Raw genomic sequence first — 112,478 nt, forward strand, 5'->3', positions numbered from 1 at the left:
TCAAAATTACTGAGAAATGAAGCGGTCAGCGAAAACGGAAGTGGAGGGGCTTAGGAGCTGGAGGAAGGTTTCTGGAATAGCTCTTGTTGAGCAGGATCCTTGGGAGAGGTCAGCCTCTCAACAGGCAGGGAGGAATCTAAGGGGAGTGAAAGTCTGAATCGTGCTTCCCCAGCTGCAGAAGTCCTCTAAAACCCATTAGGGAACACTTAGTGTAAAGTACTGTAAACTCCATTTTGTGTGCGGTTCTTTATTGACATCACTTGCTTTAAGAAAAAAAAAATAGAAAAATTATTGTCAAAGAAATCACAACCCTTTACTTTGGAAAAAGCAGCTGCTAGTGCCAACTCCTATTATATAAGTAAACCCCCTCCTTTCCTAATTTGCAGCAATTGAGTAGGTAGGCAGGCCCTGCACAGGGAGAGTAGTGACCACTGCACACCAGCTCTGCTTCAGCTGGGAGCAGCTGCCCTCTGTCACCCTGTGTGAATGAGATGAACCCTCTGCTGCTGACAGCCTGCCTCTGACATGCTCTGGATGGGCAGAGAATCAGATCCACGTGTGCCATCGGGATGCTCCTGCCCTGCCCTTAGACCCTGAGCTGGGCAGCTACTTGAAACTTTGGTAGAGTAGAAAACTTAAGAGTGAACATCAGTGTTTCCTCTTAATAATTATTTTTTTAAATAGCACTCAGTCATGCTGGGGTATCATACACAACAGTGACAAAGAGTGACAGTGAAACCTCACAGATTGGCTTTGTCCCCCAATTTGTTCCTATTGCCAGCAGTATCAATTGAAATCAGACCCTGAAGCATAGGGATGCCATTGCCCTTTGCAGAATAAGCCACACTGGTAAATAGCAAAGGCATGTGTAGTTTGCAGTGAGTCATACACTTCAGGTAATTTCTTTATTCTTATAAACTGTGTTGATAAGTATTGGATTTATCACTTGATTGTTTCTCATCTTTGTTGCCAGAATTGTCTGTGATAATGCCTTGGAGTGGTGTTTTCAATCTGCATTGCAATGTCCTACATCCAGAAACCAAGTTTGTTAATTTTGCTGTAATAGATCTTTTCAACAAGTGTGAAGTTGGACCCCGAATGTGGGAGTTGCATGTTGTGATTTACTGCCATTGCCTGAAGCCTAAAGCTCTGATTGAAATTTTTCCCTTGCATTCACCTGAAGAAAGAGCAAAATGCCCTTGGCTGGTGTTCATGTGGCACAGAGGGCACACACTGCAATGAAGGTGCTGTCGTTGCTCTGCAGTTTCAAGTCACTCTGGAAAGTGCACAGGTAAGTTCTAAACGTGCCTCAGAGGCCAGTGTAGCTTCATTTCTCTTCTCTGACACTGATTGAAAATAACCATGCTTTTCTTTGGTGGTGTTATGAAATGAGCTTGGATCACTCCTCTGTTTGGCAGCCAGTCTGAAATGACAGGGCACAGGTAGATTTTAATCCATCACCTCTGAGGGTCTTGTGTGTGGCCAGTGGGTTAAGCTGCCCTTTGAGGGACTTGGTCTGTAACTGGTAAATAAATGACTCTTGGACAAGAGGGAAAGATGCCTTGAGCAAGTACTCTGGCAACAGATGGTATGGAGTCAGGAATACTCTGAACATGGATTGTGTGGAGACAGGAAGCCCTAAAGTTCAACATTTTGTTGATGTTGACTCACTGTCTAACTTAATTTCGAGTTCCCAGCCCCAGTTTCCCATCTGCAAATGGCGGTGGTAACTTCTTGTTCCACCTTCTGTGAAAGACAAGGGTAAATCAAAATGTCTCAGCACAGGGCACAGCATAAGAGGAAGGCTGTGTATTTCTAGCAGCAAGCAGGTGTTTGTGAGTCAGGGAGAGTCTGAGGCAAAGAGCAGGTAGAGGGTGAGGGAACAGGAGTTCGGGGCATTGGGAAGGACAGGGCTTGAGCCCACACCTCTGAGGAGCTGCTTTGGCAGCTGGGGTTTTAACCTGCCCCTACTCCTTCAGCTCTCATGGGAGGGTTAGGGACTGGCAATTTTAAGTAAGAAATGCCAATGTGTGAAGAATTCAGTTATGAGCAGCACCTGGCTGTGAGCAGGTTGGTTTAAAAGCAGTGTGCCTAGAGGATAGTGTCACTCATGGGACAGCCCTGCCTCCCAGCCCACCTTTCAATGCAGTGCACAAGCCATAGGCAAAGCTTTAGAAACAATTACTTTATTTTTTTGTTTTTAACACTGAGCATCTTGGACACAACCCATTTCTTGTGGGTGCAATCCTAACTGGTTCTATGACAGCTTAATTTCAGCCCTGAGACACAATAGAAACTGCTCTCTTGATTTACATTCACTTCCAGACTCCCAAAGGACACCATAGGAAGCTGAAAATAAAAACTGCATACCAGGCTACAATATGAGCAGAGCACAGTAGGCACTTTATTTATGCAGAGGTAAAAATACAACCCAAGCTGAGGCACATGCTTGTCACATGTTGGTGGAGGAAACAGAGACCCCAGGAAAGGACATGTTTCTAATGACTTTAGGTCTGCTCTGTGACCAGTCAGTGATAGTGGTTTATGCTGCTCCACCTGGGACACACATCCTGAAGTTGTCATTGTACACCCAGGGATGGATTTTGAGAAAATTTAACAGTCCCTCCAAATTATGTTTTACATTTTGCCGAGGAAGACCAGCAAGGGGGATGTCAGGTGAGATCTTTGGCATGGATGGTGAAGCATGCAGTGAAAGTCTTTACTTACATTTGTATTGTACTTAGATCTCAGTAAGGATATTATTTTCTGACAACTCCTGTGTTTGGAGTGAAAGCTGGAATGAATTTCTTGGAGATTTTTGACTATTCGTAAGCATTGGCTGGGATGAGGGAGGAGATATTTCCCTGCCCCCCTAGCGATAATTCCCATTAAGGCATGACTTAACACAGGAAATAATGATGTCTGACTTGTGCTAGCAGGGGAAACTGGGCATGTTTGTGCCTAGAGAGTGAAAAATACAGCACTGGAGATTGCTCACAGCTGACCTCACGGTCTCTGTTTAATGGAAATACAATTCCGTAATCTCAGCTCAACAACAGGACATGTGCTGTTCAGTTCTGGGAACATTCCCTGACTTGGTAGTCATTTTGTAAGGAAAAGAGCTACAAGAGTCATGTTTCCTGCATCCTCGGCAGTTCCCACACTGATAGTTTTTGGTGTATCTCTCATCAGATTAAGAAGTGAACATTTAGGCTGAGCAACTGCCTTTACTGCCATGTCAGCTTGGCTGGAGCACAGTGGGAAACAGTAGCTCTGGTGAGGGTTGAGCTGTGCTGTGGCTCAGACAAAGTGAGGACTTTGCTGCCTTGGAGTGTTGTTTTAGAGAGGTTTGAAAGGAAAAGCACGTGGGAAATGACGGTTCCAGATCATCGCATGAGAAATCCGGGTGGGCTGTTATAGTCTTTGAACACAGCAAAGGAGAAGTAGGTGATGACTTTCCTTTATGGTGGCCAAAGCTTATGGAAAATTGTTCAGGAAAGGTTTCTGCTGCCCAGCTTCCCTGGGATGGGGTAAATCAGCTGAGGCTCTGAAATGTTTGTTTGAAGGTTTTGGGGCACAGCCCTACCGCAGCACGCAATAAGCCCGGTGCGGCTGCATCAGTGCCCCGGGAGGACAATTCCTGTGGGAAAGGCTCCTGTTCCTGCAGGGCACAGTGCGGAGCTCGTGTCGCGTTCCCGCTCAGTCCCAGACGCGCGTGGGGCCGCAGGAGCGGGACGGCTCCTGTGCGGCAGGACAGGCTGGGCCCCGGCACGGCGCCCCGCGGGTGGCGGCTCAGGGCGCGGCGGGCTCAGGGCTCTGCGGGCTCAGGGCGCTGCGGGCTCAGGGCTCTGCGGGCTCAGGGCTCTGCGGGCTCAGGGCGCTGCGGGCTCAGGGCTCTGCGGGCTCAGGGCGCTGCGGGCTCAGGGCTCTGCGGGCTCAGGGCGCTGCGGGCTCAGGGCGCTGCGGGCTCAGGGCTCTGCGGGCTCAGGGCGCTGCGGGCTCAGGGCTCTGCGGGCTCAGGGCGCGGCGGGCTCAGGGCGCGGCGGGCTCAGGGCTCTGCGGGCTCAGGGCTCTGCGGGCTCAGGGCGCGGCGGGCTCAGGGCGCGGCGGGCTCAGGGCGCTGCCGGCTCAGGGCGCTGCGGGCTCAGGGCTCTGCCGGCTCAGGGCGCTGCGGGCTCAGGGCTCTGCGGGCTCAGGGCTCTGCGGGCTCAGGGCTCTGCGGGCTCAGGGCTCTGCCGGCTCAGGGCGCTGCGGGCTCAGGGCTCTGCCGGCTCAGGGCTCTGCCGGCTCAGGGCGCGGCGGGCTCAGGGCGCTGCGGGCTCAGGGCGCGGCGGGCTCAGGGCTCTGCGGGCTCAGGGCGCTGCGGGCTCAGGGCGCTGCGGGCTCAGGGCGCGGCGGGCTCAGGGCGCTGCGGGCTCTCCCGGCAGTCCCGGGGCCGTTTCCCAGCCCGGGCCCGACCCCGCTGTCCTGCCCGGGCCGGGCTGGCGGTTCCCGCGGCGGCCGCCAGGGGGCGGCGCGGGCCGCCCGGCGGGGGCGCGCGGGCGGGCGGGCGCGCGCGGGGGCGGGCCGGGAAAGTTGCGGGCGCTGAGGCGGCGGCGGCGGCACCGGCGGGGCGGGAGCGGCTCCGGGCGCGGCGGCACCGGCAGCGGGCACGGCGGCACCATGGACGACTTGGGTGAGTTCCGAGCTGCGCGGGCTCCCCGCGGCGGGGGCCGCCTCCCCGCCGCGCCCCGGGCGGCGGCGGCCGCGGCCCGCCCGGCCACGCTGCGCCCCTCGGGCCGCGGGTTCGGGCCGCGCCTGTCGCTCCGGGGACGTGTCGCTCCCCGCGCACCGAGCCCGCCGGCCCGGCTCCGCGCCCGGGCCCCGCGGCTGGGCTGTCCCGGGGCCGCCCGCCCGCAGCCAGGGCAGGCGGTGGCTGTCCCGGCCGGGAAGGGCGCCCGGCGCTCCTGTGCCCGCGGCAACGCGGAGCGTACTCGGGTTTCAGCAAACATCGCCTCCCCTGCCCCGCCGCAGCCTCTCCAGCCCGCTCTTGGGCGAGAGCTGAACTTTGCGCGGGTATGGAGTGGGGAGCCCTGGGGGGATAAGCGGAGCCCAGCCGGGCTCGGAGCTCATCCTTGTCCTCCCTGTGCTTCTCCCAGGTGTGCTGCATTATTCGGTTTCCCGAAACCGTGTAATGGAGAAATGTCAGGCAACTGGTCTCAAGGGAAAGATCTAGAGAATTTGAGTTCCTTTGGTACCAAGCCGGAAAGGGTGTGGATCTGCCAAAATCCCTTGTGCTCTGGGAGGCATTAGGACGACTGAGTTCCGCTTATGAGACTGATTAAATCAGACACTGGGGAGGGGCTGTGATCCGTTACTTCCATCCTACCTTTAATAGAAACCAGACGTTCTGTTGACATACAGTCCAAGAAAATTGCAGGTTTATTTCTGGACCTGGAAGCTCACATTACGGTGCTGGCATAAAGCTGGTGGTCACACCTTTAGAAAACAGACTTTGAATTGGACTAATGATAAAACTTACGGGGCAAGGAGTCCATCTGCTGCGTGGCTTTCTGGTGAAAGGTGTGCCCAGGGAGGATTCATCCCTGGGGAGTGAAACTTCCTGCTTTGGTGAAGTAGCTGTTGGTGGAAACAGAAGTAATTTCTACTGCAGCTTCTTCTCATGGTTATTGTTCCTTTAAGTGGAGACAGCTCTGTTCACCTTTTCTCATATCTCTCATTCTGGTTATCTCTTGGAGATGTGGTGCGAGTTCCTAGCGTGTTCAGGAATGCATTGCTAGTCAGAACAGGATTCACCCAGTCTGTGTGTTGACTTGGTGAGCAGCCCTTCAAGGTGAGCATACAGGTCTGTGTAGGGCCAGTTTGGTGTCTCAGCAGCTGCTCTTCAGTAAACCATGGGAGCCTCCCTGTGCCCACTGCAAGGGCTGCATTCCTGAACAGTGGTACTGTGACTTCCCACTTGTTGCAATAGGCTGCTGCAGTCCCTTAACATTTTTTCTTTCCTCTGTAGGAGAATTAGAGGTGAACTGCAAAGAAATTTTGAAAAAGATCTGAAATTGTGCCTGGCTTGTTTTTCTGAGCTCTGAAGTGTATTGGGACAACCAAAAGCTAGAACTTTTAGTCTGAGCAACTTGATTTCATCAAGTCTTAATTACACTGCGTCTGTCTCAATTTTTGCACAGCCTTTCAGACTGGACAAGATCTAATTAACAGTAGGCAGCTGAACAAAAAAAAGTGTGACCCTTTCTCTCTGTAAGCTTTTCTGTGGTGTACAGAATTCAGCATGGAAAGCACACCAGCTGTTTTCCCTCTGTGAATCATTGTTAGCCCAAAATGGCTCACTTACTGCTCTAAAGCCTTTCACCTTGGGATGCACACATAATGAACTGTGCTGTGCTGATACAACCCCCCTGGAATAAGTCAGATTTCGAACTCAAGTGAGAGTTGTTTGTTTTTCTTTCCCCATTATCTATGGGTGGATTATCTGAGTTGTGGATTAACTGTGCCATGGATACAGACGTCTGCACTGGCTCTGTCCACAGTCAAGCTGGTTAGGCAGGACTTGTTGGTTCAGGCACAGTGCCATGTAGACAAAGCTGCTCTGCTTCCAGGGCCAGTTTTGGCCCAAAAGGAGTTTGATATTGAGCTGGGACTTGCAGGTTCAGAGTTGATGTCAAGTCAAATCAGCTCAGATACTTCCACGCCTCGCTTCTGAATCTGTGTGGTGCAGAAATGAGCAGTGAGTGAAGGGCCTTGCTGGGCAGGAGTGAACTCCTCACAGAGACATTGGTGTGTCTGTTCTTAACTCCCTGCCTTTATCAAAAATCTCCCTAGAGCTGGAGGGTTTGATCAGTGTGCACATGACCATGTAAAATGGAGGTCCAGAAGTATGTCAGTTTGGTTCTTGGACTGGAGAGTTTATGAAACATAGGAGAATAAATTTGAGGATTCATTTGGAGTTGAAAAAAAAAATCTTCATTCCCTTTTCCCCCGTCCCCCAGTGCTGAAGAAGCTCAGACAGGAAGCTCTCTGCAGGCTGGAGCTGTGCACCCTGGCGTTCTGGGGGAGCCTCCGTGGCCCAGGACACGCAGGGCTGGGGCTGGGTGGGAGCTGGAGCAGCCCGTGCTGGGAAGGGGGAGGAGAGCAGCTGGCCGGGCTTGTCTCCCTGCAGTCCCTCTGAGGAAGCCTCTGCGGATGTGCTTGGAGTTTGACAGGAAGTTTGCTGAATGAATTTGCCGTCCTGCGGTGCTGTAAACTGGCACAGAGAGCACAGCTTTGTCCTCAAGAGTGAGAATCCAGATTTGGGGCTCTTGCCCCTTTCAGGGATTGCCAAAGCACAGCCTGTGCTTCCAGCACACGAGTGACCATCCACACATTCTTGCTTCAGACAATCTGAGATGCTGAATGAGATGCTGAGTTATGGTTCTGTGGTGCTGCCTTGTCTAAGGATTATGAGGGAACAGATCCATTAGGACTGCTTATTGCAGAGGAAAAAACCTAATTTGTGGAACCTGTCATGTATTTATGGTGAGAGGAGTAGGATAAGAGAAACTTTACATTTGCTTTAGTCAGAATACTGTTTTGATTTTGTCTCCAAAAGTTTTTTACAGCCTTATTCTGAAAGGGTTGTTTGCAAATACTACTGGGAAACCTTTTGGTAACTCCAGGCAGAAATGGCTTTTAGAAGCTTTCATTTGATGAAATTCTCATTTCTCTACTGCTGTTTAAAAAACAAAATTGTTTTCAAAGGCTTCAGATATTTTTAAACTGGATTTTGCAATCAAAGACAAAACAGCATTCACCAGAGCTTGTAAGAGGTGTTTTACAAAGAAGTTATATCTGTTTAATGGGGACGTGTTTATGGCAGTGTTTTGCTGTCCACCTCAACTACATTGTGAGCTGTTTTTTTAGGTGTGCTTTTTCACTTCTAGAAGGATATTTCTTTTGCATAAAGTTTTTCTAGCAATTTGACTTCAAAATTCTGGGCGCAGAGTTCAAGGGCACAAGAGATTTTGCTTTATGAGTTGTTTTCCTCTGTCTCTAATCCACTCTCTCTTCAGTGCTTAATCCTCTCAAGATTGACTTTAAAGGGAGCAGTCTTGCCATTGATTTTTCATGGGAGTGTGGAGGGAGGTGCATGTGTTTCCATCTGTCATCTGTCCCAACATTTGGAAGGTTGCTGTGCTCTGCAGGGCAGTGCTGTCTGTCCCTCTCCAGAGGGGGATGCTTGCCTGGTTCTGACTCAGTTCCTTTCGTTTGGGAGTCATATGCTGTGGGCTTTGGGCTCACTTGACTAAAGTTTGCTGTGAAATTGCTTAAGGTCAGCTACGCCCAGGAAATGGTACTGGGGGGAAGCACTGGTAAAGTAATTTGGTGCCTTGGCTTTCTACTGGCTCAGATTTCTGAGTCCTTCATGCTGCTGGGCGAGAAGGCTGTAAACAGAACTAATGCTCTGCACAATGGGGTTCTGACTTGTTTCAGCTCCTTAGCTGTCGTGACCCCTCGTGAAACAGGGACTTCATTGTCCTGAGCAGCTCAGACAGGGAGTCCTCTGCCTCAAGCAGTGTGTGATGCAGAGAGAGGCTTCTTTTCTTGCTGCTCTGTTTCCACGGAAAGGCTGGACTCTGTGCTGTCTTTAGCTCCTTTGTCCCTCTCTGGGAGAGGTCAACTTATCCTAAGTGTTCAGCTGCCCTCCTGGTTAAAACTGATCCTCCAACACCATCTCTGCCACGAGAGAAACAAATGGGAAACTTCTCATACATCTTCATATCTCTCTCTCTCTCACTCTCTCTCCTTTTTCTTCCTTTCCTGGGGAGCACGATAGTTCAGTTTTCTGGACCCCTTTTTCCTCACTTCTTGCCCTTTGAAGTCTATCTGTTATATGAAACAAGTTGTGAAACTGTAGAAATGACAGCTGAAATTTTGAAGTCTGGCAGCAGCACAAGGACTAATAATGCACTTCTGTTTTGATCAGAGTTGGTTTTCTGATCTGCTGCTCAGACAGACAGATAAATCCCTTATATTAAACTCTGTTTAGAGGGGGGAAAAGCCTGTCCATGGCCACAAAACAAATCTAGTTTGAATCAGACTAATGTGTTAGTTGTGATACCCAGAATCTGATGCAGCTTTGGAGACAGCCAGAGCAGATTCTGAGTGCAGTTGTGAGTGCTAGTGGAAAATGAGTGTGAGTGAATGGGATCTCTGGTCCCAGTTTCCTGCTCTGGTCTCAGCCTGTGCTTCCCTCTTTGTGCTCTGATCCTTTGTGTCCCTTTTTGTCTGATGCGGAAGCTGTTAATGAAGATGCTCTTCTGTTCCAGCTGCCTGAAAGTGACACATTGTCTGTGGGAATGTCTCACTCTGTGATTAGGGAATGAGTTCCTTGCTCACTTCAGGCCTGTCCTAACAAACTGAGGTTTAGTAACAAACCCTGGGAGTACAGGTTATCATGCCTGTTAGGATATTGCATTGTAAAATGTTGAGTAGGGAACTGTCTCATCTGTGGCAGGATTACTGCATCCAGCAGTGCAGAGTAGAAGCAAGAAGTGGCACCATTACTTTCCACTTTGGTTGAAGTTGAATGGGTTAGAGAATAAGTTGTGATCTCAAATTGGTTTCACTTGATTTAAGCTGGCTGCTGAGGTGTTCCCTGTGGCCATCTCCCTTGCTTGTGTCCACATTAACTGTTGGACAGTTAACTGCATCAGCAAGCTGATTCTTCTCAAAGTCATTTTTTACATGGACTGTGGACTGGAAAGTGAGGCCACCTCCTTCAGCTGTGGGTTATGTTTAATATAGCATAAGGTAACCATTGCTCCACAGCCTCAAAAATGTACCCTAACTTAAGGCATGTTGTTTCTCTGTCTGTGAAACAGGGGTAATTACTCCTTACCTGCAAAGTGTGGTCATGTTGGTTGAGATCTTTGTGTTTCTGAAATAGCTTCCAGCTGAAAAGCTTCTTTCAAGCTTTTCTGGTCACCATTGCTGGAAAAGTTTACAGTGGCAAGTTTAAATTAGATGTACAAGTTTTTATTCCTTTCTCAGGCCTGTTGAGTATTCCCTCTGTGCCTTTCTGATTGCTCATCCTTTCTTCACCCCCCATTATGACAGGCTGTGAGTAGGGAGAAAAGATTTTCTTTCCCTTCCAAGTTCCCCACAGTGGCTCTGCCCTCGTCTTTCCCTTCACCACAGAGCGTCGTGAAGTCATTCAAGGAATGTTGTGTGCTAAAGATATACCATAAAAATAGGAGGTGGGTGATGACTTCCTCATATCAGTTTTAGCTGTTTTTCCCATTCATTCTCATTCTCTTTGCAAATGGCCCCCGAGCAGCAGCAGCAAGCAGCTAGGTGTTTAAATCCATGCTTTCTCTTCTGTGCATATGTGTTTTTAAATCCCAGTGAAACAAACAAGTTGAAATGGGAACTGGAGTGCTGCGGAAGTTTGGTGTTGGTGTTTCAGTTACAGGAACTGAGTCCCTGAGGTTTTGTGTTTGTGCTGTTTAGGAGTCTGGTAAACTTTTTCTGCTCACAGCTTTTTCTTTTAGCAGACAGTAACTATTCTGAATTTACATGGGAAATTTATCTCAGCAGTTTGAGACAACTGTAAACTGAGGAGCCAAGAGAACTTACGGCAGACCACGGGGGAGGCAGCCTGCATTGTTAGAGCTTGGCTCCTTTTTCCCTGGGCTGGACTGTCTCTACACTGTGAACAAGTTCAGTTCAAGTTATTTAAATGATGATGAGATAGTGTGAAGTTGTCCAGTGCAGCTTGTCGTGCCACTTCTCACAGTGTTCTCATTACCCTGTGCCCATCTGTGTAGATGGCTCTGCTGGGTAAGGCACTGAGAGCCTGGCTGGCAGCATGCAGTGCAGTGTAGCTTCATTTCTTGTGGTTTTTTGCTGTTTATTGCACATGTTTAAACCTCTAACATTTTGCAAATCATTTGAAGAACATAAAAAAAAAGGTAAATGGCACTCCAGGGAACAAACCTTCTGAATGACACTCTGCATGGGGAATTGTGCTTTAAATGGCTCAGCTATAAATCAGACTGTATGGGGGCTCCAGGAATAAACCAGTCCCGTGTTTTTGTCACAGAACTGAGCTGGCAGACAGAATTAATCCTGTGTCTGTCTAGATGCCTCAGAGGATCTTGCTTTATTTCCATTGCTGGACAAGAAGGTGAACAGAGAATTTCACTTTGTGCTTTGGGGAAGTTTGTGGTTGTTCAGGGACTGTGGTTAGGTTGAGTTTTAATAAGAGCAGGAGATGGTAAAAGAAGCCAGAGGTAGAAAAGGTCATGGGCAAGAGGGCTGTAAATAATTTGCCATGGATTAGGGGCTTAGTATTCCCTTGTTTTATCCTCTTTCATGGTCCTAAACCAGTTCAGGGCTTCTCTGTGAAAAGGTTTCTTTTGGGTTGAAGCCACTAATTTCAGCTGGGTCAGACCAAGAAGCCTAGGGCTAACTGCATGTCCCTTGAGGTTACTGGTGCCCCATGAGCTGGAATAAGATGATGGCTTGGCTGCTCTCTGTTGCTCATCTTGTTTTACCATTAGTTACACTCATTGCTCCCTATTTCTCAGCACCAGCAGCTGCCTTGGGACTAGGTTTGGGTTGATTTGTTTTTGGGTTTTTTTTTTTTTTTTTTTTTTTTTTTTGGTTTTTTTTTGGTTTTTTCTGCCTTTTAGACAGAGGTGATCCCCAAGAGTAAGCTGCCTAGAGCAGTACTGCTGGTTTGAAGCTCCTGTTCATTATGGTTTTGTATGGGAGACATTTTTGGGCTGTGTAGGCCTGGTCAGGCAGTGTGACACACAGCTGGAACTATTCTGCCTGGCTGTGAGCAGCTCCAGCAGTTAGACAGGATCCCTGCAGAGAGCTGGAGCACTGGGGGAGGGAGTGAAATGCCATTGCATCCACGTCATGAAATCTCTTATCAGTGGCCAACTCAGTGTTGTGAGTGGGTGAGCTGCACTGGCCTGAGGAAGCTGCCTTTTATTTCTCCTGTGGAGGATGAGGAGCTCAGCACTGTCAGTCAGGCTGAGAGCTGTGCAGTGGCTGTGTGGAGTTTGAGATGAATTTGTCAGTCAGGTTCTTATAACCCTAAGCTTGTGGTTTTCAATCTATCCTCCTTGTGCTTAATCTGAGATTTGCTGCTTGGCTGTCCTGAGCAGTTTGCTTGGGCAGTGCCTCACAGCTGCTCTGGCATGCTGCTCCTGTGCTTCTTAACTGCTTAAACCCAGTGCCTCCAGCACCTTCTGTCTTGGGGTCATGCTTAAAAGCCTTGGTGGGAGTCTGAGAGAAAATCTGCTAGGTTATCATTCATTTTTCTAGTAGGGTTGGTTAAGGGCCTCACTTGTTGGATGCTGCTTTCCCATCAAATGCAAGGGAGAAATCTGCTTGGAGCAGATCACCGTGGTGTGGCCGTGGTGATGTGAAACTCTGAGAGCCTCTGGGCTGGCTGGATCTGCTGAGGCCCTGATTGTGTTGCTGGGCTCTGGAGGATGCTCTGTGTGGGGTGGGAGAGCCCGGGGGCTGTGAGGGGTTTGGAGCAGTGTCTGTGCTTGCTCCTGACCCTGCAGGGGTGGGAGGCTGTTTGCTGGGAGGAGGGGCTGAAGGAAGGGGCTGGGGGTGGTGCAGGGAGGAAGCTTTATGTAATTCTTGGCTGGCTTTTGAATAATTGTTTTAATGAAATGGAATGCAGTGTATTCAGTACTTGCTTGGCAGAAACAGCTTTTTTTTTGTTGTTTTTTTTTCTGTTTTCTATCTTAGAGGGGGAAAAGGAGTTGGGGTTGCTCTATTTTCCAGCTGCTTTAAACACTCTAGGCTTGGATTTGTCACGAAGATAGAAGTGGAATATTGTTTTTGCTGAGGGGGCAGTTGCTCTGCTGTGCAGGTGTGGCACATTCTGTTGGTACATTGGGTGTGTAAGTGGCAGAGCCTGGTCCCTGGGTTTGTTTTTCTGAGGGCTGGGGGTGCCAGTGTGGTTTGAGGAGGAGCAGGTTAATTTTAAAGTACCCAACAGTAACAGGATGAGAGTGATGTAAGTACACATCCATATAAAATGTGAGGGCATCCAAGTACTTGATAAGAAAATTCATCTCTTTTCCTCTGTGCCCTAGTTCAGGGCATAGTGGGGAAGAACATGATGAGCTGAGACAAAGAAGTCAACTTAATTTTCAGCGAAGCAAATATGTAGGCAGTGGGAGTCTTGAGTTCTCTAGACTTGTGCAAAACAGTCTCTCCAGTCATCTCAAAGGATTGGTGACTTTTATCATAGCATTGGTGGAGGGGCAATCAGAGATCATGCTGAAAACCCTTTTTTAGAAAGCAATTTGAAGAAGGATTTATTTCATGTACCTCTGAAAGGGAAGTTTATTCTCATGCTGCTTCTATTTCAGTATTGCTGCCATTTCCATTTTTGGTCAGTGCTGGAGATCGGTCTCTCTTACTCATCTCTACCTCCCAAAAATCTACTTTCTTTTTAATCCTAGGAATTTTCTTTTCTCAGTTGTTCTTTTCTGCAGTCAAGAGTTCTCTTGTGAGTAACAACCTTTGGTTGATAGAATAAAATTTTTATTTATCAAATAATAACAACAACTTATGTTCAGGGCACTGAGATGAAGAAGCTGTCATGCATTTAATTGCTTTATTAATACTGCTCTTGGTAAAATATCCTCACTGTTTCTCTTGCTGCTGCTGAAACAAGCAAGAGCCTTGTGAGTGGTACTTGTGTCATGATACCAGATGACAGGTACAATGATGGGTCATCTACCTTCTCATGTAAGAGGAGATAAGAAAACCTTAAACATTCTCCAGCTCTTCTCCATCCACTGGCTCCATACTCCAGTTTTAAAAATGTTAGTTTTCTATCTAGATTTAACAGTTTTCTTTCTTGCAGTGGGCCAGTGTCATGACACTGTGAAACTCTTGAGCCACATTCCTCTGCCAATGCTAAAAAAATCCCAAAAACCTCCCCTGAGTCAGAGCTCTGCAGCTACAGAGCCATCAGCAGTCTCCATCCATTTGCCACCCACACTCCCAAAGTGGACTGGGGGACCAGTTCCCACGTTAATTTCTGAAACACTGTCCTCCTTTCATTCCCAGAAGCTGTTTTTAAAGTGGAAAGAAGCTGCTTTAGCTGGATTTTTAACCATGTGCTTCTTGGGCCCTTGTACTCTGTTGTCTTTCAGAGCTGTTGCTTGCCCTCTATCTGCATAACTTGGGTTATTTTTAAGTTACAGTGCAGTGCTCATCGGACTGAAAGCTTCATTTTAAAACTTTCTACCTATTATAGTTATAAGTAGTACCAACATTCACAGGACTGAAGAATGTGAAGTATTTTGTTGCCATTTCCCCCTGCCCTGTTCTGTGAGTTTACATTGTGCTTTTGGCAGCGCTTTGTGTAAAGTCAGTTTTTGATGATGACTTACACTTTTTGGCTTACAGAGATTTCAGTGTTGCTTCCAAGTCTGCTCCCACCCCGCTGCAGAGAACCTTTGCAGAAATGAAAACTTCTTAAAAGAAACATCCACCATTTTGAGAGTACTTCTTTAATAATTAGATTTTTAACAAGCCAGTTAAACCACATTTGACACAAGTTCTCATTTTACAAAAAGGGAAACAACCCACTTCAGAGTGGTTGGCAGGTCAAGCCAGCAAGTCTTTATTTATATCTCAATATATTAACTTTTTATCTGGGTGAGATTTGCTGGGACTCTATCTCCTTACTGACACAGGCTTTTAAATCGTGAGATACCTTGGTTTTTTAAGGGTAGATTTGCATTTGTTGAATATTCTTTGCATTTATGCTTTTGGGAGCTATGCTTGTTACTTCCTGAATGGGAAGTTGCTGAAGCTAATGAAAAGTATGTGTTTCAAGGTCTAAAATTTGTCAAGTCTGCATTCTGAATCCCATTTAAGAGCCTTCAGGATAGGAATGCCTCAATAAGACTGTACTAAATATGGGTATGATTACAGAGTCTCTTTAGTGTCCCCGTTCTTTATTGCTGGAGTCCTCCTTCTGCTGGTAGCCAGGGCACTCTACATCTCATTGGCAGAATTGGTTCTTCTAATGCTTTTAATGAATTCAGAATTCTTTTAATGAATTCAGAATTTACACTAGTATTTCAGTCCTTTATTTCATCATCTTTATGTGTGTCTCAAATTTTGTGACTGGCACTTTGCCTAGATGGGTCTATGCTCAGATCTGTTTATGCTGCTCGGATAGGATTTCCACAGCTTAAAAGATGCTGTTTTTTTCCCCTCAAGTTCCATGTCCATTATTGCATAACCATGCAAATCCTGCTCTTCCCTTTATTGGTAATAGGGTCCACATGCTTTCCTGTTTCTGTTACTTTTAAAAAGGCAGCTAATTAACTTGGAATGTGCAAGCTCTGACAGTATTTTGTCTGTGTCTGTGTCCAAACCCATTTTTACATAAGCAGATGGAGAGGATCACAGGGATCCTTAGCAATGCTGTTCCTGGCTGTGTGGTACCTGTGTGCTGCTGGGGTGTCTGAGGTGCTGCTCCTGCTGCTGCTGAAGGAGGAGAGGGCTTTACTTTTGCTTATCCTTTCTCCTTCTGTGTTGTGTGACTGTTTGACATATCCCTTCCTGCTGACTGCTGTGCTCGTCTCTTCCCTGACCCAAAAGAAGACAGTCAGCTTTTTCCCACTGGGTGTGTATCCTGTTGGACTGCTTCACAGAGGGGTCCTGTGAGAGCCAGAGCCTGTACCAGTAAGTGGCAGCAGCACATGTCTGGAAGAGGGAGTAAAACCTCTCCATTTTTGGCAGTGGTGAGCTGTTAATTTGCCTTTCTGCATCTTATGAAACTGTATCCTTCACTCCCGGGTGCTCACTGTCCAGTGGAGCTCCTGTGCTCCTGGAAACCCTGATGTAACATGTTTTCCTTCCCTGGATGAGTTGGAATCAGCACTTAGCAAATGATGATCTCCAAGCTGAGGAGTGCTTTACAGCTGTTGTGAGGGGTCCCCTGAGAGGTCAAACCCACGCCCTTCTCATTTCCACCTGAGGGCTCTGGGGCACAAGCACACCAGGATTGCTGCTGCCCAGAGATGTGGAGACCACTGCTGTGTGTTCACAATGTTGTGATTTGCCGCTGTTGGTTTCACACTAAGCTACTGCTTAGAAGCTGCTTGGAGGAGTGATCCAGTCCTGGATCAGCATGTGTTGTAACCTCAGTGCTTTTTATGACAGCTTTCAGTTGTACAAATTTCAACCAAATGACAACACAGGGCTTAAAAAATGCCCTTTTCTACCCTCTTTTCAGTGGGCTTGCATGGGCATGTAAAGGGTTGATTGTTGCAGCTGGGTGCTGCACACCTCTGCATTCAAGCCTTGAGCTTTTGTTACCAGAGCTGTGGTTTAAAATCTAATGTCTTGTTTCCTGCTGGTTCTGTTCCCATCCTTGGACTCTTGTCTCGTGGAGATCTCCTTTGTACCAGATTTGTCAGATGTTTGTAGAATGGCAGGGCTGTGTTTTGACCTGGTGCTTGTGGAGTAGCTGCAGGCTGGTGTAGCAGGAAGGGTCTGGTTCCTCAGATAGCTGCCTTGGCTGAGCCCCTCTTCCTGTAGGAATACAAGGCAGTTGGTACTTTGTCCAGAGGCCTTGGCCCTGGAAATTTTCCCTGAGGGGTCACTTCAGTGGCTGCTTGTTTGGTGTTTGTAATTTTTTGTTTTGGCAGAGCACAGCAGATCCTGTTCTACTTCTAGAAACTTTCAGAGGGAATCCAGCACCAAGTGAAAATTCTTATGATATGCACAAGAAGGGTCACTTAATATTTTGCATGTGTAAGGATAAATAAAGGACTAAATAAGACAGTGTATTGGTTACTAGTGGTTTTGGCTTTATTAAGTTTATTTTTTTCCCATCTAGAATGTTGGCTAAAATCCAACCCAGGTCAGTAGCGAGGTGTTAACTGCTTAGTTGTTTGTGTAAAATGTTTACACTCCCTCCAGTCTGTTCCTCCCACCAAAGTGGCCAGGATGCCGTGTCATTCCTGTTTGTACAGAGCAATGTCCCTGGCTTTAGTCTGAGCCAACCCTCCCTTCCAGAGACACTTGGGTCAGGATTGGCCATTTGCTGCTGCCTTTGTCTGGGACTTCCTGGAAATGCCTGAGGATGTGTTTGCTGTCAGGCAGAGATCAGAAATAGATCTTGCATAAGAAGAGCCACTCCAGAAGAAGATTGTCAGAGGCTGTACTTACCCTCCTTGGAGTCCAGAGCTGTTTCCAATTTCACAGCTGACACACAGGGAGAGAAATGGAGACTCTAATTTGTGCAGATAGTTGTTCCTTGTGATCTTTTACAGGGCTAGGTGTAACTGCCTGCTGAATGCCAGTGAGTTTGCTTCCAAAAGGAGAGGATTCTGACAAAAGACTTGGTGGCAGGTGGAGCTCATAGCAGACTGCAGATTCAGGCTGAGAAATTCCAACTTAAATATTTTTAGTACAGGCCTGAGAGTCAGATTTGTTTTCTGTTCTGATATAATATGGACTTGCCATGTTATGTTGTGCTGTTCAGGGCTGCATCTCAGTTCTCCATTTCTGAAAGGTACATTTCTTTTGTGCTGTCAAGGAAGTGTGAATGTTAGGATGAGGATTCTGATTTGTGAGCCTTGTTGGGATTCAGGTGCAGTGGCTGCAGACTTCACTGCCTGCAGTTGCTGCAGGCCACGGCCAGTTCTATCAATGCAAAATGGAATATGTGGAGATTGAGGTTTAGGGTGTGGAACTGTGACAGCTGTGACTGAAAAGCTTCCATGTGATAAGTGCTGTAACTTGTGTGTGGGAACATCATCTGAGGACAGTGGTACTGAAATCAAACAGCCTGAATCCCTGGAGGCCAGGAGCTGGAGTACTGGGGAAGGCTGGTAAATTTTACAGATCACCCTGTGATCCTTCTCTTGTGCAATCTCCAACTTCTCTGTCCAGTGAGCAGAGCCCAGCTTTGCTCTTCAGCATTGTGCAAACGTTGAGGTCAGATCAGCTTTTGCACACGCTGTGTCACAGGATGTGCCACAGCTGTGATGTACAAACCCTTGACAAACTTTTCCTCATTCTCCTGAAGACTGTTCATGGAGCAGTGGAAGAATTTTTTGTGCTTCTCCAGCTTTGGAAATGGTTTCCTGTTATTCAGGACTCTGCCAGCCCAGTGAATCTAGGTAGAAAGGAACCACACAAAGGATTATCTTCTATTTTAGCTTCACACAACCATGAATCTGGAGGCATCCAAGGCTTGTGTAGCTGCATCTGGCCTTCTCAGGAGCCTTTGGTAGCTGTGAAACTGAAAATATTTATTTGTTTGGTAAGGAACATGGAACATGAATTCAATTTTCAGCAGCCAGTCTTAGCATAAGGTGTTTTTTCTTGGCATGAGCTGTTTGCTGCTCACCGCTATAAACAGAGGGAAGTAAATATAAGATATCTCTTTCCACTTCAGGTGTGGAGAAAACCATGCTATAAAAAAAGAAGATGCTGTATGTGGCAGGAAATAACCCTTCCTTCCATTCCAACCCCCTGATCTAGCACTTCTGGAAATGAGAAATAAATGGGAGGACACACCCTTGGGAGGGAGCAGCCTCTGAAAGTCTCTGTCCTCTATGCTGCCCTTGGATCTTCAGTGCCAGTGAGAGTTTGTTCTTCCTGGTGTTTCTGTTGGCAGCTTTTGAATGTGATAGGCAAGGCAGTGGAGTGCACAGCTGAGGTTAATTTGAAGAACTTCAAAAGGCTACACTTGGGTTTAGCAGCTTTTTGTCCAAAAACCAAAAAAACATATTCAAACCATATTTTGTTTCTCTGGAGCATTTTCCCTTCTGATAGGAGAAGGGACTTGAAGTACAAATCACTTTCAGTGTGAGGATGCTCAGCACACTTGTGACATATTGAGGAACATTTATCTCTGACCACAAAAGCAGTTGTGTACCTTGTGGGACTTCCATTATCTCAGCCATCTAATGAACTGTTCTGAGACAGGGGAAAGTGGATGGAAGTTTGGATCAGGAAGTTGGAGAAAGGCAGAATAACTGCATGTTTCTCTTTTGTAGGTGCTGGTTCATTTATCTCACTCAGTTTCAGCTGGAGTCTAGTGTTCAGAGAGCTAAGTGGAAAAATTCTGGTCCTACGGGAAAATCTTTGTGGTTCCTTCACACAGCCTGGACTGTAGGCAGGGAGTGCTGTGAATTTGTTATTTCATCCAGGAAACTCTGCTGACTCAATCTTCAAGCACTTGTGGTGTCTCTCAGCTCTCAGCTGAGCTGGTGTTCCCATGCCCTGTGGAACTGGTTAAGATCAGGTTACCTCCCTGCCAGCTTGGTGCTGTGAACAGAGCCAGCAGCCAAAGGATTTCCCAGCCTGTTGCACCCAGGATGTCAGGTGGTGGCTCTGAGGTGCTCCCCAAGGGATGGGGCTGTGGCTCCCAGGCACTGCTGGTGCCAGGCTGCAGACTGGTCAGCTGGCTCTCCCACAGTGTCCTTGTGCCCTTGAGAGCCCTGCAGCTGCTGGGCTGCACAGGAGCCTGCTGACTGCACCCTCACCCTGCAGACAGACAGACAGACAGACCACTGCAGCTCTGGGTGGCACAGAAATGCATTCATTTGCAAGAACATGGTGTGGGCAGGGAGGATCTAGTGGTGACATGAATGGTTTTTCAGCAGAGCCACACACAAATAGCCCTCCTGCCCATCTGGGGGATCTGGTGGAAGCTCTGAGCTCACATGATGGCTTCTGTTAGGTTTTTGTAGCACACAGAGTTGGCTTATCTCCACTTTTATGGTCAGGAGTCTGTCAAAATCTCACTCTTCAGCTCAGCAGCACAAATGAGGCATCAGTGGGTGCATTGCACGTGCAGCCCTAGGGACTGAGCCATGTCACAGTCTTGGGGCTAAAAAGCCAATATTTAATGTCAGTGTTGGTTTGGGTGGAAGCAGCAGATAATGTCTCCAGAATAGGGAGTGTTTCAGCTGGAGCTGTCTGCTGGCTGCATCTTTTCAGGCTGCCTTTTCTTCTGGTCTGCATCTGAGCTGCAGATGAGTTATGGGAATCTGACAGGGAGGGTAGGTGATTTCTTTCAACTAATGGCAGGATGGGCTGGATTTACAATTTGTGTTCTGGCCTAAGTTTTGAAAGTAGAACATTTCCATTTAAAGCAGAAATTTTATTCATTTACTTGAACAAGAGCTCAATTCTGCCATTGGTCTTTTTAATATATTTTCTAAAAGCTGCTTAAGTCATAGAATGGTTGGAGCTGTTCTTCCAAGAAACCTAATGAGTTTATCTAAAAAACTGAAACCAACACCTCAGCAAACTTTTATTGGATTAGTAAGTTGAATTAGTTTAGAAAGTATCTGGTGATCAGCAGGGCAAGTTCCAGGAATAGCCTGGGTTTGCATGCTAGGGAAGGGAGGATCCCTGGGCCTTTCCCTTACACTGGCAGTGCATGATGGTGTCAGCTCTGCTGGAACTACAGCCAGAGCACTCCAGGGTTTGCAGTTCATCCCCAAAAATGCAGTGATTAGTTACTGATAAACAGTTCCTGAAATTGCTTCACACAGGCTGCATTTGCACACCCTTTTACAGCCCCAGGCTTGGGGTGGTGGCAGTGCCTGTTAGCTGTGACCAGTTAGTTGGCCACAAGCTCTGGAATAAACTCTCCAGCTTGGGTCTCAGTGGTTGGGAAAGGAAGCCACAGTCCCTGCTGCAGCTGCTCATGCAGACCACATCTCTCACTGCAGTGTCTTTCTTTGTTTGGATGTTTGCTGATAGTGGTCAGAGCTGGGTGCATGTGCTGCTGTGCTGGGCCAGGCTCACTGCTTTGGCTGCCAGTGCTCCAGTTCTGGCACAGAAAGGATTCAGGGTGGCTGCCACCCCCTGATTCCAGCAGCAGTTCTGGCTGTCACAGGGTGGATCCTTGCTCAGTCTGTCTCTGCAGCCTGGGCTAGCCAGGCACATCTGCAGCTGGGAGGTTGCCTTTGCTTTTTGGGAGCACCCACACAAGTTTGTGAATCAGTGCTACAAATGCAAAATTTTGCTAATTTTAAGAGGCAGTTTTGATCTGAAAGTAGAGAGAAGCTTCAGAATATTAATGGTTGTTGTCTTTACTATAATTTACCATGCCACATATTGATATTAGTTTGGACATTTGTTTTGTTAAGCAGTGACACAAGACATGACTTGCAGCAATACTTTGATAGTGAGAAAGCACAAGGCTTTAAACATTAGTACATTAAAGAGAGAGCTGAGTGATTTTACTGACCATGCAATCTGAACTTTCTCTAAGCAGGTCTGGGCAATGTGAAGTAAAAATCCCAGTGGCTGCTCTGCACTCATACTCCAGCAGTTGTTAGGTCTGGAAAATGACTTACCTTTTGTGGCTTGGATTTTTGTGTATCTTAAATAACAATCTGCCCCTGCTTCACAAGAAAGCTGAGCACTTTTGTGTGTCCTGTGTTCTAACCACTTTCTTGACATATTGATTACATTTTGGAAAACTTTTAGATGTCATCTCAAAATGTCTTAGACAGCAAGCCAAACTATTTCACATGCTTTCTATATATGTGAGCTGGAGAACTTGAGGATTTTAAGAGCATATAATTGCTCTTTGAGTTTTTAAGGTCTCATTTTGAATGTAGTCTTTGTATTTTCTTGCTTTTGTAGTCTCTGATCTTTTTACATTTAAAAACATTGATTTAAACCTGTTAATAAATGTCTTTTACCTGGAAGTCAATGCCTTTACCTGTTCTTGATTTTCCTATTTCTGATAAGGCTCTTCCATTTTGCTGAGAAAAATCAAAATGGGAATTCCTGCCATCAGTGTTTGGGGCTCCCCACACCTTCTGCAGTCGAACTCCAGGGCAGTGAGAAGCCCTAGCAAGGCTCCAGCAAGTGTTCTTGATGCAGGTCTTGTAGAGCACTGCAGATATTTCTTTTGAAAGGCTGTTTAATAGGATAAATATACCCAGGCTCCCCATTCCTCTGCAGTTACTCATAAGGTAAAACTGTCATGCCAGGGATTGGGTTACTGCCTTGAGCTGTCTCCCTCTATGTGAGCTGGAGCTGCATTTATTCCTGAAGGTGCTGGGGAGACTTACTTGAACCTAATGAGGTTTTTAAGGTTTGCATTCAGGGGTTTTGCAAAGAGGTGTCTCAGATGAGGCTGCAAGCTCAAACTGCAGTTCTGGAAATGCAATTCCTTTCCCCTCACTCTCTCAGGGGACAGCAAAATCAAGGATTTGAATTCAGCATCTTGCAGGTATTAAGAAAAAAGGGCTGGAGAATGGTGTGTGATTCTGCCAGTGAGAGGTCTGCAGTTTGTCTGATGCCAAGAGAGACATGATTAGCATGTAAAGTCCATCTCATTGAGAGCTGCCCTTGGGGCTATCTTCATTTTTATTTCTATTTGCCAATCCTCTAGGAATCCTCTGCTGCCTAAACCAGGAAAACTTGCAGCACTTCTACTTATTTGGGTAAATAGAGGCAGGGGGAAATAGGGAGGGGCAGGTACCTGTTCTGTGCAGCTGCAGCAGAGGAAATTCTGTAGTTTGTGCTCTGACATCTCATCCTGATTCCCCAGTGTGCTGTGTCTGGGCTGTCAGGGACATGTGGCACCAGAGATGCTGGGGAGATGGGACTCTGTGGCTGAATGCATTTGCTGTGTGCTGGCTGGGTGAGGAATCCTGTCTCCAGTGCTACTCACTTTCCAGATGTCTCCTGCAAGAGGCAGAGCTACAGGCAGTCTGTGGTTTGATACATGTGCAGATGTGGCATTCAGCTGTTGAAAATGAAAGGCTGCTATCTGAGGCATTTGAAGTATCTTGCTCCAGTTATGCTTCCATTTCCTCCCCAGCAGTAGATGAGATGGGGAAGAAAATTGACCACCATCCTTTTGATCTACTCACTGTCTTGATAATGCTGTGATTTGCTGTGTCAGCATGGCTTAATAATCCTCAGTTGTGGAGAGAGATGAACTGCATATGGAAATCCTTTCTCCGGAGGAAAGCAAATTTAGATTTCTCTAAATTGCCTCACTTAAAAAAAAAAAAAAAGGAAAGGATAAATTCTAAACCGCTTATGAATAGTGGAAAATTATTTACTGCTTGAGGAAGAATTAGCATTGAAAAGCTGCTTGATGTCAGTTGGCAAATGTGAATTTGTCGATGCCTTGTCATGTAGGTTTTTTCAGAATTAATCCATGATGTGTTCTGCTTCAGTGTCACCTTAATCCAAGAGCATTTCTGAAATGCACAGGAAAGGGGAAGTGAACAAAGTATGCTTTGATATGCATGGGAAGACACATCTAAATATATAAATATCTATTTTTCTTTTTAGTCACTTTAAAGGGGCTGAGTCCAGCTCAAATTCCTGGAAAGGGGTGTTGGTGTGTGCATCAGTACAAAGGGTACCTCTTGCTGTTGCAGACTGCAGAGCAGTGCTGTGCTCCCTGGGCTGGTGCTGCTGCTGTGTCAGGCAGAGCTGGGCTGTGGGAAGCTGAAGAATGTGCCCCTGGCTGCTCAGAGGATGCTGCATGTGCAGGCAGCGAGTGCTGACACGCAGCCGTGCCGAGGGAGCCTGCCCTGGAGCTCCTCTGGGCCCACGGAGCTGTGGGCTGGGGAGATAGCACAGGAATGTGCACTGTAGAGCTGGGAATTTTCAGTGCAGCTTGAACTGGTAAATGGGGCTCAGCCTGAGGATTTGTCCTGCTCTTCTGCCTTGCTGCTTTGCTGGTAGAAGGGATGTTTTGTGAGTGGTTCAATGCACTGGACATCAGTGTGAGAGTTCTTGTCCTGAGCTGTTGAAATGACCAGCAGAGCTTTGCTTTTGCTGGGAATTACCTTGAAGCAAAGCAGTTGGTATTAAAGGGCTGCTTGTATATACCTAATTAATGTGCAGAATGGTGTCGAGCATTTGTAGACCAGAATACCAAGGACCTCTTAGTTAATAATGATCTTTGGCAAAAGTGAGGAAAGGGAGAGAGGAGCAAACTATTGTCCCTGCACCTCCAGGTGTCTTGGAGTGCTTTTCAGTGGTAAACGTGTCTGATGTTGCATCATTCTTTAACTGTCCCTCCTCCACAGGAAAATCTTTGTAGAAAACCCACCTGAGTTCAAACAGCAATGTCCTCCCATATGGGGAGGATGTGGTTTGACCAGCCCTCAAGACTAAATGTGATTTCAATTGATTTCAGTTGAGTATGTAATTTTTGGGTTGTCCAGTGGAGGGGATTGAGTCTCTGTCCTTCTGTTTCATGTTCTCACACAGCTTTGCCAGGTGGCTGGCCAGGTTACCTGAGCCTGTGGAGGACCAGCTGTGCTTATGCTGAGGTGCACAGGGATTTAGGGTTTTCTTGGCTGTGTAACTGCTCCAGAGTAGCCATGACAAGCAGGAGTGTCCAGGTTGGTGGTGTTACAGCAAGTTTCCCTTTTGCACCCTCCTGAGAAGCGCTCTGTGAATGGAGTGGAAAATACAGATTTCTATATGCACAGCCCATAGATAGCTGACCCCTACCGAGTCTTTGGAAACTGGGGTGATTCTGCTCCGTGCACGTCTCTGAGCTGACATTTTGTCTGTGGGTTGTGTTAGTGGCTTGTTGTAGTGAGAGTGGAGAGAGGGGTGATCCTGGTTTCAAGGTCCGTTATAACTCTGGTTTACTTTACTGCTACAAAATGGTTAAATCTATTCTCTTGAGATGACTACATGTATAATCTTCATCCTCGGGAGGCTGTGCCTCCTAGAGCCGTGTCTGTGGGTTCCAGAGAGTATTTGGGGCAGCGGTGAGGCTGTGGTGGGTCAGGGTGTGTGGCTCTTTCCGGAGCTCGGGGCGGTGGCTGCGGTGAAATTCGCCTCTCCGTGGGGAGGTGCAGCACACGTGGCACCGCCGGGCGTTCCTGTGAGCCTGAAACAGGGACAGGCTCCCGGCTCTTGGGGGCTGAACAGGTGAGCTGGAGGCGCTGCCAGGCCGGGCACTGCCCTGCGTTTCGTCGCTGTCCCTGTGAGGTGTTGGTGGTGCCCTCTGATGGATGCTGGGCACGGGCCCGAGTCACTGCCTTGCGGTGGCACAGTCTGCTGCTTCCTACGGGCTGATTCACACGTCCCGCAGCACTGTCCCTCAGGGGTCACCTTGGGCAGGAACACTTCATTACCCACTGAATCGATCGAGACTGTAATATTTCTATTTAAGCATTTAATATTCCATTTAAGGAGCAGTCACTGTTGTGAACTCAGTGCTGTGACGAGAGGTGCAGCACAAGGCACAGCATCCCTGTCACAGTTCATCAGGTTACAGATGCTGGTCCCTTTTGCAAAAGAGGGAGTGATGCATCTTTTTCTGTTAATAAATCTCCATTCTTTCCCCTCATCTCTTATCTCATATTGTCTTCTGCTAGTTGTACAAATCCTAAATGAATGCACAGTGCTTTGGGACCTCTTGGGATGAAGTGCTTAATGGAAAACAAAATGTTAATCCCTTTGGTTAATTTTTGGTTGGGTTTTGAATAATAGCCTCAAGTCACGCTCTGGAACTCCTTGGGCTGACCTCCAGGGGACGGACCTGCAGCCCGTGCCTGCATTGGGGAATCGCTTCCCCCTGGCAGGATGATGGCTTTGGGGTGGCACGGTGCCGCCGCCCCTCTCACCCTGCCCTGGCCGCGGACGTTCTGCTGCTGCTGCCGGGCCCTTTGAACGGGCGCAATTTCGCATTTCAGCAGAGTTTCAGAGAGCTGTGGTTGTTGATGAGATTGGATCCGGGAACGGCGACGGGGAGGAACGTGAATGGGGAAGATCTTCCCTCTGTCATGGCTGTGAGCCTGGAGGAGCGGGGGCACAGGGGAGGGAGGACAGGGGACTGCAGATTTGGAGGCGAGCAAGCACTGAGAGAAATCCTTTCACATCGGGAAACCGGTGTGTGAGCGCCTTTGCTGTCCCGCCCGCTTGGGGTGGTGCCTTCGTGCAGCTGCTTCGATATCAGTTGTAAAGTTGGAGTTTAGTTTGAGTAACCGAGTAATTCCTCTCCGGCCTTTTCTCCTCCCTCCGCTTTCCGTTCCTCGGCTTTGCCTTGTTTGCTCAAGTCAGGAAGAGGGAGGGCATGGGGGCGGTTAATCATTAACCTTAACTCCTTCACAGCCATGGGGCTCAGTGCTCCTGGCATTTCCAGACCTCCCTTCTTCCGCAGACCTGTAAAAGTAAATCAGTGCGTGTAGCCGAGCTCACTGTGTGTGTGCCATCAGCAAAAGGCAGTGGGTGTCTGTCCCATGATCAGCAGCACAGAGAGGAGCCGAGCAGGGCAGTGTCTGTGGTGAGATGGTTACAGCTGCTGCTCCTGCACTGAGGGCTGGTGGAGGGTGGAAAAATGGTTCGCGTCCCCTCTGCAGGGCCGGAGGAGCCCAACACCCTCACGGGATTTTCACTTCCTGGTGGAGTTTGAATTGCCTTTGTCATTGGAGGGGAGAAGCAAAAACCACTCCTTCTAGGCAAGCACTTCTCTGGGAGGTGGTGTGCGTGAAACCTCCAGTCGCAGGACCTGCCTGACTGTAGGAATTGCGGTTGATCGGCAGTTCCCTGCAGGTATGTGCCTTTCACTCTGCAGCCCACCAGCTGTTCCTTTGCTTGAAAAGAAGATTCAGTTCATTTTTCCCCAGCTGTGGAATACTTGTCTCCCTTCAGAGAATCTGCTTCTGGGATATTTTGGTCCCTTTAGGAAGATAGATCCTGTGACTTTAATGGTTTGGAGCATCTTTGGTGTATAGAAATAATTTAACACAGCATTTAATTTTCTAATGGCTGTATTCTACTCTCTGAGTGCAGGACTCCTTATTTTTTCTTTTGTGATGCTTTGGTTTTTTTGAAAAGAGTGAATATAAAAGCAGCAGCTTCCTCATGTTGTAATTCAATAATACTGTCCTCTTCCAATACATTTTCCTGCAGGCTTGCTAGGTGCATTGGCTGCTGTGGAGTGCTGTGCTCAGGAAGTGGCTCGGGGCTGGCAGGTGCTGCCTGGGGAGCTGTGGGCAGCCATTAGTGTGAGCAGTTGCTCGGTTGCTATTCTGGTGCCACCAGCTCCTTGTGACCTGGTGGGGGACACTGCAGGGTGGCCACCCTCAGGCTGAGCCCCTGTGCCCAAACCTGAGTGTCAGGTACCTGCTGTGTGCAGAGGGGCTCTGCTGAGTCTCTCTGGGGACAGCTGGGTCTGTGCAGGGGGAAGGGAGATCCAGGGGGCTCACAGTGTCCCCTCCCAATTCTCCTGAAGTGTGTTCCTGTTTTCTGGCTGAATTCCACATCTCCAGAGGGACCTGCCGGATGTGTCCTGTGAGCATGGGGAGTGCTGATGTCTCCAGTGAGCTGACTGCTCTCTAGCAGCCTTGCTGAGGTGTGCACTGGTGTTGCTGCCCCAGTGGAAAGCTGGGCCCGTGGCCAGCGAGGCTTTCTTTGGAAAGTGAGTGCAGCACAGACCTGCAGGCGCTCACTGGAGTTTCCCCTGCAGGAACTGCAATGGGCTCTGCAGGGTGGGCACACGGGCTGGAAGGTCCAGCAGGTCAGGATTTGCCTTTGAGTCACCCCAGAGGAGTGCAGGGTTGGGAATGGGCAGAGGATACATTTGCAGGGAGAAATCCAGAAGGCTGGGAATGCCATTTTATGCCTAATATCTGATGGGACTGTGAGATTTTTGAGAAGTGCTAACTGTGTGATGTGGGTCTTCTGCCTGGCATGAGTGACTGTGTTTGTAGCTGGTGGAGGTTTTCCTTCTCTTGAGGAATTTGTGAGCAGTCTCCACCCATCTAGTTAAGAATTGTTTCCAGAAGAAATGGCGTTTACCTGGCAGCCTCTGGAAACTTGTTAACTGTTTGTATGATGTACTGAGGGGGATTTTTGTCAGGAGAACTGAAATACATCCTCCTGCTGCTCTGATGGACCGCTCTGAGCATTTCATGCTTCTTCCCTACCTTTGGCTCGGGAGAAAACACCTCCTGAGATCTTGTTTCCTGCAGAAAGCAGTGCCTGCGGCCACAGTAAATGACTCTGTGATGATGTGGGGCCTGTAATTAGTCTGTGTCAATATCCTGTTGGAGTAAATCTCTGGACAGGCTTGCCTAGGTTGCACTTCTGCAGGGTACAGTGAGACTACAGGTTCCAGTTGTTGTGTGTTTTTCCAGTTAAGGCAAAAATCTGAGACTGACACAGCTTTTCTGGCTGCTTTGCTACATGTTGGTGTTTTCTTTGTAGTACAAGTTAGATTAACTCGTTCATTCCTGAGCAGCAGTAGTGTTTTTAAAGGCATTTGGTAGATTACCCAAGATGAAAAGTCCTCCCAAAAAACTTCTGACACAGATACATTAAATGAGAAGAAAGAGAGAAAGCTCTAGTCCAGGTTTTTACCATTTTGTTGGGTTGTTTTGCTTTCCTGCAGACGCCTTACTGGCAGACCTGGAATCAACCACCTCTCATATCTCCAAACGCCCAGTGTTTCTCACGGAGGAAACTCCTTACTCCTACCCAACTGGAAACCACACGTACCAGGAGATTGCTGTGCCACCCCCGGTGCCCCCACCGCCTTCCAGCGACGCCCTGAATGGCACCGTGATCGACCCCTCAGAGCAGTGGCAGCCCAGCACACCCAGATACGGCCACCAGCAGGTGAGTGGGGCTGTGTGGGTGGCAGGGTGCTTGTTTTGTGAGTGCAGGGTCTCAGCAAAGTAAGGAGGAGGAAATAGGGAGAAGTGAGGATGGATTTGGCTGTGGAGCAGGGAAATGGGGGGGAGCTGGGAGTTTTTATTAGAATTAACTGGTTGGAGCAAATGGCAGAAAAGAATTTGAAAGCCATCGTCATTGTGCTGACAAAATGGTGGTGTGATGAGATTAGTGTTACTCATCTGTCTTGAGCCTGTGGAAGGCAGACTGGGGGTTTCCAGCACAAATCTGTGACTCATAGGCAGGTCTGAAGTAAGGGGAAAACTGTTCCTGGTGTAGCCCATCTGATAGAGACTGGCTTGACTAAAGAGCAGATAATTTATTTTGTTCTGCCTTGTCAATGCATGGGTTTGTAATGCAGTAGTGTATATATTTGTTTTGTATTCTCTGTTTCCAATGCAAATCTTGTTTCCACAGCCTCAGTCCCAGTCTCCTATATACAGCTCTAGTGCCAAAAGCTCCAGTGCCTCCGTTCCTAGAGACGGGCTCAACTCTCCTACTCCCCGTGCCAGTGAAGAGGAACACGTCTACAGGTATCCTGTCCCTTTTGAGATAAGCCTGACTCACAACTTGAGCTTGCTGAGGGTCAAGCTGCTTTCTATAAGTGGAAACAAACACTGCTCTCCGTGTGTGTTACATTGCTTTGTGTCAGTTTTGATTGCCTCTTTGGTAACACACCACTGTAACTTCCATACTCACTTCAAACTCTGACCTGGCCCTTGGGCTTGCTCAGCTGCAGGAGGTTAAGGATCCATCAGACACAGCAGGATCTGGATTGTGTTGTGAAGGATATGATCCAGACACAAGTGACAAATCCACCCCCCTGCTAAAGAGCACAAAAGTTCTTCAGGAGGTGGATGGCCTTGGGGTTATTTTTCCCTGGGAACTCAGTACTTGTGCTCTGGGGTGTTGTGCAGGGACTTGAGTTTTCAGGTAAATTCAAGCTTCTTAAAAGTTCCCTCTCAGTAGGTGATTGACAGATAGCAAGTTCACATTTGCAAAGGCAGCTGCTCTCACTCTGAGAGGTTGGAGGAGTAGCCTGCACAGCAGGACAGACCTTTCTGCTGATATAGGGATGAGTGCTGTCAGAAATTCATCCTAGGCACCTTTTTACACTTTGGAGATTGGTGTTTCTTTGGAGTCATAATCTAACCATGCCAGCTCTTTCTGCTGAGCAGGAAGTTGCTTCCAACCAGAACTAATTCTGGTTAGAGTTCAGCTCCTCTCTGGGCAGCCTAGCCAGAGGTGGTCCAATGGAGATGGTAATTGCAATTTTTTCAGATGACTGCATGCAATTAGTATTAAATGAAGGTAATTAGAGCCCTAAGTCCTCTTGAACAAGGGTCTGCCATGGCTTGGTTCTGGTGTTAGTTGTAACTGGTGTGTTGTTTCGACGTGAAGTATGTTCTCCTCAGGTTGCAGTTGTGGATCTTGTTTTTCAACCTGAAGAGAAGGATAACTTCCTTATGGAATTCATAATTGTCAGTGGTGTTACAGGTGTCAGAGTCCTTAACCTGCTAGGTACTAACTTTTTGAGCATAATGTGGTCCTGTGCACAAGGCAGAAGTTCCCATTTTGGATTTGGAAAATATCTTTTTGATAAAATAAGAACCTTTAGAGCATTAAAAGTTATTTGTAAAGTTCATTTGTAAAACCAGGAGAAAAAAATGTTCCTGCCACTGACAATGGAATGACTGTTACTATAGTGTAACCACTATACAAATCACTGCATTTATGTGAAGTTCTGCTTTGGAACAGTTTGCAATTCTGTCTGGTAAATGATATCACCCATATAAGACTAGTAGTAATTACAGATAGTGCCTTATACATGCATGAGTGTTTAACACAGTAGAAAATAATACCAAATTACTTTTTTATGAATTGATTCAATTTCCCCAAATTAAAGGCTGGGGAGACTTTGAGTGTTGCAAGAGGCTATGACATATCCTACTGCTTTTCAGTTTCTGCTGCTAACCTGAGGCTTGTGCTTTGCCTCTGTCTCCAATCTGTGCTAGCCCTGCATTCCCTCGCTCAGGGAGGAGGATGTTGCTGCTTGGTGTGGTGTCAGCAGAAACAAGCCATTTTCCCGTACGTGAGCTAATGGTTCTGCTGCTGTTCTGTGCATTTTGGATCTACAGACAGTTAACTCTTTCCTACAGGGCTGGGCAGCACATAGTCCTGAAATCAGAGGCCCTGTCCATCAATGCTATTTTTCTAATTTACAAGAATAGCAGTGGCTGTGTTTAGTCATGTCACAAAGCATGTGTCTTCTTTACCCCCAGAGCTAAAAGCATCAGCCTGAAAAGACCACAGCACATGTCTAAACTTTGGGAATGAGTTTCCCTCCATCCTTCTGCTGTATCTTGAAGTTTCACATTTCCCTTTTATCTTCAGTTTCCCAAACAAGCAGAAGTCTGCAGAACCGTCTCCTACAATGACCAGCTCCTCTCTGGGCAGCAACCTCTCAGAACTGGACAGGCTCCTTCTGGAACTGAATGCTGTTCAACATACCCCTGCCAGTGGCTTCACAGCAGGTAAGGAATAGGAAGACATTTGGCATGAGTGGATAATTTGATTCTCAGAATAGTACCTTGCTTTTTCTTTCCAACATCCTTAGTGAGGGGGACCCCTCCAGCCCTTAATCAAAGATTTATTTAGTGAGGGTGGGATCTCCTGAGGTCTGAGCTGCAGCACCCTGCTCAAAGCAAGGCCAACTTTAAAACTGCCTCTAACTAAAGTTTCTGAGTTAGTTTAGGTTGCTCAGGCCCTTGCACTGTTAAGTTTTTAATATCCTCGAAGATGGAAATTCCACAAGATTCCCGGACAATGTTTTGTACTTGCCTGTGGTTAGCAGATGTGTGTGTGTGGAATGGGGCTCTGAATGGCTCTTTTCTGCTCCCCTTTCTTCAGATGAGGCTGGCAGAAGCCCATCACTGCCCAGCGTGGCTGGCCCTCACTATGTTGTCCCAGAGAACAGCAGCTCAGGGGGAGGGAAGGCTGCACCCCCGACAAAGGAGAAGCCAAAGCGCAATGGTGCCCGTGGGATTGAAGATGTGCGTCCCAGCGTGGAGAGCCTGCTGGATGAGCTGGAGAGCTCCGTGCCAAGTCCAGTGTGAGTAATGTTGGGGTGGTTGCAGGCTTGGGTGGGGTGGGATGGGCTCCTGGGGGAATGGTGACTGTAGTGTAGGGGCAGCTGCTGCAGGACAGTGATGGATGGAAGATGGGCTTTGTCTAAAGGGTCAGAAGTCAGGCGGGTACTGGTGCTTTGTAATCTACTTCTGGATGGAAAAATGCATAAGTCATTCATTAGAGTGTAGACTGTTCAAGCTCAGATTTACAGCTGACCACAAATACAAAATGAATGTTCAGGAATCATCTGTTTGTTAGTGGATGGGATGTGTGTGCACACGTGAGGCAGGGTCTGCACGTGCTGGGGAAGCTGGGCCAGGTTGGGCTGTGCTGATGAAACTCCTCATGCTCTGCTTACTTGGGGGAACAGTGGGACTTCAGTCTAGGAGTGCCCTCCAATGTTTAAACACACTCTTCTTAAAATTTTATTTTAATTTTCCCCTTGGCCAGGCCTGCAATCACTGTGAGCCAGGGTGAGGTGAGCAGCCCCCAGCGTGTCACGGCCAGTCAGCAGCAGACCCGAATTTCTGCTTCTTCAGCTACACGAGAACTGGATGAGCTGATGGCATCTCTCTCTGACTTCAAGGTACCCTGTCATGGCAGATTAGTGCTTCATCTTGCCTCTACCCAGCCCAGTCTCTCTTGCCTGTTAACCACATTTGCTGACCTTGGTTGGTCTCCAGAATGCCTCCTTTCCCTCTCACATTTGCTCTGATAAACTTCCTGTGGTGTATTTGTGCTTTCTGAGTGAGGCTGTAGGTGTCCTTGACTGCTATAAATTGTCATCACTGGCAGGGGAAGGCAGTTCTGGGATCTGTTTTTCCTTCAGTCCTGCAGTTTGTCTGTTTGCCAGAGATAATGAGCTTTGTTACTGCTCGGTAGAGTGAATTATTTTGCTGTGCTACAACTAAATGAAAAGGAGAGAGGCATGGGACACCACTCTGCTTTCTGACAGAGACCAGGCCCTTCTGTTCTGTGGGATGACTCCTCTCTGGAGTGTGTTTTTACCCTGATGTGCTTTCCCTGAGGAAAATGGATATTCCAGGCATTTGGTGTGAGCACTGAAGCGTTTACCTCAGACAGAAGGAGATTTCAAAGGTTTTATCTTAAACCAAAATCTCTTATTCACCTCAACATGGGATTAAAGTTTCAGTTTCTTGTGGGGGCAAAGGATAGCAAGTACTATTCAGTGTCAGCATATGTGCTTGAGTAACTTTTTCTTTATTCATGTGGGTGTGTTACCACTCCTGCGCTAGATGATGAACTATGGAGGTTGTTCTCATGAGATTTCATTTACCCATACTCATGGCAAAATGAAAAATACTTTCTCACTTTCTACTTTCAGCTGATTTGCTTATAGTTTTACTGAACTGTTGGCTTGGATTTCTTCTGAGAGAGATGGAGAAAGCAAATACTTCTTTGTTAGGTTTGCCTTTTTTACATACCTGTCTGCTTTCTAATCCTAAATCAGTTCCTAACTCTCTTTATTCCTGTATGGAAGATTTTGCTGGATGCTTGAAATTTCTTGTGTGTGCTGAACTCCATCACCTCCTAGATGACATTAGGTGGGGCAGCCAGAGCTGAGCAGTGTTTTGTGAGGAGAGGTATAGAACATGTAGTGACAGCTTTTTCTGTTTGCTGTTCTTTCTGTGCCTGGTGAGTGCCATGGAGATCAATACAATACCCAGAGCTGTGACAGGTGTGTGAGTTCAGAACCTTGCACTGAGCACACGTGTTCTGAGGAGCTTCACTTGCCTTGTCCTTGCTGGAATAGGATTCAGTCTACCATTCCTGGCACATGCACCTAAATCAGTGAGCACCTGTGAGTTCCTCAGTGTTTTCTCTAGACTTACTGTAGTTGTGTTTAGTCACTTGCAAATATGAGCACCTTAGTGTTGCCTTTTTACTCCTTCTGACATCCTAGGGTGTAGTGCAGGGTAGCCACAAGCTCTGTTCAGCCTGGTTGGAGCTCTGCAGTGTTGTGAAGCTGGAGAGAGTTCCCACTGGTGCTTCTGGCATTCTGTGCCCTGCTCCTGCTGTGTGCTGTGGGAGCCGAGCCCTGTGGCCTTGTGCCCCTGCTGCTTTTATCAGAAACCAGCTCCGGGTGTGGCCCAGCCTTTGCTGCCAGGTGAGCTCTTGGCAGCTCAGAATGACCTTGCCCAGCACAGGTTTCATTGGTGAGAACAGGGAGTGGACATTTTAAAGTGTGGGTGTTCAGTGCTTTGCACTCTTGAGAAGCATTAGAATCTCCACTAAAACCTGTGTGACAGAAATGAGCTGCTGTGGCTACCAGCACCTGCCTTCCTGGCTTAGTTTTCAGTTGACCTCAGAGACCAAATTGAAATGCAGCAAGATGTTAAGATTTGGGCTTTATTAAGCACAGCATTGATATTTTTGTGAAGCATTGAGCTCATCTGTGCCTAAACATTCTTCCTGGAGCACAAGAAACATGGCTTCTGTGATCATTTCCTTTTGCTGATGATGTCATTGACTGTTTTTAAGTTACTTTCCTTTTCTCCTGTTGTCCAGGTTACTTCATTTTCCCTTCAGTCCTTTTTGTTTGGTTATACCTCTTCTGTTTGTGCCAGCTGGGGATGTTAACTTGGCTTTAAAAATGTATTCTAGTCTGTACCAGTGTCAGAATGTAAGGGAGACAAGGGGAGTCCTTGTGAAGGTGGAATATGAAAGGCTGCTGTTGGAGCATCAGACCTGTGTGTGACTGCAGGATATAGGATAAAAAACCCAAATATGATGTGTAATTAGCTGGAATTGATAGAAGTTGCAATAGATGAGGATGGGAGGAGTGGAGGGCACTGGTGCCTGATTTGCCTTGTACCCCTGAGTAAAAGGTGATGATTCATTACCCTTTTATTATATTTTGCTCACCCTGGTTTGTTGCTCCTCTTTTTGCTTACAGAATCCATTTGATTTTGGTTATCTGGTTAATCAGTCATCAGGCACTGAGATTACTTAATGCACTTGTTTTTTTACCCTCTGCCATTTCTGTGTAATGTGATGCCTGCTCACTGCATAGCTGGATACTTGCAGCTAACTGTTCTGTTACTGTAGAGTGCTCACCCATTGCTCTTACTTTGGAATTAGTATGGTTTCAGTATGTTGAAAATACTGTTTGAGCACAATGCCACTCTTGCCTTGAAAGTGACTGACTTCATTTTAGGAAGTCTGGAAGCCAAATGTGAAGTGCAGCATCAAACCAGGTTACTTTTACAGATGCACCCAGCTTAGGCAGAATTCAGGGAGAGGGCATATTGGGATATCCCCTCATTTTAATATACTGGCTAGTCATTTTCCTCTCAGCTGTGACTGTGGTCACAGTAGCCTGGCTGTGCTACTCGAAGGGAAGAGAATCTGTAATGAAATTTGGTCTCTTATTGCTCTTTCCTTTCTGAGAACAGTCTCCTTGTAGCACTACTGGTGTGACTTTGCAAGCGTGTGTGTGTGCCAGCTCCTGGCCCCTCAGCATGGCAGGAGCTCAGATCAGCTGAAAGTTATTATTCTTCCATTTACTGACAGGTTTTGTGCATGTTCTGGTTAATTCTATAGTTTATTTCGTTATAAGTATCTCAGAAAGGTAAGTGGAGACTGAGGTAGCATACCTGGGGCTTAGGAAGTTATGTGCCCTTCCACCTCAGAGCACAAGCATGTGACTTCTTTAGGCTTCTCTGGAAAATATGATGAAGAGTTAGAGCAGGTCTTGATAGCTCTTGGATTTGGAAATCCTTTGTGGGTACATTTTTAAAACTGAGTAGGCACAGTCTTTGTCTCAAGTTGTTCAAGTTGCTGTTCTGAGTCTCCCTTTCTAAGGAAAATGAGTACTATTACTTTGTCTCCTAGAGTTTAGTCAGGAACCACTGGAAGTGGGGAAAGAAAGACTCATGATATTTTGTTTTCATAAGATCCTGTAAGTCAAGGAAAACCAAAACCTCTGTATTAATTGTTCTTCTTAGAATGTTTTTGTATCAAAATTAATACTGATTTTATTACAATGTCAATGTGGAGTCTTTGGCCTAAGGGGAAGAGGCTAATCTGCCACCTAAGCAATGCTCACAAGGGCATGGAATGACTGACAGGCTTGTATAGATTCAGTGTGTGTCACTTCCAAGGTGAGATTAGTGATGTGAACAGAACAAAGCCCATGTCATCTGCTCTTTGCTGTGAATGCCCTGAAGCTTTGTTTTCATTTCCTTGTACTCAGCCAACTGGAGCATTTTATTAAGTGTATCAAGAAGAAAATGTCATGCTTTGTTCTATTAATTGATTGAATTTTTTGCAGCTTTGGAATACAAAATTTACATGTCTGACTGTGAGCTAGTTTACATGACCTTTATTCACAGTTGAGACACTCCTGGGTTTGGAGCTGCACTTGCCAGCAGTGGCAGTGGCCATGCCACGTCCCCATCACAGCTGCAGGTGAACACTGAGCTATCACTGAGGAGGAGGGCCCAGGAAAAGGATCCCAGTGGCTGTAGAACTCGTGAAGATCAGTACAATGTCATACTGGTTCTGCTCTTGGGTGTTTCGTTTTTCTTCCTTAATCTTGGAAGTAAGGATTTGGGTCAGCATGGGTTTTTGGTTTGTGAGTCATGATTCTTATAATGCTTAATTCTGTGCCTTTTTTTCTTCTCCTTATCTCTGTCATTATCTTTTTCTCTCCTTATTCCTTCTATCTCTTCTTTTGCAGACTAGTTCCACTATGTCTCTGATTTCTGAATCTTCCCTTGAACCGGTTCCCAGTTCAGCTAATGCAGACTCCAGCAACACTCCTCACAGTTTAGCTGTGCTGTCCCATTCCAAACACCCTTCTGCAAGTCACAGTGGGGACTCAACAGTGCCAGCATCTGTCCCCCCAGCAGACACCTGCATTGAGGAGGGCAGTGACACTGCAGTTCTGCCTTTGGCAGGGCACCCTGCTGCCCCTCCACCTGTGCCCCATTTAGCACAAGCTGTCCCTGTGCCCCCACCACGGAGCTCCTCTGGTTATGCTACTCGTGGGGAGCAAGTGGCCTCTGCCAGCTTAGTTCAGCTGAACAGAAAGCCTGACTCTTCCAGAAATACTTCCCAGGCTGTGCCAGCTTCCAATGTGGAGCTTCTCTGTAGGTCTGCTACTGTGGAGGCACGGGGCTTAGGTTATGATGCGGCAAAAGAGACTGAGAAGAAGGAGCAGAGAACTGACCCCAAAATCTCAAGTGTACCCATTTCAAAGAAGGGGAAGATAGCCAAGGAGCTGCATCAGCAGGGAGCAGCACTCAGGGACAACTCAGCTCTTTCGTCCCAGGGCAGAAGTGTGGAAACAGCTTTAGATGAGCTGTGGCCCCTGGAGCTGCCTGCACATGTGCCAGAGGTGCATGCAAAGAATGACAGTGTTTTGGATTCTGTTAATGAACCTTCTGTTGTTGCCCTGGATCGGTGGGATGTCTTCCCAGACACTAAAAACCAGTTGGGCTTTGTAGTGAAGCAAGGACAGGAGCTAAAAGCTGAAGTGCCATATGAAACCAAGTTATACCACAGTCCTGATGTGGGCAAGAAGAGGCAGGGCAGAGACAGAACTCCTAGGAAGGCAGGTGCTGCTAACACGAACAAGGCCAGAGGAGACCAGGAAAAGGAGCAATTCAGAAGCTCTGCAGTCACTCCGGAATCTCCTGAAACCTTTGGGAAGGCTGGATGGGATCTGCCATGTGTCTCCAAACCACCCATTGAGAGGATTTCTGCATCAGGCCAGGCAGGCACTGAGTGAATGTAGGAGTAGGGCGAGTCCTGGCCAGGACTGTTCTGCCAGCACACTCACAGTGTGTGCATGCAGTGAGTGTGCCCCAGCTCACCCCACTAACAGCACGAGCTCTGAGCAGTGTCACTGACAGCTGCATCTCACAGGGCTTCACAACCCCCAGCTTTATCTTGTGGTCTCTCCTGCATGTGATTCAGCAGCACGGAACATGGCAGTTTGTAGGGACTTCCTTGTGAAGTGGACTTTCATTCCCTAACTGGGGTAAGGCTCAGTCCACAGAGACCTCCAAAAAGCTGAAAGGGCTGTTTCATGCTACTGATTGGGATGGCAGCTCCTCTGCTCTGTTTACTGTTTTAGGTCTCATTACTGAAGCTGTCAGTGTTCTTTTCCATTCTGGAAGTACACTTTGTGCACCAGACATCTCTGACCAAGAGCCTTGTGCCTGTCAAGGGCAGACACAGAGGCACAGCTCTGTGCCCTTGTGATGCTGAGGTTTCTGTAATGCTCAGTGGAGTGCTCATGCTGCACCTCCTATCTTGGCTTCCCACTGGTTAATCTTTCCCTTCCTTTTCTAGACAGTTATTTTTGGCTGCTGTGATTGTCCTTACAGGGTTTTTCCTTGCACTGAGTCACTGTTCTGGGCTGTGCCAAGAGGAGTTTTGGCATTGTGGAATAAATGCCATCACTCTTCCTGCTCATAATTGTCACTAATGTCTTTGAGTTTGTGCTATTGCATCTTGGGGCTTGCTCTGACTTTGCTCTTCTCTGCTGATACTATTGCCTTTGTCATTTAGATAAAATCTTTAATCAAGAGGACAAAAGAGACTGCGAATGTGCATCCAATGTCTCGGGACCTCTCTCCAAGGCGCAGACTAGGTCCTGCCATATTCCACAAGACTGAGTCCCAGGATCGCTTGATTGAGGAGCTTCAGGACAGGCTGGGCATCGATAACCAGGAGCAGGAAGAATGGCCAAGCCAGGATGCCTGGCTGACAGAGGGGGTCATTGTCACTGCCAGGCCCCGGGGGGAAGAGCAGAGTGGTGAACAGCAAGTAGAGAAGGTAGAAAGCAGGGTCACATGTGCTGGGAAACTCCAGCATGTCCCTCTGTCCAGATCCCATTGTGTGGAGGTGCAGATTGAGTTTCTGAGCATCCTAAACAACACAAAATGAAGAAGTAACTATTCACCCTTGTCTGGCCTGAGAGAGAAAGCAGCACAGGGTCCTAGTTCTGGATGTTTAAGAACTGGAGTGGGATCTGAGGGAGCTGCTTATGCATCTGTTGATGCAGTCTGCTGCTATCACATCTCAAATGTCCATGATAGGATTATTTTTAAAACCCCACTGGGAAGCCTGACACACAGGCATGCTTTGTTTTGTCCAGTGCTGTACCTGTGCAGGGGTTTCTGGGGATGAGTAAAATGGTGCTCTTCCTTAAGCTACACAGAGCAGCACCTTTTGTAGCTCCCTTCTCCTTCTTGCTGCTTTTCCCCCTTAGATAAACACACTGGTAGCAGCCAGCCTTCCTGTTAAAGGAAGTGCTTGTTGGTTCCTCTTTGGATTTATTCACCTTTCTTCTTCCTCCCTGTCTTTCTAGGTGGTTTTTCCTCCAGAGTCCCCGCTCCTCTCCAGGAGGACAATCTCTGTTCCTGTCTCTTCCCATCTCCAGCCTTCCAAAGAAGCTGCAAAGATAGTCCCTGCTAATGCTGCTCCTTCTCCTGCTTCTGGCCCTGCATCTCTTCTCTCACTCCCACCTCAGCCTTCCTCTGTGTCATCTACCCCAGCTCCTAGTCCAGTCTCTTCCTCTTCCTTCAGCTTGGCTCCCCAGCCTCTCTTCCAGTGGGAAGCTTCTGATAATGATTATCATGAGGTTTCTGTTGTGGGCACCCCTCCTAATGAAGACCCCAAACATTCCTGTTCTCCCCAGACCTGGACTCCTAGCACCAAGGCAGTTGTCTCTGTTGGCTGTCAGACTGAAGATGAAGCTTTCTTCCCAGAAATGCAGGCAGGCTTCTCTATTCTGATTTGTGTTTTTAGCAGTATTTTCCAATCCAACTAGTGCTTGTAATTTGACAGCTCAGTAGATACAGTGTTCAGGTAAAGGCTGGTATAAACTGCTGGATGGGAGGGAGGACTCATGGACAATATCTAATCCCAGCTGTAGTAATGCACAGTACATGTCTGTGCAATAACTTGCTGGGATATGTGGGTCCTGTGTGTCCTGACAGTCACTTCATGCAGCAGGGATTCTCATTTCCCTCTGAGATTAAGAAGATAACTCTGAAACATAGCCTGGAGCTCTCCCTGCCACAATCTCTCTGAAGTAGGGGGAGTAAAAGGTGGCAGAGCATGCATACTGGAAGGAGCAACTCAGCAATCCTTCCTGTGTTTGCCCTTTTATGCAGGTGTCCACTGCATGGATTTGGGGGAGGAGATGGCATGGTCCAGACCTGGGTTCTGCATCTCCTGCCAGGGAAGGGCTGTAGCTCCAGGATGGTGGGGAGTCTTTAACACATTTGTGCAGTGCAGTGTTAGTGTGCAGGCAGCTCTAAAGCAGTGAGCAAGAAACATCTCTGCATCGTGACCTGTTGTACTTTGCAGGTGACCTCTGCTCCTCCCCTAGTCCGCAGTGCCAGTCTGTTGGCTGCTCCTGCACCCTGGGGCCCCACAGCCCCTGACAAGGCAGGATCCCCTTTCTGTTTCCTCAGCATGATGTGTGCTCTTTGGTTGATGAGTGTGCTGGGATCTGCTCCTGGGGCTCCCAGCACTGTTAATGTGGATAATGTCCTGTATTGCATGGTTTGCTACTCATAGAGCTCCTTTCTGAACTTGACTGATGGCGGATCTCATAGGGGTGGGAGTTTGAAGGGCCTTTGCATGATCAGTTTGCATGAGGATGATGTGCTGAGTGTCCCCTACAAACAGCATGCATTATGTACAGGAGGTGGAGACAAGCCTCTTTCAGGTGGGGGCTCATTTGTGAGCTGTCAAGAGGGCTGGATGGCCAGGCCAGCTAGAAATGGAGGTGTGCACAGGTGTTTGTGCCTGCTCTGGGGTCAGCCATGACTGCAGGACTGTGTGCTCCCTCCAGGTCGCTACAAGGGCGAAGTGCTCTGTTGCTATGTGTTAAATTCATCTCATCTCCTTTCTCCCTGGATGGTATTTATCACTTGTGTGTGGCATCTGTGCCTGCCCTGCGTGGCAATAACCCCTGGCTGGAGCAAGAGAAGCTGTGATTCTTTCCACACAGTGCAGCCCTTTTCTTCCTGCTGCACCATGCAGGGAGCCTGGGCTTTATCCTGGGGCTCTGGACAGGCTTTGTCTCCAAACACTGTTGTCTCTCTCTGTGAGAGTGTCCTTGCAGGTGTGTGTGTGCTTTGCAGACAGTCACTGTAACAGTTTTTGGTAGCAAATGTGGTTGTGTTGTGTGGTGAAGGGTTTGTTTTAGGCTGAGGATGCTGGGGTGTGATGGGGCTGCTCTGTGCTGCTGGACTAGGAGAGGTCAGTTGAGAGAGGAGGGGAAAAGCTGTGTTAGGATCCACTGGGAGTCACTGCACATGAGGCAAGGCTGGGGAGTGTGTGGATGTGTGTGTAAGAGCAGCTAAATTCATGTATGTCAGGAGAATGTTTATACAAATGAGCAGAAACCAGGATTTATCACTGAATAAACTGGTCAACTGCAAGGACAAGCAGCTGCAGCACAGGGAATAGAGCTCCTCCTGTGGCTGGAAGGGCAGGGTCTGCCAAGGCTTGCAACACTTCAGCATGTCCCTGCTCCTTTGGCTATGCTGGCAGCAGGCTGGTGGGTTGTTCATAGACATAGATTTTTGTCTCTTTTTTACTCTCTTAGTAAAACAAAATGTGCTCTAAACCCAACTTTGTGTGTCCCTAAACCTGACAGTAGCTATGGCAGTGCCAAGTCAGCTAAAATAATCTCTTATTTCCTTGCTGGGGTTTGTCTGTAAAGGGGGCTGTGGTGGCCAAGGAGAACATAAAGCTTTGTTTATAAGTTATGAACCTCAGTAAAACATTTCTCCCCTCCTCTGGAAGCCTTTCCAAGCCGTGTGTGCTGTGGTGGTGTGAGTTTCAGAAACGGCCTCTGAGACAAGCATCCAAATCCCCTTTTCCCCTACTGGTGCATTTCCAACTCCAGTACACCTAGCAGCCCTGTCTGCTGGGGATGCACTGCCCTCTCTGTAGGCAAACAGCAGCCAGCTGGGAGAGAGTTCCTTCCTTCCTGCTTCCACTTGCTTAGCTCAGGCACAGGGTGAGAACCACCTGAGAGTGAGAGAGAAACTTGGCAGACAGATGTGCAGATGGTGGTGCAAAGGGAAAAAATGTTCTAGCTGAAAGGGAGATGAGATGAAGGAGAGAAGAGCATCTCTATCAGAGAGGAGAGACAACTGAGAGCAAGAGCATAGGAATGGAGAGAGGTCAAGGAGAAGGGGCCCTCTGGATGGCGTCTGCTTTGTCAGCTGGCCAGGAACTGATGAGCTAAAGGGAAATTTTTGGCAGAGGCTTAGAGAGCACTGTACTGAGTGCCTGGGACGTGCTGGTGACTGTTGTTGTATGTGCAGTGAAAGAAAATCAAATTCTCAGTTCACAACTCTGCTGTTACATATCTCAGTTCTCTGCTTGTCTCTGCATGGGCAGAATACATGTGTGTACTTGATCCTGGCTCTCACAGCTTCTTCAGAGAGCGTGGCTGACTCCTGTCTGTCTCTGCAGGGGAGTCACTGGCAGCAACAGCAGGCATTTATCTGATCAGCATAGCAGCATTCACCTTACAGCATTTGTTTTGTCTCACCTGCAGTTCATGGCACAGGGAAAAGCTGGGAGCAGCTCCCCTCCATCCACAGCCTCCAAGCCTGGCAGTCAGCTGGATACCATGCTGGGAAGTCTTCAGTCTGACCTGAACAAACTGGGTGTAGCTACAGTTGCCAAGGGTGTCTGTGGAGCCTGCAAGAAGCCTATTGCTGGGCAGGTGAGTTGAAGGTGCTGCCTCATTGCTGGACCTTGGGCTGCAGCTGGGAGTAACGGGGAGGGCTGTTTCGTGAGGCTGGAGAGACTGGAGATGCTGGAGAAACTGAAGTACTCTATTTATCCACTGGCTAGGTACGCTGTAAGCTCCTCCAGTGACCTCTACCCTGCCCCTGAGGGACTGCCCTCTCCTGAGATGATAGGTAATTCAGTTTTCATGCTACCCCAGTCCAGGGCTCACTTGAGTAGCAGAACTTGTCATTCTTGCTGACCTCCAGCTGGTATCTTGTCATGTGGTCTAGGGGAGGGAGAGATAGAATTGTTCTCCAAAATCTGTTTTCCCCACAGGTAGTTACAGCCATGGGGAAAACCTGGCACCCTGAGCACTTCGTCTGCACCCACTGCCAGGAGGAGATCGGCTCCCGGAACTTCTTTGAGCGGGATGGGCAGCCCTACTGCGAGAAGGATTATCACAACCTCTTCTCTCCTCGCTGCTACTACTGCAACGGGCCCATCCTCGATGTGAGTTCCTTGGGGGAGCCACGGTGCTGGCAAGCTGCTGCAGGCCTGGGGGTTAAAATTCCACTTCACCCTGTGTCCTGGGTGGAATCTTTTGTTCAGGGATTTCTGCAGTTGTTCTGGCCTTCCTTTGAAAGGGAAACAACTTGGCACAGTCAAATTCTTACACCAGTGAGTGGAGTTGGTCCCTTTTACCTTTGCTGGAGTTCCTTCAGAACCCCACAATGCTCCATCATGCTGGTGATGATTCCTCAGCTTTTGTTGTTGGTAGCCTGTGGTAACAGGCACCAGTGCTGGTCCTTAAGACTGGGTGGGGCCCTGTGTGAGGGAGGAAGCAGTGCCTAAGATCCTTTTAGGGTAAAAAAAAGTGTGCAGTGAGAAAGCCTGAATGAGCCAGAGGCAGGAGCAAATTGACTCTGCTCTCTAAAGTACAGTCTATTTTAATGCTTGCTCTTGTCAGCACCAACATTCATGTCTCCTCTCTCCAGCCCCCCTTACTCACCTCCAATTCATTTACATGACCTGCACTTTGTGTTTTCTTCTCAACAGAAAGTGGTGACTGCTTTGGACAGGACATGGCACCCTGAACACTTTTTCTGTGCCCAGTGTGGAGCTTTCTTTGGACCTGAAGGTATTGCTGGTTTATGCAAGGGAAAATCAATCTCCCCTCTGAACTGCAGAGGAGAGGGTGAGGCAGAGCTGCTTCCAGGGTACAGCCTGAGGCATCACAGGGGAACTACTGGAGTTCCAAGGGAGCTGTTTATGGGGGAAGGATGGTGCCAGTAATAATGGCTTCTCCCTGGGGAGGAAGAACAGGCCTCTGCTGGGATGGGAAGGGAACAGAACAAGAAACAGCTCTGGCTGCTCTGTGTGTTAGCAGCAGGAAGGATGATCCTACCCATGGGTTACCCTGCACAGGTTGTGTGGCCACAGGTGAAGATGAGGAGCTGATCCCTTTGCCTCTCCTCTCTTCTGGCAGGGTTTCACGAGAAGGATGGCAAAGCCTATTGCCGCAAGGACTACTTTGATATGTTTGCTCCCAAGTGTGGAGGCTGTGCCCGGGCTATCCTGGAAAATTACATCTCTGCCTTGAACACCCTGTGGCACCCCGAGTGCTTTGTCTGTCGGGTAAGGAACCCAAGGTCCTTTGCTGCTGCTCTATGGCCCCTCTTGTTTCCACCCTGAGGCATCTGGCCCCATATCAGGGTAAGGTGTCTGTGGGGTAGTGAAGGGCAGCCAGCCCCACAACATAAAAACATGCCAGCAACCAAACATCTTCTTGTTCTCTGTTTATTATTAAATTTTGGAGTTGCTTTGCTCTTTCTATTCCCAGCTTTAACTATGGGGTTCTGCAGCAGCTCACAGATAGAGATATTTCTGTGACCTTTAAATAATTATAAGCTAAGCTTCTCCCTGAGCATTTGCCTCAGCAATCAGATTTTGAGGATATTCCTCCCATGCTCCATCTGAAAATGTAAACTAATGAAAGTGACCTTGTTCAGACAAACATGCAAGTCAATGAAATAGTGGCAAGCTCCATACAGCAGGCATAATAAACAGGAATACTGCAGATTAAATGCTTGGCACTCTTTCAGAGAGCATTGCAAATATTAACTCTTACCATCCCCAAGAGATGAGCCAAATCAGCCACTGTTTCCTAGAGTGGGAGAGAAGGCAGAAACCAGATCAAGCAGCCAGAGCCACAAGCTGCTGATTCCTGTTGTGATGCTCAGAGCAGACAGTCACCAACCTGTTGGGACTGTCTGTGGCTCCTGCAGTGGTGTGCAGAGTGAGGCAGAAGCTGTGCCTGACTGGGGATGGGGGGGGAAGCCTTCTCATGCAGAGATTGAGACTTCATCAAGCAGTTCTGTTTTCCTTTCCCCCTGCTGCGCCCTGAATTAGTGAGGCCAGAACAGATTTCTTCCAGGCCACAAGATATGATTCTCTTACTGTTTCTGCAAAAGCAAAGCAAACTTTTCAGCTGCTCTGCTGACTGAAGTGACTGTCAGCATTGGTAAAGTCTGGGACTTGCTGCAGGCAAGCTGCATTCTCCTGGTACTGCAGGCGTTCAGCTGCCCGTGCTCTGCGCGCTGTTTGCTGACTCCTGTCCACGCGCTGGGAGCAGCTGTGTGTGATACTCAGAGCCCTCCCTGGGGAACAGGACAGCAAAACCAGGGTTTGGGAAACTGCCTCCTCTGGGTCTTGCTGCTGAGATATTTGGTAAATCCCTCCCTTACTCTGCTGCCTCAGTTTCCTACTTTTACAAGGAGAGGAGTCTCCCCAGTCTGGTGGGGATAGTGGGTGCTTCTGTTGCAAGTTCTGCAGTGAAGTGTCCTCAGATGCTGAGGCGAGGGAGCAGCTCTGGACATTTATTAGCACACAGCTGATGTATCCTCTTCCCCATATCTATTCAACATCATTAGCACTATAGGACAAACAGTTTCTCCCAGCAGTGACCCATGTAACTGGAAATATTTCAGGCTGGATAATGTTTTGCAGAGTGTACCTGCCTAATGCCAGCCATTCTGGAGAGGTCACTCATAATGATGAATTGTGCCTGATTTTCTCAGCTGGAACCAGTCCCATGCTCATCAGGATTCTGCTGCATGAAAGTCTCTTGGTCCTTTCTTCTGCTTGCCCTTGTGGGGAAGCTGGAGTGAGGGAAAAAAAAGCCAGGGAAAGGTGCTGCAGTGTTTCCCTTCTCAGGGCATGAATGTTTTTTTTCCTGGCTGGATACTTACGGTAACTCATCCATAAGTATTTTATTTGTAGAAGTGAAGCCAGCTGGGTGAAGGAGCTGATTAATTCCCTTGCTTGTGTCTGTATCTGTCCATTTCTTAGTCTTTTTTTTGGAAGCTCTTCCTGATGGGCAGAGTTTGGCTCTGGATACCTGGGCAGTGCTGAAAAGCAGCAGTTCACCTGCCCACAGCACGGCTGGGCTGTGCCATAGAGCAGAGGGTGCTTGCAGAGCTGCCCCTCCCCACCAGCCCAGCTTCTCACACAAGCTGTCCCTTTGCTTTGTCCTGCTGCAGGAGTGTTTCACCCCGTTTGTCAACGGCAGCTTCTTCGAGCACGACGGGCAGCCCTACTGCGAGGTGCATTACCACGAGCGCCGCGGCTCGCTCTGCTCCGGCTGCCAGAAGCCCATCACAGGACGCTGCATCACTGCTATGGGCAAGAAATTCCACCCAGAACACTTTGTCTGTGCCTTCTGCCTCAAGCAGCTCAACAAAGGAACCTTCAAGGAGCAGAACGACAAGCCCTACTGCCAGAACTGCTTCCTCAAGCTCTTCTGTTAGAGGCACTATAGATGGGCGCTCAAGCATCTTTCTGCCACCCCCTTGGCAGTTCTGTCTCTCTGAACATTACTGTGATTTAGGAACCTTACCAGGCAGGGGAGGAGGGGGGTGGGGGGTGGGAGGTGCTGCTATGGAGAGGCAGTAGATCCAGAGATGAGATGGACCATTAAACTGGAAACGCCCTTGCTGTGTCTCAGAAGAGAGAGGCTGAGATCCCTCACTGTGGTGTGTGTGTCTGTGTGTGTGACTGACAGCTGAGCTTAGCTCGAGGGCTCTAACAGGGAGATTCTCCCAGCCCCCTCCTGGCAGCAGGAGGCTTTGCCAGTACGTTTCAGCCTGTGTCAGCTCTCTGAGCAAATGGTGACACTTGCAGACAACACAGCCCTCTGCTTTGACACCTTATTCTCAGGCTTTTGCCTGCTCGTGTGCACGGTGACAGCACAGCGAGGCCACCCTGTGACCTCAGTGCCACCCTGGCTCTCCTGGCAGAGTTACACGGCGTGTGTGACTTGCTGAGGGTAGAGCATCAGCACAGGCAGCCAAGACCCTGCAAGGGTCTCTCCAGTTCCATTACACTGTAAGGAGATAATACCACTTACTCTTGTTTTAATTAAGAGGAATCAAGGTGTTACTGTGTGGGTTTTTTTTCTTTTTTTCCCTAGTTTGTTACTCCCTTTCTCAATGCCTTCTCTCAGCACACTGGAGCAGGAGGTGGGGTAAGCCCCAACCATCCCTCAGCACTGTTGTGCTCTCCTGTGGGGACTGCAGCTCCATAGGCACCCAGGCCAGCTCAGGGAATCTGCCGCCCTCACCTGCTGCTCCTGGGAGAGGAAGAGGCATCACCCCTTGTTTAAACACAGGTGCAGAGAGGTTAGAGCAGCCTTTTTCATCCAGCCCTGTCATGAGCGAGTGTGACGTGCGAGTGTTTATCTGCCCTGGGACTCTCCCATCTATCAGGGCCTCAATCTGTCACAGGAGTGGCTAGAAGGAAGGGTTTAAGAAGCCAGGAAAAAAAAATCCTAAATTTATATCCTTTCTTCTTCCAGTTTGCTAATGAGACCTATCAGCCCCTTGGTGTTTCCCTTTTCTGTGCTCTTGTTAAACATGTTCTACTGAGAGATGCTACAGCAATAACCTTTTATATTGACTGTTACTGGTATAACGAGTCCTGGGGGGTCAGGTGTGCATGACACACTTGGAGTTTTACTATCAAAGTGAATACTGTATCCTGTCTTTGATAAGAACTGTAGATTTCTACACTGATTTTGAATTCATATCTAATTTACTTTTAATCCTCTTATACAGAAATTGGTTTTGAAGTGATTTTAAGAAAGCAACTTTTATATCAAGCTGTGCTGTTCTAGGCAGTGTGCCAGTTGTGCTGGTTTACTGCATCTGTAATCTCAATGCTTTATTAAGCCTAACTAACATTCAATATTTCCTTTTTGTTGCGGGTTGGGAGGGGCTGGAATCTATGGGCAAGGGAACATGACTTGTATTTTTTTTCTCTAGCACAGGCAGGTGAACTGTGAATAGATTTGAGGGGTTTTTTTTTCCTCCTCTAGGTCACCTAAAAGTATAATTTCGGTTTTTTATTGTAATCTGTAAACTGCTGTATTTGAATCACCTGCCATTCTCCCAAAGCCCAGTTTCCAGGATGTTAAAAGTGAGTCTTAATATGCTAGGGGGGAAGGAGTTCAGATCTTTTACCTTGGTTTCTCTTCTTCAGCTGCCTGAAACCAGAACAGGGTTAATTGGGGAAGGGGCTCCTTTCCTTCTGTGGAAGAAAGGTCTTGTGACTGAGGAGAAGAAACTGGGAGACAGAGTCTGTTCCTGACTAGCTGTGCAGCTTTGGGCCAGTCACTAAACCTTACCGTGCCTCAGTTTCCCATCTGTAAAATGGGGGCAGTTTAGCCTGGATTTGTGAGGTTATTGTGAGACCTAGCTGATGTTTGGTAAAGCACTTTTAGGTCTCTGGCTGGAGGGTGCTGTGGAGAGGGAAGCACTGTGCTGAAATTCCCAGTGGCATACCAGCCCTGGGAGCAGTGTTTGGAATTCCTGCTCCAGAGAGCTGCAGCTCTGTCACCATTGCCATCTGGTTGTGTTTGCAGCTCGGCAGGTGCATTATAGGGCTCCAGGGGTGGCTGTGTCAGAAACCAGCCCTGAAACCCATGGGTCACTGTCCCATGTAACCTCGTCACGGTGCTGCGCTGCCCTGCTCAGGTCACTGAAACTGTCCCACGGACTTCCCTCAACAAACAAACCTCAGCGTGTGGGTGTGAGGCCAGAGGGAGCTGTGGGAGCGCTGGAGCTGTGTCAGCTGGGCTGAGCACAGCTCTGGGAAATTCTTGAGGCAAGAGGCCTTGTGCATTTGCCTTTTCATCTTGTAGTCTATTTGACTTAAAATGGATGTTCCTAAGCTGCCTGTGTTTATCTCTGGAATGGTCTACTTCCTTGGTGCCGCTGAGGGGACACACAGCTGTTGTGTGCAGATGCTGGAGAGGGGTGTGATGTTTCTGGCACTGCCACTTTATGTGACACCTGCAAACTGTGTAACCCTGTGCCTCAGTTTCCCTGTCTGGGGAGTTTTTAACCTACCTCCACTGCTAGCTGAGGCTTTGTCAGTGACTCTTGTGGCACACCTGGGTGCAGGGTGCTGTGTGGGCTGTGTGGTGCTGAGAGGAGGCTCCTCTGGCCTTAGTGCTTAACCGAGACGATGTCACACTCACCTTCTGCCTTCATCTGGTGTCTGATATGCTGGGATGCCACACCGATGCTACTCTGCCAAATAATGCCTGGTGGTGGCTGCGGCCGCTGTGGGTGTCCAAAATGCCTGTTCATTCAGTACAGATGCAGTTTTAGGGCAGCACAGCCGCTGTTGGGCTGTGGGGGTGCTCCGGGAAGGTGTGTGGCCCCCCCGGGCCAGGCGCTGCCCCTGGGGAGGGCCTTTCACATCTGGGCTGGGCTGGGGAAAACTCCGCTGGGTCGACAATTATTTGATTTTTTCCTCCCTTGTAAACTTCTAACTACGCTTTTTTTTTTCTCTCTCTCCATTTAAAATTCTTGCAGTTATGCCAATAAAATTTTTACCAATATAGTCACGCCTGTGTCGCGGTTGTTTTCCGCCCTCGAGTTTGTGAGGGAGCGGAGCCGGGGCGGGCCCCTCAGGGCTGAGGGGGTGGGGGGGGGGGCACTGCGCTCCTCCGGCCGCCAGGGGGCGGCGCGCGCCCGGCCGCGCGCTCTCCTGCGCCCTGCGCGCCTTCCGCTGGCGTCACGCGCTTCCCGCAGAGCGGCGGATGATTGACGCGGCGGGCAGCCAATGGGCTGAGGGCAGGCAGAGCCGCGGCGCTCTGCGATTGGTCGTGAGCTGCGGTATAAAAGGAGATAAGCCCGCCCTGCGGCCCTTCTTTCCCGGAGCCCTCGTGGAGGTGCGGGCGCGGCGCGGCGGCTCCGGGGCCCGGGCGGGGCTGGGGGGCCGCGCTGAGGGGAACAGACCAGGAGCGGGATCTGGGCCGCGGCCGGGCTATGGGGTTGGAAGCGCTGGGCCCCAGGGCGGAGAGAAGGGGAGGGTGGGGACCCACCTGAGCCGCTCTTCTTTCTGGCAGGTCCCAGCTCGTCTTTAAACCCACCGGGCGATCCTTGGAGCACCGCCGAGATGCCCAGGGAAGACAGGGCTACGTGGAAGTCCAACTATTTTATGAAAATCATCGTGAGTGTCGGCTCGGAGCCCTCGTGGGGCGCTGCCGGAGCAGGCTCGGGGCAGCGGGAACCGGGCGGGCCGGGCTGTGGGGGCTTTTAGGAGAGAGGGGTGAGTGCTCAGGGGGGTCTGAACGAGTTCCTGGAACTAGGAAGAGATGTGAGATAGTCCAGATCAGGCCTGCTGGGAATTTGCCGTGGCGCTTCCAGACTTGTTCAGGGATGGGAGTCGATGGCTGAGTGAAGGATGCAGCCTATGGCACACCCAGCCTCACGTGGAGCTCATAATTCTCAAACTTCTGATAGACTTTTTTTACGTTTTCATGTGTTGCAATTTTAATACTGCTCTGTGCACTGCTCTGAATTTCTTTGTATAGTTACAGTGTTTGTTTTGCTATAGCAACTCCTGGATGATTACCCAAAATGTTTCATTGTGGGAGCAGACAACGTAGGATCCAAGCAGATGCAGCAGATCCGGATGTCCCTGCGTGGAAAAGCTGTTGTGCTGATGGGGAAGAACACGATGATGCGCAAAGCTATTCGTGGTCATCTGGAGAATAACCCTGCTCTAGAAAAGTGGGTAATGCTGCCTGAGGGCACTTTGGGTCCTCTGTCTTGGACAGGGGAGGTTGTCTAAGGAGTAAAACTAAAGGCTGTCCTCTTTTCTTCAGGCTGCTGCCTCATATCCGTGGGAATGTGGGCTTTGTCTTCACTAAGGAGGATCTGACTGAGATCCGGGACATGCTGCTGGCTAACAAGGTAAGGGAGATCAGTCCTCACTTCATGTTTATGCTGAGATGAAGCACAAAAGAAAGCTGAGTCTTCACAGTGGGCAGGAATTCCTCAAGGTTTGGGCATTGGCCCTTGCAGTCTTAGCCAAACTGCTTTAGTTCAGCTGCCTCACTTGTGTGTGCCTGTGTCCTGTCTCTGCTGGAGGAGCACCTCAGGGAGGCGGTGATCCCACAAGATCTGAGGAGAGCATTCTTGCAGCTTCTCGTCTCCCCCCTCTCAGGTGCCAGCTGCTGCCCGTGCCGGTGCCATCGCTCCTTGTGATGTGACTGTGCCAGCCCAGAACACAGGCCTCGGACCTGAGAAGACCTCCTTTTTCCAGGCCTTGGGCATCACCACAAAGATTTCCAGAGGAACCATTGAAATTCTGGTCAGTGAGCTGCGGTTGTTCAAGCTGTTCTTTGACTGGGAGGCCTTGATTGTGGCAGCTGAGGGAGCTGTGAAGGCCAAAGCTCTCATTGTGCCAAGATACTGTATGAGCAGTGTGATTATTGAACTTCGGGATCTGGAGGAGGGTTGGCTGGCTTGGCTTCAGTGTGCAGTGTGGGGGGATTGAAGTTCTCCATTAGATTTTCCAGGGATAGGCTCTGTCAGAGGAACGTGCAGGTGAGCTACCTGTAGGTAATGAAGGAAAGGTGCTGCTTTTCTCCTGGCTGACATGGACTTGTTTATGTGGTCTGGGGCTTTCTCTGATTGTGGAGCTGAATGTTGGTTGTGCTCATTTGCTCCTCCACTTCCACCATCTGCATTTGTGTCCCACTGCTTTGACGTGCTGGAATTTCTTGGTGTGTATTCACTCCTTTTCCCTCATCTCCTCAGAGTGATGTGCAGCTTATCAAGACTGGAGACAAAGTGGGTGCCAGCGAAGCCACCCTGCTCAACATGCTGAACATCTCCCCGTTCTCCTTCGGGTTGGTGATCCAGCAGGTCTTTGATAATGGCAGCATTTACAACCCTGAAGTGCTGGACATCACCGAGGAAACCTTGCACAAGCGCTTTCTGGAGGTGAGTGCCACAGCCAGCCCTGTCCCTCGCTGTTGTGGGAGCCAGCACTGCCAGAACAAAGTGTCCTGTCTGGTATTTTCCATGAGGTCCTGCAGGGCCAGGAGCTCTCCTTGGTTCTCTAGAGAAACTGTGTGTCAGGGAGCACCTTCCTGTAGGATTCTTCATCTGAATCTGCTTTGGAAATCATTTGAGGCCAGTTAAAATCATGGAATATCCTGAATTTGAAGGGCCCCACAAGGATCATCAAGTCCAACTCCTGGCTCTGCACAGGACACCCCAGCAATCCTACCCTGTGCCCGAGAGTGTTGTCCAAATGCTTCTTGAGCTCTGGCAGCCTTGGGGCCATGACCATTCCATGGCAAACCTGTTCAGTGCCCTGCCACCCTCTGGGGGAAGAACTTTTTCTTACTATTGCACTTAAAACTCGCCTGACACAGCTTTATGCTGTTCTCACGGGTCCTGTCACTGGTTACCAGAGAGCAGAGATCAGTGACATATAAATATCGATGCCTTGATTTCACGGGAGCTGTTACCTGTGTGCATTGCATGCTTTCCTTTCTGTTTGCATTGTAAGAGCTGTCATCTGGCCATCATCTGCTGCGATTTCTAGGTTATTTCTCAGGCCACAGAGACACAAGTCTGTCTCTTTGCAGGGTGTTCGCAATGTTGCCAGCATCTGTCTGCAGATTGGGTACCCGACCATCGCGTCCGTGCCGCACTCCATCATCAACGGCTACAAGCGTGTCCTGGCCGTGGCTGTGGAGACTGACTACACCTTCCCACTGGCTGAAAAGGTAATGGCTGGCTCTGAGCTCTGCAGGAGAGGGTGTTAGAAGTGCAGCCAGGCACATTCACAGCATGTCCTGTGGTTTGAGAGGACTGGGATGTCGCTCTTGTGCTGAGATTGAGGCAGGAACAGGCGAGAGGCAGGATCGTAGAAAAGGCAAAGAAGGCTCAAAAGAACCATGTGGTTTTTATGGAGTGGTACCATAGGTTCTATTCTATTGGCTAACTAACAAAAATATCTTTCTCACACAATGTTCTTAAGAGGAACAGAAAAATAAAGTAGAAAAACACCTGCAAATTGTTTATACTCAACAAGTTATCACATCTTTCCAACTCCCTAAAACTTCTCACAAGCCACTGTGGGAAACGCTTGCTGTTTCTCCCTCTCTGTCCCGTGGCATCCACACTGAGACACGCCTGTGTGAGATGTGGCTGGAGAAGGGGCACCTGCCTCCTTCCATATGTTGTGTACAAATGGCAGGAGAGAGCTGATTTACCTGGGGGCTGAAAGCTTAGCTGAAATATCTTTGGTTCTTCATATCTGCTACTGATAAGTGGACCTGTTTGGATTCTGGCAAGCTGCAAGTGCTGCCTTTATCATTGCAAAGGTTCAGTCTGCAAAATGTTTTGTTCCCTGTGAGTTTACATTTTTTCCCCCACTTTTACAGGTGAAGGCCTTCCTGGCAGACCCCTCAGCTTTTGTGGCAGCTATGCCTGTGGTGGCTGAAACTGCTGCACCTGCTGCTGCCGCTGCTGCTGCTCCAGCGAAGGAGGCAGCGAAGGAGGAGTCGGAGGAGTCTGACGAGGACATGGGATTTGGTCTCTTTGACTAACAGCAGCCACCCTCTCTGTCTCTGTCAGAGTTGGCCCGATGGGAGAAATAAAAAGCTATTTTACACCTTCATGTGTGCCTGCATCGATGGTGTAGTCTCCATGTCAGCTGGGGTTTGGGAACGGTGTAACGCGAGGGGCCCTGCGCTCCAGGGCGATGGTTGTTCTCGGGCCGGGGCACGGCAGGGAGCGGTTGTGCCCCGGCCCGGGTGCTGGATGGGAGCAGTTGTTCTCGGGGCCGCAGCGCGGATCTCCCCGGCCGGGCCGAGCGCAGGCCGTGCCCGCAGCACGTCGGGGCGGTGCAGCCGCCGCCCGTCCCGTTCCGTTCCGGTTCCCCGCGCGGCGCGGCCGGTTCCCCGGGCCGGGCGGGCAGCGCCCATCGCCGTGGCGCCGGGCCCGCCCCGGAAGCCGCTACCGGTTCCGGGGTCGAGCGGAGCGATGGCGGCCGACACGCAGGTGAGTGCGGGACGGGCCGCGCACGGTCCGGCCCGGGCAGGGGAGACCGGCGGGGGCTGCGCCCAGGGCCGCGCCCCGTCCCGCTCTCGCCCCGCCGCGCCCTCGGCCCGGCTGCGGGGCCCGGCCCGGCGCCCGAAGCCGCCCGGGGACGTGGCAGCCGGGGCGGGCCCCGCCGAGCCTCCCGCACCGCGCCGTGCCCGGCCCGCGGGAAGCGGCCGCCGCCGGGGAACCCGGGCGGAGCGAGGGCGACCGGGACCGGCCCGGCGGAGACCCGGCACGAGTCGCGTCCCGCCCGGCTGCGGCGCCGTGTGCGGCTGTTCCGGTTCGCACCGCCCGGCCGCGGTGTGACCGCTCCCCGTGCCCCGAATGTGGGACCTCCGGCTTCATCCTGAGGGGCTTGGGATGATCCCAGAGCAAATCCCAGTGTGCTCGGGATCAGGTCTTTACTTGTACAAATGCTGCCTTTGTCCTCTGTATTTGTTTGCAGAAGCATTGATGGTATGCTGGCTGTGTAATGTGTACATAAATATCCTTAAAAAATAAAAATAGAAAGCAAACTGTTGAAGCCTGTCCCAGTGGCTTTTCCGTGGAGACTTGGTGGGTAGTCGAGGTTTTGGAGTTTGTGTAAGTCACTGAGATGCCGGTGAGATCCTGTAGCGTTATACATAATTTATATTTTTAATTTCTAGACTTAGGATAATTTTAACATGTTTTTCATGTCTGCACATTTCCCTGCTCATCATTAAGCATGAGTAAGTGCAGCTTGGTTTGAGTTTGCGTATGATGAACTCATGTAGTTGAAATCTTTGATAGTAGAGCAGGTCCATAACAGCAGCTGGTTTGTTTGGTTCTGGTGCCGGTCACGTTGTTGGTCACCCTTTGCAGCTCGGCCCAGCCTCACTGTTCACAGGTGCAGCACTGCTTCCAGCCAGCTTTTAAGGGGACTTGTGGGTGTGAAACGGTGACAGTCTCAGGGAGGTGTGGATGGACTTGAAGGGTCAGGAAGCCACTGTGCAGGATCAGCCTTCCAGCGTGTAGGCAAAAAGCTTCACTGAAAGCAGCTTTGAGGAGCTCTTTGAAAAATATTGAAAAGGGAAGGAACAGTTTTCTATGAGTTTCTAAAGACATGCTCTGCCTTTTGGAAAGTTGATATAAAGTTGCTCAGTTTAAGAGCTGGATTTCAAAAGCCTTTCCTGGAGAGCTGTGCTTTGCTTTATGTAAATGTTGAAAACCTGGGTGTGTAGGTCTCCCTGGGCTGTCTGCAGTTCAAGTGCCCCTTCAAGACTACCTGGACTTCAGGGGATAACATACAGGGAGAAGCTCCTTTGAATTCTGGAAGTTACTGTATTTTGCTTTGAAAGGTCCTGTGCTCCAGATTATGGGTCCCAGTTCTTACTCTGTGTTACTTTTAGAGGCGTGGGTGTCTCTTACAGAGCATGAGAGCACAGATAATTGGAGAGCAGTCATCCCTCAACCCTGGGGAAGGAGTTTCACAGTGTGTGAAGCACAGTGACCCTTCCTTGGTGGATGCTCTCATTTGGGCACTAAGGGGTCATGTGGCAGCAAGTGACATGTTCTGCTTGCCCTGGTTTATGTTCTGTGGGTTGATATCAAAGGCAGTCTGGTGTTTTTTGTGCTTTGTGGTTTTAGATTTCTGACACACTGAAGCGGTTTGCAGTGAAAGTAACTACAGCCAGCGTGAAGGAGCGGAGAGAGATCCTCAGTGAGCTGGGAAAATGCATTTCTGGGAAAGGTAAAAGCTTGGGAGCACTGTTCTGCTTACCTGGGTGGAGGAGAATGTTAAAATGTTTTGTTTCATAAGGCTGTGTGAAGAGTATTTGTTTAGGGAGAGAGTGCTCAATCACAGGGTTAATTCCAGGTGTGGGGTTTGTGGGTAGCACAGAACCAGATTTTGGCACATCTGCTTTTTCCAGTCAGTAGCTATAGCATTGTGTATGTTAGTTCTTCATATAGTGCATCACTTGAGTTTCTCTCATGACTCTTGGCTTGTTCTTTTGGTACATATGGAATATTTGGTTACACACATGTATAGAGATGGGGAGTGTGGAAGATTACAGATGGTCTTAATAAAACAGCTGAAGCAAATTTTAAAAACCTATTTCTCTAATTTTCTGAAGATGACCGTGTTTCACATGTTCCAGTTACACCATTATTTATAAAAATACACATAAAATGTATATAAAGAGCAAACTTTTACTGTGATTCTTGCAAGCAATTTCATAGATGCAAACATTTTACTGATTTCAGTCATAAAGTGAATCGTGTTTGTGTTAAAGATCAAGAGCACAGTGATTTATGAAGAAGTATTTTGAAATACATTGTTACAGATCTCCCAGAAGGTGCAGTGAAAGGCCTTTGCAAACTCTTCTGCCTTACTCTGCATCGATACCGGTGAGTAAATGTGGTGGTGTTCACATGGTGGTGTTCACAGGGGAATCAAACGAGGGAAGAGATGAGGATCTGACTCCGTGTTTCAGAAGGCTGATTTATTATTTATTATATATATTGTATTAAAAGTACATTATATATTAAAGTATACTAAAAGAATAGAGAAAGGATTCATCAGAAGGCTAGCAAGGAAAGGAAAGAATGGGATGATAGCAAAAGCTCGTGACTTTCAGAGAGTCTGAGCCAGCTGACTGTGATTGGCCATTAATTACAAACAACCAACATGGACCAATCAAAGATCCACCTGTTGCATTCCACAGCAGCAGATAATTATTGTTTTTCTTTTCCTCTGAGGCTTCTCAGCTTCTCAGGAGAAAAAATCCTAGCAAAAGGTTTTTTCATAAAACATCATGGCTACAAGTAAATTGATGTGGAAAGGCTGTATTATGTAATCTGTCAGTACTTAGTCATTAAATTGGTCTGGAGCATCTGGAAGTGCTAGCATGCAGCGTCACAGAAATGTATGTGACATCAAAATATGTCATCTTGTAATTACATTCTCAGGGAAGGACTGACATTAAAAAGTTCTACAATATTTGCCTTGCATTTCATCTTTAATTTTGAAATGAAAACTTTAATCCTGTGGTTCAGTTTGCAAGAATGAACACCCATGTCCTTGTGAAGCAAGACTGAGCTGTCTTTTAGAAGATTTCGAGTGGGATTAAATCATGGTCTGTTGTAGAGGATCTGTTCAGAACCCATTTTCTTCTACATAACTGCTGTCACTTGAGGAAGGGAATGGAGGTCTCTGATAAAAACTTCTGCACTGTGCAGAACAGCAAGGATAAAATAGTAATTAGGCTGACTGCTGAAGTGAGACAGCAGAGCAGGGGTGGTGGTGTGGGTGCAGTGTGGCAGGCTGGGCACGTTTCTGATCCGTGTCTGTCACAGGGATGCGGCGTCCCGCAGGGCCCTGCAGCTGGCCCTGCAGCAGCTGGCAGAGTCCCAGCCTGAGGCCACGGCCAGGAACCTGCTGCACTCGCTGCAGTCCTCAGGGATCGGCGGCAGGGCTGCCGTGCCCAGGTGAGTCGCCTCGTGTGGAAGTGGAAGCAGTTCTGAGTTGCTGGCAGTTCCTCCTGTTTACAGTGAGGCTTCTGCTGCTGCTTGGCAGAAGTGTTCAAAGCCTTAAGAGGGAAAGCTCTTAGTGCTGTTCAGATTTTCCTCTCTTATCTTTGCCATATCATCTGGGAAAGCAGAGGGAATACCTTGTAATAACTGCTGGTGGACTGGGGCTGAGTTATGGTTTAGCCTTTGTTAAACTTGAGGTCTGGGGAGATGAGGAACAAACTCTTTCAAGAAACAGTCTCTGTCTGGGGAGATGAGGAACACACTCTTTCAAGAAACAATCTCCAAAATTACTAGGAAAGGAAATTTCATCACCTCAAATGTTCAGCTGCCTCATGTGCTATTTGGAAGCTTTGAGTGTCAAACCAGAGCTGAAACAAGCAACTTCTGAGGGCTGATTATTTTCTGTAAAAACTAAGGCTTTAGCTGCATTTTTGTGTGGTAGAATTGCTTGTCAGTCAGGTGCTGTTCTAATTTGGGCAAAATAGGTCTGTAATGGTCTAGTAAGTGTAAGTTATGTCCTGGAAAGTGTAGATTGACCTCCCTCTCCTGTTTGTACAACAGTAAGAGCAGTGGATCTGCAGCTCTGCTGGCACTCTCCTGGACATGCCTGCTTGTTCGCACAGTCTTTCCAACCCCTGACAAGAGACAGGGAGAAACATGGAAAAAACTGGTAGGTTCTTTAAGGTTTGCAGAAATGTCCCATCACATATATGGACTTAAATATTTTTAATGTGTTTAAGTTGCTGCAATGTTGCAAACAATGCTGAATTTAACTGAAAACACCAAATTGGAATCCAGTTTTAGAGGGAGATTTGGTGTATTGTGACCTCTCTCCTGTTCCTCTGGAGAAAGCAGAAGGTGTATAAAGCATTAGTGGGGCAGTCTTGCACCTGTACAGTTGCTCTGCATACAGAGATGGCTACTGGTGCCTCTGAGGGGCATCTGCAGTTTGACCTGAAAGTCCTTGTGCCTCCCTTGAAATATCTCTCTATGATACTGTCATACAGCTTTTGCCTTCCTTTCACTTCCTTTACACAAACATGTGAGTGTGCTCGTAGCACACTGGGATATAGCTGGAACAGATTTTAAGAAGAGATGTAGTCTGTTTTCAGTGCTTCCAAAACTGTTGGGCATAGTTCTGCTCTAGGTGTGGGATGAAAGCAAAGGCAGCTTGTTGGAAGAACTTAGATGATCTAAAGATTTAAGCAGATTCAGCTGATCATTGACAATCATTGACATTTGGCATGTCTTGTTTGATATGAGCTCTCTGAGGAGCAGGTGAACAAGGGTTTTTTTGTCTATTGCCTTTGGCAGGTGGAGGTTCAGTGTTTGCTCCTTTTGGAAGTCCTGGGAGGCTCTCACAAGCAGGCAGTGGATGGGGCTGTGAAGAAATTGAACAGGCTGTGGAAAGAGGTGATGTTTACATTATGTGCCATATTCTACAGCTGTTCTATTCTGCGCTGTTAACGTGCCTTGCTTTTCTCCTCTTAAGAACCAGGATCTGGTGGATCAGTACCTATCTGTCATTCTGGGGCTTGAACCAAGCCAGAGTTATGCTGCAATGCTGGGACTTGTGGTGCAGTTTTGCACAGCCCAGAAGGAGATGGATATTATTAAACGATACAAGGTGAGTCTGTTGTACAGCTTTTTTTGGGGGAATAACAAGCATCATCTGTTATCATGATGTCAAGAAAGGACTGAAAAGGTGTCTTAGTGAGGCTGGTACTTTGCTTCTGCCCTGGTTTCACTATCTGTCAATTCAGTAGTCCTGCACTTCTGACTGAAAGCTGGGGTGTGTTTAGACAGGAGGTGCCAGATAAGTGGCTGTTTGGTGTTGCCTGTGCATTTCTGTGGATGTCCAACATACAGCTTCCTGCCTTGTCCCTGCTGTGGGAATGAAAGGCAGCATGTAGCTCTCAGTGTGGTTTGAGTGTTGGGCTCGGGGAGAGCAGGGAGCACTGGTCTCTGCTTGACTGGCTCATGTGAGGGTGCAAGGAAAGGAGGAAGAGGAGATGGGGTATCCAGCTTGGCACCTGATGGTGTGCCAGGAGCTAAGTACAGGTTGAGATGTGGCTGTAATCTGGTGTTTCTGCTTGTTCAGAGTGCTCTCCTGGATTTCTATTTGAAGACCATCCTTATGAGCAAGACAAAGCCTCAGAAGCACGTGCTGGTGAGACAGTGTTTAGAGCTGCTTGTGATGCTGTCCCACAGGCAGCACTGCCCTGTGCTGAGTGCCCTGTCCCCTTTGCAGGACAGCTGTTCTCCCCTGCTTCGCTACGTGTCCCATGCCGAGTTCAAGGACTCTGTTTTGCCAACTCTGCAGAAATCGCTGCTGCGGAGCCCTGAGAACGTAACTGAGAGTGAGTCTGTCACCTCTGCATTGCTCTGTCAAAGAGCCTAAATCCTTATCACTCTGGAGCTGGTGGGGCAGTGTCACTCTGGGCTTTGCTTTTGGTCCCTGAGTGCAGGCAGGATTGTCTGGCATCAAGGGTTAGATGTGAAGCAGCATTTGTGGTGTGATCCCAGTGTCAGGGTATGTGATAGCTACTGTTTGCACTGAGGACAGGATTTCACAGCTGAGTGCTAAGAATAATCCTGAATTATTCTGTTCATTTGGCATCAGTTTCAGTAGTTTTTTTATTCCTACTCCTTATTAACCTGTCTGCTCTTGATGTGAACTCTGGTGAAGAGTGTATTAAAATGCTGATGGCATATCACATTTTGTTAAGTAACTGTTTTTATCTCTTATGTTGTCAGCAATCTCTTGCTTGCTCGTATCTGTGAACCTGGATCTTAGCCAGTATGCTCTAGACATCGTGAAAGGACTGGCCAGTAAGTACACTCTCTCACTTCTGGAGGGAATTATGAATTCAGAATGAAGTTTCTGCAACTTTCTGGCTGTACCTACAACAGGTGAAAAGGTTGTTTTAGGTGGGAGGGAGGATGATGCTGTAAATTGGAACTGGAATAGTTCACATGATGGTTCCAGAAGCTGCATTAAGCCACATGTAAAGATAATCCTTACTTGCTGATTTTATGCAGTTTGTCATAAGGATCTCTTGGCTCGTGTGTTATTTTCTAGGTCATCTAAAATCCAACAGTGTGCAGCTGATGGATGAAGCAGTTGTGGCATTGAAGAACTTGGCTCGGCAGTGCAGCGATCCTTCGGCTGTGGAGTCTCTGGGCAGGCACCTTTTTGCCATCTTAGGGGGTGAGTAAGTTGTCAGATAAGCAGTGGGGATGAATCAAGGTTGAACAGCCTCAAGAAGTTTTGTGTATTTTATCTGTTCTCTTTACTGCCTGTATGGAGGGGGTGGCTCAGCCTGGATCAGGGATAATGGTGCAAGCTTTTGTGTTTTGGAGGAGATTCTGGAGATTCTTGATGTAGCACAGAGCTGTTGCCTGTACTCACCTGTCACCTTTGTGTTTCTTGTTGGCAGGCTCAGAGGGGAAGCTGACAGTTGTTGCTCAGAAGATGAGTGTCCTTTCAGGTGAGGGTCCTGGAAGAAAGCTCTGGTGGAAGAAATTGAGCAGAAGGCTGAATGGAAGGGATCTCTACCTCAGCCTTTAGGATTTCCAGCCTGTCACTCTAAATTGGCTGTAGTTGAAGCCATAGAGGGTGCTGGATACCACATACCAGTTCCTGACTTTCTATTCAAAGAAAATAATTGGCTGGTAGGCCAAAAATTTTCTTCAAAGAAGATGACTTGCACCCAGAGTGAAAATGAAGACAGAGATCTGGCAGTGTGGTACATGGTGGATGTAATATCCGGGTGTAGTAACAAGAAAAAGAGATGTCTGTGCAAGGATTGCAGTGTGAAGGGTTGTTCTTGATTGGTTTTAGATGTTGTGCTGGTAGTTTGGGAACTACTGAGAGAATTCTGTCCTTTCAGGGATTGGCAGCCTTAGTCACCATGTGGTTTCTGGACCCTCCAGCCAAGCTCTTAGTGCAACTGTGGCTGAGCTTTTCATCCCTTTCCTGCAACAAGAAGGTGAGAGCTCTTGCCTTTGTTCTGGATTTGCTTAGCTGTGTTTCATCTTGAGCAGGGTTTTTACATGGTTATTCAAGATTAATCTGGATTCTTGCCTGCTGTGTAAGAGAATCTGTTGCCCTATTTTGATGAACAACCCCAGGGAGACTGTGCTGTGCCTGTTAGGAGCACGTGTTCTTTTCTTGCATCCTCTTGTTGTTACCTGCTTTCTGTTTTCTGTTCTGTGCTTTCTGCAATTGCTGAACTGATGTGAGCTCTGGTTTTTCCCCAGTCCATGAAGGCACATTGGTTCATGCAGTCTCTGTCCTGGCTCTTTGGTGTGCTCGGTTCACCACAGAAGTTCCTAAAAAGCTGGTGGAATGGCTAAAGAAAGCCTTCAGCCTTAAAACCTCGACTTCAGCAGTGAGACATGCCTACCTGCAGTGCATGCTAACCTCCTTCAAAGGTAAAACTGGGCAGCTGCTGATAACTCATGGTTGTGGGGCTTAGGAGGAGAGTTAGCAACCTTTGTACTTCCTGATACAGAGAGCTCTGCAGATTAGGAAGATTTTGTAAGGCAATGTCTTTTTACTGACCTCTTTCACATTTCTCCTTAAACTCTTCTGCCTTCAAGTTTATAAAGATGGTTTGTTTCGTTGTATAACTAAAATCACTGTCCATCATGCTGTCTTTCATATATCTCAAAGCAATTTTTGATTGCTTTATTTTTGTCTTACAACTAAATTCTAGCTCAGGGGCCATACTTCTGTTTTATGTAGCACCCAGAACAGTTGGATCTTGGTCTCTGATTTTGACTCTTGGGATGTCTAAAAAAAATTTCTGTGTTTGAAATGAAGAACTCAAGAAATTACTCTCTTTTGTTGATCCTCTCAGGATTGACATCTTGGTCCTGCCCCCTTTGACTGCAGCATTTCCTGCACATTTGTAGACCTCTGGGATTCCTTAACTTCTGAATGTTTGAAGTGAAACAGATGGTCATGGCATGCCAGGAATTTGCTTTCCCTCTCTCAGGGAAACATTAATCTTTGAAGTCAGACTTCCTGTGATTTGAAGTGATTCCTTTAATGTAACTGAATTAGCATTTTCTTTTGCATCCTGTGAACAGAAACTTAATCTATTGAGATAGGACTGTTCTGTCTGTGAGAAAAGGACTCAAGTGGTTGCTATTGAGCTTTTCATAGTTGCAGTTTAGTGATAGTGATTGGCAAATACTTTGGGAGATTCAGTGTTCCCAGTGTGTGTCTGATTCCTCTCCTTGTCTCCTGGCAGCAGAAAAACCATTGATACTTGGGTTGGAAAGTGAGGACCATGCTGTTTTGTAATGTGTCTCTTTTGTCCCCTCAGGTGACACATTATTGCAGGGAATGGACTTGCTGCCAATGCTGATCCAGACAGTAGAAAAAGCAGCATCTCAAAGTACTCAGGTTCCCATGGTAACTGAAGGAGTTGCTGCAGCTTTGTTGATCTGCAGGATGTCTGTAATTGAGGGACAAACTGGTAAGGTCACAAAACAGCTGGCAGAATCCAATATAAACAGGTTCTGAGGGTTAACACTTCTTGACAGTGTGCAGGAGATACTATTTCTTAATCTGTGTATAGTTCCTACATAGAGCATCATTGATCTTCTATAAACCAGGGAAAGATTAATTCCCATCTCTCTCATTTATGTCAGTGAAGAGTTCTTACTCTTCCACGGCTTTACAAATTCCAGTTTCCTCTTTATTCTGACAGGAGATGTTCACCCTGACCTTACATGGTCAGATTTGACTGATGCATTGGAAGTATTCTTTGATTGTTATTTGGGTAGTGTTTTTACAAACCTTGGGGAAGCATAGGGACTGGAATTCTGTCTCCCATTAGAGGATATTACAAGAGCTCTCTGAGTTCATACATCTGCCAGGAAATAAAATCAGGTGTTCTATCAAAAACAATACACTACTTCCCTCCTCTTCTTTCCTTCTAGGAAGGTTTGCCCTATGAAAGATTAAGGAAAATTAGACTTTACATTTCACACATAAGTCAGAGAAGAGTATTTTTGTCAGCTGGTGTTTTTTGGGTGTGTTTATAGTTCTGAATGAGAGAAATGAGAGGCTTAAGAATTGAAGACCAGTAAGGCTAGAAGTAACTTGAGGGATTTCAGGAGAGAGAATTCTACTATATTTTATGTACACTGATGAGTTCTGACTTATTTTGAAACCTCCTTGATGGACATCTGTTCTTTTCCTGTCAGAGTCTAAGCTGAGTGGTTTCTGGCAGCTGATTTTGGATGAGAAAAAACAAATTTTTACATCTGAGAAGTTTTTGCAGTCTGCATCAGAGGAAGGTAAATTGGCAGTTACTGTATATCCAGATGCTGTTTAACTCTGTTTCTTAATATTTGACAACTAATGTTAGCCCTGTTCTATGTCCTTGGAGAATACAGTTTCAGGTTAAAAGGAGCTGTGTACTCTTCAAAGTACATCTACAGTAGCTGTAGTCTAAGCTTGAAAATAAATTAATTTATTTCTTGATGAACCTGAATTATCACTCATTTATCATTCCAAATGATAAAGAAATGGAAGGGCCTTGTGACACTGCTGACACTCAGGACCCATTTCATTGCCACTGAAGCTGTTTTGGCAGGGCTCAGGAATTAACAGAACAGAAGCACTGAGCGTGGTGTTTATAATTTGCTTTGCTCTGTCAACTTAGACCAAAATAGGTCACACACAATGGTCAGGAAAATTGTCCTGGGATCCAGCTAACAACATCTCAATGAAATCATCGTTCAGTTCCCAGTGTTGGCAGATCTGAGTTGGATTTGTCTTAGCTTCAATTAGAAGATTATGTAGAGGCTCAGCTTGGGGAGCTATTTGAATGTGTCCTGTTTGCTGTTCATTCGTTTTCAGGTAAAAAAAATCTGTTTCCTTACAAAATCTCATGCTGTTTTAAATATTTGTCTTTTCCCCCAGCCATGTGCACAGTGCTGCAGCTGACAGAGCGCCTGCTCCTGGATCATGCACAGCGGCTGCCTGAAAGCAAAGTTCAGTACGTACGGTCCCCTGCTGTCCCCAATCCCTGTGTGACCCCAGAGTGCTGCTGTGGGCGCTGGGGGGTGGCCTGGGAATGTTGAACTCGTGGTGCCTTGGTGTCCCCTTGGCTGCAGAGCTGGCTGCCTGGCTAACCCCTGTGTCTGTCTGCAGGCAGTACCACCGTGCCCTGGTGGCCGTGCTGCTGAGCCGCACGTGGCACGTCCGCAGGCAGGCCCAGCAAACAGTGAAGAAGCTCCTGTCCTCCCTGGGGGGGTACAAGCTGGCCTATGGGCTCTTGGAGGAGCTCAAAGTGGTTCTCAGTTCTCATAAGGTGAGTAGCCAGCAAGTGTCTGCTCACACAGATGTCTGAGTGGTGCCACTCACCTCCCTGCCCTAGGTTTGCTGTTGGCATTGACATACAGCCTGATGTGAACAGGATTCATCTCCAGATGATCTCCTGGAATGCCACTTTTTACTGGATTATTGCATATTACAGTATCAATGTCTGGGGTATGCCTAGTCTTCCCTACATACATAGAAAAGACATATTCAAAATACTTTGGGGAGGAAGCTGTAATTTTCCATGTATTTTTATTATTTTAATGCAGATTTAGTATCTGCTGAAAGACCAAGTGCTTCATTCCTTTTTTTGTATCTTGGTTCTTTATAAGCCCTGGCTTATAGACTGCAGAAGTTGAGCACAATGTTCCCAGCCAGCTGGCTCAACCTTTTCCAGAGTCTTTGCCAGAAGTGATCATTTTAGTTTTATTCTACCCCAGCTTGCCAATTCCAGTATAGTCCTGCATTCCTAATCTTCTTGTCACTGTGATCCCTGTGCTTTGGTTTTGCTGTTATCCCCTTCTTTCCTTTGAAAACTTCAGATGTTTGGTATTGACAGGGAGATGGCATTGAGCCTGGTGTTACTGTGGGGAGGTGTGTTCAGGTCTCAGGGAGGTTTGGTGTTGTCCATTCAGATTCTGCCTCACGAGGTGCTGGTGACAGAGGCAGGAGAGCTGTCGGAGCTGGGAAGGACATACATTCCCCCTCGTGTGCTGCATGAGGCCCTCTGTGTCATCTCCAGTGTGGCAGGGCTTGATGTGGACTCCTTTGAGCCAGAGAAGCTGGCCCTGGAGATGCTGCTGGTGAGCCATCATCCATCTGTAGGTAAGTGCAGGGATAAGACTCTGATGGCCAATGTATGAGTTTTTATTGTGCTTTTTGTTTTGTTGTGCCAGCAACCTGCTTCATGTTTATTATGCTCGTTTATTCCTTTTGCTAGTGGCAGTGCAGCCAGGACTTTGGCCAGCCCTCCTCATCAAGATGAAGATAGATCCTAAAGACTTCATTACCAAACATCTGAATGACATTTTACCCAGGATCACCACCTACACTCTGGAGAACCAGGTGATAACTGCTTTCCTTATGTTATTTTTGGGAGATATCTTGGAGGAGTTCAGTACTAACTGGTCTATAAGGAAGGAGAGCTGTCTAAAAGGTGTGGAAGAGGGATTTTAAAAGAGAATGTCTGTGGGGAAAAGGAGCTGGGATTTAAGAAGGAAAGAATGTACCAGCAACTGAGTAGAATTTTAGATAACATTCAAATACCCACTGAACAACGAATTGGGGATTGGAATGTAATGGGGGTGTACTTCTTGGAGACAATTTTAAGCAAGACTGGTTATGTTTTTTTCTCCATTTCCTGGCAGTCATCTATGAATGCAGTGGGGTCTCTCTCCCTGCTTTTACCTGGCAGAGTGCTCCCACAGCTCATCAGCACTATCTCAGCAGCAATGGAGAATCCAGCTCTGTGCCAGGTTACTCGAGAGGAATTTGCCATTATGAAGACACCCGAGGGAGAACTGTATGACAAATCCATAATACAGAGGTAAGTCTTCATAATTTCTGTGTGCATCTGGGGATTGATCACCACTGATATTATTGCCATTGAGTGACTGGGTGTGTCAGATGCTCTTTCTGCACAGAAGTTTGTGGATTTTTATGCCTGATCCTTAGTCAAGAGCAGTGCTGATTCTTTCTCTACTTTGCCTTCTTAGTGCTCAGCAGGATAGTATGAAAAAGGCTAACATGAAGAGGGAGAACAAAGCTTATTCCTTCAAGGAACAAATCATTGAGCTGGAGCTGAAGGAGGTAAGTTGATGGAAAAAGAAATTCCAGGCTGGTCAGAATCTTCACTGCACGTTGTGTGTTGTTCCATGGCTTCTGGCAGATGTCTGTGTGCTGGTGGGAAAGATTCTCTGAACTACTTGGAATATTTCTATCTGTATGTATCCCATTTTTTAAACAAAGGTTGACTTCTCTTAGCTCTGGGGAGGGTGACATACCATCCCCTGTAAATGAGCTGGACAGCACTTTTTAATGATGCCAAATAATTTGTGACCAATGCAGAGAAACTTATGCCGAGGGACACTAAAGTGTTGTTAACCTGCTAATTTCCATTTTGTGTCTTTACTCAAGAGGGATATACTTGGAAGGATATTTTGATACTGTTTTCAAAAATAAATTGCAAAAAACCCTGTTTCCAACTTGCTTCTCTGACTAATTGAAGGGATGGTGTTTGTAGCTCCCAGATAACAATGACCATGGCTCTCTGTTGCAGGAGATAAAGAAGAAGAAGGGAATAAAGGATGAGGTGCAGCTGACAAGCAAGCAGAAGGAGCTGATGCGTGCACAGCTGGAAAGGGAGGCTCAGATAAGGAAACGGCTGAAGGAGGTGAACTTTGGTTGTATTTTTTGTCACCTCTGAAACCACCATGACCCCAGTCACTTTGATGGAGAGAAAATGGTGTAGCAGTCACCTATTTGTTTCTGTTATTAGAAATAAGATTGAATTGATTTTTTTTCCCAGTGGAGCTTTTTTTTATGGTAATCTCTTAAATTGTTTTTCCTACAGCTTGATAATGAGCTGGAAACAGCTCTAGGACTCCTGGACACTGTTTTAAAGAAAAAACCTCCTGGTCTCACTCAGTACATCCCTGGTCTCATCAGTTCCTTCTTGCCACTTCTTCGATCTCCTTTGGCTGCTCCAAGGATCAAGAAGCCTTTTCTTTCCTTGGCTTCCTGTGTCATGCCTGCTCGACTGAAAACCTTTGGTGAGTCTTTGCAGTTGCTCTTTAAGGGCAGGGTTTGTAATTTTGAAGGTGGTGAAAATTCTTGCTCTTATAATTCTTGCTCTGTGGATCATGACCATGTACCACAGGAAGCCAAGAGGAAAAACCACCTGGAACAGTGCTTAGGGAGATGACTGTGATTTCCCAGAGATCCTCCTGCTGGGTATGACTGGGACCAAAGACAAGGACTTGTCTGGTCAGTGCCCAGCTCTGAGGAGCAGCTGGTCACTGTGGGACCATCTTCCCTGTGCAGAGTTAGGATAGTGTGAGTGTAACTCACACATGTTGTGAAGAAATCTGTCCCCTGACAGCCCTGGGCTGGGCTTCCTGCTCTGAGCCTCTTTGTAGCCTGGGCTCTTGCCCAGAGCTTTGTTACAATTCTTGGGTTTGTGTTCCTGAGGCTTTTTCTCTTGAGAAATCTTCTGGTTTAGCCCTTTCATGGATTCTTTACTCTTCCATTCCAGGTACCCTGGTAAGCCATGTGACCTTGCGCCTGCTGAAACCAGAGTGTGAGTTGGATGAATCCTGGTGCCAGGAAGAGCTGCCTACTGCTCTGAACAGAGTGGTCAGTTTGCTGCATGCCCACACCATTCCCAGCCGAAGCAGCAAGGGAGAGCCAGGTATGAAGTATGGTAGATATGGTACATCCTGCTGACACTGCCCCCACCTCCAATAACTATGGACTGGTTTAGTTTTCAGAGTTTGTATTATATTTTGCAAGCAAAAGTTCACTCTTTCTTTTTTTAATTGGATAGCTGTTCATAGATATGAAAAACCTTAAGGGTTTTTTTCTGCTGGTAGTAGAAGTGATGTTGCAACTATAGTTAAGTGTATAAATGAAATAACAGTCTTTTTTCCTAAAATGGTTCATACAGAAATAACAGCAGTGAAATTAGGGTTCATCTTTGCCAAGGACAGCTCCTACCTTTCAGCACCACTTAGCATAAGGGATTCAGTGAGACTAAGTGGAGTGAGAAAATAATTGCTTGTTGTCTGTGATCACAGCAGTGAAGTGCCCATGGCCTCTGCTTGTTTGCTGTGTGGTGCTGCAGTTCATGAATATTTTATACTGGCATGATTGTAGAAAGAGCAGTTCTCTCCACTCTATAACATGAAGGCAAGCACCAATATTTTTACAGTGCCAGGTAATGATTTGAGTTAAAGTAAACCTTTTTTCTTGATTTTTAAAAAAATTTATTTCCTGGAGTTAGTTTTTATTTAGGTTGCTTCCAGAATTTTCTTCACAGTGGAGTGCACAAGTACTTGTGCCACCCCACTGAAGATGACAGTTCAGAAGAGGAGAGTTGGGATGTGTCCTTTGGGGGCTGGGATGGCTTTGGCTCTCTCAGGATGTACTCCAGGGAGAGAGGTGGTTCACTTCTCCCAGGCTTTGGAGCTGTTCATCAAATAACCCAGTCAAAAGCTGCTGTGGTAGGTAGATGGTGTATATTTTTAAGGGAAGTGTGGGATTCTGTTTGGTCCCTTAGCCCCATAGTTCAGTTCTCTTGCTGTTCAGTGGTGTAACTGTGGCACATGTCACTGTCACAGCTGACCAGTGGCCATTGGCCATGTTGATCACCTGTTCAGTGCTGAACATCTCAGTGATAATTTGGTGTCACCACTGTGCAATTTATTGCCATAGTAAGTGCACATTCATTAACATTTGAGTCCTTTTTCAGTCATTTCTAGAAAATAAGAAAATGGTGGAAGTACTTTCAATCCTTCAAGATTTCCTATATTGTTTAATTATATTAATATCTAATTTTTTTTCCACTTTTGCATGAGAAGGGCAGTAGTTTCCATAGCACTTTGTTGGACAAATCATGCTATATTCCCAAAAGATTTTTCCTCATTTTCAAACTTCTTTGGAATGTACTTGTGTGATATGATTTAGCAGAGATTAATTTCTTAGGTTACTATGAGACCTAAGATTCACCACACCTCCTTATAATGTGGATGACAGAATTTATCAATCATTGCTGAATGCCAAGATGCATCCTGTAATCTTTCTTGTGTTGGTCAATACCAGCTACTGTGTGAGTAGAACATTTTTCTCCTCCAGTAAAGCTTTCTTCCTCCTGCTGTGTATAGAGGGACAGTGGTTTAAGGCTAAAAATATCCAGCCAATAATTAAAAAAGAAAAGTGTGAAAGCAAACAGATACTGAGCAAACAGAGAGAAAAATCCCACATGAGAAATAGAGAGGGTTTTACCGAAGCTGTTCATGTTAAATAGGAGCTCAGAACGTGTTGGGGATTTAATATTTCTCCCTTGAACTACTTTTGCAGTATTTTTGCCCTACATAAGCTGACTAATACTGCAGTATTGTATCTGCAATGCTCTTCATCTGCATTTAGAAATTTAAACTTGGGCATTCTCTGTCAGCACAGATAGGATATAGAAAGGAAATGTTTTCTGTAGACACCTGATACTTGAATATTAACCAGACTAATGAAGGAGTGTAAGGACCATTTGTTATATGCTATAGTCAAGACCCTGTAGAAAGGAAGGGGCAAAATCTTTTAACAACAGGAATCCAAAAGCTTTAATTTTTTCAAGGAGATGAGGGGAGCTGAATCTTGCACCAGAATTTGGAGGACTTAATTCTCAAGGATCCAGCTGAAGGCTGGAATGACAGGTTAGCTAGGTTGGTAGGAAGTGTTTAAAGGAAATGCAGCTGACAAACAGGGTCTTGCTTCGGGACAAATGAATTTGATAAGTGACTGTCTAATTCATTGAATTGTTTCAATTCCCTTTACAGTATGTATTTCTATACTCTTGTGGCATTGGTAGTAATTTGGAGTCCTAATGCGACTTGAATTGAAGCCAGGTAGAATCACAGAATCACTTAGGTTGGAAAAGACCATTAAGATCATCAAGTCCTACCCTTAACCTAACACTGAAAAAGCCACTGTTGGAGCTGCACTGTTGCTGCTGCTAAATGGCAAATACTTAGGTTTACTCAGCATCTTTGTGTATGAGGCTGAAGCTTTGCCATATCTATTATGAGCTACTCAAGTGTACATTTTGTACCAGTCAGTATTATCAACCAAGTCATGGAGGATCAGCTGTGTTCACAGGATGGGTTTTTTCCTTTTTCTAGGTGCTGCCCCATTATCAGCTCCAGCATTTTCCTTAGTCTTTCCTCTCCTGAAGACAGTTATGATTGAGACACCCCATAGCAGTGAAGACAAGGAGGAGTTCCTGGTCAAGATCCTGCAGATTCTTACAGTCCATGCTCAGCTGAGATCATCAGGAAATGGCCAATCTTTGTTGGTGGATGAGGTGAGAGCTGTGGTGTCAGATTATCTCCTTCAGATGAGCCATGGGATAAAACAGCTGATGTGTAAACTGGACAAAGCAGATTAATTGTCCAGGTTAGAGTTACCTGTATAGGATTGTTTTCTGCCATGGGTTTTGGTACCTGTCCAGCCTGAGGTTTTGACTGGGATGTTTTAAGGAGTGTCACACATAGGCAAGGTATTTTGAAATCACAAGATAAAAGTCTTTTTCCTTCCTCCCCACCCTTTTCTCCCCTCAACCTTTCAGAATGGCCCAGAGTTGCTGCCCCGCAGGGACATGCTGGTTCTGCTGACCAGGGTGATAGGAACAGGTTCTCCACGGTTACAGGTGAGTGCTCGACTTCATAACCACAGTCAGCATTCTCCCTAAGTTTCATCAGCATCTAAATGAGGGAAATGTACCCACTGGTTTAAGTCTCTCATGCTGGTGATTGATACATTCCTAATTTTCTTCTGTGTTTATGGTATTCTTGGATTAAAATGTCTGCATCTTTTTTTCTGTGGGTTTTATTGCACCAAATATATTCTTCAGTCTTTCAAAGGTGACATTTTTTTCTTTCTCTAAGGCCATGCTCTGCCAGATAAGCTCAGTAGTCTCTCCTCTGAGTGTGTTGTAAGGGGTGAAGTAGCAGAAGGGTCAATAATGAAAAGCAAAGAGTTGGGCTGAACTTGTCATGGTTTGGTCACTGTTCTTTGGGAATTTCTTGTGCTGTGGCAGCGCTCATTGCTTGTTCTGCCAGCAGTTCAGGGTGCAGTGGGGTGTGTGCCACGTGCTGTGCTGTTGTAGGTGCTGGCCTCGGAGGCGCTGACGGCGCTGTGCGCGAGCAGCAGCGGGGAGGACGGCTGTGCCTACGCCGAGCAGGAGGAGATCGATGTGCTCCTGCAGGCCCTGCAGTCTCCCTGCATGAACGTTCGAGATGCAGCTCTCAGGGTAGGTGGGAATCATTCAGGGTCACACCAAGTTCCTTAAGTTTTTGGGAGGCGGATCTTCCCTAAACACTGATGCAGAGAGGCTTCAATTGTGATGCCAGGCTTTGGGCAGTGTGTCAGACTCATGTTCTTTGTGCCAGATTTATCTGCAAAAACAGTACTCTGGGTTTATCTGCACCTTTGTTTCCTTAAAAAAGGTATAATTAGGATTACTTAACACCTTCTGTTTACAACTGGATGGAGCTTAGTCTTAAAGAGAGAAGCTGTCAAAAAGTTCCTGTCTGTACTAGGCCTTGTTATTGGAAAGCTTCAGGCTTAGTCACTTCTGAGATCATGGAAAGAAAAACCTCAAGGGTGCTTGGTGTTCTTTGCCATGAAACAAATTCCAGTTTAGCCCACCTGAGCTGTTTTGTCTGTACTTAGAAGGAGAACAGACTGTAGTCACCAGAGCCTCTCTGCAGCCTGCCTGTGGAGCACTCTTCTTGAGTGTCATCATCTCACATACTAGCAATAGGAACTCCTTGACCAAAATGGGCAGTGTAAGGCACAAACAAACATGAATTTTCACACTTCCAACCACTGAGAGCTTGACTTGCCAGAAGTTTTAAGAGTTTTAAAGCATCTGTATCTAAAAATCAGATCCTTGCACTGATTTTCCTGTTAACTAATTCAGGGACTGATGGAGCTACAAATGGTTCTACCAACCCCAGACAGTGATGAGAAGAATGGACTGAACCTGCTGCGTCGCCTCTGGGTAGTAAAGTTTGATGTTGAAGATGAGATTCAGAAACTGGCAGAGAGGTAAGGGTTCTTTTTTATTGATTGGGGTTTAGGGGGACCTCTTCTCTGCCCACGGCATGGAGCTACACTCAGGGGCTTTGCCCCACAGCTGGAGGGCAGCTGTAGGTCTCTCCACTTGTGCTTGTGGCAGTGGCTTCTTTGCTGAAGGGTGACCCATTACCTCTGTGTGTGTGCTGCAGGCTGTGGGAGTCCATGGGTCTGGAGCTGCAGCCTGACCTGTGCTCCCTGCTGATCAAAGATGTCATCTACCACGAGGAGGCAGTGCGACAGGCAGGGGCTGAGGCTCTTTCCAGAGCTGTGGCTCAGTACCGAAATCAAGCAGCAGAGGTCATGAGCAAGCTCACAGAGATCTACCAGGAGAAGCTCTATGTAAGTACTCTTACCCTATGGGTTGACAGGCACGAGCTGCTGCTTTATTTGCTGTTAGTCACTTTTCCTTTTGTCTGTCCTGAAGACGTGCATTGAATCTACTGTTGTCCTTTTTGAGCTTAGCATTGACTTTAGTGTCCTGAACTTCGTGTTATCAGCCACTAATGGCACCATTGGACAGGTGAGAGGGATGCCTTAGATGATACAGAAAGACTGTGGTAGGGCAGTGTCAGTTGAAGTAATTTTGACTTCAAACTTGCTTCCTGCTTGTGGTATCATAACTCTGCACTATTATCAAATGACATTGCAGGTATGGTTAACAAATTCTCTGCATGACTATCCTTGGAAAAGGCATTTTAATGAAATCTTTCCTCCTTCCAGAGGCCACCTCCAGTTTTGGATGCTTTGGGACGAGTAATATCTGAATCACCGCCTGACCAGTGGGAAGCAAGGTACAGTCGTATTCATTCAGACTGATCTCATCACTTCCTGTGCATGCAAATGAAATGGTTTTGATTTTTATTTAGAACAAAAAATTACATGCAGTTGTATTGACTTGCTGTTTTCATGTGCCTTTCAGGCAAACTGGGGGCAGGCAGAACTCCAAAATATTGGGTGCTGTTATTTCAATGTCCTGATAAAAACAGTCTTTCCTTCTCAGACTGTCTGAGTTTTGTCTTAGCTTACCGTGTTCCCACCTCCGTATGGGCCATTGATTGTTTCAAGAGCAACAGTGCAAGCCTTAATGAACTGGCCAAATTCCAGTTTGGATAATTACTTTCTGTTTACTTGTATGTTCTGTACAGGTTTAATTGGAGATCATCTTGTTTGCTACTTCTGCTGAGCTAATCTGTCCTTTAATGCTGATGTACCTTGTTGTAAAGCTGCTGCATTTCAGCAGTAGTTCAAGTGATCCTGATGTCTAAGTTGGCTCAAGTATCCCTAAAGCCTAATTGAGATTAAAGCTATTATATGGCTGAGGGATTGTTGTCCTTGTGGGAGACTGCAGCATGGAGTTATGTAATGAAATGCACAGAGGTTGGACACTGTGAGGCATTTTGTTTCCGTAATGGTTCTCGCTCTCGGTTTCTGTAATTGCTGCTGATAGCAAATGTGATTGTGAGCTCTCAGTTCTGTGAGAAGTCAGTAAGCTCACAGGCTCATCACCTTCTTCCCAGGTGTGGCATAGCACTGGCCCTTAACAAGCTCTCAGAGCATCTGGACAGTTCTCAGGTGAAGCCCCTCTTTCAGTTTTTTGTGCCGGATGCTCTCAATGATCGCAGTCCTGAGGTCAGGAAGTGCATGTTGGATGCAGCTCTTTCAACACTCAACACTCATGGCAAAGTAAGTCTGAATGTATCTGTCTCTGTCAGGGGAAAAAGATATAATGGATATGTAGATACTGCATTGGTGCTCATAGATTTTAAAAAATTTTTTATAAATTTCTTAGAGGTTGCTGTTACTTGTAACAGCTGAAAACTTTAATTTAGGAATTTTTGTGTTTAGAGTTTTTCTTTTAGTGTCTAGTGTTGACTAAGTGTGTTCATCCCTGTCATTGCTACAAAATGTAATATCCCTGGATCAACTAGAGTTAAAATGGTATAAAATTAGAGTAGTAAAAGTAAAATCAGACCATAGATCTTTTAATCCTGCAAAGATGAGAATTCTTTTTCAGGCTTCATGCAAAGCAAAACATGAAACCTTGCTGATTTTTGGCTTAATTAAACTTAAAACATTGAGGAGCTGAGGACCATCCTTCTCCCTCCAGCTCTTCCCCAGCAGTGTCAGATGGGGAAGGCGTGCAGGGTGTGAATTGCTCAGCTTCTGATTTCCTCATATGTGCCAGTCACCTCTGGACAGATGCCTGTATTTTTTAGTTTAGCCCATGACAATTGGGGTATTTTCATATTAGTCATTCTTCCATTGTGTTTCTTAGAAAAACAATGTGAAGTTTGATATTTCTGCTCTCCCTTGGCAAATGGGGCAAGCAGAGGAGCAGGCACTGATGTTCAGGCCTGGGAGCTTGTGTTGCTTTTGGCAGAACATCATGCTGGCAGGCTTGGGGATTCTAATTTTGAAGAACTGATTTCTCTCTAGCAGGAAATATTTGTTCTCTGTCGGGATGGTACAAGGTCTTATGTGATGTGACACATGAAATGAACTGTAAATACAGTGTGATTGTTCAGTTGTTGGCTCAGAGAAGAACAAACAAGTCCACTGAGCATAGCAAATCTCATTCTGAGTGGACTCTAGTGGCAAGTTCTGTGGTTTTGTTTTTCAGGACAATGTTAACTCTCTCTTGCCAGTGTTTGAAGAATTCCTGAAAAATGCTCCTAATGATGCCAGTTATGATGCTGTCAGGCAAAGCGTGGTCATTCTGATGGGGTCACTGGCAAAACATCTGGACAAGAGTGACCCTAAAGTGAAACCAATTGTTGGCAAACTGATAGCAGCCTTGTCCACCCCATCTCAGCAGGTAGGTGCCTTTGGGAGGAGTTGCCAGGTTCCACACAGAGGCAGGTTAACACCAGGATACTGTTAGGGATGGCAGAGAGATGAAAAATGGTGACAGAAAGGTTTCACTTGGGGTGCGTTCTGAGGGGAATTTATGTTGGTAATGACTGTTTTGTGATCTGGTGGCTGGTGGATTGTTTTATAGGTTCAAGAGTCAGTGGCAAGCTGTTTACCACCTCTGGTGCCTGCGATTAAGGAAGATGCAGGAGGAATGATCCAGAAGCTGATGCAGTTGCTGTTGGAGTCTGATAAATATGCTGAACGCAAAGGTGCAGCCTATGGCCTGGCAGGGCTGGTGAAAGGCCTGGGCATCCTCTCTCTCAAGCAGCAGGAGATGATGACCACGCTGACCGATGCCATCCAGGACAAGAAGAACTTCCGCCGGCGGGAGGGTAAGGGACAGGAGCTTTCCTCCACATACTCATCATTTCTGTTGTACCTGCTACCACTGTGCTCAGGTGAAGTTCCTGCACCCCTGTGTTTGGTTTAGCTACATTTATTTTACTGAAGTTTGGCAAGAAAGAAATGGGAAGTATCTCTTGTGAGGCTGTTGGTTGTGTATAGTGTCCCAAAATTGCTCAATTCACATTGTGGTGGTGGAAGGATTTCTAGTCCTAGACCATATGGATGTGCCCCCCTTGCCTGTTTCCCAAGGCAGGTGTTGCTGGGGGAGAGCTCCTTTTCTGAGGCCACAAATCCCTACTACAGCACAAGACACAACGGCAAGAAAGCAAGAGACTTTCAGCTGTGAGATTTCAGTGCTTTTGAAACAATATTTGGCAAATTGTATTTTCTTTTCCCATCCTCCTTAAATGGAGTTGTATTTTCCTCTGACTGTCCTTTTTGGGTTTTTAGGGGCTCTGTTTGCCTTCGAGATGCTCTGCAGCATGCTAGGGAAGCTGTTTGAGCCCTATGTGGTTCATGTGCTGCCTCACCTGCTGCTTTGTTTTGGAGATGGGAACCAGTATGTGCGAGAGGTAAGGTGCTTGAAATTTCTGCTATCACAGAGTGTTAAAAAACCCAGATGGAATGGATATGGATGCAAATCCTGTTTGTAACAAGGCAAATAGAGAAGGTGACCTGTCCCTTGAGATACCATTAATAACAATTTGATCTTCTTAGTAACTGAAAGCATCTGATTTCATTGGCCATTAATTGGGAGCTACTTAGCCAGCTGCATCATTGTAGTGAGACACTATTTATATGAAGGCTTTGTTCCCAGAGAGTCTCAGAGGAAGGAAAACAGTGTTGTGTCAGTTTGTAAGTGTTCTCTTCTCCTTGGAGGCTGCAGATGACTGTGCCAAAGCTGTAATGAGCAATCTGAGTACTCATGGAGTGAAGCTGGTTTTGCCATCACTTCTTGCGGCACTGGAAGAGGAATCTTGGAGAACTAAAGCTGGTATGGACCAATATGCACCTGACTTGACTGAGTGACCCACAGTTCCCTTTGCTGTCATCCCTCTTGTGGATTCCTTCGTCCCTACACATGGCCATGATGGTTTATTGTCTTATAAGGGACTGTGGAACTTCTCCAGCTTTTTACAGCTGAGTTCCCTGACACATTTGAGTAACCTTTTTCCCCCTGGCATATTCAAGGGACAGTTTGTATCCCGTCTCTATAGCTGTACTTCAGAACCTGGAATTTTCTTAACGTATTCCTTCTCCCTTGTACAGAATAAAAGTATTTTTGGTGTCTTTAGGTGGCATAGAGTGACTTAGGCTGAAATGTATTTTCTTTGTATTCTCCGATAGATATTCTCTGGTAGATTTGAGTTTGAAGTAAATGTGATCATCATCTCACGTCAGTTCTTAATATTGTGTTTTGTCTTTTCTTTTGTCTTTTTTTTCTTGGTGTGCTTTCTTCACAGGCTCAGTGGAACTGCTGGGGGCTATGGCATACTGTGCTCCCAAGCAGCTCTCCTCCTGCTTACCCAACATTGTGCCCAAACTCACTGAAGTGCTGACAGATTCCCATGTGAAGGTGCAGAATGCAGGGCAGCAGGCTCTTAGGCAGATTGGGTCTGTCATCAGGAATCCAGAGATCCTGGGTAAGACCTGTCTGTGCATCTCTAATGTCCTGATATGACTGTGGTTTATAATAGTAAGGTTTAGGTTCATGATATTTAGGATTAAATGCAAATTTGTATAGAAATGAAACTAATCCTACAGAAGTGAAACACGAAAGCTTAACAGCAGCTGTCTGCCTCCAGGCTTTTTAAATGTTCCTGTCCATTTTTTCATCTGTTGTTAATAGAGTTTCCTCTGTCCTTGTGCTGCTTGTTGCCTAAAACATCCCATGAGAGCACACCAGTTCATCCTGATACATTTTTGGTTTATGTACAAATAAAGTCTTTTCTCTCCTTTTTAAAAACATTCAGCAATTGCTCCAGTTCTGTTGGATGCTCTTACTGACCCCTCCAGGAAGACTCAGAAGTGTCTGCAGACTCTACTGGATACCAAATTTGTCCATTTCATTGATGCTCCATCCTTAGCCCTGATCATGCCAATTGTTCAGAGAGCTTTCCAGGATCGTTCCACAGACACCAGGAAAATGGCTGCCCAGATCATTGGGAACATGTACTCCCTGACTGACCAGAAGGTACAGTGCTGAAAAAACCCTCTAACTGTATTCTAACTGATCACTGTGACAAGCACTAGAGACAATTTATTTGGCTTGGAGATTTTGCTGTTAAGATAGAAAATACTAGCATGTATGCAGCTTCTTAATTAAATGTATGTAAATGAGCAGATGACTATAAGGATAGTGACAGTTCTGAGGTCCTTAAGACTGTCAGCTTTGGTCATCTAGTTATTACCATTTATCTCTGCAAAAAGGTCTTGTAATTTTTACCATATAAGAAATGCCTCAACAAACAAACAAGTGAAACACAGATCAAGGTTTGTTTGAAAAGTATTTGTAGGACCTGACTGTAGGCTAAAGATCTGTGTTTAATTTTTGTGCTGATAATCTCTACATTTAAACCTTGTGTAAATGTTAAGAGTGTTGGATTTTCCTAAGACACAAACTGCTTGGGTTGTGAGCGAGCATTAAAAAGGTTTTGAGTGATTTGCACAGAACTGGTGTTCTTGGACTTGCAGAATAATTCACTGTGCTTATCTGCAGTATTGTGAGAGCAGCTAATTAAACTCTCAGGATGTTAAGGATGTTTGGTGATTATAAGGGGTGAATGTCCTTTACATGAAGGTGACTGTTTTCTCTAATTTTGAATTTGGTGCTGATTTTTTGGGCTCTTTGTTTCAGGATCTGGCTCCCTACCTACCCAGTGTGACCCCTGGACTGAAGGCCTCTCTGTTGGATCCTGTACCTGAAGTAAGTCTTTTGTACAAACACAGTCTGTCTTTGAGTGCATTAGGTTAAATATTGTCCTAATCAGTCTGGCACATCTGTAGCACCTTTGACTGGACATTTTGCAGATCTCTTTTTCTCTTGTCTGTTAGGTACGCACAGTGTCTGCAAAGGCCCTGGGGGCCATGGTGAAGGGTATGGGAGAGTCATGCTTTGAGGATTTGTTGCCGTGGCTGATGGAGACACTGACATATGAGCAGAGCTCAGTGGATCGCTCTGGTGCTGCTCAAGGTGGGGACAGCTCAGTGTGAGCACTGAGCTCAGGTCTTCTCATATTAAATCAGATTAGCTGCTTGTTTTTTGTGTGTATCAGCTCTGTTCCCTGCTTTTTTTTCCCCAGGTCTGGCTGAGGTTATGGCTGGTTTGGGGGTAGAAAAGCTGGAGAAACTTATGCCAGAGATTGTAGCAACTGCCAGTAAAGTAGATATTGCTCCACATGTACGAGATGGTTATATCATGATGTTCAACTACCTGCCAATTACTTTTGGAGACAAGTTCACTCCCTATGTTGGTCCCATCATTCCTTGTATCCTTAAGGTATGTAGAAAAACTGAAGAATTTTATTTATCACAGAATCAAAATAAGCCTCCAGAATATTTTAAGTAAAAATATTGATAATTGTGGGATGTGCAGAGATTTATAAATTATTTCTCCTAAGTTACCAGCTTGCTATCTCTTACTTGTGGTCACTAGTCATTTTTTGGAAGTCATCTTTGTGCATTCACAATTCCATAGTTCATTCAGTTTTCATGGTGGAGAGAGAAAACATTGGTTTGTTTTCCTCCTGTTGCTTTTGTGTATTGTGCTGTAAGGCTGAGTTTTCTGAGCCCCTTTTGTGCCCCTGTGTGCAGGCCCTGGCAGACGAGAACGAGTTTGTGCGGGACACGGCGCTGCGCGCGGGGCAGCGAATCATCAGCATGTACGCCGAGACTGCCATCGCTCTGCTCCTGCCACAGCTCGAGGATGGGCTCTTTGATGACTTGTGGAGGATAAGGTAAGGCACAACCAGCTTAGCCACAAACGTTTCCCTTCTGTGCTGGAAAAACTGTTGTGATATAGGCTCTGTGTTTCTCCTCAGAAAAATGCAGAGACCTTCTGCGAAGCAAAAACAAGTGTCTCTTTTTGCTTGTTGATTTGATTAGGATGCCCTACAGCACTTGAGTCTGCAAAGCCCTGCCAGGGTGGATCAGGTTTCCTACTACCTGCAGAGCATTCATGCTGGATTATTAATTCTGGCAGTGACTCTGAAATGCACTTCCAAGGAAGTTGATGTGGCAATATTTAGCCCTTGTGTACTGTTTTTCATTTCTCCAAATGCTGAGCAAGTTATTGTCCTCCTGTGTATGGAGATTCGCAGTGGAGCACTCACAGCCAATAGCAGTTACTCAAAAATTAGCTGCACTAAATGATTTGTGCTAGCTGAGTGCTGCTAAGTACTCTTGCCCCAGGTGGATGTCGTTTGGGTTAGACACATGCAGGCAATGTTTTGTTCCTTTTTAGAGTCAAGGCTATTCTTGGAATCATTGCTTTGATTTGAAAATTTTCTCAGCCCTTCCAGTTTGGAATTCATTCCTTCCCTTTCTGTCATGCTGCTTTCAGCCATGTTGGCAGACTGATGTGACACATCAGCCCATGCAGCATTTCAGTGCTGACCCAGCTGTGCTTCACATTTGGCTCCAGTCTGTAGCTGACATCCTGTCAGAATTGGACAGGTACTGCCTGAGCACCCTGTTTGTAACACTTGACTTGCTCCTGTTGCCAGGTTTAGCTCAGTTCAGCTCCTTGGAGATCTCCTATTCCATATCTCAGGAGTCACTGGAAAAATGACTACAGAAACTGCCTCAGAGGATGACAACTTTGGAACAGCCCAGTCAAACAAGGTAAAGCTGTTCTTGCCTGTTGTGCCTTTATTTTTTTCAAATTCTCCTATTTTGAATCAGCATGGACAGCCTGTTGGAAAGACAGACTGAATAATCATGCATTCTGTTCTTTTTACAGATTTCAGGGGCAGATGATACAATTCTGTGCTGTTTCTTTCCAGGCTATCATTAATGCTCTGGGAGTGGAGAGGAGGAACAGGGTGCTGGCAGGGCTGTACATGGGCCGCTCAGACACGCAGCTGGTGGTGCGCCAGGCCTCCTTACACGTGTGGAAAATTGTCGTCTCAAACACTCCTCGCACGCTGCGGGAAATCCTGCCAACGCTCTTTGGGCTTCTGCTGAAATTCCTGGCCAGTACTTGTGCAGATAAACGAACGGTGAGGAATTAAGTTGTGCCTTCCTGATCCTGCAGGTGACTGTACAAAATAACTCCTGAGGAACAGAGGATAATTCTTCTCTATAAGTAACTCCAAAGTTGTCATCAGTTTAACTGTACTGAGCATGAGCAGGTCTGAGTTCTCTGCCGAAGGCAACTGTGATTGTGACGATAGTAGAACTATTTCTCAATGGTTATTTGTAATACTGTTTCCATTCCTACACTCTGTCTGCACTATGAACAGTAGCTTATGGTCAAAAGTGAACATATGCTCACAGTTCACCTTCTAAAGTTTTATGAAAAAGGAAAATAATTAATACATTTTTGGGGACAGGTTGCAGCACGGACATTAGGAGACCTTGTTAGAAAGTTAGGTGAGAAGATTCTCCCTGAAATCATTCCTATCTTGGAAGATGGACTGAGATCAGACAAGAGTGATGAGAGGCAAGGAGTCTGCATCGGTTTGAGTGAGATCATGAAATCAACCAGCAGGGATGCGGTGAGTCACATGTGCCAGGTGAAATTCCCATTTTCCTAGGTATTGATGTTGAGACAGAAATTGCAGGTATTGCACTTGAGACAGAAAAATACAGCTTGTGTTCTGTGGTCTGAAGTCAGGGCTTGTAACTAACACTGAGTTGCTGCTCAGGCAAATTGTATGAATTTGTATCAGTTGGTAAATTTAAACATTGCCTTTTATGAGATATAATACTAGAAATCTTCCACTAGGTAGCCTTAGAACACTGCAGCTATTTGTGGTGGTGGATTTTACTTTTCTTCCAATATTATTCCAAGCAAACTGCAGTTTAGTTTCAGTTGTGCAAATTCTGCATTCTTCACTACTTTACTGAGCGTCTGTTATGCTTCAGATGTTCTGTAATTTTATCTCTTCATCCACAGGTGCTGCTTTTCTCCGAGTCCCTGGTTCCTACAGTGAGAAAAGCACTGTGTGACCCTCTGGAAGAAGTTCGAGAGGCTGCAGCCAAAACATTTGAGCAGCTGCACTCAACAATTGGCCATCAGGCTCTTGAAGACATCCTGCCCTTCTTGCTGAAGCAGCTGGTGAGCATTGCTCAGCATTAGTCAACAGCCTGATTAATGATGTTGTGGGACAAGTTTTGAATAATTAACTTAAAGGAGCAGGAGGATTGTAGTGGCAGACCTACCAGGGAATGGCAGCAGTATTCTGTCTCCTCCTGGAGTCATCCTAGACAGTGGTAGGGAAGATGTTATGGCTTAAGCCTAGGCCTAAGAATTGCTACACCTGGCTCTGTGGCCACTGTAACCCGATGAAGTTGCTTGGCCACCATTGCCTGAAATGGAAAATCTTTCTGATGTGACAGAAGAGCTTGGTTTGGGTTTTTCTAGGGACTATGCAAATATGAGAACATTTTTTAATAGAAGAACTTGGTTTTGTTTTTATGATCCCATGTAAAATTGTCCCTTGAAACAGGGCTTAGCTTAGTGGGTCACAGATCATTTCTCAGGTTTGTCTCTTTCTGTTTCCCTGTAGGATAATGAAGAGACAGCTGACTTTGCTGTGGATGGTCTTAAACAAGTTATGGCTGTCAAGAGCCGAGTGGTGCTGCCTTACTTGGTGCCAAAGGTACAACGGGAAACAAATTTTAAACTTGATATTTGTGCTGTTTCCGCTGCTTGCTGCCAGTTTTCTCTGGACCAATATAGCAAAAGGGAGAGCATAGTCTGAAATTTTCTTCTGATTTTGTGCTCCAAACATTGTTATCTGGCTTGTGATGCATAAATATTTCATGTTGTAGAGAAAGTGAGACTCCTTCTAAAAAAGCTTTCTGCTTGTCTCAATTTTTGGTGTTATTTTTTATTTTTGTAGCTGACTACCCCCCCAGTGAACACCCGGGTGCTGGCTTTCCTCTCCTCAGTGGCAGGGGATGCTCTGACACGGCATTTGAGTGTCATCCTGCCTGCCATGATGTCTGCACTCAAAGAGAAGCTGGGCACCAGTGAAGAGCAATTGGCAAGTAGCACAGCTCAGCTCTTTGTTGTGACAGGTTGCCTGAAGATAGTGCACCAGGTTTACTTCCCATCCCAGAATCTGTGTTCTCTAGATTCACAGATTGCATGTTTAATTCAGTCCATTAGCTTCTCCAGGATGAGTCTTTTTGCCTGGTGGCATATTGTGAGTCAAAAAACGTATGCTTTCCAAATCTATTTGTATCCATTTAAAAGTCTCCTTGGCCTGCTACAAGATACAATTCTCAGTTTGCTTATTCCTGGAGGACTGCCAGAAAGTCTAGTTAACTTTGTATTTATTCTTGGTGTATAAGCCTGAGAGATTAAAGGGCTGCAGGGAGGAAATCTCCTATTTTGCATGCTGCACTCCTCACTTATTGCTTTCCAAAACATCTGGTGTTTGGACTCCAGAGAACATCCTGGAGTTGTGACTGTGGACAGACATTTTCATAATCAGTTGGTGAATTAGAAATGAGTGACAGAGTCCTGTTGCCTTTCTGCTGTGGATAGCCATTAGATCAGCTTCTAGCCCCAAGTCTGCCTGGAGATCTCTAATGTACCCACAGACATGCTTGTAATTAGGGCTGTGACGCACAGCATTAAACTACCTAAATCAGAAGAATGTTATCTGACAAGACTCACAGTCTCTCAAGGGTGAGTAAGATGGGGGAGACTGAGCTACTCTAATTTTTGTAAATTAGCCCTCCTGCAGCTGCTGGAGCAATCAGTTCAGCAGAGTTTGGTCACTTGATAAATTTTAAGAATTGGTCATACCTGGTTCTGCACCAGGACTGAGTCAAGCCTTTAATGGTAATGTGACCAGCTCTTTAATGAGAAACAATTAGCAGTGGGGGTGCATTGTAGGATTTATCTAGAGACAATGCTGGGGATAACATGGAGAAACCTGGGGCTAAACTTGGCTTTGTTCTGTTTGAGAGCTAATGTAAAGTTAATTTGGACTCTTCAGGAGATGGCAAACTGCCAGTCTGTGATCCTGTCTGTGGAAGATGATGTTGGACAAAGAATTATAACTGAAGATCTGCTAGAAGCTACCCGCAGCCCTGAGCTGGGCATGAGACAGGCAGCAGCTGTCATGCTGAACATCTATTGCTCCAAGACAAAAGCAGACTACACTGGGCATCTCAGGAGCTTGGTTTCAGGCTTGATTCGCCTGTTTAATGACACCAACCCCGTAGTTCTGAATGAAAGCTGGGATGCGCTTAATTCCATCACCAAGGTGAGAGGCAGCTTAAAAAGGTTACAGGAGTAATGCCTGGCCTGAGAAGACTTCACAGAAGATATCTGGATGTCATGTTGCCTGATCTTTGTTTTACCCATCTCTCCTGCAGAAATTAGATGCTGGGAACCAGCTTGCCCTCATTGAGGACCTGCACAGGGATATCCGGATTGTAGGGAATGAGGCCAAGGGCGAGCATGTGCCAGGATTCTGTATTCCTAAGAAGGTAAAGGATCAGAATGAGTGTGGATTCATCACAGCCACAATACCCCACCTTTGGGGAGAGCTGATTGATATAGCTGTTAGAAGCAGTGACTATTTAGGCATTCCAAACCTGTATATTGGAGGACTTTTTGTATGTTAGAGCTCTTGAGTAACCCTACAGAAAGATCCCTCTTGCAATGAGGTCTCTGACAGTTCTGTTATGCACGTAAGTTATGGCTACTGGCTGCTTTTTGTGGGGGAGTAACACTGGACTTCTGTGCCAAATTTCTCTGGTTTAAAAATTCCCTGAGCCGCCACCACTTTTCTCATAGCAACTGGCTTAGTAAGGCGGAGAGGCATGAAATCAAACCAAATAAAAGTAGCTCTGTCAATGTGGAATCAGGCAGCTGAAGGTCAACAGGAAATTGAGAGAAACTCTCCAAGTTTGTGCATCTGGTGTATAATAGCAGCAAAAATAAGATACATATTTCTTGCATCTTAGCTTCTAAGCTTTCTTATCCGATTTTCGTGACAGGGAGTGACTTCCATACTTGTGGTGCTGCGGGAAGGTGTTTTAACTGGTAATCCAGAACAGAAGGAAGAGGCAGCAAAGGCCTTAGGGCTGGTTATAAAGCTGACTTCTGCTGAAGCTCTCAAACCATCTGTGGTGAGCATCACCGGGCCACTCATTCGAATCTTGGGAGATCGGTTCAGCTGGAATGTCAAGGTGGCTCTGCTTGAAACATTAAGCCTTCTTTTAGCTAAGGTAAGATTCAAAGTATTGGACTGTGGTTTGTGAACATTTTCCATGGCAACCTTCAGAAATACCTGTTGCTGTTCATGTAAATACAGCTGGGATGTCTGCTGCTGTGGATTTGATATGTAGGAATAGCACTGTAACTGGATTGCATTCTTCCAGCAGCTTCTGGCATACAAAAAAAGCACCCAGTGCTGAAACACTGGGCTTCTTAGAAATATTGATAAATGCTGATCCCACCTTCAAGTGATTAAAATCCACCATGAAATTAATCTCTCCTGTATCCACTGTTTTTATGTATTGTTACCTGCAAAATGCAGGTAGCTCTTTGTTCAAAGATACTCTGTTCAGTATTTTTGAACAGAGCTGAGCTTTTATTCAGTGCTCTGAGTACAAAACACTCTGAGTACATGATAGTGTAAAATTTCTCAGTGCTACCCTTGTATTTCAGTGTGAAGAAAAGATAATTAGATTGGAAAAGGTCAAAGGTTTTGTGGTAAATTGTCGTTTCATGTTTTTCCTGTTTTAGTATTGTGTTAGATTTAATGAGGGTTCCCTGATAATAAGCTGCTGTAAAAGAGGTTTTCAGGCTTTGATCTCCAACTGCTCTTTAATACTTGACCCCACCACTTTCCTTTCTTCCACTCTGGAATAGGTGGAGATTGCTCTGAAACCGTTTTTGCCCCAGTTGCAAACAACGTTCACCAAAGCTCTGCAAGACTCAAACCGCGCCGTTCGCCTTAAAGCTGCCGATGCTCTTGGGAAGCTCATTGTCATCCATGTCAAAGTGGATCCTCTCTTCACGGAGCTCCTGAATGGAATTCGCTCCAGCGATGACTCTGCCATCAGGTGAGCTGCAGCTGACAGCTCACACCTTCCTGCTTACTGAGGATCAAAGAAAGAGCTGGGATGAATGAGAAAACCCCCAGTTAGAGTAAGATGCATGTGTTAATGAAAGCAGTGGACTGTAAACCAGGAATGGGGGTGATGGGGCTTTCCTGTGTCAGGTGAGCTGTGAGAGTATTTAGGAGAAAGAGTGCTGGGGTCTGCCCAGTTCTCTCCTGCACATCCTCAAGCAGCCCACTTTCAGATTAAAGGCAGTACTGACTGTCAGTCTGACCTGAAGTAAAGCAGCTGTTCTTGTACCCTATGTGCACAGATTCCTAAGACAGGAACTTTCTGACATGATAAATGTTTTAATGTTTGAACAAACAGAAAATATCTGTGTTGTGTTAGACAGAAACATGGAAGTACTGTCTAGGATGGATTCTTCAGCAGTACAGAGAGGGGATCACTCTCCCAAACCGTAAGGCATCTCAGTGTAATTGCTGGGCAAGGATCTACAGATATCCAGAGCCAAACTTCTCTTGGAGGGTGGGGGAGAGGCAGTGTCTGACTGCAGAATGTGATCTCTTCCAGGGATACAATGCTGCAAGCGCTGCGGTTTGTCACACGAGGAGCTGGTGCTAAAGTGGATGCTGCCATTAGGAAGAATATTAGCACAGTGCTGCTGGGGATGCTGGGACATGATGAGGTACTGCTGCTGCCACCTGCAAAAGTCCCCTGCTGCACACAGTCTTGTTCTTACATTTCAAATCTGAACTTTCTAACAGAATTACTATCTGTAATTCTGGGAAAATTACTAACGATGTAGTCACAGTCAAGAATTGGAGATTCCTGACCAGTCCCTGGTAACTCTGAAAAGCCTCCAGTTTCATGTTTCCCTGGCAACTGCACATGTGGGTTTGACCTGCAGCTCCTCGCTAACAGGTTTCAGGTAGCTCTGCAGTCAGGATTTGCTTTTTATCTTTGAGAAAGCCTGCAGTGCCTTCACTATATGCATGGATGTGTTTGTAGCCTCTCAGGTGAGGTTTATGAAATTTTTCAGATAATGGCAGATTTTTCTCCAATGAGAGAAGCTCTCCCAGTTTAATATAGGGTCTTCTGCAGATAGCAATGGTAACATGAGGGAGACTAAATTAATCATCTCATAATTTACTTTTTATGTCAGTCTCTGCAACAGACGTGATACTGTTGACATGCTAGAAATAGAAATAAATTTGGGGGAGAAGTGGACAGTAATGGGATGGTCACATAAGGAAGCCAAAACAGCAAAAGCTTGGAAGTGTTAAATGAGGAGTAGTAAGAGTTTATCACAGAGACCAGCTCATCCTGTGATGGCTAGAAATAACACTTAGAGTAAGTGAATGTAAAGTAAGCTCTTGTGAACTCATCTTTTAAAACAATGAATTTCGTCTTTATGACTTTTCCCTTTAACGAATCAAAACTTAGATAAAATCTGTAATTCTTCAGTCTCTGCTGGCTTTTTTGACCTTAGATTTGGTTTTAAGTTCCATTATGTACAAGAAACAATGTGAACTGAAAGAAACCCTCAAGAGTACGAGTGAAGTACTACTATTTATTTTCTCCTTCTCTTTATTTCCTGTCATCTTCTGACAGTTGTTTTTGTCACTCCTGTCTCTGGGCTGTGTTGATCTCAAGCCATGTTCTGTGTTCTCCATCCCTGTCAGGATGCCACCCGCATGGCCTCGGCCGGCTGCCTGGCAGAGCTGTGCGCCTTTCTGTCCGACGACGAGCTCAGCAATGTCCTCTACCAGCACTTACTGGGTACGTGAAGCTCTTTACAGGACTGAACAGATGCTGAAAGCAGGGGAGATTCCTTCTCAGCCATTGATTCAGGCTAACTTTGTGACTGAATCTCTGCTCTGTATTTTCTTGTGCTTTTCTTTGCTCATGGCTCTTAATTTGAGCACTCTGGTCACAGGGAGCACAGGTAACTGGCTGTCAGTTGGGGTTGCCAGACTTTTTTCTCTGGATTTGTTATCTGATGGCTTGATAAAAGTACTAGCATGAGAGGATGTTCAGGGTGGGCAGGAGGGCCATCCCACATTTTGGGAGAGCACTGTGATCTTAGGTTGGCTGATGTTAATTGCAGGCCACATCTGATGGCTCCACGTGCTTTTGGAAAATTAACTAGTTTGCCTCCAAGTTAGAAAAATACGTGAGTTTTAAAGGACCTTAGTGTTTGAGAGTGTTATGGATTACTCTTCCCTGTAGGCTATAAAGGAAGTCTGTTGGCTGGTCAAATTATAGATGACATTTACAAATGTATTAGAGAGTCAAAGCTTGTCTAATGTTGAACCATCAGAAGTATCTGAGTTGAACAGCAGAGTCCCTTGTTTGTGTCTGCCTCCCTGCCTGCTCAGGTGGTGTTCTTGCCTGGAAAAGGTGTTGCATTTTAGCTCTATGTGTCTTTTTGGGAGAAATGGAGAAAGCAGGACATTGCTTTAGATGCTGCTTGTTATTTCATTTTATGGCAGTGAATTGACAAACTGCCAAAAGCCTCTCAGATGAAGAGGAGTAGATGGCAGGAGCCCTACCATTGTTCTGTTCTTTCCTCTGCAGCAGATGTCTCTGGCATTGACTGGATGGTGAGGCACGGCCGCAGCCTGGCTCTCTCTGTGGCTGTGAATGTGGCTCCTGGCAAGCTGTGCTCCCCAAAATACTACAGCAGTGTCCAGGAGATGATCTTCAGCAATGCCACAGCTGACAGGGTGAGTCCTGTCCCACAGGGGGAGTGCTGCTGGGAGCAGTTTTGAAAGGTGTGTGAACAGGTTCCTGTGTAACCAACCAGGACAAAAACCCCCAAGCGCCATCTGAAGATTCTCCCTTGGCTAGATGCAGTTTTTATGGTGAAATTACACAACTGTTCTGGTTCTTTGAGTTCTGATCTCTGGGGAGATGAAGATTATTTAATCTTTAACTGCAGAGTAGCTTTCATTTGGAGTAAATTACACTCCTGTTTCCCTAGAGAGTTCTCATTCACAGACCAAGTTTGCAAGAAGTGGAAATTACTCATTTTAGGAGGGAGTGTTTAAATCTGGTGTTGAATGAGTAGTTTAGGGTAGGAATTTTGTGGGCTTGGTGGGGCCTGCTGCCTTATTTCTTTAAGCTCATGGTTGCACTGGAATTTTTTCATCATATTACCCAATGCCATTAACCCAGTGTTTTTTGATGCTGCTATTCTTTTGAAAGATGGGTTTAGCCTTCCACAGAAACTGACAGACCATGAGTTTGGTTTTAAAGGCTGTTGTTGAACTGTGCTGTAGTAATAATACCAAGTCTTGTCTTTATGTAAAGATCCCCATTGCAGTTAGTGGCATCAGAGGGATGGGCTTTCTCATGAAATACCACATGGAAGAGGGAAGCAACCTGCCTCCCAAACTTTCCAGCCTCTTTATTAAGGTAAGAATTTTCATGTTAGCTACCTGCTGGTGTTCTTGTGTGATCTGAATCTCTGTTTGACATAACCCATGGGTGGGTCTATCAAGTCCCTAAAAATCTAGAAATTTCTTTTTGAGGCAGAGTGCAGATAGAATCACTCTATCAGCCTGCTTTGAAGCTGTGAATACAACACTGCTATCCCTGCTCTAACATGGAAATTTGCTTTTGAGCCTTTTGTACTGAATCTCAAGCCTGAGTCTTACAAGTGCATTTTTCCTTTATAGTAGCAAACAGCTGGCAGAGAGGCAGAGAAGAGTGTGAGGAAGCTGTCAGGTTTTTAACATTGCTAAAGGTCAAACAGCCTTTGCTAGAAATGTATCAAATACCAAAACTCACCTGACCTGAGAACATTGAAATGAACATATTTTTCAGTTTATTTTAAATATTTAAATGTTTTTCTTTTATTCCTTTATTGGTTGTTTGTTTCTTTTGGTGTGTGGCTGGGGTTTTTTGATTTCTTTAATTGTCTGACCTCCCCAAACTCCACAATACACTTGAGTATCCTTCTTGGTAGACAAGGATAGATAGAGAGGGGTGATGCTGCAGCATGTTACATTTTCAAGTTTTACATTTCTTTGCAATTTACTTGAAGAACTACCAGACATGCCAAGTTGACATGATACAGCCAACATTCTTCAAAGGAGACTTTTTGTTTGAAGTCCAAGTTTTTTATGTTAATATAATAATATTGTGTTAAAATATAAAATACCACAGTTGCCACAAAACCTTTATCACCATATTAATAATGCACCTGACATTCAGACTTAGCTTTCATGCTTTAAATGGGTTAAGGTTAAAACACAAATTACTCTTATTCTTTGAATTTTGAAGTGAAATCCCTGTTCAAATGCACCCAGGATTCCAACCAGACACTGGCTTGGCTGTTGTTGCTGAGTGTGTTGTAGAGGTGCTGACACTCTCAGCTTTTCTGCACTTAGTGGTCATTGTTGTTTCCTGAGACAGTTGAGATGAACATGTGATACTGTCATCAACTATATATTTAGAAATTTTCTATTGAAAAGTTGTCTTGTTTTCAAGGTTTGACCTTCTCTTACACAACTTAGTCAGACTTAACTGGTAACAAGTGTGTATCTTGTGTACCTGTGAGTTGAAAACTGTTTGCTTTTCTTAGCACAGTTTTAAATACTTAAATTAGGAAAAAAAATTAACAACTGCTTTAAATATATGTTTTTGGAATATCTGAATGTAAGTGTATCTTTGTCTCCTTCAGTGTCTTCAGAACTCATCCAGTGACATAAAGTTAGTTGCAGAAAAGATGATTTGGTGGGCAAATAAAAGCCATCTTCCCCCACTGGATACTCAGACAATTAAACCAATTCTCAAAGCACTTCTGGACAACACAAAAGACAAAAACACCAGTGTAAGAGCCTACAGTGACCAGGCTATTGTCAACCTCCTGAAGATGAGAGCGGGTGAAGAAGTGCTTGAGGTATGAGACATATAAAAAACCATAATTGTTGGTAGTAAGGCTGTGTCACCCTGTTCTGCATTTGTCTGTGAGGTGCCTGCAGCCTCAGAATGTGCTGGAAGTCTCTTATGAGAAGTCTCTCTTATGAGAGACTTCCAGCACATTCTGAGCATTAAGTGAGACATTCTCATTTTCTTTTAGATCTTCAGCAGCATTCTCATGCTAAGCTCTGAAGAAATCAGCAGCACCTGTTCTGTACAACCTTACAGTGCAGCATTAATAAATTGAGGCATTTAACACACCCCCTTAAGCCTTGCATGTGCTGAGTTCCCTCAGCTGGCACTGATAGTTCATTGCTTTGGTCGCTTGGATGATCACAGTGGTGCTAGGAAGTATTTAGGATAGATCACTTCATGCATCCATTTCCAGACCTAAGTGTGACCTGCTTTTGGATCGTTCACACATCTGGAATTGTAAAACCAGGGGGGGACTTTTGGGATGTTTGAAAGATTTTAGTTGATACAGTGTGTAAGGCATTCACTCTGATTTTGAACGGGGTGCTGTAAGGAGTTGGTAACTGTTGCTGTCTCCCTTCCACAGTCAGTTTCCAAGATTCTCGATGCTGCCAGCCTGGAGCTTCTCAATGAAAGCTGCAGGAGGTCCCTGCGGAAGCTGGCTGGCCAGGCTGACTCTGAGGAACAGATCGATGACACTATCCTGACGTGATAAAGCTCCCAAGACCAGGAAACACTGAACCAACCGCTGCATCAGCATTTCAACTCCAACACCTATTATAAATGTTTTCATTTTTGAAAATGTTAATTCTGATGGGATTTCATGAAAAGGACTCCCAGAGAGTATTTTAGTATCAAATATACCAGAATAGCCTTAATTAGACCCACACTAGATGAAAATTAAAAATTTGGTCCCCTTTTTGAAACAGACATACTAACCAACACTGGTCAGCTGTGGCCAGTTGTGAGATGTGGCTAGAGCACATCAGGCTTAATCTCTGGTGACAACTATTTCCTTTCCAGGGTCTGTGCAGAAACTCCACTGCTGGAGGTATTGTTGGTTTTTGCACACCCCCTGGGAGGCAGGAATAGAACTCAGTGAAAGTTCAGTTGTATTGTTTCTGTGTACTGCTAACTTGCTGCTTGTGACGGTTCTGAAGACTGAAAATCCCTGTAAAATGGAGTATTTAAAATAGCCTTAGAAATCACAGATGCGAAAGGGGGATTAAATGCAGTCTGTTTAGAGAAGGAACATTTAATAAAGGCTCTGACTTTGATCCTTCTGATGTAAACTGTTCTTTTTACAAATGCATTTGTCAACAAACTGTGATTTACTTTTCAGGCCTGTTTGTTCTAGGGCATACAGTTTGTAGAGTGGACAGTGCTGTGATCTGTGAAAACCTTTTGCAGAACTGAGGCAAGACAGGGTTTAAAGCCAAGCCAGAACTGACATTTAATGAAATTTGTAAATAATTACTCCTGTTAATTTCCGAAGTATTTTTGACTACAGACAGCTTTTTAGTTACTCAACTCACAAAAAGTCCTTTGTATTTATGTCTTCAAAGGCTTCACAAAATACTTGGCTTTAGGTCTTTTGGTCCATGAGTTGTGCTGCTGCAAGAAAGTATTTTATTTTACCTGGCCACATATATCTCTCTTGAAAAAAAAATCAGTTTACTAGTAGATTTGATGTCACTTGATGGAAATACTGAAAATCTTGTTGCAGAATACAAATTTTTAGAAGGCTAAATGAGCTTTACATTTCATGTAGAGCAATAGTTATGTGAGCCTTACCTATTTTACGAAACTCACAGAAGCTGGTTGCACCTGAGAAGACAGAGCACTAAGATTTGTTATTTCATGTAGGTGGGGTGTGTGTGTGTAATCTTCCTTGCTTGTAACTCTGGATGGCTCAAACCATGATGATGGGAGAACACAATACACATAGAATTGGAGAGCATGAGGTGGACCCCCATGGGAACACACATTCTGCTAGAAGCAATTTTCTGATTGTTATGGCAGTAGCAGCAAACACAAGAACATTTATATGATATTCATACCTCAAACAGCAAGATACAATAGTGAGCAGGTATTGGGGAGTGCTGTGGTTTGTTCTGGTCAGAATTACAAAAATCTGACAAAAGGTTCTTGGTGCTGTGTCAGTTCCCAGCCTGTGGTGTAGCATCCTGACACCAGATTTGCTGTAGGAGTTAGTGGAAGGAACTGGGGAAATCAGCTGTTTTACCCTGTGCCTAAGATAGGCTCAGCTCCCACTGAACCATTCCTAGCTGACTGCCACACAATTGTTTATACAGCATTATAGCACGGAAATTCCATAACCTCTCACTGCCATCTATTTTGTTATATGAACTTACCAGACTGTCAGAACTTACCTCATGTCTGAAGAAAAAGTCTTCCTTTGTGCTACTTGAGACCGTTGCTGCCTGTCCTGTTCCCACAGACACCGAAAACAGTTCATTTCAGCAGCAACTGCATCATCACTTCAGTGTCCTCACCCTGGATGAAATAAATTTAGATTCTCTATGTATTTCCTTAGAGATTTCCATGTTTTCTAAACTTACACTGCTGCCCCTCATGTTGGTTTCATTCTGACTCCTCCTTGCCTCGAGGTCTCCTGGGGAGTTGTTCTGCAAGCCCCACACAACAAACTCAGTTGTCCACCCCAGCACAAGGTCTGGGTGTTCCTTTGCTGCAACACCACAATGTTGTGGACATGTTTAGTTTGGGATCAGCTATGAAGCCAAGCTACAAAATGGCTCTTTAGTTAATTATCTCTAATCTTGGATTTATGCATTAGACATTTCTACAAAACTGCAGTGCTTCCCAGTTGGTCTGATGGAAATTGTGTTCTATTTCATCACATTTGGCTGCATTTTGAAGGTGGGTTTTAATTCTGAGTTTTGCCTTTCAAAATACTTGTGAATCTGAAATCATCTTAAAACTACATATTTTGCACCGAGTTGGTAATACTTAAGAGTGAAAACTCAGCTAAATGCTCTTAAAGATCTGGCAGCTTGGGGCACTGGAATGAGTTTCACCTGTGATGAATTAGCTGTGCTTTGGGATCCCAGGAACAGCAGTTAAACCATGCAATGCAGAAACCTCTGCCCTGAAACGTGTACAAAATTTGATGCCACTCAAAACCTACTAAGAAGGTGTAAAAGATCTCAGTGATTGTACTGGAATCACTCACTCGTCACTGCAGCCAGGAAGGAATGAAAAAAAGGCAAGTTTTGGTGAAGAATGGCTGTTTGAGCTCTTGATCATGGGCACCTTGGCTATTCTGATTCCAATTGCTGCTCCACATAAACATGGGAAAGAAAATTGCAGGTAAATGAAGCCTTTTTTATTCACTTGTTCATTTCAGCCAAAAAGATATTCTATTATTTTGATGATTTGTATTTCCAACTTAGGTAGCAGCAAGTGGAAAAACTCATTCATTTTCCCAAACAGTACTTGAATTTCTGTACTGAGCTTAGTTCCTGAGAGGGAGGAGTAAAAGGCAGGATTCACTTACATTTGTGGAGAATATGCTGATTTTTCAGTCTCAGGGAAACACTTGATTTGGATTTTGATAGCTACTTTTGCTAAACTATTTCTACACTGCAGTATTAATATATCAGAGATAAAATACCCATAATTTTTGCCACAACATGAGAGCTGATAAATTGATTGTGCCAACTTGGAGACTAAAGAATTAATTTTTTTCTCATTTTCAAATGTCTTAAAAATACCAGTTGTCAGTAAAAGATAATTTTTCCCTACAACTGATGGTAATAATATCTTTGAACTGTCAAGCAGCTGTCTCTGAGTGACAGCTGAACTGTGTGTATTTCAAAGAGATAAAAAAATAATTTATGAGAGAAGTTTAAATTTACAAGGTGCTAAAAACTACAATGGAAGAGAGACAAATGTAAAAGCATAAAATATTCAAATATTTTGATTTTTTTTTTGATTAGTCACAGTTCTTACTGTCCATTTTATTTGGTAACATCATGACACTTCACGCTTTTCACATGGTGAAGTTTCATGATCTTAAAAATAGAAGTAATAGGAGTCACTGTCATTTTGGGTTTGAGCTGGTGGTTTGTGTGCTGGATTCAAGGGATTTCCCTGCAGCTACAGTGTCCTCAGTTACCCTGGTGCTGGATTGCCCCAGTGCAACATTATATCTATATCTATATAATTTATATCTATATCATCATCTATACATCTATATCTATATCTATATATGTGGTGTTTAAAATGCATGAGTTGCAGAGTGAATGTGAGCTGAAGGTCACATGGGTGGATTGCAGGGTGTGAGGACCTTGACAAGGTGAACTTTGAAAACCATAATGTGTTTTTCAAGGTTAAGAAAGGTTTATAATTAAGTGGAACATGACCCACCATCCCACGTTGCTCCAGTCCCCACCCAGCCTGGCCTTGGACACATCCAGGGATGGGGCAGCCACAGCTTCTCTGGGCAATCTATGCCAGGGCCTCACCACCCTCACAGGGAACAATTTATTCCTAATACGGATTCATTTATAATCCGTAACAATAATTTATTTAGTGCTAACATACCTCTTCCCATCGGGATGACAATGCATGTTAGTAACAGGTTTCATTAACTAATTCAACTTGATCTCAGGAGTTCAAGTACCAGTGAGAATGTTTTAAGAAAAATTAATCAGAGCAAAACCCCAGCACTTTTCTTGTGCCATGTCTCCACTTAGAAGTGGCAATCACCTAAAAAGTGACCATAGTCCGGCAGAATTTGTGTAGTTAATGTCTGTGCAACTGATAACAAAACCACTCAGGCTGCTGGGAGTGCTTTTGAACTGCAGATGTGGCTGGGGACGGTGCAAGCACAGCTGCAGATGGGTGTGAGGTCAAGGCCCTTCCCGAGCCATACACCGGCACATCTGTGGATTAAAAACCCCAGGCATTTAATTTCAGACTGGCCTGACTTGCCAGGCCTGTGACACACACCTGGGCACTTCCTATCACTGCTGCGGGGCTCCTCACCTGCGGCTTGGGCTGCGCTGGTGACTGTTCCTGTACCTACACAAATCGCTCCTTTGGAGCAGGGCTGGGACTGCTGCGGCTCCCTCACGCCTCTGACACTTTAATGGGGGCAGCGTCGCTTTCTGTCGCGTCCTCACACGAGCACCTAGGGGAACTGGGGGGGAAGCACGCGCCCGACGGCGGTCTGTCGGTGTCTGGGCACGGGGGCGAGGACGAGGTTCCCGCGGAGGGGCGGCGGGGGACGGCGGGAGGCCGAGGGCGGCTGAGGGCGGCTGAGGGCGGCTGAGGGCGGCTGAGGGCGGCTGAGGGCGGCCGGTCCCTCACGCTCCCGCCATGGCCGCCGGCGCGCGCCGCCCGCCTCAACCGCCGCCCTTCGCGCGCAGGCGCGGGCGCGTGAGGGCGCGGCCGTTTTCCCGCGCAGCCGCGCGCGGGGCGGGGCGGGGCCGGCGCAGGCGCGGCGGGGGAGCTGGCTGCCCTCGGCGGCGGCCCGGCGCATGCGCGGCGGCGGCCCCGCTGTCAGTTCCGGCTGTTTGTCCGGGAAGTGGCTCCGGCCGGAGCCGCCGCCGCCCCCCGCCCCCCGCCCCCCCCCGCCCGCTCCGCCGCCCGCGGCCGCGCCCCGGCCATGGCCCGGGACTACGACCACCTCTTCAAGCTGCTCATCATCGGCGACAGCGGTGAGCGCGGGCGGCACGGCCCGGGGGCGTGGGTAGGCCGCTGGCGGGGTGGCCGCCCCTCGGGCCGTGAGGGGCCGGAGTGCGGCGGCGGGGCCGGGGCCGGGGCGGGCGGCGCGGGGGAGCCGGGGACGGGCGGCCTGCTCCGCCCGGGGCAGCCGCGGCGTTGTGGTGCCGGTGCCGCGGCGCGGGGCTGAGCCGGGACCCCGCGCTGTGCGTGAATGGCGGGGCGCGTTCGCTTGGGCTTCGGGAGGTTTTATCTGATAAACCTGCGGAACTGGCTACCGCAGGATATTATGGTAAATAGCTTGGCTGGGTTTGGGAAAAGGCAGATTAGACACGTAGAAGCCAGGACAGCACCGGCGGTGCTGCCGGCATCAACCTTGGCGAGCGCATGTTTTGACGGCGCCCACTAATCTGTTGCTGGGATGGGCAGGGAATTCCCTTCCCCTGTGACAGGCGGTTTGGGGATCGATGGGAAGGGCTGGCTGCCCTAAGGACTGTTGTTTCCAGTGTGGCAGCTAGTACGTTTTAACAGTCATTATTATCTTAATTATTATTCCTGAAGACTTCTTTTGTGCTTCAGCCCTGAAGTCTCAGTTCTAGAGTTCCTTATTTTTTTAATGAATCCTGGAAGAGCTGGTAGCTTTGTGTGCTTCTTGTTGTGGCATAGGATGCAAATATCTAAAAAGAGGAGATAAAGGCGTAGTTTGAGGTTTTTTTGAAAATGGACCTTTAAATACTTCAGCAACCTCAGAAACTTCTGGAGGGCTGAGCGTGTGAGCTGTGCCAGTGTCTGGTGCTTTGGTCTGGGTTGGGGCTGGGAGGATTGCTGCCGTCCCTGCAGCTCGCTGTTGGTAGCACTCCAGCGGCTTTCAGCTGAATTTCCATAAACTGGAGAAGGGTGCATCCACCCTCTTCTTTTAGCAGAGGTGTGGTCCTTGGGGCGGCAGGTCCCGGCATGCAGCGAGGCACAGCTCTTGATGAAAGGCTAATGTTGCACGATCTTGGCAATTGTCACCTTCAGAAGCTTTAGCTTCATGCAAAAAATTGTTTTTTCTACACTAAACTGTGTCTGCATGAAGGGATCTAAGGAGGGAGACAGGACAACAGCTTCAGAGCAGCTTAAACCCCAGGCAGTTCTGGGAGCCTTGGATTATTACAACCAAATGCTGCATTCTGAGTAGAGCAGTGGCTTTGTTGGTTGCTGATGAGTTCCAAAACTGTTCAGGCAAGATAAACAGGATGGTGAAAACTCCGAGGAAGACTTCTCATTTTAAACAATTAAATAAATTTTGTCAGCTCAGTCTTCCTGAGCGAAATCCCTGTAGTGTATCCAGTGAAAGGAGTGTTGTGAGAATTGTCACTGCCTGTGGTTCTCTGCTGTAATTAAATCTCACTGTGTAGTTTGACTATTGATTTTTCTTTGGTTTTGTTTTTGCTAACCCCAACAGGATGGCTTTGTCCCTGCTTGCACGAAACAGTTTGCTTGCCTTGTTTATTGACATTTGTTCCCTGCAGTAGGAAGTGGACTGTTACTGGATAGGATAATCTGTCTCATCTGCTTTCCCTTGTATGCAAATCTGTCAGAGGGGTAGTAGGTTTGTGTGTTTTTAGAACAGGTCATCTTGAAAAGCTGCTGGTGGTTTCAGCTGTGCCAGATATTTAAAAATAATACAGATGATCTGTGCTTTGCATCTGCTTCTTTAATTCACTCTACCATTCAGTAAGATGGGGGTTTTAGAATCTTGTCTGACACTGAAATATACTTTTAATTTTAATTGTGCAAAGTCAATAGGCCTTATTTTTTTTTTTTTTTGTTTTGTTTCATTTTGCTGTCTTCAAGAAACTGAGGGCCCTGCAAGCCTTCTCTTCAGATCTTCAAACAGCTCTGTGTGGGAAGTGTGGGGTCACCCAGAGTGTGGTTTCTCTGTGTGAACAGTGTGGGTCAGAGGCAGGGTTTGTTTAGTGAGATCGTTGTCACTGGGAGCATGCAGAACTTCCTGAGTTCGGGAGCTGCCAGCCTGCTGGGAGCAGTGCAGCTTGGGCAGTGTGGCAGGGCAGTGTGACAGAGAGTGTGACAGAGCGGTGTGACAGAGCGGTGTGACAGCAGTGTGGCAGGGCAGTGTGACAGGGCAGTGTGACTGAGCAGTGTGACAGCAGTGTGACAGAGCGGTGTGACAGAGCGGTGTGGCAGGGCAGTGTGACAGGGCGGTGTGACGGGGCGGTGTGACAGGGCGGTGTGACAGAGCAGTGTGACAGAGCAGTGTGACAGGGCAGTGTGTCAGAGCAGTGTGACAGAGCAGTGTGACAGAGCAGTGTGACAGGGCAGTGTGTCAGAGCAGTGTGACAGAGCAGTGTGACAGAGCAGTGTGGCAGGGCAGTGTGGCAGGGCAGTGTGGCAGGGCAGTGTGACAGGGCAGTGTGGCAGAGCAGTGTGGCAGAGCGGTGTGACAGGGCAGTGTGACAGAGCGGTGTGACAGAGCGGTGTGACAGGGCAGTGTGGCAGGGCAGTGTGACAGGGCAGTGTGGCAGAGCGGTGTGGCAGGGCAGTGTGACAGGGCAGTGTGACAGGGCAGTGTGGCAGAGCGGTGTGACAGGGCAGTGTGACAGGGCAGTGTGACAGAGCAGTGTGACAGAGCAGTGTGACAGAGCAGTGTGACAGGGCAGTGTGACAGAGGGCAGTGTGACAGAGCAGTGTGACAGAGCAGTGTGACAGGGCAGTGTGACAGGGCAGTGTGACAGGGCAGTGTGACAGAACAAAGTGACAGAGCAGTGTGACAGGGCAGTGTGACAGGGCAGTGTGACAGGGCAGTGTGACAGGGCAGTGTGACAGAACAAAGTGACAGAACAAAGTGACAGCAGTGTGACAGCAGTGTCCTGTGCAGCTCTGCAGCATCGCCCAGGGCCGCCGGAGCTCGGCCACGCTGCTGTGTCTGACAGGTCTGTGGCTTCTGGCTCCTCCTTGCCTTTCACTGAGCTGAAGGCCAGGGCTGCCTGGTCAAGAAGCACAGCACTTGCTGCTGAAACATCCTTGTTTTCTCTTAATTTCTTATTTTATCTTAATTGACTGGTGTTTGCAGAGCTTTAATTCTTGCTAAATAACCAGTTCTCTGAAGTACAGGAACTGCTCTGCTACCTTTTTTGAGCTCAGATGTATTGATGATACGCATGCTGTTGCTTTGTATTTTTTAGTTCCTTTCCTCTTTTCCTCCTTAGCTTGGTACCAGTGAGGAACGAGCATGGCTTCTCCAGATGGCTGGTGATTTGAACTCTTTGCAAATGAGACCTGGCTTACTGTAACCATGCAGATTTTTAGGCTGGTTTTTATTTTTTGTTGGTAGCTGTTGTCACGTGCCAGCAGCTGAGAACTACTGGAGTTCTGCATAGCCTTTGCATAGGTCTTCTCTTAAGAAGAACTTGCAAGTTATATATCATCAAAATAATTACCTTGGATAACTTCTACCTGAAAAGATTTAATAGATAATTACCTCGGTGAAGCTGAAGTTCCTATTCATGCCATAGCAGATTTATTTTGGGGAGGAAGGGTCATTAACAGCAGAGATGTTGTGCAGAGATAACAACGTGGAGACATTTAGATAGCCAGATTCCCTTGGGTGGGTGTGCAGGAATGAGTTTCTTACAGCTCTTGTCTGAAGCACTGTGAAAAATGCTTCCCTGCAGCAGGGTGTGATCAGGGTGCAAACAATCACTTATGGAAAACCTGGATGGAGAGCTACTCAAAGCATTTAGAGGAATGTTTCATGGAACATTTTGGCAACAGGGACAGCTTCAGAAAGGTGTGTGTCCTTCCTGTGAGATGTGGAGCAAGGTTGTTTTGGATGTCAGTACAGGACAGCGATTCCCAGTTCCTGTTACACTGTGGCCATGCTGATGTGAGCTTTGGAGCACCGAGCCCGGTGTGATTGTCAGAGCAGCCCAAATTCCACACGGAACGGGAGGGAGGGAGGCAGTGCTGTTACTGACGTCACACACGATGTGCAAGTGGAATTCAATAGTGCTGAATTCAGAGCACTGCTCTGAGCACTTGTTAATTCACAGGACATGCTCAGCTTTGGCTCTCTCCCTAGCAGATGTAAGCCTACTGACTGTGAACTTGCTTTTAGTTATTATTCTTCTCTGACCTCTTGAGCTGACCACAGTTCAGAAGCTGCTGTTGGGAGGTTTGCTGAGGGCTGGAGGAGGGAGGGCACAAGTGCCCCCTCCCTGCACTGCTACCAGGAGCATCCTGTGCTTGGTCAAATCTCCAAGGAGGGTGTGGAGATGAATAGTTAAGGTGGATGGTACTGAATGATATGCTGATTTTTATGCAATACATGGATAAAACATTGTTCTGTCCCTGCCCCCCAGGATGACTGTATTGAGTTTGCTGTTTTTGTTTGTTGTAGGTGTGGGCAAGAGCAGTTTGCTGTTACGTTTTGCAGATAATACCTTCTCAGGTGAGTGGTTTGTTTCCTTCAGTAAGTGAAATGCTCTAGGTTTGCTGCTGGTTGTAAGGAATCTGTGTTTGCCCACTGATAGCTGTGCTGGCAATACATCATCTTTTAACTTTGCATCTCTTGGTAAAGCCTGTGCAGGCCATCCTGCCTGATCTTCACTTGCAGCTGAGTATTGAAATACTGAGGTGGTTCCAGAAACAGCTTGGGTGGTTTTGGTTGTGCTATACTCTGCAGACTTCCTATTAGCCATTTGGGATTTAGATTGATTAAGTATTGTGGTAAACCACTTAACATTTGTGATATAACCAATTTATTGGGAGGAAACTCCTGGAACAGAGTATTCAAAATAAGGATTGCATTCAAAATAAGTGTTTCCACAAGTATTTAAAGCAAAGTGTTGTCTCAAAATTTTCACAAGTGAAATGCTTTCATAGTTACTGTCTATTTCTTGAGTTATTTGGGTGTATACTCTTGATCAATGGGATAGAAAAATAATAATTTTATTTTGTAACACTGAGCTGTTAATTTTAAAGGTGGTATGGGAGAAGTGGTTTTATGGCTAGGAAGAAAAGCTGTTAGGTACAGACAAAAATATGTAAATCAGCATGATATAAGGCATTTTAAACAGTAAGCAGATATGGGGAACTTAGTTCTCCTGTCCAGTCTGAGAGCTGCTGCCAAGTAGTGTTCAAGAAATGTGCTTTGGGACATCCAAAATAAACAAGCCTTAGGTTCTCACTTACCCACACTTTCCCTCCAGGCAGCTACATCACCACCATTGGGGTGGATTTTAAAATCCGGACAGTTGAGATCAATGGAGAGAAGGTGAAACTCCAGATCTGGGACACAGCTGGCCAAGAACGCTTCCGGACTATTACATCAACGTGAGTAACAGCAGCCTTTGTGCTGGGCACCTCTGGCTCTGGATCTCATGGGCCAGGCTTGGGGTTTAGCTATTGAAGTGTTGGAGTTGATTAACTAATGAGAGCTGTGTGGTCTGTACAGTGAAACTTCTCTCGGCTCTGTCAGAACTGACTGTGCTTGGTGATATTCTGGCAAGGTTTGGAACTGGGATTTCAGAGTTCCTCAACCTTCTGTGCATTTCTGTGGTGGCTTTGTCTTATTCCTCTGCTGGTAGAACTGGAGTTATTAGTCTGCATGTAGTAGACAGCTTGTCTCAGTGCCTGTCCAGGTTTGTCCTCTGATTGACTGCACAGAGTGCAAACTCTCTGCCAGTGTCATGTAACTAATGAACAGCTTGAAGATTGAAGAGTAGGATTTCTCCTGGTTTTCCTTTAGGACAAATGCTTCAGCAGCTATCTTTATGTGGAGTTCTGCTGAAGCAGACGCCCACATGATATTAACCTTTTCCTTGGTTGGAATTCAGATTCAAACTCATTGTCCTTTTGAACAGCATGTGCAGAGCTTTTCCTGTTCCTGAAGAAACCACACCTAGAGCTGCGGTGGTGGGAACTAAGAATAAAATGTGTTTGTAAACTGATTGCAGTAAAAGTGGACTGCTCACGGGGGGAAGAGGGAAAAGTGCACTTGGAAATGGAACTTTTGTTCCTTGGGTGTTAACCAAAATAATTCTTGGAAGATCCATGTGTTTCACTTGGTCTTTCATGACTCACTTCTCCTTTGGCTCTTACTTGAGAGGAGGATAATTTTCAGCTGATGAATTGATTAATTTGCTCAGTTCTGAAAATAATGAGATTGGTTACATCTGTGTTATGTCTAGAAATGGCAAAGTTGACCGTGATGTGTGCGCCGCCCCTTTCCTCTGCACTCCTGTACGGATATTGCTGGGTTACTTCCATTGTTTCTGAAGTGTTTAGCTTGAAAAAAAACTCAGCTGCCTCTTGTAGGGTTCCTGTGTGTGACATCACTTCTTGTTGGAGGCTGCAGGCAGTTTTGGGAAGGAAGTGGTGAGGGGGAGGCAGCCGTGCAGTGCTGCAGCCCTGTCAGCTGTGACAGGCGAGTCAGAGAGCCCTGATTGTGCTGAGTCAGCAAATGGCCTTCCTGTTTGCAGATTCCCTGGGCTCAGGAACGAGCGTTGGGTCCTGGGGTGATGCCAGCCAGCTTAGAAAGCCATGGTGTGTCCAGCACTGAGCAGGGATACCAGCAAAGGATTCCTCTGTCAGTGGGAATAGCTGCGGATCGGACCTCGTGCAGTGTTTTATGGAAATTCTTTTCTTCATTAATATTTCAAATAGATCATGAAATGGTTTGAGGCATTTGTGCCATGACCTCTTGGAATTCTGCTGCTACTTCCTTTTGCATTGCTTTTTACCCCAAGTGGGGCATATTTTGCTTTGGGGGGGATCTCACCTTTTGGGGTTTCTGCCTTAGGGCTCTCGTAGTTACTGAATGGTAACTCCATGGCCAGGGAAAAATCTGCATTTTTTGCAGTTTTGTGCAAAGAAGTTCATGTGCCCAAGTGCATTTGAAGTGTTGAGGAAAAAGCTTTGGGAATGCTGATTATAGTGGGATGAGGGCTCCTCTTGCTATGTTGGTTGTCTCTGCCTGTCCAGCATTCCTAATCATATCACCTATAAAACCAGGCCATAACAAAAGTTAAATTTCAGAAATGGTTCTGGCTGGCTTGTTTTGTTTTGTTTTTTTTTAATTAATTGGCAAAGTGGTAGTGTAACTGATTTATTAATCCTAAACTAACTGACAAATCAAGTAACCTTGCTTATTCTTACAAAAGGGCTTGGCCATCAAATCATGGGTGGAGTGTCAGTGCCCTGTCAACAGAACGTAGTAGTCTGCCTAGTCTTTGACTAGATTGAGGTTTAGACTGAAGTTTAGAATATAAAAGGTGTTCCTTCAGTATTACAGTAGGTCAGGGAGTCCCTTTACAGTGAAAGGCAGAGTTCAGATTGATGTTGAGCCAAGCCTGGCAAGCAAGCCTGAAATTAGAGCCCATCTGGTAATTACAGTAATAGGTTGGTAGTGCTGCTGTGTGGACTTAGAACTGCAAAATGGTAGAGGTGGTAGGAAGTTAATAGTGGAAAATTGGGAAACATTAAAAGGTTGTAGTAGTTTGATTTCACGTGCCTGTAGCTACAGTCAGAAGCTGAAAAGCAGAATAAAACTGTTGAGGAACAGAAATCAAGTTGGTCTGGAGTATTCTACAGAAGCTCAAGAAAATTTCAGCCTAGGAAGTATAAAGGCAGCTGGTTTTATTGTCTGTTAAATGTGGAAATACTGGGATAGCTGGTGCCTTCTGGGAGGAGAGGCTGATCTGTGTGAATTTGGTTGCCATGGAATGTCATCCAAATTAAATTTGATTTAAATTCACCAGGGATTTAGCATGCCAGGATGCAGCTGTATTAGCAGGAATACTTAAAATGCATGAGCAGCCAGTCCCTGTACTTGATTTCCTCTTGTAGACAGGACTACTTTGTCCTGATTCAGGACTGTGGGTTTAGGATTCAAGCTTTACATAATGGCTGTCAGATGCCAGCTCAGGATGAATAGTGATAGCAGAGGGACCTTCTGCCATGGTTTCCTGTGGAATGGCATGTTTGAGAGAGGGATAAGATCTTGGAGATGATAGAATTGCTGTGTATTGTAAAGCAGCTATGACTAAAAGGCTAGGAGTTAAAAGACTGGTCTGACTGACAATAGATGTGCTTCCAAGAACTTGAGAAAGATGAGTATGAAACCAGATTATTAGAAGTCTCTGGAAATGGTTAGAATTCTAGATGAATGAAAAAAGGAAGGAAATGTGTGCTACAAAGTAGTGAAAGATGAACAAAGAAGCTGGATTAAAAACCAGTGCCCTGTCTTTCACTTTTGGCAGTTAAATGTTTTCCTGAAAAAAACAACATATGGGTCCTACTGGACCAACATAGTGTCTCTTAAATCTTAGCTACTGCTGTGCTCCATGGAGCTGGTTGTTATAACTCCAGATGTTAATATTGGGAAGCAGTTGAGGGAATCTGAGAGCTTTCTCACTGGTTTCTTGCAGTAGCAAATGCCCCAATGAGTGGCAAATGTTCCCTCGTGTTTCCCAAGGCTGTGTTCAGGGATGTGAGGAGGGGATGCAGGTGGCTGAAGGACATGTTGAGTTTGGGTAATCCCCAGGTAATTCTAGTGGTAGAACAAGCAGTAAGGTGTTTATTTCAATTAACTGTTGGCTTTCTTAAGCCTTTTCCACACCTAAGCTAAATGTAAAAGCCTCTAGGTCTTGGGACTTCCAACTGTATGGGAGATTGCTGGCTACCACCAAGCATCCAAAGGTTGCACAGGTGAGGTTTGCTTGTCTTTCAGCTCAGCAGGATACTTTCATGGATTCTCTTAACATGAATAACTGGTCTAGAACATATTTTCTGTGTTTCATGAAGGTATTTCCACCAGCAGATTCTGGCTTTGGGGGTTTGCAGAGTACATGGCAGAGCACTCCCACCACACAGAGGACAGCCAGCATCAGCCTGTGACTGAGAGGCTCAGATTGAGGACTTCAGGTCTCTTCTGCTTTCATTTCTGTGGTCTCCATTTCCCCAAAAATGTGGATGGGAAGGAGATAAGACATTCTTTCCCTTGTGTCAAAGTCTCAACTACCTCTTGGTTGCCAAAAGCACAAAATTTACACCTACTCCTCCCTGAATGCCAAAAGCCCCATCTGTTCTCTACTCGCCAAAGCCCACAACCTGTTATAAAAGCAATTCTGCACTGCATCATTCTGGAAGTTGAAGTATGGGATAGGATAAATTAGATTTTGTTTTCTAGTACTGTCCTGCATTTGGGGCTGGAGAAGCTTCTCTGTACTTGTTAAGCCTTAAATGTTATCTGGGATGCAGAGCATCTAACAGCTGATGGAAAACAGCATGACCAGCTTTTTGAGAAGAAATGTGTGCTATGGGACTTAAGAGTTAGAAAATAACAGGTAGTCATGGTGTTATCTCTCAGGCTTATCTCTCTTGGTAATAACAGCCAATAGAGAAAATGACATTTTAGTGTAGATGAGGGGTTGGCAACCTTTCTAGAACGATGTGCCAGACAATTTTCCTTTCCAAAAATAGTAGCAGTGTGTGCTGGTAGGCACTCAGCAGGAGTCAGGGGTTGCTGTCTTGCACAAAGGAAGCTATTTCTGATGAGGTGGTGGCAATATCAGTGGCAGGAGCTCCAAACCCCTGCAGGGTTCCCATTGCTGTGTTGGTCTCTGCTGCAGGGTCCAGCCCAGAGCCCCATCCCAGGAGCAACACGCAGCAGGGCTGACGAGGTGTCAGCAGTGGGATTGGTGCATTCAGGCTGCCCCTTCTCCCCTCCCTGACATCATGTGCTTTGCTCAGGAGAAAATGTAGGTGCGTGGGCAAGGTAGGAGCAGCAGGATGCTGTGCTGGGCCCCTGCTTGGGCTGACAGGGATGCCAGGCTGGGTTTGGTGTGCACAGCAGAGAAGCAGCTCTGCGTAGGTGCAGCTGAGCCACCGCGCTTCTCCAAGGGCTGCCTTGGCAAATGCAGTGCTCAGTGCTGGGGAGGAAGTGGTAGGTCAGCCTGGGGGCTGCTGAATTAAAAGATTATTAGGTGATGATATGGGAGAGCTTGAAGATAATTGCTTTATTGTTCAGCTGTGGAGAAATGCAGTGTGTTGGTAGGATTGATGTCACACAAAACAGGATTCATCAAAACCGGTGTGCAGGGCATGCCAGTATCAGGAGAGGATGGGTTATTTTTGCAACATGTGGATTCAGGCCATGAAATACTTTTCCCTCTAAAGGATCCAAGTTATGAATAAAGTTGTGTTGTAATCAAGTAAAGCACAAATGCAGTGCTGTAGCAAGTCTTGAAGTTGTTGAAAGAACTGACTGTGAATGGAGTAGAACATTTGAAAGTGCAGAATTTCTTATGGGCTGGGAATAAGTAATTCTTACCTGAGTTAGTTCTTGCCAAGGGAAGCAAATGCACAGCATAAATCACTGGTAAAACATGGCATGGGAGAAGTATTTGGGTGTCTACTGCATGTGCCCAGTAGGAGCAGACTGTTCTGCTGCTGCAGAGCATCCTGGAGCACACTGGTACCCAGGGGCTGCCACTGCAGGGGATCAGGAGAGGAAGGTGTGTGACCCTGGGGGTGCTCTGTGCCTCCCTGCAAGTCTGATGGTGCATAAAGGCAGGTGGCTTCTCTTGGAGAAGGATGATGAGGCTGGAGGTGGGAAGAGACAGTGACTTGCTGAAGCACTTCAGTAGCAAAGTGAGCTGAAGCTTTGAGACCTTCTCAAAGGTGTGTTTGGGTTAGGTTCAAAGCTTTGAAGTTCAAAGGTGTGTTTGCTGAGTTGGAAAAAGCACAGAGGAGCAGAATGGTCTCAGTGGACATCTCTGAAGTGCAGTGGATGTACTGCAAGAAGTGCTTGTGATAAGACAGCAAGGTCTAGGAATGCTATCACAATTTAAGGGAAAATCCTCAATTTTGTATGCTGGTTTCTTGAATTTGTTTTATTAAAAAGTTTAATATTGATCAGAAGAAAGAGAAGAGGAAGAAAGCTACACATAATACAAAAAATGGATCCTGATGAAGACCTCACTGTTAACTGTTTCCTGTGGGAATTACTTTTTGTTTTTTGGGTTAGAGCTGCCTAATTTGCCATAGGGAATGTACTTGGTAGCCTTGTGATTGTGGCTGAAAACTGAGAAGGTAGAGCTTGCTGGTTTTCTGTTTAGCATTTTCATGGTGCACATACTGTCTGTCTTTGGTAGCTTCGTGCAGGTGATAATGTTGGAACCTGAATTCAGATATTTTTCTTGCATATCAGACTTGTGCATCATCATCTAAAGGTGCCAGTTGCCCAAGACTAATGGGAATAAACTGAAATAAAGCTTATTTTTAATGGCTAAAGGTAGCAGAGTGTATTGAATGCACATATGGAGTGGATCTGTTGAGTAGGAAGGTGTGATCAGAACACAGTCGCTCAACAAGACAGAAATTTTTGAGAGCTCAAGAGAACTGTGACTGAAGGTTGAGTATATTTGGAGATCTGCTGAAATTTTAGTCTGTAAGTGATCGTTCACAGATAAGAGAATTACTGCAAAAACTTGATGTGGCTTGTACAGCCCCAAGGATCACATCACATCACAGGCAGTTCTGAGCATGTGCTGGGGGTACCATTGCCTTTGGTCCTGTAGCTGGAAGACAGCATTCATCTTTGAAGGGCTTGACAACCTGAACAAGGGAGATTTTAGAAGACTTTGGACTTGGAAATGTATTAGTGTAGAGTGAATGAGCAGGGAGCTCTGTAGCTTTGGAGGAATAGCCTGGGATCAAGCTGTTATAAAAGAGCTGCATGAGTCTCAATGGAAAGAAAATGAGGGCACTTGATTACCATAACTTGAGGATTTGTTGGGAATCCTGTAGAAGCTCAGTGGAAGAGAAGGTGATGCCCTGGGTTAACATTTGCTGTCCTTTGTACCCCACAGGTATTACAGAGGAACACACGGGGTCATCGTTGTCTACGACGTAACGAGCGCAGAATCTTTTGTGAATGTAAAACGGTGGTTGCATGAAATTAATCAAAACTGTGATGATGTCTGCAGGATACTTGGTAGGTAATTAGGGAGTTACAGCATCTTATTTAGTGGGCTGGCCTGCTGGAATACCAAACTTTTATTCTCTTTCCTTTTTTAGTGGGCAATAAGAATGATGACCCAGACCGAAAAGTGGTAGAAACAGAAGATGCCTATAAATTTGCTGGGCAGATGGAGATCCAATTGTTTGAGACCAGCGCCAAAGAAAATATTAATGTGGAAGAGGTAATATAATATTCAGAAGAGTAGAGATAGAATGATTTAGGGATAATGGTGTGGGAAGAAATAAAAATTCCATTCTTCCCATTGAGAAAGAAAAGGTTGTACGAGTTACAAGTAGTGGGTAAAATGTCAAGAAGAGACATTCAGCTGTTTTTGGAAGAGTTGGGGAAGCAAAATCAAGGAGGCTCACACTGCATTTTCAGTAGCTTTGCAGTGCTCATGTATTAGGCAGGAAAGTTGAGAATGCTTGTAGGAGGTAAGACTGCCCAGGCTTCACTCCTGGCCTCAATTTCCAAACTGCCCTGGTTTTATTTACTGGTTTGGAAAAAGGAACAAAACTGAGGAAGTCCTGTACTGTAGAGGTACTGTTTAGCTTGGGAGTGGGTTGGGAAAAGGTGCTGGATTTCCACTTGGGCCACAGTGGGTTGGGGAAGGTCTCTGAAACGTTATTGAAACATACAGAAAAGGGGAATGGCTTCCAAGGAGCAGCACCCCCCAGGAGCCAGCCCGAGTTCTGGGGTGGTCTGAGTGTGCTTGTTTCTCTTGCAGATGTTTAATTGCATTACAGAGCTTGTCCTGCGAGCAAAGAAAGAGAACTTAGCAAAGCAGCAACAGCAGCAACAGAACGATGTGGTGAAGCTAACGAAGAACAGTAAAAGGAAGAAGCGGTGCTGCTAATGCCCCTTCCCTGCTGCAGAGACTCTGCTCTCACAGATCAGCCCCTCCAGCTAGACTCGGGCAATTCCACTGGGGCAGGCTTTGGGAGGACTTTCTCAGTTTTGTGCCGTTATTTAAAGATTATTTTTTCTCCATGTTTTCTATCAAGAGGCGTTGGCACCTTCCCACTGCAGTGCCAAGAAGGTATTGGATGGAATCTTGCCCCCCTCTCCTCCCCTGCTCATTCCAGTGCGCCTTGTAGACAAGAAGGACGTTGCCTACCAAGTGGACTAATTAACCCAAGAGTTTGTATATAATGTATATTGCTTTAACCAGCCTCGCCTCTCTGTTGTCGCTTTGGCTTCTGCCTTCTTAATGTCAACCAATCATGGACTGCAGAGTTCATCTTTTTAAAGAGAAAGTTTAAAAGTTCTTAATTTGAGTTGGCCCCGGGCTGGCACTGCTTCCTGGGGCCTCCAGCTGCATTTCTGTTGGGCTCCAGGCTGGCATCTGCTGCCCCTGGGGCCCCTGGCTTCTCCTGGAGTCCCTGGCTGTTCCTGGGGCTCGGGCTGTGTTTTTCTAGGTACCAGGATTGCAGGTGTTGCTGCTGGAGCCTGGGGTTTCATTTCACCAGCCCCTGGGCTGGCAGCTGGAGCTGCTGCTGGGGCCTGGAATTTCAGCTTGCCATCATCCAGATTTGTGGCTGGATCCTTGGGTTTCACCTCCTTGTGCTGCAGCCCAGCTGTACCTGTGCTCTCCTGTAGTTTGTATCAAGATACTGGAAAACAAACTGACCTGCAGAAGTGGGATTTGTTTGGATAAAACCTTTTTTTTTTTTTTTAAAGCAAAGTTTAACAACTTTGACCTCTGCTTCTGGTTCTGCCAGTGTCCTAAGTGAGGGTCCATTTCTTTTGAGAAGAACAAAAATCATGTGATTCTGCCAAAAACCCCAAACTTCTCCTTGTTGCCCTGTCCACAAATAGGCAATCTGAACTCGAATGTGAATTTTGGTGGTAAAGCTTTTGGTTTTGAGAGAGAAAAAGCATGAAAAAAATCAAGCTCTTCTTATTGATGTCTGAATATGAAAGCTGCAGGATCATTCCCAGGATTCTTCAGTTAGGAAGGAGGACTGCTGTTTTAATGCAAAAACATGGAAAGCTTGCTTGCTTGGGTTATGTGGTGGTGGAGGATCACACTTGGAAACAAACTGGGCTTGCTGTGCTCAGCAACATCTTCCTGGCCCTGGTCAGCCTTTCTGGGAAAACAAGGGCTCACTTCCTCAGCCTGAATAGATGTAGTTAAAGGTGGAGAGTGTATGTGTGTGTGTAACTAAAATATCAAATGTCTGGGCTGAAAGGACATGCTCAGCACCTGAATTATTGCCTAAATAATATTAAAAAATAATTTTACCTTAAAAGGCATGGAGGGTATGACTTCCTTTAAGGCCTTGATGGTTGGACATACTCCATGTGCCAGTAAGTGGCCCTGTGGAATTGCTGGCCTTAGTTTGGTAGGATGTGATTCACCCATGTCCATGAGCTTGGAGTCAGCCCACTTCTCTCCCTTCCTCACCCTTTCTCCAGGAGAGGCTAAATTTTAGTCACTTATTTTGCCTGCATTTTTTTTAGATTTTTCAGGTTGTGGTGAGAGCCCTGATCATACAATCACATCACAGTCAATCACTTTAAAGACTTTTTCCGAAGTGCAAACGATGAATGTGCAACACGTGGGGGTTTAATGGGTTCAGGTGCTGGGATATGGGTCCAGCTGCCTTCACCCACCTCTTCTCTTCACATATCCTGCATTGGTAACCCAAAACTGGAGTGAGCTGGGGTGGTGCTGCTGGGCTGAGCTCTGAGCAGTGTTGAGGGGCTGTGCAAAGTGGTGGCTTTGGTCACACCAGTCCCTCCTGCCTGCTCTCCAGCGTGGAATGTGGTGTGTGCTGGAGGAGCTGGGCCAGTCCCTGGAGCTGTGCTGGGGGTTCCCCCTGCAGACTGAGGGGCCCAGCTGTGTTACTTTGGGAATCTTGTTGGTAGCTGTGTGCAGATCTAGGAGGGAGTAACTTCATATAGGCAGAAGTAAAGAACATGTCTGAATTTACTGGAAATGATGCAATAAAATGAGGAAATGGTGCACCCAAGCCTGGAGTGTTCTCTTATATGGAAAAATTGGTCCTCTTTGAGTCCAGGTTTTTGTGGCTGTGGTTGGAATTCTGTCAATCCAGGTCCAGCTTCCTGGCTTAAAGTGGGAATTTCTTTTTTTTTTTCCCCAGAGCTGGCTGTAGAGGAGCAGTTACCTCTGCTCTTGCCATCACTGTTCAATTGGAAGGGGTGGGGACCGTGTCTCTAGTGGTGCTGATGTGAAGTTTCCTAAATGTTGAGCAATGGAATGTCTAACTGGTTTGCTAGGATTATTTCTGTAATGAAAGTTTCTAATTATGCTTTTTAAATAATTTTAAAAAACTAAAAATAAAGGTTACAAGCTGCCAAATCTTTTTTTGAGGCTCTGTTTCCTCTGCTGTCCAGCACCTGGAGGTGGAGGGTGGCAAGCCAGGGGTGAGCTCTGCTGCTGAGTGTAAAGGGTTATTTCCTGAGAGGGGATATTAAAAAAAAAACATAATTAATGCTTTCAAATGTTTAGTTGCTGTTTTAGTTTGAATGAAAGAGGAAGGTGGAACTTATTTCTGTGTGAAGTGAGATGCCTGTGATTGTGCTGAAATCTTTTGTCTTTCTGCTCAACAAAAAGTATTGAGTGAGCTTCGAAAGCTCCTTCTCCTGAGGTGAGTAAAAATCATCTGGAGTCTCTCCTCACTTTCCCTGCAAATTTCTGTGTTTCATT

The 112,478-nt window shown here is 46.5% G+C and overlaps 4 protein-coding genes across 7 annotated transcripts; all 4 read left to right on the forward strand.

Annotated features, from left to right (window-relative positions):
* The first annotated feature begins 3,457 nt into the window (after window positions 1–3,457).
* On the forward strand, window positions 3,458–46,474 carry PXN (paxillin). Of its 2 annotated transcripts, XM_063173420.1 has the most exons (15): window positions 4,613–4,675; window positions 28,412–28,638; window positions 29,110–29,225; window positions 31,087–31,226; window positions 31,603–31,804; window positions 32,272–32,407; window positions 36,524–37,561; window positions 38,362–38,628; window positions 39,164–39,571; window positions 40,168–40,248; window positions 42,380–42,550; window positions 42,895–43,068; window positions 43,615–43,696; window positions 44,045–44,193; window positions 46,098–46,474. In XM_063173420.1, the coding sequence occupies exons 1-15, from the start codon at window positions 4,663–4,665 to the stop codon at window positions 46,362–46,364; spliced, it is 3,471 nt and encodes a 1,156-aa protein (XP_063029490.1). In that variant the 5' UTR covers window positions 4,613–4,662; the 3' UTR covers window positions 46,365–46,474. The 2 variants fall into 2 exon arrangements, with proteins under 2 accessions (XP_063029491.1, XP_063029490.1); XM_063173421.1 differs by lacking the exons at window positions 4,613–4,675; window positions 36,524–37,561; window positions 38,362–38,628; window positions 39,164–39,571; window positions 40,168–40,248 and adding an exon at window positions 3,458–3,530.
* Window positions 46,475–49,746: 3,272 nt separating this feature from the next.
* Window positions 49,747–53,544, forward strand: RPLP0 (ribosomal protein lateral stalk subunit P0). The gene is made up of 8 exons (XM_063173184.1): window positions 49,747–49,792; window positions 49,970–50,073; window positions 50,461–50,636; window positions 50,732–50,819; window positions 51,073–51,219; window positions 51,669–51,854; window positions 52,508–52,648; window positions 53,309–53,544. Exons 2-8 carry the CDS (start codon window positions 50,020–50,022, stop codon window positions 53,471–53,473), a joined length of 957 nt encoding a protein of 318 aa, XP_063029254.1. The 5' UTR covers window positions 49,747–49,792; window positions 49,970–50,019; the 3' UTR covers window positions 53,474–53,544.
* Window positions 53,545–53,891: 347 nt separating this feature from the next.
* Window positions 53,892–92,345, forward strand: GCN1 (GCN1 activator of EIF2AK4). Of its 3 annotated transcripts, none has more exons than XM_063173461.1 (58): window positions 53,892–53,927; window positions 55,578–55,680; window positions 56,276–56,339; window positions 57,288–57,419; window positions 58,026–58,134; window positions 58,779–58,877; window positions 58,957–59,091; window positions 59,566–59,634; window positions 59,716–59,824; window positions 60,222–60,296; window positions 60,547–60,675; window positions 60,905–60,955; window positions 61,358–61,456; window positions 61,728–61,901; window positions 62,801–62,953; window positions 63,687–63,779; window positions 64,408–64,483; window positions 64,639–64,798; window positions 65,442–65,631; window positions 65,747–65,871; window positions 66,174–66,352; window positions 66,522–66,615; window positions 67,085–67,198; window positions 67,379–67,577; window positions 68,060–68,215; window positions 70,698–70,879; window positions 71,144–71,224; window positions 71,684–71,827; window positions 72,500–72,627; window positions 72,807–72,996; window positions 73,378–73,448; window positions 74,175–74,340; window positions 75,278–75,472; window positions 75,656–75,902; window positions 76,366–76,487; window positions 76,795–76,909; window positions 77,379–77,558; window positions 77,889–78,109; window positions 78,773–78,841; window positions 78,970–79,108; window positions 79,218–79,414; window positions 79,729–79,871; window positions 80,640–80,757; window positions 80,919–81,134; window positions 81,468–81,632; window positions 82,034–82,195; window positions 82,647–82,739; window positions 82,983–83,126; window positions 84,090–84,359; window positions 84,472–84,585; window positions 85,099–85,329; window positions 85,976–86,169; window positions 86,740–86,854; window positions 87,852–87,948; window positions 88,747–88,895; window positions 89,482–89,586; window positions 90,857–91,075; window positions 91,655–92,345. In XM_063173461.1, exons 1-58 carry the CDS (start codon window positions 53,910–53,912, stop codon window positions 91,778–91,780), a joined length of 8,013 nt encoding a protein of 2,670 aa, XP_063029531.1. In that variant the 5' UTR covers window positions 53,892–53,909; the 3' UTR covers window positions 91,781–92,345. The 3 variants fall into 3 exon arrangements, with proteins under 3 accessions (XP_063029531.1, XP_063029532.1, XP_063029533.1); XM_063173462.1 differs by having other exon boundaries at window positions 88,750–88,895; XM_063173463.1 differs by lacking the exon at window positions 57,288–57,419.
* A 4,324-nt stretch (window positions 92,346–96,669) lies between these two features.
* On the forward strand, window positions 96,670–112,130 carry RAB35 (RAB35, member RAS oncogene family). Its single transcript, XM_063172928.1, has 6 exons — window positions 96,670–96,773; window positions 101,180–101,230; window positions 101,991–102,114; window positions 108,654–108,778; window positions 108,862–108,986; window positions 109,533–112,130. The coding sequence occupies exons 1-6, from the start codon at window positions 96,722–96,724 to the stop codon at window positions 109,659–109,661; spliced, it is 606 nt and encodes a 201-aa protein (XP_063028998.1). The 5' UTR covers window positions 96,670–96,721; the 3' UTR covers window positions 109,662–112,130.
* The last annotated feature ends 348 nt before the right edge of the window (window positions 112,131–112,478 follow it).

This window comes from Melospiza melodia, chromosome 20 (genome assembly GCF_035770615.1).
Source record: "Melospiza melodia melodia isolate bMelMel2 chromosome 20, bMelMel2.pri, whole genome shotgun sequence".
Classification (NCBI taxonomy): Eukaryota; Metazoa; Chordata; class Aves; order Passeriformes; family Passerellidae; genus Melospiza; species Melospiza melodia.

What these genes read in the sequence shown, in the direction of transcription:
- RPLP0 (XM_063173184.1), top strand. Translation starts at nt 50,020, where the DNA reads ATGCCCAGGGAAGACAGGGCTACGTGGAAGTCCAACTATTTTATGAAA. An exon ending in AATAACCCTGCTCTAGAAAA is followed by an intron (nt 50,637 to 50,731) that starts GTGGGTAATGCT and finishes TCTTTTCTTCAG; the next exon opens with GCTGCTGCCTCATATCCGTG. An exon ending in ACATGCTGCTGGCTAACAAG is followed by an intron (nt 50,820 to 51,072) that starts GTAAGGGAGATC and finishes CCCCCCTCTCAG; the next exon opens with GTGCCAGCTGCTGCCCGTGC.
- PXN (XM_063173420.1), top strand. An exon ending in AGAAGCCTATTGCTGGGCAG is followed by an intron (nt 42,551 to 42,894) that starts GTGAGTTGAAGG and finishes TTTTCCCCACAG; the next exon opens with GTAGTTACAGCCATGGGGAA. An exon ending in AGCTTTCTTTGGACCTGAAG is followed by an intron (nt 43,697 to 44,044) that starts GTATTGCTGGTT and finishes CTCTTCTGGCAG; the next exon opens with GGTTTCACGAGAAGGATGGC.
- GCN1 (XM_063173461.1), top strand. An exon ending in TGCTCGACTGAAAACCTTTG is followed by an intron (nt 67,578 to 68,059) that starts GTGAGTCTTTGC and finishes CTTCCATTCCAG; the next exon opens with GTACCCTGGTAAGCCATGTG. An exon ending in CACTCAACACTCATGGCAAA is followed by an intron (nt 74,341 to 75,277) that starts GTAAGTCTGAAT and finishes TTTGTTTTTCAG; the next exon opens with GACAATGTTAACTCTCTCTT.
- RAB35 (XM_063172928.1), top strand. Translation starts at nt 96,722, where the DNA reads ATGGCCCGGGACTACGACCACCTCTTCAAGCTGCTCATCATCGGCGAC. An exon ending in TTCCGGACTATTACATCAAC is followed by an intron (nt 102,115 to 108,653) that starts GTGAGTAACAGC and finishes TGTACCCCACAG; the next exon opens with GTATTACAGAGGAACACACG. An exon ending in TGATGTCTGCAGGATACTTG is followed by an intron (nt 108,779 to 108,861) that starts GTAGGTAATTAG and finishes TTCCTTTTTTAG; the next exon opens with TGGGCAATAAGAATGATGAC.